The 140,413-nt window shown below is 40.1% G+C and overlaps 11 protein-coding genes across 21 annotated transcripts in view; 4 read left to right on the forward strand and 7 right to left on the reverse strand.

The window, feature by feature from the left end:
• The window catches only part of LOC143476733 (dual specificity protein phosphatase 13A), a 3,874-nt gene extending 579 nt beyond the window's left edge, over positions 1 to 3,295 (reverse strand). Inside the window, exons 1-3 of the mRNA XM_076975068.1 lie at positions 2,745 to 3,295; positions 2,228 to 2,445; positions 1 to 1,254 (exon numbers count right to left, since the gene is read on the reverse strand). The exon at positions 1 to 1,254 is cut by the window's left edge and continues 579 nt beyond it. Of these exons, the coding sequence (XP_076831183.1) occupies positions 1,043 to 1,254; positions 2,228 to 2,445; positions 2,745 to 3,112 (798 nt within the window). The 5' untranslated portion in view covers positions 3,113 to 3,295 and the 3' untranslated portion in view covers positions 1 to 1,042. The remainder of the gene's footprint in view (positions 1,255 to 2,227; positions 2,446 to 2,744) is intronic.
• A 39-nt stretch (positions 3,296 to 3,334) lies between these two features.
• On the reverse strand, positions 3,335 to 4,599 carry LOC143476734 (dual specificity protein phosphatase 13A). The gene is made up of 3 exons (XM_076975069.1): positions 4,372 to 4,599; positions 4,056 to 4,273; positions 3,335 to 3,534 (listed from the first exon to the last, which is right to left on the reverse strand). The coding sequence occupies exons 1-3, from the start codon at positions 4,521 to 4,523 to the stop codon at positions 3,335 to 3,337; spliced, it is 570 nt and encodes a 189-aa protein (XP_076831184.1). The 5' UTR covers positions 4,524 to 4,599.
• A 4,288-nt stretch (positions 4,600 to 8,887) lies between these two features.
• slka (STE20-like kinase a) lies at positions 8,888 to 29,589 on the forward strand. Of its 4 annotated transcripts, none has more exons than XM_076975596.1 (19): positions 8,888 to 9,787; positions 12,111 to 12,275; positions 13,308 to 13,356; positions 15,271 to 15,420; positions 15,624 to 15,696; positions 15,925 to 16,119; positions 16,488 to 16,569; positions 16,679 to 16,810; positions 16,965 to 18,173; positions 18,279 to 18,409; positions 18,715 to 18,832; positions 19,826 to 20,005; positions 21,854 to 21,946; positions 23,864 to 23,993; positions 24,483 to 24,607; positions 25,041 to 25,229; positions 25,348 to 25,473; positions 26,578 to 26,691; positions 27,011 to 29,589. In XM_076975596.1, exons 1-19 carry the CDS (start codon positions 9,638 to 9,640, stop codon positions 27,146 to 27,148), a joined length of 3,549 nt encoding a protein of 1,182 aa, XP_076831711.1. In that variant the 5' UTR covers positions 8,888 to 9,637; the 3' UTR covers positions 27,149 to 29,589. The 4 variants fall into 4 exon arrangements, with proteins under 4 accessions (XP_076831711.1, XP_076831710.1, XP_076831712.1 ...); XM_076975595.1 differs by having other exon boundaries at positions 8,889 to 9,787; positions 18,715 to 18,838; XM_076975597.1 differs by lacking the exon at positions 21,854 to 21,946 and adding an exon at positions 22,713 to 22,784 and having other exon boundaries at positions 8,889 to 9,787; positions 18,715 to 18,838.
• A 1,050-nt stretch (positions 29,590 to 30,639) lies between these two features.
• Positions 30,640 to 57,656, reverse strand: col17a1b (collagen, type XVII, alpha 1b). 2 transcript variants are annotated; one of them, XM_076974577.1, is made up of 56 exons: positions 57,433 to 57,656; positions 56,359 to 56,423; positions 56,050 to 56,088; positions 55,707 to 55,811; positions 55,169 to 55,429; positions 55,006 to 55,053; positions 54,601 to 54,630; positions 54,311 to 54,358; positions 53,710 to 53,856; positions 53,278 to 53,454; positions 53,010 to 53,084; positions 52,801 to 52,893; positions 52,543 to 52,695; positions 52,280 to 52,357; positions 52,127 to 52,171; positions 51,646 to 51,825; positions 51,129 to 51,389; positions 45,724 to 45,774; positions 45,592 to 45,618; positions 45,385 to 45,411; positions 45,229 to 45,282; positions 44,711 to 44,815; positions 43,858 to 43,920; positions 43,682 to 43,717; positions 43,546 to 43,599; positions 43,427 to 43,462; positions 43,277 to 43,312; positions 43,149 to 43,184; positions 39,857 to 39,892; positions 39,692 to 39,763; positions 39,329 to 39,355; positions 39,168 to 39,203; positions 38,946 to 38,981; positions 38,754 to 38,834; positions 38,631 to 38,666; positions 37,955 to 38,038; positions 37,792 to 37,866; positions 37,488 to 37,529; positions 37,318 to 37,389; positions 37,142 to 37,201; positions 37,016 to 37,042; positions 36,865 to 36,924; positions 36,600 to 36,659; positions 36,473 to 36,520; positions 35,844 to 35,966; positions 35,602 to 35,709; positions 35,406 to 35,495; positions 35,179 to 35,307; positions 34,981 to 35,067; positions 34,703 to 34,849; positions 34,213 to 34,362; positions 33,808 to 34,005; positions 33,492 to 33,662; positions 33,023 to 33,103; positions 32,719 to 32,799; positions 30,640 to 32,326 (listed from the first exon to the last, which is right to left on the reverse strand). In XM_076974577.1, the coding sequence occupies exons 2-56, from the start codon at positions 56,411 to 56,413 to the stop codon at positions 32,283 to 32,285; spliced, it is 4,581 nt and encodes a 1,526-aa protein (XP_076830692.1). In that variant the 5' UTR covers positions 56,414 to 56,423; positions 57,433 to 57,656; the 3' UTR covers positions 30,640 to 32,282. The 2 variants fall into 2 exon arrangements, with proteins under 2 accessions (XP_076830692.1, XP_076830691.1); XM_076974576.1 differs by having other exon boundaries at positions 30,641 to 32,326; positions 52,280 to 52,369; positions 57,433 to 57,655.
• A 4,351-nt stretch (positions 57,657 to 62,007) lies between these two features.
• sfr1 (SWI5-dependent homologous recombination repair protein 1) lies at positions 62,008 to 63,358 on the forward strand. 2 transcript variants are annotated; one of them, XM_076973788.1, is made up of 3 exons: positions 62,008 to 62,117; positions 62,750 to 63,085; positions 63,167 to 63,358. In XM_076973788.1, exons 2-3 carry the CDS (start codon positions 62,753 to 62,755, stop codon positions 63,356 to 63,358), a joined length of 525 nt encoding a protein of 174 aa, XP_076829903.1. In that variant the 5' UTR covers positions 62,008 to 62,117; positions 62,750 to 62,752. The 2 variants fall into 2 exon arrangements, with proteins under 2 accessions (XP_076829903.1, XP_076829902.1); XM_076973787.1 differs by lacking the exon at positions 62,008 to 62,117 and adding an exon at positions 62,365 to 62,506.
• A 177-nt stretch (positions 63,359 to 63,535) lies between these two features.
• cfap43 (cilia and flagella associated protein 43) lies at positions 63,536 to 80,503 on the reverse strand. Of its 3 annotated transcripts, none has more exons than XM_076973781.1 (38): positions 80,205 to 80,503; positions 79,087 to 79,340; positions 78,628 to 78,724; positions 78,192 to 78,371; positions 77,902 to 78,052; positions 77,238 to 77,400; positions 77,044 to 77,126; positions 76,680 to 76,811; positions 76,293 to 76,409; positions 76,062 to 76,142; positions 75,713 to 75,861; positions 75,502 to 75,605; positions 75,250 to 75,411; positions 75,013 to 75,176; positions 74,756 to 74,923; positions 74,536 to 74,666; positions 74,205 to 74,376; positions 73,690 to 73,800; positions 72,657 to 72,731; positions 69,921 to 70,046; positions 69,542 to 69,646; positions 69,251 to 69,367; positions 68,959 to 69,156; positions 68,644 to 68,850; positions 68,050 to 68,139; positions 67,748 to 67,828; positions 67,539 to 67,664; positions 67,079 to 67,198; positions 66,820 to 66,927; positions 66,493 to 66,579; positions 66,315 to 66,400; positions 65,954 to 66,161; positions 65,679 to 65,791; positions 65,035 to 65,194; positions 64,688 to 64,852; positions 64,367 to 64,447; positions 64,105 to 64,258; positions 63,536 to 63,906 (listed from the first exon to the last, which is right to left on the reverse strand). In XM_076973781.1, exons 2-38 carry the CDS (start codon positions 79,235 to 79,237, stop codon positions 63,734 to 63,736), a joined length of 4,896 nt encoding a protein of 1,631 aa, XP_076829896.1. In that variant the 5' UTR covers positions 79,238 to 79,340; positions 80,205 to 80,503; the 3' UTR covers positions 63,536 to 63,733. The 3 variants fall into 3 exon arrangements, with proteins under 3 accessions (XP_076829896.1, XP_076829895.1, XP_076829897.1); XM_076973780.1 differs by lacking the exon at positions 80,205 to 80,503 and adding an exon at positions 79,526 to 79,662; XM_076973782.1 differs by lacking the exons at positions 78,628 to 78,724; positions 79,087 to 79,340; positions 80,205 to 80,503 and having other exon boundaries at positions 77,902 to 78,035; positions 78,192 to 78,311.
• Positions 79,895 to 86,135, forward strand: erlin1 (ER lipid raft associated 1). 4 transcript variants are annotated; one of them, XM_076973785.1, is made up of 12 exons: positions 79,895 to 80,053; positions 80,897 to 81,030; positions 81,117 to 81,198; positions 81,711 to 81,757; positions 81,867 to 81,928; positions 82,015 to 82,140; positions 82,334 to 82,407; positions 83,896 to 83,954; positions 84,168 to 84,259; positions 84,342 to 84,431; positions 84,526 to 84,605; positions 84,745 to 86,135. In XM_076973785.1, the coding sequence occupies exons 2-12, from the start codon at positions 80,918 to 80,920 to the stop codon at positions 84,952 to 84,954; spliced, it is 1,035 nt and encodes a 344-aa protein (XP_076829900.1). In that variant the 5' UTR covers positions 79,895 to 80,053; positions 80,897 to 80,917; the 3' UTR covers positions 84,955 to 86,135. The 4 variants fall into 4 exon arrangements, with proteins under 4 accessions (XP_076829900.1, XP_076829901.1, XP_076829898.1 ...); XM_076973786.1 differs by having other exon boundaries at positions 80,900 to 81,030; XM_076973783.1 differs by lacking the exon at positions 79,895 to 80,053 and adding an exon at positions 80,063 to 80,275.
• A 6,434-nt stretch (positions 86,136 to 92,569) lies between these two features.
• On the reverse strand, positions 92,570 to 103,588 carry spef1 (sperm flagellar 1). Its single transcript, XM_076974401.1, has 7 exons — positions 103,346 to 103,588; positions 102,035 to 102,146; positions 101,544 to 101,691; positions 101,412 to 101,454; positions 99,680 to 99,743; positions 98,386 to 98,482; positions 92,570 to 92,878 (listed from the first exon to the last, which is right to left on the reverse strand). Exons 1-7 carry the CDS (start codon positions 103,452 to 103,454, stop codon positions 92,765 to 92,767), a joined length of 687 nt encoding a protein of 228 aa, XP_076830516.1. The 5' UTR covers positions 103,455 to 103,588; the 3' UTR covers positions 92,570 to 92,764.
• A 94-nt stretch (positions 103,589 to 103,682) lies between these two features.
• adam8a (ADAM metallopeptidase domain 8a) lies at positions 103,683 to 111,004 on the reverse strand. Its single transcript, XM_076974398.1, has 25 exons — positions 110,714 to 111,004; positions 110,232 to 110,338; positions 109,965 to 110,038; positions 109,812 to 109,890; positions 109,655 to 109,731; positions 109,109 to 109,292; positions 108,900 to 108,962; positions 108,741 to 108,809; positions 108,465 to 108,634; positions 108,225 to 108,306; positions 107,975 to 108,117; positions 107,671 to 107,848; positions 107,410 to 107,499; positions 106,755 to 106,950; positions 106,516 to 106,603; positions 106,199 to 106,367; positions 106,009 to 106,086; positions 105,762 to 105,843; positions 105,547 to 105,661; positions 105,244 to 105,427; positions 105,121 to 105,156; positions 104,965 to 105,018; positions 104,780 to 104,851; positions 104,443 to 104,517; positions 103,683 to 104,324 (listed from the first exon to the last, which is right to left on the reverse strand). Exons 1-25 carry the CDS (start codon positions 110,763 to 110,765, stop codon positions 104,277 to 104,279), a joined length of 2,565 nt encoding a protein of 854 aa, XP_076830513.1. The 5' UTR covers positions 110,766 to 111,004; the 3' UTR covers positions 103,683 to 104,276.
• Positions 111,005 to 111,276: 272 nt separating this feature from the next.
• Positions 111,277 to 114,056, forward strand: znf511 (zinc finger protein 511). The gene is made up of 6 exons (XM_076974399.1): positions 111,277 to 111,563; positions 111,774 to 111,847; positions 112,158 to 112,359; positions 113,348 to 113,469; positions 113,599 to 113,775; positions 113,878 to 114,056. Exons 1-6 carry the CDS (start codon positions 111,372 to 111,374, stop codon positions 113,945 to 113,947), a joined length of 837 nt encoding a protein of 278 aa, XP_076830514.1. The 5' UTR covers positions 111,277 to 111,371; the 3' UTR covers positions 113,948 to 114,056.
• Positions 114,057 to 115,362: 1,306 nt separating this feature from the next.
• On the reverse strand, positions 115,363 to 116,763 carry msx3 (muscle segment homeobox 3). Its single transcript, XM_076974400.1, has 2 exons — positions 116,265 to 116,763; positions 115,363 to 115,919 (listed from the first exon to the last, which is right to left on the reverse strand). Exons 1-2 carry the CDS (start codon positions 116,671 to 116,673, stop codon positions 115,504 to 115,506), a joined length of 825 nt encoding a protein of 274 aa, XP_076830515.1. The 5' UTR covers positions 116,674 to 116,763; the 3' UTR covers positions 115,363 to 115,503.
• Between the last annotated feature and the right edge of the window lie 23,650 nt (positions 116,764 to 140,413).

Raw genomic sequence — 140,413 nt, forward strand, 5'->3', positions numbered from 1 at the left:
TCTTTTGTTCTTGTTGCATTTGTAAAGTAGTAGCACGTTTACTCCTTTAGAAAAATGAGAAACACACTAATAGATTTACACAGTCACCATTTTGGCTGCTGTAAATGTATGACCGATTCCATTTTATCTTCTGTGTCCAATAATGTTACCAACACACTGAGAGTGGCTGGGGCAAGTAAAGAGTGATACCCATTTACAACATGGTCCAAAAAGATGGAAGTAATTAATTTACACCATTCATGTTTGAAGTCAATTACATTATTATAACATCAAATAAAAGTGATCATTTAGTCCAATCTAATCGTTATACATTCTTACAGTGCATTTCATATACAAGTTTCCAAAAGGCATTCCTCTAATCTGAAAAATCACCCAAACAAATACACACCACAATGTTCAACATATATAGAAAGAATTTAAAGCCTACATGTATATATAATCCAATTTTTTTAATCATTTTGGATTTCTCATGTACTTTCCCCTGCATGAGCTTAAACAGAATGTCTCTGCTTCAAACGTCTTCTTGCATGGAAGCACTTGTTATTCCACAGTGTGGAGCTAACACTTGAGAGCTACGTTTGTGGCGATTGCCTCTGCCTCAGCAACTTGCCAAGTGACACTCTTATCTCCGTTTCCTAGTTTGGTAGGGTGTTGCTCTTCTTGGTGGATTTAAGGCTGTGATGGCAGTCAGTCTATAAAGGGATCCAGAAGGGTTCTCTGACAGGGAGTCTTTCTATCAATTCTAACATTATGAATATATCTAATCATGACCCTGTAGAAAGTGAAATAATCTGCCTGTATTCTGTAAGCTAAACCCTGTGACCATTCTTACAATGAAAGTACTCTTCCTTCCAGAATGAAAAGCTAAGAAATAATATTTACTGACAAATATACATAAATAACATGTATACTTTCATTTTAACTATGTTTTTACATTTGAATAATCCTACATTTCTTAGCATGGAGCAATATTTATGTATAAACAGTATAAACAGTGGTTAGTCTCTTGTGTCATAGCATTAGCCTGGAGTGTCCGTGACTGTCAGAGGATTGGACATAACATTCGTTTTCTCTGTAATTGGGTGTCCAGCTCCAGAAGGAGGAACAGAAAGTTCCTGTTGGGATAAATAGCTCTTTTCTGTATGACCTTCTGAATTGCACCACGAAGAGTGAGATGATGATGTAACATGAGGTAGGCCAAGACCAGGGTAGATGAACGGCTCACTCCCATGATGCAATGCACAAGCACCTTTCCTGTAAGTGAAATACACACTGGACTTAGCAACAAAACCGTAACATGAATGCTTGATATCTAAAACTCCTACTGCTTTTGAAACCTCTTCCTATAGTTCATGATGCAGTATGTGACAATGTCTCAAGTCACTGATGGTAATATATCTTCTGATATTTCAACCTGTTTCTTACTCACCTGCTTTGGTTGCAAGTACGAAACATTATATAACACATCTTGTTAGTTCAGATTTCTAATGCTCGTGTCATCCTCCTCTCTCTATACTTATCCATGTCCCCCTGTTCTCAACAATCTTCACTGGCTCCCAATAAAGGTTCATTCAGACTATAAGATTCTCTTACTCACCATCGAGGCTCTCCATGGATCGGCCCCTTCCTGCCTTCCTGCCCTGTCCCCCACGTTCCACCTGACCCCTGCGTTCCTCTGCTGGTCTTCTCATCACCTCCCCTTTTCATCTATCCAATGTTGAATTTCAGGCCATCAGCTGCGTGACGCTCTGCCTGTGGAATGCCCTGCCTCTACACTTAAGCTTTCTAAATTCACTGGAAGAGTTTAAAGTCTACCTCAGAAATCATCCGTTCACTGTGACCTCCTCTTAATCCACCCCCCCCCCCCCCTTTATTTTGAATTATTCTTGCGTTGTCTAGTTTGATACATCCCACTCCCTCCTGTAATGTGTCCTTGAGTAAAGATTCCTTGAAAAAGGTGCAAGAAAATATAATGTATTATAATTGTTGTTATTATTTACTCAAGCTGCAGTAAAAATCATACAAGCAACTATAGTACAGTTATGTTAGTTAGTATAGTTATGATGGTATAACAGCGGCAGAATTGTATTCTGTAGTGCTAAACAGTTCACCTGGTAAAATGTACCTGATTATCTTCCTTTATGATGCAGAAGAAACAGTGTTTAAAATGCTAAAGCAGGTCTGCGTTTGCTCAACCCACATAAGTCTGAGAGTAGACCATTCTTACCATGTTTCTTTTTTAGGGCTTTGTGAATGAAATCACACGCAGGTCGAAAGTGCACGCTCAGGTCAAACTTAGAAGAGTCTTCTGCTGGGATCCCATAATAAACAAACGCGCTGCCGTAATAGCCCTGGTCACCAATGCTGCCCTGCTTGGAATGTGCAGCGTTCAGGATGTGAGTGATGCCCATCTTCTTCAACGCGTTTCTGTTCTGAGCGATTTCACTGCAGAAAATAGGACACGTTTACAATAATGTACGTAGTAGTCTCACGCAGTGCCGTCAAAGAAATCACGCCATTTTGTGAGAGAAACGAAAAAAACTTTACAGCATATTTATGAATGATCTTAAGCCTAAATGTCAAGTATATAGGATACAGTGCCTCTACGAAGTAATATATAATCTTAAAGAAATATATGTTTGTTGTAACATGTTGTATCATGTTAATATTATTTAACATGATACAAAGCCACTGGTTTGTGTCTATGTAACAGACAATCACATGCACAATTATGTAACACTTACATATTCCCGATATACAAGTTCGGCCAGACCTCATCGACAGCAGTTAGATCAAGTTTGCATGTGTCCAGAATATTCTCCAACGCTTTGATATCGGCGACTCCGTCTTTATTCGTCTGGGAAGTCATTCTTATCTCTGAACTGGCACGAAACGGTGGAAAAGAGACTGTCGCGACGACGTCCTTATTGCAGTCACACAGCGAGCTCCACGTCGTTCTCCAGTAACACGCGTGATGGGAACGAACAGGTGGCGTTCGGTCATCCGAGCGCGCGCGCCCACCGAACACTCGGACAGTGATTGCAGTGATGCGCGAGCCCGATCCAAGCGACATCCTCGACAGTGGCAGTGAGTGCACTGTGGATGGGCTCATTGTGTTCGTCGGAAGGGACGACAACAGCAGTCGCTTTGTTACTTATAACGGCGCTTAATGACACACACGAATCACAACACAACCCGCATTTACATACTATGCCAAAGTGTTGCAAAGAAAATTGGTTTTGATAGTCAAAAGTCACTCGTTCAGTTCTGAGGGCGAGCATAGAGTCAGTTTTAAAGGAAAATAATTCGGCTAGTTTTCTGTATGTCAACGTCACTAGTCCTGAGATTCTCTCTGTAACTTGCAGTCCAGAGATATAAGCTGCCTAAGAAATCCTCTATTTGGAAAAATCCATCTCTTCTCTTTAACTTTCAGGATAGCATCCATCAATGTGTAATTGTGATAGATCATTAAATAAGCCAGGACCAACGCAGCAGAGCGACTCACCCCAACAGCGCAGTGTACAAAGATCTTGGCTGAGGAAGAGGGAATATATACATCATTAAACAAGCTTAGCTAACAAAGAATATGTATCAACTTCATTTGAAAAGCAGAATAAACTGATGAAAACAGTAATGAGAAACCGATGAGTATATTTTGCCATCCCACACGAGAGTCCTAACAGCTCTTAAAAATAGTTGTAATTTTGAACCAAAAAAACTTGGTGTCCAATTATCATGGATTTATTATAACGATGTATAGAATGCTGAAAAATATAGTATAGCCTACATAGAGAGAGGTAGTCAAAACTGCAGTGGAGCACAGAAGGTTTCATCATTTCAGCACTTTTCCTGCACCACTGATGAAGGCCTGTCTGGAATGTCTTGTTCCAGCTTTGACTACCTCTACACCTTTTTTCTACAATACACCGCACTGCTGTATGCACAATACTCCGCAATTCTTTTAGCAATGTATTACTTGCTGGTGATTTCATTGTCACAGGCATAGCACAATCAATAGAGCATATTATTTCACAAAAAAACTAAATATGTTATACCTCCTGCAGTGCTAAGAGCCTGATGAATGTATTCTGAAGAAGGGTAGAAGAAAACTGACATATCAAATGTAGGCAGGTCATTAGCTGGCACTCCATAATACTTCACTGTCGTGCCATAGAAATCATCACTTCCTTTGCAACACATTTTGCCATGAGCAGCATTCAGAACATGAGTGATACCAAGTCTCCAAAGGCCATATCTGTCATGAGACATATACCTGTAGAAATGTCAGACAATAGGATTATAGTATTATACAACAGGAGGTTACTGATCATGGAGACTGTTACAGCCTATGACAAACATTAACAGACTTACATGTCTCCCAGAAATAAATTGGGCCACACTTCATCAACATGGTTACATGATAGCTGACCTTCATGTAACAGGTCCTCCAACTGTTCGATATTAGGCGATTCATATGGAATAAAAAGACCATTTCCCCCTTCGCTGCTTTCATGAGAATCCATCGCCTCTTCAGTGTTCGAAGAGATTTGTTGTACTCCTACAACTCTGGCTTGCTGAATGACACCGCCAGGTGTGAGATCACTGCACTTAACTCAGGCTTTCCAGTAGATGTCAGTGTGTTTGCACAATTTAGACGACAAAACGTGTCACTGGGTGTGGGAGTGATTTCAAGTGTGAACTTATTTTAACATATCTTAAAAGTAAAAGTAATTAAAGTAAAAATTTAAAAGTTAGTAAAAAAAGTAAAAGTAACATAAAATAAAGTAAAAGTAATGAATAATAAAATCTTTTCTGTCTTTAGATAGTATATAACTTTTTCTATAAAGTGCAGCTCACATGAGGCGATTAATCAAATTGCTCTGTTGTCCTCAAATTAACCAGTTTATATTCCACAGAGCAGTTTCTCCACACACCTCCCAGTTAACCAGCAAAGCTCATCAATGCCTCTACTTCCCTAGGAAGCTGAAGAAGGCTGGACACCCACAGAACCTCCTCATGAACTTCCACCGGTGCACAGTCGAGAGCATCCTGACATACTGAGTCACATCATGGTACGCTGGATGTCACAAGAGGGAGCAGAAGTCAGCAGCAGAGGGTCATCAAGGCAGCACAGAGGATAATCGGATCTGATCTCAACGCCATGAGTGACATCTTTGACAAACAATATCAGACCAGGCCCAGGACCATGAGTGACCCAACCCACCCTGCTCACCACAAGACTGAAAAGCAGCTTCTTCTCCAGAGCTTATCTTAGGGTGACCATATTTTCATTTGGGAAAACCAGGACACCTTGGAGGGGCGGCACATATACTGTGGCATGCCCCCACTTAACAAATAACAAATTGTTAATAACAAATGATAGTCCAATGAAGGTAATTTAAAAACCTGAACATTTTCTCACTTAAAAAAAAAACCGGGACGCCCGGTACAGGACGTGAAATACAGACATGGAAATATGGACGTTTGGTGACCCTAGCTTATATATCTTATTTTATATTATCTCATGAATGCAGTCATGTTTAAAACAGATATCGTACAATCTCTGAAACATCCAGACCACTAGGTGTCAGTATTGTGGATGTTTCATAACGTGAAGCATCGTTGGAAAAAGAGGTGTGGGTGGAGGTTTGGAAAGCTTGCTGGTTGAATGATAAGGACAGTGGGCGTGTCCAAAGGTGGGCATAGTAACCCGACAGTAGGCGGAAACGCGCTTAATTCCTTTGTGATTTCTGGAAGCAACTGTCCTCAGGTGAAGGAACCGTTGGTGGTTCCGTCCTCTGCCAGGTGCTGTGGTAGTATGCACAGTTAATGTTATCCGAACCATGTTCTTACAGGGACATGCTACTAGTTACATAGCCGGGTTTATTGCCCATCGATTGTATTAGCTAATTAGCATGCAACTGTTTTCCCCATAAATATAATATACATAGACGCCTCATGGACGGACACCGCTTATTGGCGCCGACGTAACAGGCGGCCGCCATATTGGATGGGTCTCCCCTGCGCTCCAAGTACATTTATTTGCACTGAGAAAAGAGTATAATATAACTATAATAATCACAACTGCGCATCTTTACCCGATTTTCACACAGTTTGGTTTGTTACAAACAGCAGATATGTAGTTATGACACAGGACGCTGTTACACATTACATACACATTAAATACGTGCTTTCATGCTGAAATACTGCTGAAATATGCTTTTTAACAGACAGACATATGATATTGCATAGTAATAAGTGTATAAATTAATGAATTATTATAAATTAATGAAAATTTTATATTTTAATGAATACATTTTCATTGTTCATTTGAAACTATTACACACACACACACACACACACACACGAATTATATACACATATATGGGGCTGAGCATCTAAAACACTTGAAAAATAACTGTTTTGCACAATTTCTTGTGTGTGCTGGCACTCTGTATCTCCAGGGTAGTTAATTTTGTGATGTGGTGCAGCCTTAAATTGTGAAATAGAGACAACTGACAGGAGCATGAAATTATGGTTGTCGATTCCGAATTGGGTTTCTGCAATGTGCTCCCAGACTAAAAACACATCTTCAGAACCAATCTCAGCCTGAACGAACTGGTTGACAAAGGACACATTGACACCTGTTGATTTTTGGCGTATCACACGCTCTGCTGCTCTGACCACCTTCACTGTTCCATCTGAGGGGATCATCAGACCACCATTGTTTTTAAGTTGAAGCAGATGGTAGCGCTGGTCAAAGGATGAGGGTACAGCAGCTTTGACAAGGCTTGCACGGCACACCTCACAGGACAGTTTTTTCAGAATTCTTCGGACAACAAACCCTGAAATGTAGACCAGGGCATTGTCCACAAGACCACCAAAGCGGGTGGGCAGGTAACTGTGGTCACATATGACTGCAGACATGTTTGCAAATGGGGACGGGAGCTCTTCTTCTACCATTAAAGCAGAGTGCATGTCTGCAGCCGATAGTGATACAGTCTCATCTTGTGCTGCCACGTTGCCCGACGCACTTGGTGAGACACCACAGCGCACCATCAGACGACGGGAAATGCCCTGGAACTGCCCTGCAGTGGGACTGTTATTCCACCCTCCTAAAAAAATCTAAAAGATTTGCACACTTAGATTACAGAGATATTTAATGAGGACAGTCATAGTGATCAAAGACATATCTTCTGTATGTATGGAAACTGTATAACCATTTTTCCTCACAGGCTATGAAATGTATGTATGGTAAAAACTGTATAACCATGTTTCTTCCATAGGTAGGCTATAAAAACATATGCATAGGTGTCTGAAGAGGTCTATAATATATTGTAAACAAGTGATGTATATTCTCTACTAGAATGTGCCCACCCAGATGGTACCAATATCCGCTCTGGCTCATGGACTGAAAAGACTAATTATAAATGTGAAATTTCTACCTGACGCCCTGACAGAATTGAACAAAAGTTGCAAGTGATCCTGACTGAAGCGGTATGTGCAGACATAATGCTGAACTTGGAGCAGGTCAGGGATCATTGAATTTTTTGTGTTCCTTGTTGCTACAGGCTAAAATATAAATCAAATCAAATATATTTGTATAGCGCTTTTCATAACACATGTTGTCACAAAGCGCAACTAAGTGACTAAATATAAGAAACTGAAAACAGCTTCAATAAAAAAAATTGAATTAGTATACCACATTGTATTGTAATACACAATACATCACTAATCCCTAAACATGCAGAAAGAACAAAAGTTAATCACACTTTGCTAAAAACATGTATTTACCTTTTAGCAAAGTGTGATATTAACTTTTGTTTCACATACAAATACGTGCTTTCATGCTGCAATACTTGGTATTATGCTCCTTAACAAAGACAAGACCATATATATATAGATAGTGTCATCTCTAAGCCTGACAATCTGCCCTGTCCTGTCAAAGTCATCTGGCTTGAAAGTGCTTGCTACAGAGCTTGGATGACTCGGTAGGAACAAATCCCTGCCTTCTTACTGCAACTTCCCATTGCCTCCTCAAGTCTATGTTACTGGGAAACCTTCAAAATATGAACAAAAACGCATGAGATAATGAGAGAGGCTACCTGTTCCTGCTATTAGCATTTTGTTAGTAGCCAAATAACCTTTGTTACAATGGCAGAATATTATAAATGGTAAAATAACAAAAAATATTGTTAAATTTTACTTGTGAAAGGTAATCCCACGCGATCTGATTTCGATACTACGCCGATTATAGCAACCGTAGGCTGCACAAAATACCGGCATAACTGCTCTCTGCGTTAGAGCTGGTGCGAGCCTTCAGTGAGGAGACCCATCCAATATGGCTGATGGTGCATATTTGCATCTTTTAATTACCTAATTTTTTTAAACCAAAGTGAGACAAATGCGATAATATACATGGTAAAAGTGGAGGCAAAATAAATAAATTTAATCTAAACATTTATTTACTGTTCTGATTTTCACAACTTTATCAGTTACCTTATGCAATATTTGTCAAAACTCCCAAACTAACCTTCTCTATTTATGTTTTTGGGGCATTTGAAGTCGCATCCAAATACTTAAAAAAATGTTTCATTGTTTTGTTCACTTTTCCGTTATCGTGTTTCTTGAATATTGACCAATGTGCTTTTAATACATGGCTGTTTTCAAAAAAACACATTTTTAAAGAGTCGAGAGATGTTCTTGTGTTTAAGTGTAGATATAAACACAGAAGCGTATTTCACAGAAGTGTAGTCTCACAGAAACTCAATTACAAGTAAAAGGAAAAACACACACAAACATAAAAACGTACAATTATCCAAGACACACGTGATGAAAGTCCGTCACGGACAAGTGACCACGTGCGTGATCTGCGGCTGCGCGCGCGCTCGCTCTCGTCATCGCCGTGCACGCGCTTTCCACATCCACTCCTTGTGTCGCAAACGGGTCTCGTCTCTCCAAACAAGTTGGGGGATGAGATTACGAGCCCTTGTGGATAAGAATGGACGTTAGACTCAACGCAGCAGTCTGTTCTGTTTCTTTAGGTCAGATTTAGGTCAGACTCGTTCTTGTTTTATTCGATTTCTTCAAGCTGGGACCGAGCTTTCATGGGCTGGTTGGGCCGTGACCCGTTCGTCTGGGTATCGGCGTCCCTCTTCTCTGCTGCTTGTTGAGGGTTCACAAGGGGACAAATACACGTTCTCACCAGTACGAGTACAGGGACACGTTTCTAAAGTGGACTCGTAAAGACGGACTTGTTTCTGCTGCACATTCACAAGAGGAACCAAAACACTCAAAACTCGCTCACCGACCAACGCCGTTCAGTGTCCCTCCTCATTTCCACTAGTTATGGACGCAGTTGTGGATTATTTTACTTCACAGCTATGGACATTTTTCATAGACATATTCTAGTTACATAAATGGTCAGACGCTTCTTGACAAGCTGTCAAGGAATCTCGCAGGAATTATTTGTGACTGTCTGGCTGCCTGGCTTCAAATGTGAGGCACTGAGTCAGCTAACGTTAGCCGAGGAACCGCCATTGAGAGCTAGCTCGCTGCTCAGTAAACACACGTTTGAGTGAGATCGGCGGTTACTGTCGATTTTTAGTGTTTTAACTGTACATTCCCGGCTGCAAATATGTCGTTTTTCAATCTGCGGAAAATATTTAAGCTGGGTACCGAGAAGAAGAAGAAGCAGTACGAGCACGTGCACAGAGACCTGAACCCTGAAGAGGTCTGGGAGATCATCGGTGAACTTGGAGATGGAGCCTTTGGGAAGGTCTACAAGGTACATGTTTCTGGTGCCGTTTTTGTTCACAGGTGTATCCAAATACTGGTCTCTCTCTTTTGTAGATTTCCACTGAATACGTGGAAATATCAAGACCCACTTCCGAGATTGAGTAGACAAGCTGCTATGATCTTGCCATACAGTCATGTATTTTTTCTGCATTTCAAATCACCACGTTTTTTTTGATAAGCATAACTGAAGGCTTATTTTGTGTCTGACAGTATGGGCCTCTTTCTATTTTACACTGACCCTAAATGTAAGCACTTTATTTTCACATTAACTTGACCTTATGTCAGAATACTATGATAGGCTGTAGGATTAATCCAAATGCACTCTGGCATGGTAGTACAGAAAGAAACAACCTCCAACTATGAAACAAAACAGGATGATAAACTGAGTTGAGATGATTTGAAGAATTGTTATGGCATAATTATCCCATTAAAATATATCCTACATTAGGCAGATGGGCTTTAACATTTTATGATTTTACATTTTACACAAATCAGGACATTTCTTTACAAAATAGTTTAAAGTCTTTGTTACTGCTCCCTATTATGGAATGTATTATACTTTACCATGCACTTGACTGGGTGTCATCAACATGCCACCCACTACATTTCTTTACACAATAAGTATACTTGCACAAGTATTCACAATAACAATGTGTTCTGTGAGATACTAGCACATGCTGACTTATCCTTTGAAGTTACTGTAAGATCTTTGGATTTTAAAAATAATTTTCACACAGGGGTGTAATTAATAAAGTTTTAGGCGCATGCAGTGATTTCTAAGAGTGTAGAAAGCATGGATCGTGTGCCTTCCCATTGACTCTAGACTAGAGAATCTAGTGCTTGTGTTAATCGAGGAGGTGGGTGTGGGAGAATGTCATAAGTAACACATTTCAGTAGCAGTCACGCCCTCAAAGCAAACACCATGCTTTAATTTTGGTAACTTGTATTGATAACTAGGCTAGCTGGGTCACTGCACAAGCAGATTAGAATGAATTAACATCCAACTGTGCAGTCTTCATTGTTCTGTAATAATGAAACCTTTGACATTTACGTCTCATTGCATATTTATGTTTAACTTTCTTTCACCAAATGATCTGCAAGAACACCAAGTGTTGCTCCTATAAAAATAGCTAGATCTAGGTAAAATAGCTTAACAAACGATGTGTAAGTATCGTAACATTTTATAAAAAGCTTCATCCGTTTCCTAACTGATTACAGCGGGGCTAGGCGTTGGCCAGTACACAGAGAACCAGAGTGAGTGTGTGTGACGTAGAGCTTTATGTAAATAGAAAGTCTGACGACACATACATTTCCACACTTCATTCTCTCCATTCTTCACTCCTCTGAGCTTCGGTATCCATAAACATTATTCCTGAAGCCATTCTTAAAATAGCATCAGCGTTCCAGTGTATGAAGTAGTGAATGGAATTTGGTCACTCCTCCCATTAGTAGATTAAAATAGATGTTCGACAACACATTTGTCTTATGGTGTTCGCATAGATAGATATATTAACTTAAGCTTTACAGTGCTTTCTCAAGATTCTTGACACGCCTCTTTATGAGGTAACCATGTTGTTTCCTTTTGCCCTTCTGCTTTTTGATCTTCTGTCCTACTTCAAACCTGCATGCCTTACAGAAAGAAATAAAGTTGTAAATGTAGATCACAAAATTACCTTTTCACATAATATTTAAAAGCAACACTTACTACAAAGATTTTTTTCTTGTACTAGTAGAACACCTAACAAATTTATTTGGCATCTATTAAAGTATTTTGCTGGATTATACACAATTCAGTAAATCTAAGGATGGATATGTTGTTTTGATGACTTTTACAAACGGAGAGGCTGCGTTCAGTTCCAGTGGAATGTCACTGCATTTGGCAGCGTGAGATGGGAAGATGTGGATATGTGCTTAAGTAGGTCAGAGGGAGTACACTTTTCTTACTCCATCATTTCTTTCCAAATTGTACCAACAGATGAAATGCTATAACAATGTCCAAAGGACAAAAGCCTGATAAATCAGGGATTTAATCCAACCTGAAAGTGAAAATCTGAGTAGATAATTAGATAGTAAGTAAATTAGAAGTAAATTTTATTTAGTACGCATATTACGCATCTATTTTTGCAGTTCTTTTAAAAGGATTATTTATTTAGTCAACTCAGTCGAAAACTTTAGATGTGGACTAAACACAAAAATGTGTTCACCAGTGCCTTTGCTTTGCAGTACAGCATTCACTGTGCTCTGGCCTTCGTAAACAAATTTATTCTCTGCTGCCTGTTCATCTGCCTTCCATTCAATGTTTTTTGCCTTAGGCTCAGAACAAGCAAACAGGCGTTCTGGCTGCTGCTAAAGTGATCGACACCAAGACGGAGGAAGAGCTGGAGGACTATATGGTGGAGATCGACATCCTAGCCTCCTGCGACCATCAGTACATAGTCAAGCTCCTGGATGCCTTCTACTATGATAGCAAACTATGGGTAAGAGCTCCATTTCAGCTTCAGTTACTTGTCTGTGTTCATGTGGTTTTCCTCAAGCTAGACAAATAAACACACACTCTCACACACCTATTTCAGGAGGGGGAGGTGTGATATCAAGCTGTTTGCATTTCAGCCTTAGAAAATTACATTGGTAATTGTTGGTCAGTGAACAGTCACTCAGTAACAATAGCTAGTATGCACTATTTACATGCCTATTTATGCATTTGGAAGACGCTCTCATCCAGATTCACTTATGTTACAGAGGTAGACAGATGTAGTGTTGGGAGTCTTGTCCAGTGACTTTTACTGGTTTAGCATGATGCACTTTTTCAGATGAAGGATTGATGCAGTGTTGTTACCAATGGCACTATAGCAATCACTCTCACACAGTGTATAATGTGTAAGATCACTTTCAGTAGATCCAGCCTACTGTCTGCACATTCATTGGTGGTTTCTTTCACAAAGCAATTAAGTCCAGGTGGTTTCAGATGATCCCCCCCCCCCCAGCTCCCCACCTCCCCACCTGTGGTGGGTATATATGTGAGGATAATGGTTTGCTGCAAATGACCAGAGAAAGTACTCATGAATAACTTATATGTAGGTCTAGCTTGCTTCTACAGGCTTGTCAGATGAGATTAATGCATCACTGGCATGTTTGCTTAAAACTGGGAGAGTATTTCAGGTCAGTCAGCTGTTAACGGCTTTAAATGGACTGAGATGTGGTTTGCACAGTGTGCAGGATCTTCAAAAGAGATTTCTAAAATATTAATGCAGCCATGAGTACAATGGTGTATAATTGAGTAATAGTCATCTGGTAGTCAACTAGAGTCCTTTTGAAATCTTAGCTTGTTGTACTGGCTACGTCAGATTTATTCCAACATGGAAGTCAAAATCTGATCAGGTAACATGGCTGTGAGCACCATTTTTGCAAAGGCTTTGCCTTTTTGTATTCTATTTGTTTGTAGGCAGAAACTCAGCTAGATGAATCATTATTCCAAAGACTGAACATCCCTGCTTTCTCTCTCTCTCTAGATTCTTATAGAGTTTTGTGCAGGAGGTGCAGTTGATGCTGTCATGCTGGGTGAGTGTTTTCTTCATTGTTGGAAATACTGAAATTGAAAATGGTTGAATCATTTCAACAGTAATCTCAAATAAATTCCTTTACCCTCAACTTCACAGTTTGACACTGACCAGGTCTAAAGCATATAATTATCTGAGCTCTGATTTCAAGGAGTGGTTAGTGTCTTTAAGCTACTCTCCTTCTGCTGTTTTATTTGGAAGTGTTTTTGAAACCATCCTACACATTTTCCAGTAAATGTTGCAGGAACATGTTATACCACTTTATGAAATGGGGCAAGGCTGTTCAATAGATTACAATCAAACAAAAGAGTAAGTTTAATGATTCATTTGTCTATCTATATTAATACATTTATTTAAGTAGTTTCTTAGATTTTAGGGGTACAAACATAATGGCTAAATCAGGGTGTCCGCGGGGTTGTAAAAAGTATTAAAAGGTAGTAAATTCAGTTGGCCAAAATTAAGGTCATTAAAAAGTAATAAGTTGTAATAAGTAATAATCTGACGAGGTATTAAATTTTCGAACGATCATCCAACTGCCTAGACGTTTTTGAATTTGTGTTATGTACAGCCCTTTCTCCTAAAATTCCTTAAATTAGATTTATTTATATGTTGCTAGCAGTGATATGACGTGACCTGATGTTTGTTCGCGCACGCGCCAGTCACCTAAATACCGGCTGGTTTGCCGCCAAATGACACGGTGGCCAGCAATTTCCGCCCAGAACCGTCATAGAGGCCAAATTGCGTTCAGTCATACGAACGTTCTTCATTCTTTCATATCGTGACGCTAAGCGGGACGAGAATCAGGACCTAGTGTTATTTATACCGGGACAAGGCAGAAGATCGAACATTTACCGGTTTCAATAGTTTTCACAATCGTTTTACGCGGTAAAACAAAGTTACTGCCGTTCGCTACAGCGTTGAACACTGTCAGAGCTAGCCACAAGTTCTTGTGATAAACAGGTAGATAGATAGGCCTATTAAGTTCACGTCAACCCCGTGTAGTTAACGGTGACATAAAATAAGAAGTAATGGTAATCGCCGTATCCCCGTGCCGTCACCTGTCAACCCCCCCGCCGGTCTTCTCACCTTTTTAACCCCTGACCCATTTTCATACCTGTTTAAAGACTGGCTTAGGCCAGTGGTTAGCAACAACCGAGAGGCCATTTCAGTAGCCACTGGTACTATTTTTTAATACGGTCATGCTGGTATAAAAAAATATTTTGTAGGTATTAAAAAGGTATTAAATTCAACTTAAGAATCTCTGTATATACCCTGTAAATATATCTGGTTGGAGAATGATTCATACACACAAGATTGGTGCTTGTTAAGACAATGTCATATATATTTGCACTGCCCCACCTGAACCTGAAACGCTCGTAGGAGGTGCTGTTAGCGAAGAGGTGTTCACCTCGGAAACTGATTTGTTTGAGCAGGAGGGTTGACTCACTGTTTGTGCCAGTATGACTCCTTCTCCCTTCTGTTCCAATAGGCCTCACTTCCCCCTTAGCAGGGCCCCTGTCACAGTTTTGGACAGTTATCAGCAAGCCAAGGGCAGCAGCATATTATAAAGGACCCTGAAACGACAGCACATTATACAGCGTTATGAGCGACAGTAACAGAAATGGCCTTGTTTTTGCTTTAGTTCTTTTGTCTAGTTGAAAATAATACATTTCCAATGACGCATTAAAGAGTGAGACAGGAAGACCCAATTCAGATTCATTTTGCCTAGCCAACTTTATATGATATTAATTTTTCATATGCTGGATCAAGGCCACATTTATAGCAAAATTCTACAATGACTTGAATGATCTGTTATCTATGTTTTTTTTTTAATCTCACCTTACTGTTGTTTTCACTTTCTCTTATTTCCTAAGTATGTACATACATGCATTTAATTGAGTGCGTATGTGTTCAGAGCTGGAGCGGCCCCTGACTGAGCCGCAGATTCGGGTTGTGTGTAAACAGTCCCTGGAGGCGTTGGCTTATCTCCACGAGAACAAGATAATCCACAGAGACCTGAAAGCTGGAAACATTCTCTTTTCCTCAGATGGTGACATCAAGCTAGGTGAGAGACCTTATTAGGCTTCTACTCCGCGTGTGTTGCTAATTTTATATACTGTTATTGAGCATGGAAACAGCAATGCTAAGAATGGGCTTCTATATTATTTTAGTATGTTGAGAGCTAAAGCAAAACGTTTTCTTGCTCACATTGTGTTGGCTATGGCATTTAGACATATGTCTTTAATCTGGATGATTGTCTCCACTCAGCTGACTTTGGAGTGTCTGCAAAGAACACAAAGACCCTTCAGAGAAGAGACTCTTTCATTGGAACTCCTTACTGGTTAGTCTTAGCGTGTTTGGCTCTTTTGGGTATTTTGTAGGTTTAGTCTATTCCAATATTTTAAAGATATTGTAAGCACAACACTGCATTTTTTATTTTAACTAATGTTAACAAGTACATTTATTAATCTCTTCGCTAATGCATTTCCTTTTTTAAATCCCATTTTTCATCTGTTCCTGTTCTTTTCCACCTTTATGTGGCTGTATGCTCCTCCCCTCGTGTCTGCAGGATGGCTCCTGAAGTAGTGATGTGTGAGACATCAAAGGACAGACCTTATGACTACAAAGCGGACATCTGGTCCCTGGGGGTCACACTGATCGAGCTGGCACAGATCGAGCCGCCCAATCACGAGATGAACCCGATGAGAGTCCTGCTCAAAATAGCCAAGTCTGAGCCTCCAACACTCATGCAGCCTTCGCGATGGTATGAACCTGCTGAATCAGGACATGAGCAGTGCAAATTCTCATTCCATTCATCTATTTGAGGAATTCACGTGATCCTCCAGTAAAATATTATTTACAAATAACCTTATGGTTTATACAAAGAGACTCTGATTGGATAAAAAAGACTTTGAATTTGTCTCACAATAGTGATGTATCCATGTTGCAAGCTGTTCAAATGAGTAATGATGAATCACATCAACATTCGCCCACCCAGAGCACTGAAGTTGCACTGTACAGCATCATATTTTTCAGTTGCTATGTTTTTTTTTTCCTTTCAATTAAGTATTTGCGGATGTGTTTTTCAGTTAGCGAATGTGTTTTTAATTAATTCCTACCTTTGTTGAACAGGTCTCCAGAGTTCAGTGATTTCCTGAAGAAAGCGCTGGACAAGAATGTGGACCAGCGATGGAACGCTACCCAACTTCTGCAGGTGCTTTATTCATTAAGGGACTCGGGGTTCCTAAAACGAAATAAAAAGCAGGCGTGAAATTTTCACGTAGAGATGTAATCATTCTGTGGTTCATATCATATTCTTTCAGCATCCGTTTGTTGTAAGTGTGACTAGTAACAAACCTCTTTGTGAGCTGATTGCTGAGGCCAAAGCAGAAGTGTTTGAGGAGATCGAGGAAGGCAAAGAAGAGGAGGAGGAAGAAGAACCAGACACACAGCTGGTACGGCGCATCATTAAAACCAAAGCACTATTGGTCCTGAACATAAATATCTATATACATTAGTGGATATGGTTATTCTATTACATGCGTTATGAGTTCTACCTTCATTTGTAACCACATGTGTTCATATCACCATGTCTCTCTGTTTTCATAGCATATACGAGGACACAAGCGTGCACTGTCAGAAACCAGCGTTGGCAGCTTGGACGATGACAAGGTTTCTCAGAACACGTCTGTGCTGGAGTCAGTCAGGGAGGGTGCTGAACTGCAGGCAGGGCCCCGCACGGCTGAGGTCGGCCAGGTTCCCTCCACCATGGGGGTGCCCTCGGCTCAGCCTGACCACGCTCAGACTGAGGCGCCGACCCGGATCAGTGAAACGGAACACAGTGCTGAAGAGTCACATCCTGAAGACAAGAGGGCAGCAAAGCCTGAAGAGATCCAGACTCCACAAACCACTGCTAAGGAACTCCCTGTTGACGAACCAGATGCCCCGACACCAGTCAGCATGGAAACCCAGGACGCTGCTATCCAGAAGGTGGTGACCGTCAGTGAAGAGACTGGAGAAGAGGAGAAGGAGGAAGTTAAAATGGAGGATTCTACAGAGAACCTTGAGGAGGACAGGAAAATGGATAGAGTACAAACTGATCAATGGACGGAGAAGACTGATGAACCAGAGACCAAGACCTCAACAGAGACAGAAGAGGGAAGTTCTGAACTCCTAGAAGAAACTAAACCAGAGAACACAAGTGACAATTTTTCAAAAGGAGCTAATGTTGAACTCTGTGAGGATGGCACAGATGTCACAGGAAAGTCGGAGGGCACGATTGAGACTAAAGGAGACGCAGACAAAAGCATCCGGGATAGACAGCCAGAAGTAGTAGTTGAAGACACCTCTGCTGACATGCCTACAAAGGAAGAGAAGAATGAGGAGGAGGAGGAGAAGGAAAAGGAGAAACCCCAGGAAGAACCCTCAGACGACCAAGATAAAAAAGAAACCCAGGAGTCTAAACCTGTAAATGAGAACCAACCAAAAGCAGTCGAAGACATTCACATAGAGACAAAGAAAAGAGAATGTGAAGACGTGGCAGTAGATGTGACACCTGTCACTGTCATTAATGGAGTAAGGGAGGAGGAAGACCGTGTTCCACAGGAGGTTCCAGAATGCAGTGAGGACCAATCAGTGTCCTCTGAAGCAGCTACAGAAGCTGATGTGGATCAAAATACTCCTGGAGCAGTTAAGCCTGATGTTGAGAAGGATTCTGATTCTGGAAGCAGCTCTGCAGCAGATACCAACAGCATCGACATAAATCTCTCTATCTCCAGCTTCCTATCCAAAGGCAAGGAGGGGTCTGTTTCAATACAGGTAAAAGAATATCAACAGAATATCGCACAGATCATCTGCCTAGGTGTATCAGATCAGTCTTTTAAGATGTTCTTAATACTCATGAAGTTTAATACTCCTCCACAGGACACCAGGCGCCAGAAGAAGACTTTGAAAAAGACGCGCAAGTTTATGGTGGATGGAGTGGAAGTCAGCGTGACAACTTCAAAAATAATTACAGACAACGACACCAAGAGTGAGGAACTGAGGTTTCTGAGGTACTGACGTTTTCATAGTGCCATTATCAATATATATATCACACAAGATTTTTATTTGGGGGGGAGGGGGGGTTGTTTGTTTGTTTTCTTGCCCTTCTTGCTCACATTGACCAAGACTAAATTACACACCATATGGTATATTTGCCTGCTGGTGTATTTATATTTGACTACTGTCATTTCAAAGTGGCAGTCTACATTTCCAGAAAATTACAATTCCACGTCAAGGCACTTTGTTGTGTGTGTGGCGATATGTGCTGTGGTGAGTTCAGTGCCGTGGTGTCACGTGTTCTGTGGTCTCTCTCTAGACGTCAGGAGCTGCGTGAGCTGAGGCTCCTGCAGAAGGAGGAGCAGAGAGCCCACCAGCAGCTCGCCAACAAGCTGCAGCAGCAGAGAGAGCAGCTGTTCCGCCGCTTTGAGCAGGAGGTGACGGTCAGTGCTTCATGGCCTCGCTGCACACACACATACACACACACACCAGCCAGTGCCGCAGGGTTTCTAGTGAGTGTGTGAAATGAGTGGTGTTTGATCACGGATGGTAAACTGTGGCAGTGCTGTGACTTTCCAGGATTGGGCTTTCAGACATTTATATTTATGCCATTCGACAGATGTTCTTGTCCATAGTCACTTGCATGTTTGTTAGTGTGGAGAGGAGCTACTCACTGACATCCTTTATCTCTTTAACATTTATGAGTTGAGTTGTGCCAGATAATATATCTGCACAATACAAGTCAAATGGATTGAAGTTGACTTTAAAGCCAATCCAGTATTTCCACACTTGTAACTATTAGATCTACAACGTCCAATACACTTCTTAATTTCCCTGAGGGAAACCCCCCAAAGGGATCAATAAAGATCTATCTATCTATCTATACTTACTCAAATAGCATCGACTATTATACTGTGGGTACAATGGAGGATCTGTACTCAATACTAACTGTATCAGGTTCTGAAGGAGACTTCATTTGCATGTCTACATTTGGTGGAAGAAATGTTGGGTGAATGTCACCCCAGAGGCACAAGATTTTCACACATTTCCTTGCATTTTTTTTATAGCCACATAGTGTAAAATGAAATGTGTTATGCTGGTGAGGGAGGTGAAGAGATGGACACTTCCACCACTGCCTTTGTGTTAAAAATGTTTCATAAAAGACTTTAAAAAGCAGAATTTGATTGGGTTTAATACATCACATAGGGATCAGTTAAAATAAACGTTCAGTATCAGCCGGCTCATATACCGATCTTTCAGAAACCTCGGGATTTTGTACATTTACCATAGACATGTTCCCTCACACACTGGTGTGCAGTTTGTGTGTGTGTGCGTGCGGGCTGGCAGGTCTCTCAGATGGATTCCCCAGGGCTCAGGTACCCTGGTGGACACTCTAGTTCCTCCTTTTAGCACCTCTCTCTGCCTCTCAGGGGAAGAAGCGGCAGTACGACCAAGAGGTGGAGAACCTGGAGAAGCAGCAGAAGCAGAGCATCGAGCGCATGGAGCAGGACCACACCAACCGCCTGAGGGACGAGGCCAAGAGGATCAAAGCGGAGCAGGACAAGGAGCTCTCCAAGTTCCAGAACATGCTGAAGAATCGCAAGAAGGAGGTATGGGTTGTGTATGTGTGTGTGTGTGTGTGTGTGGTGGGGGCGGGGTCACAGTTACTGCTGTGTGCACGTGTGTGTGTGTGTAAAGTTATGATGGAGACGTGTTGCTGTATTGGTCTGCTTTTGTCTGGTGGAGGGCCTGTGTTTTAATGAGCTGCATAAATGGCTCTTTCCTGAATTCTTTATATCCGGGTGCAGCCTTCACTAATCCCCCTGTGCACACGTGATCTGTCCACACTTGTGGCTTTCTTTTCCGACCACGGCGACCGCCTCGGCTGCATTGTCTCCAAGGTCACCTTACGGGCCGTATCCCAGCAGCCTGTGCGTTGTGACGTTTGTCCAGTCCAGGGTGCTGCTGGGCTTCAGTCCACACGTGCAGCACAGCTTTAGCCTGGCGCACACACCGCGGCACGCTTTAAACACCGCGGCACGCTTTAAACACCACGGCATGTTTACTGCTGGGCACTACAGCCACTTGCTTAGCACGATCTTAATGACAATGTGTTATCCCATGTGTGGCTATACTTTTCAGTAGTTGCTTCTTTAGTTGTATGTTTTAACACGCATGTTGCCCGCATACCTTCATTATTGCGCTGCAGCTGAGTTTGACGCTTTCTCTCTCTCTGCATGTCCGCTAATCTGTCAGTTATGGCACTGTGCTGCACTGCAATGACTTCAGCTTTGGCGACACTGTCCTCTTTTAAATTTGCCAAACAGAATGCATTCCTTAGTTATTTATACTATTACACTGTTTAAATTGTATTGTTATTTACTAGTATGTCATATAACCCTGTTTTATTTTTATGATGTCCTCTATACTGTGATATGTTTGTGTAAATGTTACTAATGATGTTGATTGTGTGTGTGCTCTGGAGAGTGATTCTTGATACTGTGGTGGAGGGCTTTGACTGACTATCATAACTCAGATATGTAAAAAGTCTTCTCTGTTAGGTTGATTACAACTAAATATAATTGATCTTTTCCCCCTTTATAGTTAATGATCTCCATTGCATGGTGCACACTAAATGATATAATAAACCTGACATCTTGAGAGTAGATGAGTGGAGAAAGAGTAACAGACCTATATATAGGACTCCATTACTGTTGAATGATGCTATCTATGGACTTCACCATAGTGTGCACACCTCTAGAAAATGGGTGCCTCCTTAAAAGCTTAATTTTATTCTATGACCTCATTAACCTTTCTATGACACAGCACCTGCTATGCTGTTATATTCATATTTGGACCCCAAAAAAAACCCCTCTCACAATATAAGTGCATATATAAGCTATAATTGGCATTTAGGTATGAATTCCAGGTTTGCAATGTGGCGCTACTGAACGGAGGTAAGCATGTCATGTGTTTACCTTCACAGCTAGAAGTAAGGTCCACAAAGTCTGTCTCCACTTTGTCTGGTCAAGAGAATTAATCCGATTCGTTATAGTGTGCATCATTTTAGAGATTATACTACCATTATCATAATAAGATTACATTGGTAAAGACTTGTGCTCAGCATTGAAAACATTCCTATTTCTTTTACTCTTTTGACATGCTTTCTGATATGGTGGCTGATTTTATATATAATTGTTAATGGCATCTTTAAATCAACTTACTCGACAACCTCTTTAGGGTTTCTGGGAGACTTCTGTTTAAACATAATTTTACACTAAATCATTACTGCATCTAGGGTAACTTTCAGTGGTACTAATCATCACACCAGTAGAGTTTCTGTTCCAGACTAATAATTGCATGCCATGACTTCGGCTAATCCGTGGTGGCAGCTGTGCTCAGTCCTTGACGTAGCAGCGCATCAATCCCCCATCTGTTTGCATAATCGTACGCCATAGGTCAAACAGGAAATCGGCCTGTCACCTAAACACATGAGAAAAGATCTTATGAAACGCTTAAAGGAAGACCTAGCTGTTGCTCAGCAAGAAGAGGTAAATAACTCTATAGCTGTTTATTGCTTGGTCTATGCAACTATTTTATACAAACATGTGCATCTGCACACACACACACACACACACAATCATTTTCCAGCATTTTTTCAAGGCTTCCAGGATCAGATGTCACTTCACTTTTGAGTTGAGTGGTGACATTCACCATTTACAGCAAACAAGTGTGTGATCACCACTGTAGATCACATCCCTCCCTCTTCCTTATGGATATTTGAAACTTTGCTGTTTGAAACATGCTGTTCTCTCCATAAAAGAGGAGTGCTGATTTCAGCTGAGTTGGACTAATACCGCACAGCAAATCGGCCGCGTCTTCATCCTGCAGCTTCCTCGGAGACCAGATGAGGCCTGTGGACTAGATTTTAACAAACTAATCTGTGCGTAACATTTGTTCCTGCCCTGCCTGTCATTAACGCTTCACACCAACAAGCATGTGGAGGATACAGAGTCAAACGAAGGAGCGTCCTGAAGAGGACTTGAATCCCGCGCTCAGCTGCTCCCTAACACGGCCCTTCTCCGTTAGCCTGGACGTCTGAGTTTACTGACTCTCTCCCGCATGTCGGTCTTGCTGCCTTAACACGCGACCGTAGCCTGTCACCAGATGCTGAGGAAGATTTGGGACTGCGAGCGTGTGCGTGTGTGTGTGTGCGCTCCGAGGTGATGAACTGTCAGGCGAGCGTGTGCATGCGTATGCGAATGTGCGAGTGTCTTGTCCCTGATGTGGTAGCGTGCACTGTGTTTTGCTCCACAGGCTGTGGCCCAGGTTATGATACAGTCTTTTCAGTTGTCCTCATGTGCTCTGTTCAACGCTCAGATGCAGGATGTAAGTGTCACCCTCCTCCTTCAGCCACTGCCCCTGCTCACATGTGCCTGCCTGGCCACCACCACACGGATGGAAGTGCGGCCCCAGAAACCTGTTTAGTGGCAAAAAGACTGAACAGAGACATGTAGGCATACATCAATCCACTGACACATTACTACGCCCATCCACTGACATGACTTGGTTGTTTTGTTTTGCAAAGATTGAGTGTAACCCAAAAAGAAGGTGACCCATTCACAGAAAAGGCTTTTTCTCGGCCGCTGCCTAGTACACACATCACCCATGCGGTTCGTGCACTTTCACATGTATCCGCAGCAGACCCAGTACTGCGTTGTGATGGGGAAGGCACATGTGAGCACGAACGTGCTCTTCTTTTTGGAGTGCTGTCTGTGTTTGTGCTACAGTGTAGTGTCTCTCTCTAAACGTACTCGACTGTGCGCTGTGATTTGCTCCAACTCCAGTTGAGTTCCTGTACGTTTCACTCACACTGTTCTCATCTGTGTGACACTGGGCTCTGTGTTTGAAAACGGACAAGCTGACGACCGTTACTGTGGCTACAGCGTTATCTTATCATGCCCCATTTATCTGTGGTGTTAACTGTGTGGCTAAGATAACATTTGGGTAATGTAGAGAAAATGTTTAAGACTTCACTTTTTTTAACTTCATTCCGATTTAAATATTAATATTTTCAGATCCAGATAATTTTTGTTTCATGTCGACAATGTTTCTGTATTACTTATTCTCTTACTCTGTGAACACTGATCTTAATGTGAACTCAGTATTATCATTTGAAGCCTTGAGGCTGTGTAATGTACAATGGTTTCCTAATGTTGCACTCATCCATGTCGGACTGTACCGTTGTTTCATGAGATTTAAATGTTGTCTTTCTGTAAGGCATTTTTTGCTGTTAATGAGTCTTTCACTGTTCTAAATGCCCTTTCGAGCAGTACTGTAGTCTGTGTTGGACATGTTCTGCGTGTGAAATGTTGTTGACCTCTTTTGTGATTGCATCGTTTAATCCGTACCTCTGAGACATTAATTGGTGCTACTTCTCATCTCTCGTGCCTCGTTCCTCGCCACAGGAGCAGGAGTTCCTGCAGAAGCAACAGCAGGAGCTGGATGGCGCTCTGAAGATCATCATCCAGCAACACAAGCTAGAGATCGCCACCATTGAGCGTGACTGCCTGAGCCACAAGCAGCAGCTTCTGAGAGGTCCCACACCACCTAACCATACTGAATATGAATATGCTGAACCCACAAAAACCATTCAGCAAATGTGACATGTTTAAGTGGGTTACTGAGGCAAAATCATGCATGATGCATGTCTAACTTGGGCACACGCATCTCACACAATGCAGTAGCGCATGGGTACAAATGGGTATTTATAGAAAGCTATGGCCACACTTTTCCATACTCTCCTGTCAGTGCAGAACATCGTTGGTTTTACATGTTTAATGGTAATGAATTTCCTCTTTTTGAGCGTTAGGACCTGGGGGATGTAGCACAGATACTTGATAAGAGATTCTGTGATGTTTTGACAGAAATGGTCTGGTGTTTATCGTAACTTTGCGTGACCTGTCTGAATATAATACCGTTTTTTCCTTTCCCCTTTTAGCCTTTGTCTGTCCCTCACACTTTCTTTTCATTGCTTTGTGTTGTGTGTGTATTCACATATATCACTTATCGCAACCTTGCCCACAGCTCGTGAAGCAGCCATGTGGGAGTTAGAAGAGCGCCACCTGCAGGAGAAGCACCAGTTGCTGAAGCAGCAGCTGAAGGATCAGTACTTCATGCAGAGACACCAGCTCCTGAAGAGACATGAGAAAGTGAGTGAAGAAGTCGGAACTGTTCAATTCACCCAAAGCTTTCGTCTTTTTATCTTTATCATAACCTTTTCATTTTGTGCATGAATTTGGTCGGTCTGCACCTGACGTCTTGCTATTAGAATCTAGCTTAATTCCAAGTATGAATTGTACACTCATTTGCATAACCATTACATTAAAAAACTGCCCAGTTAAAGGGTTTCACAAGCCTGTTTAGTATGCCTGCCTATGCCTTTACTAGAACACTTCTGTTCTCGCAAACATTAAACATGAGAACATTAGTTTGTTTTGCTTAATAAGATGTCAGCAACTGTTGTATGAACATATTCACACATAAACAAATATTAGCATATAGCATATTAGCATTTTTGGTTTGTGTTTTCCATCTGGAATGTGGTAACGGATGTGCATATGTCTGCTCTAACATGGGTAACAGGAGATGGAGCAAATGCAGGGCTACAACCAGCGGCTGGTCGAGGAGATGAGGAACCGGCAGGCTCAGGAGAGAGGTCGCCTGCCCAAGATCCAGCGCAGCGACGCCAAGACTCGCATGGCCATGTTCAAAAAGAGCCTGCGCATCACCGCCATGGGCACCCCGGAGCAGGACAGGGAGAAAATCAAACAGGTAAAGCCCAGCAGCTGTCGGGGGGGTAGGCGTCCAACATGGCCTTTAAATGCCAGTTTGTGTGCACAGGAGTAGAGTGTGTGTGCATGTGTGCTCATTCTGGGTTTTGTCGGGTCAGTTTGCCGTACAGGAGGAGAAGAGACAGAAGAATGAACGACTACATCAGCACCAGAAGCACGAGAACCAGATGAGAGACCTGCAGCTTCAGTGTGACTCCAACATCAGGGAGCTGCAGCAGCTCCAGGTCTACCACCACGCTCGTGTAGCGCCACACCGGGGACACGCTCGTGTAGCGCCACACCGCGGACACGCTCGTGTAGCGCCACACCGCGGACACGCTCGTGTAGCGCCACACCGGGGACACGTTCGTGTAGCGCCACACCGGGGAGACGCTCGTGTAGCGCCACACCGGGGAGACGCTCGTGTAGCGCCACACCGCGGACACGCTCGTGTAGCGCCACACCGGGGACACGTTCGTGTAGCGCCACACCGGGGACACGCTCGTGTAGCGCCACACCGGGGACACGCTCGTGTAGCGCCACACCGGGGACACGCTCGTGTAGCGCCACACCGCGGACACGCTCGTGTAGCGCCACACCGGGGAGACGCTCGTGTAGCGCCACACCGCGGACACGCTCGTGTAGCGCCACACCGGGGACACGCTCGTGTAGCGCCACACCGGGGACACGTTCGTGTAGCGCCACACCGGGGACACGTTCGTGTAGCGCCACACCGCGGACACGCTCGTGTAGCGCCACACCGCGGACACGCTCGTGTAGCGCCACACCGGGGACACGCTCGTGTAGCGCCACACCGGGGACACGCTCGTGTAGCGCCACACCGGGGACACGCTCGTGTAGCGCCACACCGCGGACACGCTCGTGTAGCGCCACACCGCGGACACGCTCGTGTAGCGCCACACCGCGGACACGCTCGTGTAGCGCCACACCGCGGACACGCTCGTGTAGCGCCACACCGCGGACACGCTCGTGTAGCGCCACACCGGGGACACGCTCGTGTAGCGCCACACCGGGGACACGTTCGTGTAGCGCCACACCGCGGACACGCTCGTGTAGCGCCACACCGCGGACACGCTCGTGTAGCGCCACACCGCGGACACGCTCGTGTAGCGCCACACCGCGGACACGCTCGTGTAGCGCCACACCGCGGACACGCTCGTGTAGCGCCACACCGCGGACACGCTCGTGTAGCGCCACCCTCACAACTCCTCCTCCTTCAATAGCTTTAAAAAATGCACCAGTGTCAAAATGTGCCTGTAATTCCTGCCTTGTATGTCTGCAGATAAAGGTTCTTGATATGTAATTAAACAGATCTTTTTGACTTCTAGAATGAGAAGTGTCATCTGCTAATTGAGCATGAGACTCAGAAACTGAAGGAGCTGGATGAGGAACACAGCCAGGAGCTTAAAGAATGGAGAGAGAAGCTTCGTCCCAGGAAAAAGGTATTTCACAGAGATTTGCTGTGCATACGTACGTGTAGCCACAGAAGACTATTGGTATCAGGCTTTTATATCCCACATTCTCTTTTAACAAATGTCTTGAAGCACACACATTTTTCGGATTTTTGAGTGCCAGTCATGATTAATGTGCTAATTTGTCTGTGCTTGTGGTGGTTTTATGAATTTCTTTATTTTAATGTTCTGATTTATTTGAAATTTTGCATATTTGACATTGAAAAGTGATTTAGATAAATATTTTGGAAATTGAACTTCATATTGGCTTGTGTTTCTGGTTGAACATGTGGTCCTCTTTCTAATCAAGGCTCTTGAAGAGGAGTTCACTCGGAAGCTCCAAGAACAAGAAGTCTTCTTTAAAATGAGTGGGGAGTCAGAGTGCCTTAACCCCACTGCCCAAAGCAGAGTCTCCAAATTCTACCCCATTCCTAGTCTCCACTCCTAATTTATAACTCATATCATCCTCCTGTATCTCAGGCACTATGAGGCTCTATTGGTAGAACAGCACAGCCTTGTGGTCATCCTCTAAGTTTACTGTACATGTCAGGAGGAATATTGAGTTTCATAAAGAATTGGTCATAATGGCATGAATTTTACAAAAAGTATGAAAAGCTAACAATCTTTTTAAAAAGGCGTTAGCTTGTATGTTCCTTTGTCATCCTGTACAACTATGAATCCAATGGATTAACTTTTCATTTCTATTTCTCTAGTCTGCTGGGAGTTGCATGTTTGCTGCATTGGCACAGATTTATATAATCGGTACACTCAGGCGGTTATTTTGTCTTTGAGGGAATAGTTATTGGAAATTAGCATAGAATGGCCACAAAGTTCATTCTGGGTCTATGATGTGTGATTTATATTTTATTTTTCTGGAGTGGTTTAGCAATGCGTTCTTGTAATGGCTTTGAACTATGGGAGATCTGCAGCTCAAGTTGCAGTGCACACATTCATGCTTTATATTAAACTGCCTTTTTTAGGCCCAGCTTAGAATTTACTTTTCAGTTCTTGTGCCTGAATTATCATTTCATGTATGTACATGTTTGTTTTGGAGTCTGTGAGTTTCAGTTTGGAATATGTACAATGCTGTATTTTTTTCTCTTCCATATCAAACAGCAAGATATGCAGTCTAGTTTTTTTAATCCTGGACTTTAAGGAGGCACAACATAATTAAGATGATGCTTCTCTCCTGTAAGTGATGTCTGTTACTTGCCGTCCTCTCAGAAATGTGCAAAATAAGTGTTCCTTAAAAGACCTTTCCTAAAAGGCTTTATTATGGGTCCCTACTTAATACAGAACAGTTCGGTCATAACGCCGCCCCAGTTCCAGCAGGTATCAAACTTCTTTGGTTTTCTTGTTCTACTGATATTTGTCTTATCTAAATCAAACATTGTACTGTCTCTTCAGAAAATGCATGGAGATGACTTCTATAAAACAAGCTTTTTATCCTGTTTCTCCATCATATCAAATTAGAATATCCCCTTTAGAGCTTTAATTTATCATTTTCAACCCAATTGCTGTGTATTGTATCCGTGTAGTAGTGTACGGTTAATTACCATGGGGAAATATTCCCTGCACTTTGTGTTGACTCAACACATTTGTAATGTAAACTTGAGGGCAGTTTTTGCATGTTTTAAGTGAATAGCTTCTATTGAATCTATTGAGTAAAAGAAAACATGAAAAGATATTGTCCATGGTAGTCTGCCATGCCCCTCATACACAGTAGATGCATATTGATTCTTTTAAGGGAGGCTGCTGAATACTGTTGAGATGTCATTATAAAAGCTCTCTAGCAAGACTTCTAAGTGGGGTATAACATGGTATAGCATTTTATCCTGGTCTTTTGAATGTATCTTTGGTGAAAGCAGTCCATGTGTAAAATTTTGTATTATGCAAAAAAACTATTTTTAAATAGTATCAAAATGTTTTCGGAGTATATACATTAGTGAAGCCCTGTGTTTACGGAGTTGTTTTCTTTATTAATAAGGCAAACAAGGTCCCCTGAATTCTTTTGTTTGCTTTTAAATATTATATTATATTTTTCATTTGTCCAGAACAAGGATTTAAAGTATTTTAGAACAGGACAAGGAAGGAGCCTTTTTATTTGCTTTATTGTAGTGTTTTTGTTCATTTGAAGACTTGCATGTTTGAAGTATTATTGTGCACATATTCATTAGTTTATTATACTTAATTTAATTTTCTGATGAAGGATATGGGCTGTTTAATTGGATATACAGTGATTAATTGCCTTTTCTATAATATCATTGCTGGTCATTGGTAAGACCCAACACTTTGTGTCTTTTGGTATCTAGCTCTGCTACTGCATCTGTTCAGTTTACAAACCGCAGCACTAGCTGTTCTTTTCTTTGCTTCGTTTGTTGCATAGCGACAGAGAAGAGGGCAACAGCAAAGTGAGTTAATTCCCAGGGTGCTTTGGGAACAGACTGTAGTGACTACCCACAGCAGTGCTTTTACCAGGTGCATCACTTTCTCATATATCACGCTAAGTCCTACTTTTTCCAATAAGCCTTTTGCAAAAAATATAGTTTCAGCGCATTTTCTGTATATTATTCACAACACTGCCAGTGTTGTGTCCACATGCCTCTAGCTTTGCTGAAATCCTGAATGCTGGATTTGTCTGATAATTGAACGTATTCTCCCCCCAAGTTGCATTATAGTTGTAGATCCCTCAGTTGAGTTCATAGAGCTGTCTAAATGCATTAATAGATCAGGATATTTGCCACTAGGATAACACAGTATCCTAGGACTGATTCTGCTGGACAACATTTAAATCTCTTGGCACTTGGATGGAATGTCTAAACCAGATCAGTCTGGCTATTGTATCTAATGCCTGTGTTGATTGATGTAAATAAAAATCTTCCCATTTTATTTAATGTCATTCTTTTGTGTTGTAACATGCTCCTAAACTGTATATGCTGTGTTTGCAAAAAACCCTTTTAATTATTCACTAAAGACCCACTTTTAAGACAATTTGTTTAAGCTCATAGTTTAAGCAGTTTTTTTCTGTCAGCAAGTATCGATGAATTGAGGCATTTTCCTATGGAAGTTTTTCTGTCTCAATATTCAAATGAAAATGTAATTGCATTTGCATTTACATGCTCCACTCATACAAGCAATTTTGAGCTCAAAATTCATATTCAAATGCAATAGTTCCATTTACATTTGCAAATTTGCAATGTGGTAGATGTCTATTCATTTCATTTACACATACATTTTGATGCTTTTTTTGTGGCTTTATTGAAATGAAAATGTATTTCCTGATTTGAATTGGAAATGAAAATGGAAATGAAAATGCATTTCTGCTCATACTGCATTTTCAAAATGCATTTTGACACAGTTGGGCGCTGTTGGTATCGTAATGTTATTGCAAACAGGAGATGCGCCGTTTTACCATTAACATTTGAATATTGACTTTTTTAGAATATTGACATTTCAAACACGTTATCACGGAATGCAAAGCATATTAATCTAATAGCATTTTAATTACAATTTTGATACAACATTTGCATGATCACATGAACTTGATAATTCAAATCGGGAAGTACATTTTCATTTCAATAAAGGCACAAATAAAGCATCAAAATGTATGTGTAAATGAAACATGAATAGACGTCTACCACATTGCAAATGTAAATGGGACTATTACATTTGAATTTGAATTTTGAGCTCAAAGTTGCTTGTATGAGTGGAACATGTAAATGCTAATGCGTATTACATTTTCATTTTAATATTGAGACATAATAACTTCCATATTTCCCCCAATTTAACAAAATGAAGTGCTAAGTATGCAATATTACATAATTTAGGAAACTATTTTGAACTGATAAAGTACATTTTATGATAAAGTACATTTGTCTTTTATTAAAAAAATGAAAATGCACTGAAATATTTTTGTCAGGCAATATCAAACTAGTGACATAAACAGTGACAAAATGTTTATTTTGTTCATAATGAAAATTTTATTCATAACGCCACTTTGGCTTCACAACATACACAAATCAATCAATGTATAGTCAGTATATAGACCATCAACGTGGCACTAGTGCAATCAATTGAAAACTTGATCAAAGATGCTAACGAATTGGTAAGTGCAAGGAGAAAGAAATGTCAAATTATAAATTCTTCTCTTTGGAGATAAAATTGAGAGTTGGGATAGAGCTACTAAAAATATTTTATTTCCTTAGGAAGACACTTAGATTTCTACTGTATCAGATCTCTGGGCTTGGGCTGGCCAAATACCTTCATTTACATCACGTGATGTATTCTTTGACAATAAGGCCACTTCACAATAAGAATAAGGCGGAAGGAACACGAGAATTGTGGGTTAATGAGTTCAACTGCCCTCAATGTTGACAATTAGAACTGTCATTAGAGACGTTCATTAGAGCATAGTTATTTTTTCTATAATCATCAAATTATTCTGTGACCACTCATACCTTGTGGTTGGGGACAGCGTCAACATGAAATAGACCACTCCCATAAAGACAGAAATGTTTCATTAAGGATAAAGGTGATTGGTCATCATAACTGAATTGCTGTGACCTCTCCATCTAAGGGACAGGGGGACCTGAACACTCCATGGAGGAGTCAGCCATCCAGGCCTTTACCATTCTCTTCATTCTCATGTCCTACATAGTGCACTAATGAACAAGCATCATGGCCAATTCATATTTTAACCTCAATTTTCAACTATTTACCATAGTTTTTTCATACATCACACATACGCTACTTAAGCCACTGTTCCTATAGTTCTCTTAGCATTTTTATATACATACAGCTATACTGATTTTATCATATTTATATATATATATATATATATATATATATGACCTGTCTGGAGGCATTTGTACATGTGTATCTCCACAAATTACTTCAAAAAGGCATAATGTACTAGTTAAACCATGCATTATACTTTAGTGACTGGAGTTTTGTGTTTTGAATACCAGTTTTTATGCATGATAAAAGATTATTTGTGCTTTTTGATGATAGTTGTGTTATCCAAAAGGTTTAGGATATTTGCAGTTTGTGTTTCAGCTGGATATTGTCTAACAGTAACAACATCATACATCAACATCAGTATGACATCATACTGAACTCGAACAAAAAAGCTCCTTTAACATTGAGTTCAAGCTAGTGCTTAATATTTTGATGGAGTGCAAAAACAAAACCGTGTAGGCTATATACATTTTCTGCTACAGATAATAAAAGCAAGACAATTTTTTGGCAAGCAAAAAATTACCAAAAATACTACTTTCATATTCAATAAAAACAAAAATTTTATACTAAAGTACAGAACAATGATTTAACCTGACAATAAGAATGCAGAACACTGTTTGCTATGGTAGAATAAATATGCGCATGATTAACTAGAAGGTTCTGTACCCTGACCTTGAAAATGAAGATGAAACCAGTTACCTCAGGCCCTCTGAACAAGCTTGTGCTAGAGAAAACTAAGCATACACAGTTCCACTACTTGGTCCCCATTATGTTGTTTGCTTCAGCACATATTTAAAAGCCACAATAAAAAGGTATGTTGTTAGGCAGACACGACAGTGAAGCTCCTACACACCAATGCTCCTTCTCTGGCGACTGGCCTGGACTTCACCTGAATGAAATGGAGAGACTTTATGTTGAAGGGGAGGCAAAGTTATATCAGGTGTGGGTCTAAGCTCTAGATTGTCTCATATGTCATAAAAGTATTGAAATGCTTGTAGCATATTAGAAATACTAACGTGGTTCATATTTGATGAATGCTTATGTAATATTTTTCATGTTGTGAAAATTTAATTAGTCAACTGATCAGCAACTACCACCGAGATTATCAGTGGTGTATCAGTGGTGTATTGGTTATGCAGATCATGTCAGGCTAGTATACAACCTGACAATTTCCTCCACAGGACATTGGTGACACTGTAATTTTGTCATTTAGGCAGTGTGATTGTCCACATAAGCATGCGGAAGAGTATGACCACATTGATGGTAACAATAAAACTTTACCTTTATCACCCTTTTGTCCCTTTTGTCCCTCCTGACCTCTTGGTCCTTGAACACCAGTTATTCCCTGTCTTCCCATCTCCCCTACACATGATAAAGAACATTAAAGTTTTAATTGCCCACATCTAAATGACATGTACCCCAAATCACAAGGTTACTTTCTGCAAATAGAAATAGATCTCATCATAATCTCAAATGTCCTCACACAATGTAAATATATTGAATTCTTATACTGCTTTGACAGATTTAGGCTTCCTGTGAATGCATATAGATGGCAGTAACATGGTATAAAAACCCTCAGAGGTACCTTTGTCTCCTTTGGGTCCGGGGTATCCTCTTTCTCCTTTCTGCCCAGCCCTACCAGGGGGGCCTGGAATAGTTCCATGCACTGGAAAGGTAAGCAACATTTTAGGAACACTGTACTAAACAGAGGAATAGCACAGAGCAGTAATAATTTATAATATCTGCTGTTTGCTTTTTTCTGACCCAAAGCATTTAGTCAGGATACACATCCATATACAGTTGGCACACCACAGAATTGGGTGTCACTGGGGTCTCATTCTCCTGCATGCTGAAACAGCTTGTCAAATTGCATCTTAATCAACTTTCTCAGCACATTACACTCACTAAACCACTCAGTCAGATTTTGATAAATGATCTGCATAGTCTTGTGTTACATAACTGCTGCCCTTATGGAATTTGAACTGCAATCTGAAAATGGGATTTGAACTAGGTTTCGTCACTGCTTCATAAGTGAAGGCATTGAAGGGTCGTACTTCTGAAGAAATCCATTAGGTCAGACGTGACATTCCCATAGGTAGCAAAAACACGGCTGTATCCGGGGTGACCAGGGGGCCCAGGAAGCCCAGGGGGTCCTTGGGGTCCTTGGATCCTCATGGAATGTCCTCGCCAATACTCATCATTAATTTCCCGAAGCAGACCTTGACCTATTGGCACAAAGTGGATTAAACTCATTGAAGAATGATGAAGCGTTCAGTTATAAAGTATACATAAACTGAACAAAATAGCCTATTATTGCAAGACTGTCCATAACATCTACAAATCTGCATTTTCAGCATTGACTTTACTCACTCCGGATGTAGTCAGTAACTCGCAGTGCAACGCTGGAGTAGTCTGCTTCAGCCAACCTGCCTCCATTCCTCTCAGCACCATAGTAGTGACCACTTCCTTGACTGTGACCGGATTCACCACGATCACCTTTCTCACCACGGGGCCCTGGAGGACCAGGTGGTCCAGGGGCTCCAGAACTGTAGCGTCGCATAGTGTCACCTGAGAAATCCAAGACTGTTAAATGACACATTCAACTTCATTCACCTGCCACAAACAATTTCAATGGCCCAGTCAGCTGTGCACCCAATTAAGTGTTTGAGGTGCCACATCATGTTAGACTACTACACCACTTCATAATATTTTCATCCACCACCGTTCACATGAGCAAAAACCATCAGTTGGTTATACGGTGACTATTAAACTTACTGCTGAGGTACTCCTGAAGCTCAGCACGAATGTATTCTCTCTGATTTGCTCTGTCGTATGAAACCAGGCCTCTTGAGTCCCCTGCAGGTCCCTGAGGTCCTGGAGGGCCAGGAGGCCCAGGTAGGCCAGGGCGACCACCGAACCCAGAATCTAAACAAGATATTCCCAATACATGACCAATACAACAAACTATATTGTTTTGATGAATGGAAAACAGTATTCATTTATTGCATGTCCCTGTATTAAAGTTTAAGACAATAAGACATGGGCATGCTCCTTTAAAGCCTTTAAAGCCTAAGAAATAACTCATTTTCACTTCATTTTCTGGGCTAAGCCTGCATAGATCTATATGCACACAGTCCATTACATGATCATAGATCCACAAAGGCTGGTTGATATATACCCAAAAGATAAATCTAAAGCTCTGGATCTACAGCTAACCTAGATATATAAATTTTCATTATTGTTGTTGTTTAATATAGAAACTCACTCTGCAGATAGACCTGTATATCTTCAAGCCGGTGTCCTGAGCCTGAGGAGCCTGGTGGCCCACGAGGTCCTACCGATCCTGGTGGGCCCTGTCTCCCTGGAGGACCAGGAGGCCCTGGAAGACCAGCTCTGGCAAGAAGTCCTGATCCTTCAAATGAAAGGGAGACGAAACTAGTAAACCTATAAACTTTATAAAGATAAACTTACAATGATTCAAAACACAGTGGTGCTTATATATTTGAGCTTACACAGAATCATAAAGAAGAAACCAAAACGTACTCTCAATTAAAGTGGTAATATCACTGTAGGTGGACCCTGGTGATCCAGGGAGGCCAGGAGGTCCAGGACTACCCGTCAAACCACGTTCTAAACCAAAAAACCCTCAGTCACTTTACTGAGTGATAGCAAAGCGTGCTACAGATTGATAGTTTCAGCAAAGTACATTGTGCACATTTTGTCTCCCCAAGAGGAACATACCGCTCATTAGTTTGATTACATAATTTGCCACTTCGTGTGTGTCAAAGTTGGCTACGCTAATGCCTCCTGCAGGGCCAGGTGGTCCAGGTGGTCCAGGAGGGCCAGTTATATGGCGCCTAACGTCATCCTCTGAACAGAAGCACAAAGGCATCTTTTCAGCAAGCCTTCTAATTCAGTTATGAGCAAAACATGTAACATTATTTCAGTGTATATGACAAAACACTCACTCTGTAAGATTGCAATAATATCACTGACGGACATAGAACCAAGTGGACCAGAGGGGCCATGGTGACCAGTCCCACCACCTAATCCAGAGTCTAGAGCAAACATTTCAGATTATAAATTACTGAATTAGACAACCAAGGTGGTCAGAGTACTATAAATGGTGATGACCTGGATTGCCACCTAAGATTCTAAACTTACGCTGCATGTAGGCGATGACCCGAGATGCCACATCCTCTATAGTGACCGACGCCCCTGGAAGACCAGGTGGCCCCCGGAGACCAGACATCTGCTGCCTCATGCTCTCACCTGATACACAAATATGTATGACATATTCAAATAAAAACACATTCTACCATGTATAATTTATTTATGTACTGAAATACTGAAACGTTATTTCTATATACAGTATGTCATGTTTAAATAGAAAGATTTTAAAGTACTTTGCATGTACTCAGTGATGTAACGGCGATAGTCAGCTGCAGATCCAGAGTGTCCAGGAGGGCCACGTGGTCCAGGAGGGCCTGGGGGACCAGGCTGCCCTGGGGTTCCTTGTGCAACTGAGCCTAGCAATGAAAAACATACTCCAGAGTTAAGAATAAGAGAAACGGGCCTGAAGTGAGCCTAGCTTTCTCTTGAGTCTCTCAGGATGCCACCAGCAACAACGTCCATTAGGTGACCTTTCAATAAAAATCTTTCATATAAGAACTTTAGGGGTAACAACACTGTTAATCTATGCATTTGACATGCCTTTGACCCCATGGTGGAAATTAGTGCAAATACGTTCTAACAGACTGTGTACCTGCTGCAGAATGTATTATTTCTACCCAGGAACAGGACTACAGTAATATTCTTTTATTCAAGAAGTATACCAATGACATACGAATTATATTGATTTGAAATGTAGTCTTAGAACAGTAAATATGTTGAAAATAATTACTGAGAATGGCATACAACCAGAAAGAATATATATATATATAGAATATAGAATATACTATGAATGGAATACAACCAGGTTAGTGCAACATGGTTCCTCAGTTCTACCAAGAGATAATGAGAACATGAATTTTACCTCCCAAAGATCCCGGGATGCCTGGTGCTCCTGGAACTCCACTCTCCCCTGTGAAGTGCAGGTTAGTAAATATCAGCAGCCATTCTCAGAGAAACTGAACTGAGGTATTAAGATAAATGTCTAATACCTTTTTGGCCCTGGAGTCCTGGAGGTCCAGGAGGGCCTTGAGCTCCTCTATACTCAGAGACTGCAAAGAGACATCAACATACGTTAATCCAAATCCGAAATGAAGCTCTGCAGCAATAATCATCTACAATATACTGAATCAAACAGTTGCCCAACGAGGGGTTGTAAGTTAAAGATAACAGCACAACAAAAGTGGTGTGGGAATCTGTCCTATATGTAGATTTGAAGATATAAAAGCTGCAACCCAGATTGTGCTTTAAACTCACATCTGCGTGTATCCTCAGATCCTCCGGGTGCTCCAGGTAGGCCAGGCTGACCAGGCTCCCCTGCAGATAACACGTAGAAACACGTAAAGAGAACTTGGGTTATTACCTTTTTTTTTCTACACTGTAATCAGCTCTCAAAAGGACTTCATACCTTGGTATCCCCTAGGTCCTTGTGGCCCTACACAATAAAGAAAATGAAGAAGAGGACGATGATCAATAATAATAATGATAATAATAAAAATCCTAAAATCAAGAAGTAACACTCAGGGAGACTCGCCTGTTTCTCCTCTATGTCCTGGAGGACCTGGTGGTCCTGGTGGCCCGGCGAAAAATGTCCCTGTTAAATTTGTTAAACATGGCTGTGAGAAACAGCTTAAGGACATTGGATAGCACATAGCACGCTTTGGACAATTCAGTACATTTCTAAAATTTGACCACCCTGGAAGAGCTCACCAGAGTTGGGAACAAAACTCCCTGCTTCTCCCCTTTCTCCCTTCTCCCCTTTTGGACCAGGTCTGCCATATCCTGTAAATCAGCAATAAGTTGTCAGGCTCCAAAATGTTGTCAGGCTATAACTCCTGTGAGGAACATTAGAAAATGTGAAGCTCTGGTTTCACACTTACCTGGTTGGCCAGGTTCTCCAGGAGGTCCAGGCCTTGAGTCTCCTAAACAGTAACAGAGACAATGACAGCATCATGTCATGTTGTACTCTCTACGTTCACATTGATTTTTCCTCATGTCAGACTTGGTATGTAATGTTCTGAATATCTGATCATTTCACTTAATTTTTCAGCCTTGCTACTATAGCTAAATGACCTATGATGTGTAGCGTTTAAACTAGAAGAGGTACTGATTTATAGCTAAATCAAAACATAAGGATCTAAGAACATTTATTTGTCAATCTGCTTTCACTGATGTCATATATACCTGGACGTCCAGGAGGACCAGGTGGGCCAGGTGGGCCCTGGACAACATGAGAAGCACTTGAAGAACCATACTGCCCTAAAAAAAGTCAAAGGCAAATGTTTAGAGCAATGAGCTGTGATGTATTTGCTTATTATTGCTTGTTTGTGATGGAGGGAGTTCTTACTCTCAGCTCTAGATGAACTCAATGTCTCACGAGTTTCCAGTGTGATCCCGGAATCCCCTGTATCCCCCTTATCCCCTTTTGGACCTACACAGACAAAGGGATGTCAAAGGCATCTCTGAAAGTCATAGATTGTCCTAAAGTGATATTAGATTCTGCAGAACAGATGATTGTACAAACTATTATAGATTATTTAAAAAGAAAATCAAACATTTTTATTTTAAAATGTTATTTGTTAACTCTGTGACAATAATACATCTACATAAGTGCAGCTAATCTGTAGAACCAACTGGCATGAGCCTCACTTGTTTCACAGAAGGCAGTGTCTCAGTGTCCCACATCAGTGGGACTCAATGATTGATCATTCAATAAAACACATTACTCCATACCACACAGGAGGATTGACTGCAAGGCTGTTGCAGCAAATATTTGTGATAGTATTCAGCCTTGATATTTAGACTAATTAGGTTGGAGATAAAGTGTACTTAATTAAATAAATATAAATACCTCTCAGGTAGTTCCAGCTAATACTGGAAAGATAATGTATATTCTAACTCTGAAACTATTACATTTCATAAACACCAGCTATGTCCTCCATCAGGAAACTAGAGCCCATACAATCTTCCTGTATATCAATTTTTGTCAGAAAACGTAATAGAAAAAAATAATAAAAAGTTACCAGGTTGGCCAGGAAGTCCAGCAGGACCAACAGGACCTGGAGTAATACAATGCAATATTTACTGTTAATAGAGGGGAACTATATTAAACTAATAGTATCTGTTGGGTCTATTGGGCATCACACCTGACAATCCAGGAGGACCAGCTGGGCCAGGTGAACCAGGTGGCCCTGGTGGTCCAGGAAATGCCACTGAACTCGATCCTCCTGCAGAATGTAGTTATGTAAATGATGCTATCAGGTTTAATAAGAAAATATACTATATAGGGAACACAAATAAAAAATGTAAATTATTCATAGATCTCATCATGGTTTTACCTGCATTAATAATTCTTCCAGGTTCACCAGTTTCCCCTGTAAAATATTTGAATAAAAACCGAGAACATCTATGATGACATGGACAATAGCTCTGAATTAATGTCACTTTTCCTTATGTTTACTTAATTTCCTGTGCTTATAAAGTTACCACATACTGATTTTAAGGTACAAAAATATCTTTATTTTATATGATTTATATACTGTTGAGGTTTTTATAACAACCTTTTACACCAGGTTGACCAGGACTTCCTGGAACACCTATGGAGGAGAAACACAGTGATGAACAATTTATCCCCAAATGTTGCCATTTATACATATGCTAGTAGTATTCATATTCATGCAAACATATGCAAATTATTAATATTATTAGATTCATTATTTACCTGGAGGTCCTTGAAGTCCTGGAAGTCCTAATTCAATAAAAGCAGAAGGAAAACTTAACTAAACCCATAAAACTCACCGGTATCTAACACTTCTCAAACTTTATTTCTCCTTTGGATTCTCCTTATGGCTTATTTGACCAAGTAAAAGTGTTGAAACAACACCACAATCACTCCAGTTTTTAATCGCTGAGCTTTCTTGCAAAAAACATGGGCAATGTACACGTAGTGTAAAGGGGTATTTTTCAGCACTGAGAAGCTGTGATTTGTAGCAGAAATATCCTGCTAAATGTAGCAATGCATTTTTAAATAAAAGTGTTTCTCTGAGCTTCACAATGGCACTGTAGTGAAATATTAATTTAATACCTGGTTGTCCTGCATCACCGGCTGGCCCTGGTGGTCCTCTGATTCCTGGCAACCCGATTTGGCCTTGGTCACCTTGGGAGTATTTGAGGGAACGAAATAAGATAAACAAGAATCAGTACTTGGCATCGTACTGTTCAAATAATCATTTGCAGGAATACCATTTACCTCTTTGTCCTTTTTCACCATCAGCACCTGGAACTCCTGTTAATGTGAAAATGTATTCATAAATGACACATAAAGCATCCTACAATGGTTTAGTCAATGACCCTGTGCTGCTGCGTGGCACTGCACGTGGCACAGTACAGGTTTTGGAGAATGATTGTTTCAGATAAGGGATAAGGGGATGATCATATAAGAATTGCATGATTTAGCCATGCAATAGCTGCTGGATACTGATTAACTGATAATCAATGGGTTAGTTTAACAGTTGGAGTTTCAGATGTAGGTATAGCAGTATGTGAGGAGTTTGTTAGGTGTAGGTACAGCAGTATGTCAATGGTTTGTTAGGTATAGGTACAGCAGTATGTCAGGGGGTTGTTAGGTGTAGGTACAGCTGTATGTCACAGGTTTGTTAGGTGTAGGTACAGCAGTATGTCATGGGGTTGTTAGGTGTAGGCACAGCAATATGTCAGGGGGTTGTTAGGTGTAGATACAGCAGTATGTCATGGTTTTGTTAGGTGTAGGTACAGCAGTATGTCAGGGGGTTATTAGGTGTAGGTACAGCAGTATGTCATGGGTTTCTTAGGTGTAGGTACAACAGTATGTCAGGGGGTTGTTAGGTGTAGGTACAGCAGTATGTCAGGAGTTTGTTAGGTGTAGGTACAGCAGTATGTCAGGGGGTTGTTAGGTGTAGGTACAGCAGTATGTCATGGCTTTGTTAGGTGTAGGTACAGCAGTATGTCAGGGGGTTGTTAGGTGTAGGTACAGCAGTATGTCAGGGGGTTGTTAGGTGTAGGTACAGCAGTATGTCATGGCTTTGTTAGGTGTAGGTACAGCAGTATGTCAGGGGGATGTTAGGTGTAGATACAGCAGTATGTCATGGGTTTGTTAGGTGTAGGTACAGCAGTAAATCAGGGGGATGTTAGGTGTAGGTACAGCAGTATGTCAGGGGGTTGTTAGGTGTAGGTACAGCAGTATGTCACAGGTTTGTTAGGTGTAGGTACAGCAGTATGTCAGGAGTTTGTTAGGTGTAGGTACAGCAGTATGTCACAGGTTTGTTAGGTGTAGGTACAGCAGTATGTCAGGAGATTGTTAGGTGTAGGTACAGCAGTATGTCAGGGGGTTGTTAGGTGTAGGTACAGCAGTATGTCACGAGATTGTTAGGTGTAGGTACAGCAGTACGTCAGGGGGTTGTTAGGTGTAGATACAGCAGTATGTCATGGGTTTGTTAGGTGTAGGTACAGCAGTATGTCAGGGGGTTATTAGGTGTAGGTACAGCAGTATGTCATGGCTTTGTTAGGTGTAGGTACAGCAGTATGTCAGGGGGTTGTTAGGTGTAGGTACAGCAGTATGTCAGGAGTTTGTTAGGTGTAGGTACAGCAGTATGTCACGGGTTTGTTAGGTGTAGGTACAGCAGTATGTCATGGGTTTGTTAGGTGTAGGTACAGCAGTATGTCAGGGGGTTGTTAGGTGTAGGTACAGCAGTATGTCAGGGGGTTGTTAGGTGTAGGTACAGCAGCATGTCAGGGGGATGTTAGGTGTAGGTACAGCAGTATGTCATGGCTTTGTTAGGTGTAGGTACAGCAGTATGTCATGGGTTTGTTAGGTGTAGGTACAGCAGTATGTCACGGGTTTGTTAGGTGTAGGTACAGCAGTATGTCAGGGGGTTGTTAGGTGTAGGTACAGCAGTATGTCATGGGTTTGTTAGGTGTAGGTACAGCAGTATGTCAGGGGGTTGTTAGGTGTAGGTACAGCAGCATGTCAGGGGGATGTTAGGTGTAGGTACAGCAGTATGTCATGGCTTTGTTAGGTGTAGGTACAGCAGTATGTCATGGGTTTGTTAGGTGTAGGTACAGCAGTATGTCACGGGTTTGTTAGGTGTAGGTACAGCAGTATGTCAGGGGGTTGTTAGGTGTAGGTACAGCAGTATGTCATGGGTTTGTTAGGTGTAGGTACAGCAGTATGTCAGGAGTTTGTTAGGTGTAGGTACAGCAGTATGTCACGGGTTTGTTAGGTGTAGGTACAGCAGTATGTCAGGGGGTTGTTAGGTGTAGGTACAGCAGTATGTCATGGCTTTGTTAGGTGTAGGTACAGCAGTATGTCAGGGGGTTGTTAGGTGTAGGTACAGCAGTATGTCAGGGGGTTGTTAGGTGTAGGTACAGCAGTATGTCATGGCTTTGTTAGGTGTAGGTACAGCAGTATGTCAGGGGGATGTTAGGTGTAGATACAGCAGTATGTCATGGGTTTGTTAGGTGTAGGTACAGCAGTAAATCAGGGGGATGTTAGGTGTAGGTACAGCAGTATGTCAGGGGGTTGTTAGGTGTAGGTACAGCAGTATGTCACAGGTTTGTTAGGTGTAGGTACAGCAGTATGTCAGGAGTTTGTTAGGTGTAGGTACAGCAGTATGTCACAGGTTTGTTAGGTGTAGGTACAGCAGTATGTCAGGAGATTGTTAGGTGTAGGTACAGCAGTATGTCAGGGGGTTGTTAGGTGTAGGTACAGCAGTATGTCAGGAGTTTGTTAGGTGTAGGTACAGCAGTATGTCAGGAAATTGTTAGGTGTAGGTACAGCAGTATGTCAGGGGGTTGTTAGGTGTAGGTACAGCAGTATGTCACGAGATTGTTAGGTGTAGGTACAGCAGTACGTCAGGGGGTTGTTAGGTGTAGATACAGCAGTATGTCATGGGTTTGTTAGGTGTAGGTACAGCAGTATGTCAGGGGGTTATTAGGTGTAGGTACAGCAGTATGTCATGGGTTTGTTAGGTGTAGGTACAGCAGTATGTCAGGGGGTTGTTAGGTGTAGGTACAGCAGTATGTCAGGAGTTTGTTAGGTGTAGGTACAGCAGTATGTCACGGGTTTGTTAGGTGTAGGTACAGCAGTATGTCATGGGTTTGTTAGGTGTAGGTACAGCAGTATGTCAGGGGGTTGTTAGGTGTAGGTACAGCAGTATGTCAGGGGGTTGTTAGGTGTAGGTACAGCAGCATGTCAGGGGGATGTTAGGTGTAGGTACAGCAGTATGTCATGGCTTTGTTAGGTGTAGGTACAGCAGTATGTCATGGGGTTGTTAGGTGTAGGTGCAGCAGTATGTCATGGGTTTGTTAGGTGTAGGTACAGCAGTATGTCACGGGTTTGTTAGGTGTAGGTACAGCAGTATGTCAGGGGGTTGTTAGGTGTAGGTACAGCACTATGTCACAGGTTTGTTAGGTGTAGGTACAGCAGTATGTCAGGGGGTTGTTAGGTGTAGGTACAGCAGTATGTCAGGGGTGATCAGCTGATGATCCTTTGCATCCTTCCTCACCAGTCAGCCCTTGTCTTCCTGAAGTCCCTTGCAAACCTGACCAAATGAAAAGAAAAAGAAGAAAGTCACAGATGCTCATAGAGTGATATTCCACGAATGCAGATGAAATGTGTCTAAAAAGCACATACCTGGTGTACCAGCATCACCCTTTTCACCATGATCACCTCCAATAAAATAATCAAAAATATGTCTGTATAAGCTCATGTGAACGTACAGTATGTGTGGTACAGTATGCAGATGATAGGTCTTTGAAAATGATTCAAATGATTTATACAGACCCTTAATTCCTTGTGGCCCAGGGGGTCCTCTGTCCCCTGTTAATCACAGAATACAGTGAGAATTGGTGCAGTACTCTTTGACAGTTTCAGTGGTTTGATGTCAATGTCATGTAGCCTGCCTTTGAGTCCTGTATGGCCGGTTTCTCCTCTGAAGCCCTGTGGACCTGGTTCACCTGCACGGGACAAGATACAGGTGATTATATCTGATCTTATGACTTAAACATCCAACTCCTCGTAAGAGTTGCAAATACTTACCTGGTGCACCTGACAGACCATTAGCACCTGCTGACCCTGAAAGACAGATTTAACCATTCACATGGATGAATCAGATCAGGTGTCATTTACATATTGCTCTCAGAACCACTCTTAAACCACACATCAATCTGCATATGTGCTATGCAATTTTATTTTAAAGTAAATAAAGTCTGAACCTTTTGGACCTGGTGGACCAACTGGACCAGAAGGGCCATGAGACCCTGGTACACCTGGAAATCCTGAAAGAATACAGAAAGATTTAAAAATAGCCTTATTGTTTCATGATTATATTCTAGAACATGTCCTGGCATAATCACTTGGACATGATAAAATGAAAACCTTAAAATACTTACTCTTCTGTATGTATTATATGCTTTTGAGGTTATATACATAAGACTGACATATAGTATTTCCATATTTTCAGAAAGTCATCAAAATAATGCATGAATATTTTAATACTATAATTGCATATATTCCTAGCCACTGACCCCTGGGTCATCATCTTCGGGAATGGTTGTTAATACACTGATGCAAAAACCTAAATAGAGTTCCTATTTGTTAAGGATCAACAACATAGCCAATGTCAGAGGTATCCTCATGTCTATTCTCCTGTGTGTTTGTATCATCACATCTGGGCTACTGTGTTGCACTGCTAGCAGGTTTCCCAAAGAAAACACTTTCAAACCTGCAGAGGGTTCAGACTGAGGGTTCACTAAATTGTTTTTTGTAATATTTTAATTTTCTTTTAGAAAATAAATCTTGGGATGTAATAAGCTTTATTATTTTGCTATGTATTTTTTTCTGTAAAGCAGTTTGTAATGTGTGTAATGTGTGTAAAGTTTATTATTATTTTTTATTCCTATTATTATTATGGGATTGTGGGATTATATCCAGTCTTTGGCTGGACTGTGGTACTGGTACAAACAAAAATCAGGTTAATGTCCAGTTATATGAAGACTACCCTGTATTTGTTTTAAAGCTAAAATCATGATAAACAAATGATAAATAAATATGTTTTACACATCTTACCTCTTTCACCCTTCACTGTAAAGCCTGCTTTGCCGGACTCCCCCCGAGGACCTGGGGGTCCTTCTCGTCCCCTGGGTCCTGGTGGTCCCTCCACACCATGCTCACCTGCAAAATGCACAGTCACGTCTAGCCCCGCCCACACCTGTGTTTTTGTTTATGTAGCCATGTGGTTTTGTTAGTTTTAGTCCCTCCACGTGCTCTGTCAATATGCCCCTCGTTATTGTGTTCAGGTGTTGTTCAGGTCTTGCGTATTTAAGCCCTGTGTTTTGTCAAGTCTGTGTTTGTACTGCTGCCTCAGTGTCCGTGAGTTAGGTTTGTGTTGCTTTGTCTTTATATTGTGTCTGAGCCATAGCTCAGTGTTAGAAAATGTCTTTGTTTAACTGCTAATCAGATCTGACCCTGGACTGCCTCTATGACCCAGAGTTTGGATTGCCCTTTAATAAATCTCTCTCTTCTCTCTTCTCAACGTGGGCATCCGCCTCCCTTTTGCTCCACGACGCCCTCGGTGTTGCACTAACCTTCACTTCCTTTTTGTCCTTTAGGCCCTTCAGGTCCTGGGCGTCCCATTGTTCCTAGAGACCACAGAATTTGACACAAACAGTATTTTATCATCAGTGTAGCTTACAGAAAAGTATCTGAAATCCAAGCAGTTATCACTTGAACATGTTTCTTACCTGGCAGTCCTGCCATACCATCGTCTCCTGAAAACCATTTATTGAATATTAATTATATTGAACACGCAAGTGTGTACATATATATGCTGACAATAGCAAAGTTAGGACCTATTCATACTGCCAAGCTTTAATACTTTCCACTACAATTAATTTAACACTGATGATTACTGTGCCAATAAAAAATTAGACATTTAAATTTCTACAGACCTTTGATTCCTGGAGCACCAATATCACCTAAAACCACAATTAGTGTCATATGAAAAGATTTTACATTATAATGATGTATTAGAAATCTAGTCCCATACTGACTCTTTATTGAGGCATTGTAGTGTATCTTACCTTTCAGCCCTGGTGCTCCTCTTTCTCCTTTGAATGAAGAACCAAGACTGGCTATATATACAGAAAAGCAAATTCTTATATAAGGCTCCAGTTTTTTAATACTACAAATTGCCTAGAACATGATAAAAATTAAATTAACCTCCATGATGGCGGGGCTGAGCATGTGGACTGTGTTTGTTTCTCTTGTATTTAGCATGTGTTTCTGTACTGTGTTTGTTTCTCTTGTATTTAGCATGTGTTTCTGTACTGTTTATTTAGATCTGCTTCTCTTCCTTTCTTGTCTGCATATTCTTCACCTATGACAGAATGACCAACAATTTGGACGCTGTATCCTATGTTTTGTTTTCTTTTCTCATGTTTTGTGTATCTGCAAATGGCTTGTCTCTCATTTTAGACTCAGACTCAGCTGCCTGGCATGCTGGTATTGTGTTTGTTAGCCGAAGGGGAGCAAATATAATTAGAGGGAATTATGGAACCCCCCGTGTGGGTAGGGATGTCCCGAGAATTTCCAGAAGGCGAAGATAGTCCGCTAACGTCACCTAGTGATGCCATCACTGCCTCCATCACATACCAGGAGACCCATTTGATTTGATGCAGTATCGCCAGAGAGAGAGAGGAGCCACCTTAAAACCCCAGTCTACAGTTCACAGTCATGTGAACATATGTTTGCACATGCACATGATGGCACACTCCATAGAAAATGTAAATGTATGGGTCATAATAAACCTAACATTTCTTTCCTGACCTTTCACAGTGAAGTGTTTCATTGGGCAGGTAGATCAATTTGTTTGCAGTGCATCGAGTTATGTCATGTGTCATGGGGCAGTCATGTGTTTTACAGGATGACTGTACTGAGGCAAATTTCAATTACTCACATACAACCACAGGGTAATTGACTCCAGAGAAGAGGGCCACACACTGTGAGTGGGTCTGATGGGCTCTGAACCAGTTCTCAGTAAGTAGGGTGGTACAGGATACGGTGGTGAATGTGGTGGATATGGTGGGATAGGGTGTGTTTGTGCCATTACTTTTAGACACCGGGTCGATGTTGACCATCATTCTATTTCTGTAAAACATACTTTCACTCTAAAATTCAGGATCAGTTCCAGTTTTCTAGCAAGCTATGGCATAATGTGGCTTATGAGTTGGATATCATAACACTTATTATGGCTATGTAGAGTTTGATTAAAAAAAGTATTAGGACGAGTCTTGCCTTGAATTGAGAATTTGAGAAGTCATATGAATATATATACACAGCAGAAAAAGGCCAAGATCCCAGAAGTTCTAGGTATGAACACTGTTGGTAGTTGCTACACGTTTTATTTATTTATGTTTTAAAACATGTTGACCATGAATTCCCCTCTTGTAGGCACTGCTACGCAAGTGTGGACGGGTGCCAGTTAGAGTGTCAGACACTAGAGCAATTATCCAGCTCTAAGCAATTGAGGGCAGTGGTTTTCCACTTTGAATCTTATTAGTGGTTAGAATCAGGTTTGTATGGCAACAATGGATCAGGTGAAGACATCATTCTGTACACCGTTTTGGTTATTTGAGTTGTGGTGAATACTCTGTGTAATGCCGTGGGATGGAGATAAAATATTTGGGGCACATGGTCTCAGTGTTTGGACTGTTGACACTAAAAAGGTAGCTGCAAATTAAAAGTTGGAGCTTTTAACTATGAAGTGGGCGGTGACAAAGTTTTAGTAGAGCAATATTAGGTTTCCCAGTTGGCATTATTTGATTCTACTGTGGTCTATTGTTCTGATACGGAAAGGAAGTGCCCTAGAGCAAGGCGCCTAACCCCAAATGTTCCCTGGGCGTGGGTGCACCACAGCCCCCTAGTGATCACTAGTGTATGTGTGTGTGTTCTCACTGCACAGATGGGTAAATGTGGAGGACAAATTTTGATTGGGGTGAAAATTGGGGTGGTGGGTCCTGATTGTGGTGGTAGGTCCTGAAAAGGAGTGGGCTGCCCCTCCAGTCACATTAAGTGGTTGTACATCTATATTTTTCTGGTCCTGAGCAGAATTCGTTTGGTGTGGTGGAATCACATAGCATGAACCTCGCAGTGTGCCAGCTGCCTTGGAAGGAACCAGTGGTCCTTTTAAACCACTGGTTTGTGGTTATGTGGTTTCATAAATTAATACCTCCACCAATGGAATGTGATCTCTGTTTTGATAACATCACAGATTGAGAACAGGTAGTGTCCATATGCCGAGAGTCTGGGTATCAAGTGCAGGAGCTGTATGTGTTAATCGGGCCTAATTTGGGGTTAACGGATCGATTTCACTCTGTTTATGATAGAGTTAGGGCCTACTTGGAAGATATTGTGTAGAGGAATGTTGTGTAAACCTGGAGCTAAGCAGGAAGCCTGAGGGTGCTGTCTCTTTTCACCAAAACATATGAAGTTAAAAAGGTGCATATATGTATACATATATACATATACAAATGTGCAGAAACATGCATATGTTTGTGAATGTGTATAGTTGTTAGTTGTTAGACAGACACAATGCTTAGAGGTTGGTTTAGAGTTGCCTGATTTCTGTTTGTTTAGAATTTAGTTTTGTTAGTTTTGGTATTGCTAATAAACAATAATAAATAAACAAACAAAACACTAAAAAGGAATATATATACAGTCCTTGACATAAGTTCTGTCGCTTATCCATGTTGTGGAAACAAAAGCTTATGACTTGACTTTAAATTCATCGATTGGTTTTAGAAATTACTCATGAAAGCTGAAACCCTCCCAAATGAGATTTAATTTACGAAAATAAATATATGCCTCATAACACTGGTGAATGACGTTGTGGTGCTATTAGACCCATATTTAATATTTTGTGTGACTTCCACAAGCTTGAAGGACTGCATCCATGCATCATTTTTAGAAAGTCAGGGACTGTACATATATATGTGTTGAAACAGTGTCACGGTGAGGCGGCCCCCTACCGGCCGCCTCCGTCCACAGCGGCTGTGTTGTTGTTGTTGTTGTGTGACGTCGTGTACGCCCCTCAGGTGGGCGGAGCCCGTGATCCGTTCCCACCTGATGGTCGTTTGTCTGTCTATATATGTCTTGTCTTTGTACCAGTTGACCGCTGGTCATTATATCCTTAATTCGGATCTATTGCACGGGTTTTAGGTTTGCACACTTTATATTAAACCACCCTTTTTCCCTGAGACTTGGCGTGATCGCTTCCTTTTTGTTGCTCACACCTGCCCGTCACAGAATGACCAGCCACCCTTCGGAAGCCGCCGAGTCTCTTTTTCTTTCTCCTTCGTTCGTGGTCATGTCTCGTGGTAAGTGTTTGTCTGCGTGGTGTTTTGTTTGAAGAGCTCCGCCGTGCTTTTGTGTTTTGTGTGTGTGTGTGTGTGTAGCACGGCGAGGACCAGGGCAGTCTGCCCTGAGACAGCTCTTCGTGTCCGTTGTATGTTGCGGGAGTTTCGCCGTGCGCTTGTGTGTATGTGGCACGGCGAACACCAGGGTGTCTGCCTGGTGGACTCTCGTGTGTGTTTTGTATGTGTGTACGGGTGACGGACGTGTGGACCAGTGTGCGTGCTCGTTCTGTTCTATGTTGAATGTTTTATGTGTGACGCGGTTGCCGCTCGTCACTGTCGCCTCGCTCCCCGTGTGTCGTGTGTTTAATGTGGGGAGCGACTGCGGCTCTGAGCGGCGCGCGTCACTGTGTGTGTGTGTAAGCAGAGCGCGCATGTGATGGGTTCCGTCTGTCTGTTTGTACACCGTTTTTTGTTTGTCTAGTATTTGCGTGTGTGTTTTGTCCTAGCGTGATGTCAACTGTTAAATGTAATTCCACACATGCTCCTCCCCTTAAATGTGTGTTTGGGGGGGGACCGGCTGTGGTCCCGTGCCATGGGGTGTGGCACGGAGGGCGTCTCTCCCGAGGGAGGCCCTGAATAGGGTAGGGCGCGTTTGTGTTCTATGTTGGTGTTGGGGTGTGTGTGTGTGTGTGTGTGTGTGTGAGTGCTGTTTCTGTGCAGGTGCTTCCCCTTGGTGGTGTCGTGGTGTTCCTGGACCTTGTGGGGGTCTCCACCTGGCAGGAGCCCCCTTGTGTTGTGGGGTGACCGGAGCCCGGTCGTGAAGAGCCCCTCCCTAGAGGGCTGGGGCCCCCGGATGTTTGGGGACCATGGGGCTCCGGTCTGAAAAGCTCCTGCTGGGGATGGAGATCCTCCCTCCTGCCCGGGGTGACCAGGAGGCCCTTGGGGCTGCTCCCTAGCCCGCGTCGGGGGCGCTCTGGGCCTCGGTCTCTGGCGCTCCTGGGTTGGGTGGAGGAGTCCACCTTGTGATGAGGGACCCCGGGAGGGGTTGGCTCCCCCAGGAGGCTGGGGTGACCCCTAGCAGAAGGCAGGGGTCAGCTCTGGGAGGAGGTAGGTCCAGGAGGAGAAGTAGCCACGCCTCGGGGAGGTAACCTGCACACACGCACACACTAAGGACGACAAAGGAGTCGTAGCTCCTCGTCCGCACACCCTTGGGGCTCTCTGGCTAAACGCCGGTTAGGGCGTGAGGGCCCTGTGACCGACTGGGGCGTGGTTATGTGTTGTTAACGGCCCGGTCGGTCCAGGGTCCCGCCCGGGGAGGTGAGCTGAGTAATGTTTTATGTGTTTTGTGTTTCAGCTCGTGGACTGCAGGAGGTGTGTCCCTGCCTGTCCTTGCCTTCCTGCCCCTTCGTGTTGTTGTGCAGCCGCTGTGTGCCACACACCCAGTGGAGGGGAGTGCGGCTTGGTGGGGGGGTCTGTCACGGTGAGGCGGCCCCCTACCGGCCGCCTCCGTCCACAGCGGCTGTGTTGTTGTTGTTGTTGTTGTGTGACGTCGTGTACGCCCCTCAGGTGGGCGGAGCCCGTGATCCGTTCCCACCTGATGGTCGTTTGTCTGTCTATATATGTCTTGTCTTTGTACCAGTTGACCGCTGGTCATTATATCCTTAATTCGGATCTATTGCACGGGTTTTAGGTTTGCACACTTTATATTAAACCACCCTTTTTCCCTGAGACTTGGCGTGATCGCTTCCTTTTTGTTGCTCACACCTGCCCGTCACAAACAGGTATATATATATATATATATATATATATATATATATACCTGTTTTAACATTCCCTTTTAGTGTTTTTTTTTTGTTTATTGTTTTTTATTTTGGTAAGTATATAGCAAAGCGAATTTTAAAACATTCTGTTGTCTTTTTTGTTTGTGAAACCTCTAATAAATTCTGTCTATTCCTATTTGCTACTTGGTGCAGTTTACCTGTTGCATTTGTATGAATTCATATATGTGTCTGTGTAAGCATGTGTGTGTGTGTGTGTGTGTGTGTGTGTGTGTGTGTGTGTGTGTGTGTGTGTGTGTGTGTGTGTGTGTGTGCAACAAGTCCAGTGTGTACAAACGTGCGATTGTTCGGTACCTTTGAATGCCTGCGACTGCAGCTCAGCCTGTAATAATCTCTGTACAGTCTTCTGAAGGGCAGCTGCATCTGTGGCAGTAGCAGCACCTCCCAGGCTAAGGTTGTTATCAGAGTTGACCACGCCACTGTCCACTTCCATGCCTGACTGCAGGCTGTGGATGTCGTTACGGGAGGCGCTCAGCCGGCTGGTGTGGGCGCTCCGGCCGGAGGACAAGCCCTCAAGAGCGTCCACGCGGGCTTTCAGCTTGCTCACCTCCTCCGCTATGAAGGGGAAAGTGTGAGCTGTGGTGAGTGTTTACAGATTAGCATTGTTATCTAGCAGTTCATTTATTAATACAGCTGAAAATAGGAGTGTAATGAAGACTCGATTTATTAGGACTGCCCTCTGGTATATTGTCAGAGAGAGAAATCTGTGATACTCCTCACCCAAAAAGAGTGCAGTTGGTTCAGTCCTTGCGTGAATGTTTTGGAGCAAAGAATTTGCCATGATAAAAATAAAGACAGGATGAAGACATACCCTGATTGGCAAGGGTGCGTCCAAGAGCAATGAGTCCAAACAGAAGGCCAAGGAGCATGAGCAGGCCAAGCAGCAATCCCAGCAGCCACTTCCACCAGGAGCAGGAGCCCGGCCCGCAGCCCAGACACCCACAGCCCAGACACCCGCAGCCTTGTCCAGCATCACTGTCCTTATAAATCTCTGGCAAGATGCACACCAGACACACCAGAGTTGTTCAAACATCAAATCCTAATTAACATTTTTGCTATTTCTTACATTGGCATGGTGCTTGGAAAACAAATAAAACAAAAGAAAGGCATTATTTGCATAAATAAATAAGATTAATAAATAAAACAAAAGAAAACACATTATTTACATAAATAAATAAAACAAAACAAAAGAAAGACATTGCTTGCATAAATAAAAATTAATAAATAAAACAAAAGAAAGACATTACTTGCATAAATAAAAATTAATAAATAAAACAAAAGAAAGACATTACTTGCATAAGTCGCCTTGTCTTTTGTTGGCACCACTGAAGTTCCATCTGTAGAGATGTAATTAATAATATTAATTATTAGTAATTAATAATTAATAAACTCCTTTTCATCAAACAGAATGTAGGCATGTCTACAGAGCTAACTCAGATGCTTACAGTATGAGCTGGAGCTAGACTTGGCAGGAGCTGCCTCGGTGTAGCTGGTTACCATGGTCTCCTTCTTCAGTGAATCATCTGAAATGGACCCTATAAATTACACATTATTCATGTCTCAGTGTTATATTATATTAGACCTCAATGTGAAGAAGATATTTATAATGGCACTTATGTCCACAGTTATAACCACACACCATGTACTATTGTGAAATGAACTTCTGTCACATCTAGGTTTGGTCTTAACTGGATGCATATATACACACCTCCTTTGCCATTTGGGACACTGCTGGTGAACTGTTTCCCACTGTCCTTAGACAATATGAGCACCTCCGTGTCCCTGTTGGTAGGAATGTTCTCCTTCTCCAGTATAATGTATTTTCGTGGAGCTTCATCTTTGACAGGCCGTGGAGCAGTACCTAAAAAAGTGTAGATAAAAAAAAATTAGCTCCATACATCTTAGTCTGAACTAAGAATATTTCTGACTTAAGAATGAATATTTTTAAATATAGACAGCATTGTACCTGTAGAAGTGGAGACTCCTGTACTTACAATACCAACAGTTTGTCTCTCTGAGCTACTCATGCCCTGAGATGTGTTTTTCTGCACGCCGTATCCTAGAGAACACACACACACACACACACACACACACACACACACACACACCATAAATGGTGACTACAGATGACTAGGTTTGTTAATTGTAGCTCATGGTTAGGTTTTAGTGCCATACCTGAATGTGTGTTAACTCCATTAGATGTGAGAACTGCAGTAGATGTTGAGGCAAGATTATTCTGGAAACCATACACTGTAAATCAGAAAATAATCAATTCATTTATTATGTATTGTTTTGGGAAAATAAAGTTATAATGATTCTAATTTCAGCCTGGTACCTCAGAAAACCAAGTTTCCAGAATCTAGAATTTGTCTGGATTTATTTGACATCAACTTTGTCTCTCTGATGCCATCTGCTGGCAATGAGCATTAAACATAAATCAGACCTGAGAGTGAAGATGGAGCAGTGCTGTTCACGAGAGAGGATCCTGGCGACATATTGTTTGTGCTGCTTTGAAAGCCAAAAGCAGTTCCACTGGAGACATTAGTGGGTAGTGTGGAGCTGGTCCACGTGTAGGATGGCAGTGCTGACTCCAGAAGGGTGGTGTCATATTGCCCTGACACTACAAAGAAAGAGTTATGCACATTTGAAAGTGTACAGCTGTATAGATAAAAATCTATACCTAATCTATAACTAAATTCTGAAACAATTGCTACTGCCGTTAAATAGTTACACAGATACTACACAATATATTGTACAAATGACTTTGTCGGTCTAACAATGAAAGTATTTCTCAACTCTTGTCTGTTTACTCTTCCACTGTGTGTTTTTTTTCAGTGAAAGAGGGAGCACTCCTGAAATAGACCTGCTGCCGTACCAGTCTGGGTGCCTTGTTTGATGATCTTGGTCTGGACCGTGGCCTTGCGGGGGACGGGCAGCGTGGAGGAGGTGGAGGAGCGCGTGGGGCTGACGCTGGACGAGCGGCTGCCCTTCAGCAGCTTCTTCACGTCGTCCAGCTCCGTCCCTGCAAGGAGACGCAGGCATGTCCCTCATCCCATGGGGCCGTGCATGACTCCAGCACAGTGGAGCAAAGCGTCCCTTTAAACTCATACGCACAGAACTTTAACATTGGCTTTTGATGAAGTAAGAAAAATATCTTGAGGTTTCTGGAATTAGTTGTATTCAGCAATAAGATTAAATAAAAATGTGCCAAATAAAAAAGCCTTCAGATAGTTTAAGTTTAAGAACAGGCTTATATTTATTCTTAATTTCAAATAGATTAAATAAAACAAATGTTCTCCTTCTTATTTATTTTTTATAATTGTTCCAAAAGCCTATGACAAAAAAATTGTGATCGTGAAGAAAAGTTGGTTTAAGATTTCAGACTCTTCAGTATGATCTAAATAAAAAAACAGCCAGGTGACTTGAATGGAAGATGTTAACATGAACAGAAAAATTCATCTTAAAAACACACTTACATCTGGTTGAGGGGGATGCACTCTGTAATCTGGCCCTGATTTCACTCTCTATGGCAAAAGACAATGATTGTATTTATTACATGCCAGTGTTTATAGGCTTTATAGAATTCTTTATTTAGGCCTATATATCTTCTCAGCATACCGAGGTGTGTTTCAAACCACACCAAGTTAATATGCAAAGGAAATTACACAACTAATCAAAACTAAAATTAAGTTGTACAATTAAATAGATAATGCACTACAAATTTTGTTCAGTATGAAAATAAAAGCTAGTCAGTGAGCCACCTTACCTCTGCTTTGAGACCTTCCCCGAGATGCACCTATTGTAAACACATAGGAATTTACATTGCAAGTGAATTTGTGTTTTGACTTTACTTTCCATTATTTCCTGACAATAAAAGTGCCATGCCAGGTATCTGAGTGCCGTCAGAGAGGAGAAACTCTTAAATCTGACCACCCCCACTTGCTGCCATGTCTCACGGCACCAAAGGAAAGAGGGACAATGCCATCTTCCTTTGCCAGTGAAAAGAATTAGCCGTCTATGAGTCATATGTGTTCCAGTCATTAGTGAATCATTAGTGAAGGCACACCCAGTAAATACACAGTTTAGCAATGCAGAGGTATTCTATGGCTGACTCAGGTTTGAATCCTTTGTGCTGTGTGCTGTTTCATCCCTGAGAATCTACATGTCTTACCATAATCTTTCCTTGTGATCTCAGGTGATGAGTTAGCACTTGAACTACCTAAAGATGAAAAGATGTCAATTCTGGTTTTGTCATTCATGTTACTTCTAATTTACATTTACCAGTCTGCAAATCATGATATGCAGACAGAAGTGCTGTAATTAGTGGGACTCACCATCATATCCCCCTGAGTGAGTGGTCATACTCTTCCTCTCTAGGAACATGGGGGAGTGGCTGATGGAAGAGGTTGAATCTTGTGTTCTTCTCATGACCCCTGAGGAGCTGGACCGAAACTTTGAGCCTGAGCTTGTTGATACAGATGTACTTTCATAAGGTCCACTGCCTCCACGTCCCCCTCCACTCCTGATATTGCCAGCGGAGTCATCACCGAGGAACAGATCAGACTCAAACCCACCGGCATTCACACCCACCAAGGCTGAAGAACAGAAGGACGTGCATACATTTAGAACGACACTAACATGCCAAACATGCACATAAACAATGCTTAATTGAACATATCACTGAATACAGTTATGTAACTTATTTTCTAATAGTTAGATGTTATGCAATGTAGAAACAAGAAGCATATAGCTTCTTGGTATGCTATATTCTGCTGATCATTTCATAAATGGTAAAAGAATTTTTGCAATCTTCTAGCATTTTTTATACTTTTCTTAATATTCAGTAGGAATGATAGTTGGCGAAGATCTTACAGGATGAGAAGTAAGAGGTGCTGCTGTTTTGAGTTCTGTTCTTATCAAAGGCAGGTCCCCAGGTGCTAGTGGACATGCTCTTACTGCCAGATACACTGAAGCCCTCTGTTAGGAGAGAAATGAACAGACTCACTCCTCATTCAGGCTTCATTGAACATGTTCACAAATCTCACTAATGTAGTTCTCATTAGATTCAATATTCTAATATCCAGTATTATGTAAAATACTTATGTGATGCCAAATCATAAACAAACTTTAAAGGGTGTTTCACAAATCAAGTAAAAATGCAGCAACATGAAATAGACTTGTGTTAGGGAAGCCTACAAAAAATGATGTAGCTTACTTGGTGGCAGCGATGTAAGTCTAGTCGTTTTACTCACAGCTGGTGGCAGAACATTTTAGCTTTTTAAATGTTTTTGGTTTTATTTGATCAAAATACAAGTAGATAAACATGAAATAAATTACTGCAAAATCACACTGACAAGTTAACCCGCATAATTAGGCCAGGTTAATAATACTGCCCATCCATATGATGGCGCTCTTTACTTTCGTTTCTTTAGCCCAACTAAACTTGAAGATGTTGTGTCATACAAAATGATGTTATATGATGCAAAACAATTTCTAGTTATTAGAAGGATGTAATATTCCATACTTCTCTTTCCAGAACTTCCCCCGGAGTCGTTAGTCTGCCTTGTTAATGAATCCATTCCATGTCAGCTGCAAAGAGAAATAGATTATCAATATAAAAGCTATAAATCATATTTCAGTATGATCTCAAATAATAAAAACCTTACAAGTCCATAGGAAAGTGTTGGCTTGCCAATCAATAGATGTAGTTTCTCTTTTAAACGATATACCCCACATTTTATACATATTAAATATGTTTATGTTATGTGGCAGAAAAGTGTACCTCCGATACACAAAGAATATTGCATGTAGTTCCAGTCATATGGCTGCTTAGTGTAGAGTTTGTCATGTATAAATATGTACTGGTTATATATTGAAAACGTAACAAAAAACAATAAACCTTTTGACATAATCTGTATGAACATTTGTTAAATTTGTCATTTCATATAGGCAACCTTGTGTAATTTCGAATAATTAAACCATATTCCTAAATCGGCAACCAAAAGAGTAATGAGTGTGTGGTACGTGTCTGTAATAAGACTGTTATAAGACTGTAATAATACTTTAATAAGACTGTAATAACACTAAAAAAGACAATCATACAACTATTGTACATACAACAAAAGACAATGCAACATTTTTAGTTTAAAGCATCATCCAGCTCACTCCAGTTTCACGGTCAGATTTTTATAAAAACCTCCACCATGAAAAATGGTTCCAAGCATTATGAACAGAAGCTAGGTCTAAAAATAAGAATTATCATGTAGTCTAACATACAGTACTACATTCAAAACATTTGCCCTCACTTTAATATTTGAGTAATAATATGAGTCACAAGAGACTCAGCTCTGCAGATGTGTAACAAATACACATGCAAGTGCATTCAAAGTACATCCACATTATTTGATTACACCCAATCTAATGTTGTCAAGGAAATATTGCACTCAATCTGGCTTTAAAGAATAGTAAAAGGTAACAAGCCAATAGAATTCTCATGTGCAAAAGGTACACCTCATGAGCACGACTCCTGGGTTGGGGTTTACATCAAACCATCATAGTTTGTATTTTTTTTCTAAAAACTAAATACAAAAAGTTTTACCTGAAGTCCCGTGGAAAGTTGAAGAAAGTTTTGGTTTTGCACCGAAGAGAATAATGTACTTATAATGTGGCGTGAGAAATCCAACAGTAGTTGACGATTGTCTGTGAAGTTCACCTGTGGTCACAGATGTCAAGTAATTATCTTTGTTCCGTCTAGTTCTGTTTTATTTTCTTCCCATTTTCACAGACATGTCTCCGCAGGATTCCTGGGCTGGAGTTTACACCGAGCCACTCCCCAGTTTTCCGCAGGCACACACACACCCACATATGCACGCTTTGTAGAAAGACAATACCTCAGGGAATCGCAGTATAATCCTCCAAAACAGGGCTGTAGGGCATGTTCAGGTGTGAGCTGGATGCATTATATGCTTCAGCACCTTCTGTTGGTGAGAGCATATTAAATGCGCATACGGTTACAGTGCCCTCCAGAGTTGCTGCCACTGTAGGCAAAGATCTGGGTAAAGGCTTTAAAAATGTTTAATCCTTCACCAATTACAATCTAACCTTTCCAATGAGAGAACATTCTGCCAAAAATGCACAACTACAGGTAGGAAAAACGTAGACCTATAAAGAGATCCAACTGTCCAGGACATAAGTGCTTCGTACTTCAGTAATTTCAGCTCATCCCACAAGCCTATGTCAGGGGAGCACAACAGTTTGCTTCTGTTGTCAGTGAACATTTTTTGTGTGGATCTGGACGTATGCTTCAGATCACTTTCCTGTTGAAAGATCCAGCCATGACCTAGTGTTGATCTTCTTACAGAGGGAGTCAGATTGCGATGGAAATTTGAAGAGTCTATGATAGCAATTATCCTTTCAACAAAATGTGGGCATATGAAGCAAAACAGGCCCACAACATAACAGAGCCATGCTTTTGACCTCTGGTGTTTCCTACCTGGTGTGTTTTATCTGACCACAAACACCAGTTCTAGTCAAATTTCCTCTCTCTGAGAGGAAACTCTGAGTGCTTATGTGTGCAGCTTGTTGACAGCTGAGGTTTTTTTTCTAGCAGGCTTTGCAAATAATTTGTTGGCAAATATATCACATCTAATTGTCATTTTGTGGACACAGTGCCCCCATAATGCAAGCAACTCTGGCAACTGTGACCCCTGACCCCTTTGCCTCTTGAAACATCCTCCTTGCCTTGCATTTATTGCAAAATTAATTTGTATCCTCTTCCAGGTAGATTTATTGCAATTTAAATGATTGGAAATTGTGACAATAACTCTATAAAGCAATGTATAAATAATCTGAAACTGACAGTTTATAAATAAACCTTAAAAAAACTAAACTGAATCAATATGATTTACAATGTTTTTCATTATTTTGTCATTTCAAAATACAAGAACAGACTTTCTGTCACTATGTTCATTTATATTGCACAAGTTTATTATCAAAACCATATGGCAACCTGTTTACTCACAGCAGTCTCTTCTTCATGTATGCACAAGTAGGCTACATGATCTTTACAGTACTGTGGAAAGCAACAATAAAGTAATTAATTATAGAAACAATAAAGTAATAATATACACAACTAACTGAAATATGAATATTGAAAAGAAATAAATGACTCATTATATAACAATATTAGGAAAATACTTTTTATGGAAACAATGCAAATTATTACTAAAAATAGTGGATATTTTGTAAAAATAAAAATGCAAATTTTGTTTATATATTCACAGTAGTTGTATTCTTTTTAAATTGTGAATATTTTCACATATGATGACATATGTTTGACGCCGGGGGGGTGAATGGGGGCGTCGCCCCCTCAGGCGAGGTGTCCCGACCCCTCAATGTAAAAAATAAGACCCATTTATTTTACAACAATCGCTACATGGTGCCCCCTCGGCCGCTTGACAATCGTTACACGCACCCCCCACCGCCCCGCTCAACAACTTACGTTCGCCCCCCCCCCGAAATTTTCTGACGCCCCCTCACTGTATATGTTCTGGCGCCGGCCCGGCTCGCCCCCCCCCCCCAAACTGAGAAAAATCAAAAGAAATAAAATTTCACAAAGACACTTAAAAAAAAAAAACCAAATAAGAAAGGATCTGAAATGGTAGAAGTGGCTTATCTAAACTTTAAAGCATATTCTGTTGTAAAGCACATTATAATATAATGATTCACCATTTCTGGAAAAAAAACTGCCGAATGTAATGATTAATTATGACGTTTATAATGGTATTCATGTCAACACTAGCTTTTCCCATGATACCACGGGAATCTGGACAATGAATTCCCTTTATAGCCACATACATTCTCTCTCTGTCCTCCCTTGGCACCTGCATTCAGTCCACCACACCCATAGAGACAGAGACATGACTCATAGTCTTGACTCCACCTCTTCCCTAGTAGAACTAATACAGCCCTCTGATCAGAATGACAAACAATTTATGAATCAAGACCAAATATGATGGGTTTGTTGCTATATAGAGATTTTACGGCAAGTTATCACTAGATATGCTAGTGGATTATTCTTACAGAACAACTAACATGAAGTCAGGTAAATGCATATGCATAACTAACATTAAAAGCAGGTAAATGCATGACGTACAATAAGAGTGCAGAGATTATTAATTTGCAAAAAATTTAAAGCGGAGAATGTGACAACATTTTATGGGCACAGACACTCGCCCACCTCTTGGTAAAATGTGTTCATTATTGTGTAACAACACAGCATGTGTGACTGTAGTGCTATCACAATGATTACATAGCTGGACAGGATAGAGACAGAAACTGTAGACTCATACATCTGACAAAGAAAATCCAGTGGTGAAATCTGCACCTGGAGAAAACAACAATGGACTTTCACTTCCCAATGTCTTTTGCAAAACCCAATTATTATTTATTTTTTTACCACATCAAAGACATGTTGATAGACACACCCAGCATTCATTATATAATATGCATTCTGCTTTACACTATGAGAACATTAATTGCCCATCATAGTTGTTAAACATTAGAGAGCTATTCTCCTACTTTGTTCAGAACAACAGACTGAACGTCACTATAGAAGGAATAAAGCTTTGCATTATGACATTTTATTAATTGATCAAGTAAATAAGTTACCATGCAAACTGGATATAGGCCACGCTCTTCATTGCTTTATTTAATTTTTACTATTTTACACATTTTATAAAAAGAGCAAATGTGATAATTCTGTTAAATGAATATTGTTATTTAAGATTTGCCGTAGGTACAGCACATATATAGATGTGTGTGAGTGTGTGTGTATCTGCAGTAACTACCAAGCAAAGTTCTCATCAAAATAACGGTGGTTAATTAAATAACAATATTTGTTTAACATTAGCTGTTTTTCTAATATATGTATTAGAACAGCCCACCACTATATATATATATATATATATATATATATATATATATATATATATATATATATATATATATATATATTGGCTTCTATAGGATTCAATGGACTTCCAATACCTTTGTGTGTCCAGGTGTGACCAAACCTTAGTCAGTAGTGAATAACTTGTTCTATGAGAAACTACCTGTCTGCTGTCTCTAATAATGGCTTTGGAATAAATCATAAATGCATGAAGAATACCTTCAGGCAGACAGCATCCAGTATCCAGTACACAAGTCATGGCTTGTTGAAAAGTTAATCTCCACTCGTATTTGTGTCTGAAAAAAGCACCATTTGAGCAGTATCATATTAAGAGATGCACTAGCTGTTACATCTGAGTAAAGCAAGTCAGCCATGCTATTGGTCTGATGGTGAAAGGGAGCATTGTAGGATGAACCAATGATTAAAAACTGGTTTTAATTCAAATGAAAATGTACATGTAATTTGACATGACCTGAAAAAACCTTTTAAATTACTTACTAAGATCTAGGACTTAAGAACTCTGCTTCTAGCGATCTCTTGACCAATTATGTATTAGACTCTACAGGGCTCCAACATGAATCAGCATGAGATAATTCTCGACATGAATCTATCTGGGAGCCCATAGTGGAAAACAATAAATCTGGCCCCTATGTAGTGTTCCTGGAGTACTTGGCCACAGAACACCTGCTACTATACAATAGTTTCCGTTTTAGTGCAGTCAATGTTACTGGAACTCGTTTACCACATGTGACAGTACAGTAAGGACGTATACAGGCTTGTGGACATTGTTGTACTACTCAAATCATTCAACAAATTGCTTTTGCTGACAGTCTGACAATGATCCCCGTTTCTACTGAAGCATGAGCTACTTGAGCAATCTTTTTGACCGTAGCCTCTTTCAAAGTCACTTTCCTCTAGACACCCTAACCCGAAATCTAGATCAACTTTATTTACTCAGCATTTTAACACATCCCACTATATTACCTATATTAGTTATAGCCTATCGTGTATCGATATACTGTATTCGATAAGTGTATCTAAGCTTCTGCTACAATTGAGGTTTATTCAACCAGTCAGCTAGACAGACAGATAAAATGTGTTTAGGCTGCATTACTCTCCATACTTAACATTTTGCCTTCCCTATTGGGCACTTCGTAATCATTAGTAATGAATAAATAAAATCTTCTTACTTCATGAAATCCCAACGGATTATTTAAAACAGCTAACCAAAATGCATCTAAGACGTAGCCTACATTTCCCAAGAACCACGTTTGTTTTACGGAAATAACGTTTCCCCTCGTCGGCTGACAGGAGCGGGGTTGTAAACTATCCAGGTTAGCTTGTTAGGAAATGCAGTTTTACGGTTTCAAAGTTTGAGCCGTACTTTTAATGGCATTGTAGATGTTTCTAAATAATGATTATTAATAGCTAGGTAAATTATTTGACAGTAAACAAACTTTGGAAAGCTATGTTACGTAACTTTGTCTAACGTGCATATTTCCCCTGTAGTTTAGACATGGATGAACCTAGCTAGCCATTCAGCTAACGTACATTAAACGCTTTCATACTAGCGTTACCTAGTTAACTACCTATATATAAGCTGATGTGGCACGTAGGTTAGCTGGATAGCTAGCCAGCCATCTAGCAAACTATGGAAAAAACTCCAGTGAGGCTGAAGTTGGAGAGTCAAACGTCCGTTACAAGTGTCTCTGGTGTGGGTAAGGTAGGTGAGCTAACCTAGCTAGGATATCTTCCTAAGCTTATATGCATATTAACAGATTAACTAATTTATAAGAATTCCCAACGTACTCTGTGGATGTAATTACATTAATCATAATTCCCACGTAGTTAGGTTCCCTGAGCTAATGCCACGACTGTAACCCGTTTATGGTTCAGCCTCAGGAGCTTCTCGGTGTTAAAATGTGTTCATCTATCGGTGTTTGACAGCCTTTCCTTTTGCTCCCAGTCGATGAGTGCCACGCTGAAGGACAGATTAAAACGATCACGGCGCTCCTTTACCTCCCCACTCAGTGTGGTTAAGAGGCTCAAAGTGGACGAGGATGAGTTACCACACACTTTGAAAAAGGATACGAACCATGCCAGGCCTGCAGACAAGGGAGGTGATCAGGGCATCAGAAATGAGGACATGAAAGATCATAAAGACTTTTTAAATACATTTGGGTCTGACCCACCTCATCCCTCAAGTGAAGTACTTCAGCATCGAGAGCAATTAAAGAAAGATGTTAAGGAGAAAGCAGAGACCTTACGAAGGCTCAGGATGGTAAAAATGTACAGAAGTAAGGTAAATGTCTTCATCGTTATCTACTAGTTAAATAGTGGAGTTGTTTTCATTAGTAACTTGTATGTTCTACATCCATTTTAGAATGACCTGGCACAGCTGCAAGGATTGATAGATAAGTGGAGGCGATGTGCTCAAGCAGTGCTCTATGAACTCCAAACTGAATTACCTACAGATGCCCGGAAAGCCTGTCTGTCTCAACTCATTGACCACTTTGGACTGGAAGACCGTATACTTCACTTTAATAGGACAGAAGAGGACTTCACAAACAACTGATTTACACTATATTTCTTTTTTGGTCTCTTTGGTGTTGTTCATTTTCACTCTTCAGGTATTTGCATTTTCTTTTAGACTACACAAAAGCCACATTTAGGGAATTTAGCTAATCAGAGTAGAAGGATTTTGATGTATGGTAAATGAAAGTGGCAATATGGTTTCCTGGTTGTGGTCCTAATTACATGTGAAAGATAAGAGATGGAACCTGAGGGAACTTTAGGATAGATTTTTTTTTTTTTTTTGCACTTTTTTTTCACATTTCTCAGTGTGCTTATTTTGTATTGGTACATTTATATAAATGCCCACTATATGATGGTTACAATAAAAAAGGGTTTGTAAATAAAGGCATCTGGTATTCTTATTTAAAGTCATGTATCAGTTAAATTCCATTTGAGAAAGAGCAGGGAATGTCTTCATTCGCAGGCGCTCCATTTCTGCTCTCAGTATGGCCACCTCCTCAGCCTGTGCTTTGGCAAGGTCCATGAGCTTCTTCCTCTGCAGTATGTCCTGATAATGATCTCCTTCTTTTTCTTGGCTCTCTTTCACTGCTGAAAAGACATAACATATAGTAAAATCTTCAGAGTTTTAAAACATTTGTGTTGCTTTTTTTATTTTTAAACAAATACTTGGGGCTTACATGCTGTTTAAATGTATTTATTTTAAAGGGGCTCTTAATATTTCAAATAGTTAAAGTTATATATGTTTAAAATAGAAAATTAGCACACTTTTTATGAGAAGCCTGATACCTTTTGTCTCATAGATGCTTTTTCTCTCTGCAACAGTCACTTGCATGCTGGTGAGCTGTTGGTCTAGAGATGCGTTCTTCTCTTTCTTCACTGTGGCCTGTCTGTTCAGCTGCTTTATTAACCTTTTACAGTTTTCCACATTTCTCTCATGAGTCTGCCCAAAGATTGGATAAGGTCAGATCTATAGCGTCAGCAATTGGAACTACAAATGTATTGTGATCTGTATTTTGATTTTCATTTGAAAGAAACACATTTTTATTACCTTTTCTTGTAACATCATGGTCTTCTCTAGAATTGAAAGTTGCTTTGAGGTTTTGTTCTTATGATCAGTCTCACTCAGGTACTTAGGGAGAAAATGTTTAGTGTCATTAGAAATCTAGATTATACCCTGAAGCAATAAACTGTTAAACTCTAGTTAGTGAGGAGGGTAGGACTGAACCACACGTATTTTCTACTAGGTAATTTACAAAGTCGTAACAACGTAGTCTTGCTTATGCCTGAGGGATTGGCTTGAGCTGCTTCTTTGCAATACAATTGGATGAACTAATTATGCAGTACAACATTATGTAAATCTGGACTTTACCTCTTGAAGTTCCTGAGTAACATGCAGCATCTGAATGTCTCTGGCTTTGTTGTTGAGATCCTCTATTTTCATCCTCATCCTCTTATGTTCCCATTCCTGCTGGATGATTCCTTTACGGAAGTCCTTGCACTCAGTCATGCTGGCTATTTTCTGCTCTCCTAAAGCCTGAGTGGTGCAGTGCGCCCCAATGTTTGGTATCATTCATTTACCATTTTCATTATTACTAATCACTACACAGTATTGTACAATCATATAAATATGTGAAGTGTACTGTCTACTTTTTTTTAGGGATTGCATATCAATAAGCATTAACCAAAAGTGAAGGCAAAAGTAAAATTTGTGAGTACCCTTATGGTGCTGTTCAGGTCCTCTACAACACTGCGGTGGAGCAACAGAGAGTCTGAATAGTCTGCAGTAAAGTCTCCAGTCTCCACTTCAACCTGACCCTGCTTTATCAAGATTTGCACCATAATATCCAAGTAGAACTTCATCTTCTGTTCTCGCAGTCTGATTACAAAAATAAAACGATACACACAGCTATAAAAACATTTTTTTATGTACAAAATAAAAAAGTAAAAAAATAAATGTATGCACTTTTTGCAGCATGATCTTTACAAATTCCTTAAACATTCCATAATGTAAATGTGCCATATTTGTCAACTGTGATTTTTCACCGCAATCAAAATTTGTCCTCCGCTTTTTACCCATCTATGCAGTTAGAACACACACACACACTGGTGATTACTAGGGGGCTGTGGTGCACACGTGTCCAGAGCGGTGGGCAGCTCTAGCCTGGCGCCCAGGGAGCAGTTGGAGTTAGGTGCCTTGCTCAAGGGCACCTCAGTCATGGCCTCAGGCCTGGGAATCAAACCCACGACCCTCCGGTCACAAGACCAGTTCCCTACCACCAGACCATGACTGCCCATTAAATTTTCCATTAAAAAAATACTTGCAAATACTAAACACCATGTGCTATTTTTCTATTTCTTACCCATTAAGATCATCAAGGAGATTACTTATTTCCATCTGTGCACTTTCATCCTCATCTGTTCTCTTTTGAAGAAAAGCCTGCATTTCTGCTAGGGTCAGTGCTTTCATTTTGACCTGCCAGAAATACAACCTCTTAATTGAAACTGATCAAAATTGGTCAAATGATATACTTCATTATTACATTGGGTTATTGATTTCTTAAAAATTATAAAGTCTTTGTAGATGTGTATAATTTAGTAGAATAGTTTAGTGGGGATCCTTAAGTTCATTTCTCACTTGGTGCTCGCTTTCCACTTTAGCCCGCCTGGCCAGACAGAATCTCTCCCATACAGCCACGTCCAGGTCGTCTGGCATGTTGTCTGGCGTGTCCAACTCCTCCATAGCCTTCAGGATCAGTGAGAGTCCCTCTGCTGCAGCTCTGCCTGACGCAGGGCACTCTTTCAATGGGCTACTGGACTCTGTCTCCATCCTCATCCTCTGGACCCTAGGAAACAACACCCATCACTACCACTCTGGCCTCAGGCAACAAAATTAACCGTTTGCCCATGTTGTCAGAGTTACTATTACTTTTGTCATAAGTGATTTAATTATGAAGCATATGTGCAATAAATATCTTATTTAAAAATAACTAGAATACCTGGGCCTGCGTTTGTAAAGCTTGTAGAGCTGATCAACATGTCCGGGAACATCAGAAAACTCTTTGCGAAACCCTTTGTCTAGAAACTGTTAAACAGATAGGAGACTTTAAAGTATAGGACATTACCAGACACCAGGACATAGTATCATGTTTACTGGCATGATAGTGACAGTCTTACTTTGTCTTCGGCAACAGCACTGTCATATGTCTCCTGAAAAGCCTCAACATCCTTTCTGTGTTTTTTCAAAACTTCCCCAAATCTCTTCTGCCAACAGAAAGGAGTGACTCATGCAAAAACATTTTATGGATAGTGGTGAGCGGACACTCAGCCAAACTGACTAACGTACCACGCAAGTTTGTTCATGCGTAACTTGACTGTCGTATCATTCAGAGGATAATTAGCGTGCAAGTAATGTGCATCACTCACGTTCTATTCATGGTACATTACACTCAAAGGGACAGGTGAAAACAAGACCTCCAACAACAGTATCTGAACAAACTGTACCTTAACAGCTCTTGTCTTCTCTAATTTGAAGTTCAGTTCTTTTTCTCTGGTAAGCACTTCTTCCTCAGTGAGTAAAGAAAGGGCTAGATTGGTGATCTTTAGCTCCTCCTAAGGTACAAACACAAAACCCATTTCCTACTATTTTAATGTGCCAGGAATTGTATGCAAACATCTAATGTTATAACACATTTATGCCATATAATTTTATTCGATACTTATTTGAAAAGACGACAAGTAGAAGTAAACTGTTTCATCTCACCTGGTATATAGCCATCTCTGATTTCACCTTCCTTTCAAACAGCTCATGCAGTGTTTCATCAAAGGCCAGGGTGGCATCTATAATCCATGTCTGCAGTTTCTTCATCTCTACCTCTAAGGCCTTGGGCCAAAAAGGTTCAAGGTAAACACAGTGACCTGTGTATACACAACTACACAACTATACACAAATCAGCCAAAGCCTTGGACTTTCAAGAGAATGAATAAGTATTTTGGTGTTTCATGTTGTTAGGAATTAAACATCAGCCCAGTGTTTCTATTATGTAAGCTTCCTTAAAGCAGCATAATATATTTTTTTTACCAAGTTTGTCAGAACACCTTCAATTTGTCATGCATCTTATGCACACTTGATACTGCATTTGTCATTTTTTAAAAAGGCATTCTACACTGTGGAAAACAGATCAATATTGCTTATGAGCCGGTCAGTCCAAAATATGTCACACCTTTCTGTATTTCTCCTGTTCTTCCCTGAGCTCCTTTGCTTTCTTCTCATACTCTTTGTAGCTTCTCCTCTCCTCCTCCGTCCACTGTAGCTCTGGCTTGGCTATAAACTCAGGCTGCGGCTCTTCCTTTAAGTCAAACAAGCTTCAAATCATTTTTGATCAATGCATTCTCTAAGCATTCTACAGTAACGTGAGTTAGGCTACTATACCATTCTCAGGACATCCTCTTTTTTCAGCTCAAGCACCCCACCCATCATGTTATCCAGAGCTCTCCCTCTGATATCATCACCCTACATAGGAAATAAATAATCTCAAATGTGAATGTGGTACTTATGTAAATTGTACGTTATCTATGAACTGATATTTTAGCATAATAAATGTTAAAATTTGATCCATAAGAATGCAGTTTTATTTCAGTGTAGTAAAGAACATTATGTACAAAACAGACTAGTAATAACAAGTGAAAATGGGAAGAGGTACAACGGCCATGCATGCTGCAGTAACCCTATACCTTTGCCGCAAGTCGCCTCTGTTCCTCCTCTTTTCCCTGCTCCTCTTTTCTTTGCCTTTGCTCAGGTGTGAGGTATTTCTCAACCTTGATCTAGAGATACACACAGTACTCACTTGTACGTACCAGGTACTAATCAAATATGAGACTGGAGTTGGACATACTGAAAAATGTAATTACAGTGATTTCTTTAGAAAGTCTGTTTTGAATTGTTTCACACTGACCTTACTCTTTTAATAGCAGGTCAAATGGAAAAGTTCTCAGAACTTGTCTTAACCTGTTATCTGAAAACTGAGCATCTACTACTAAAGCCCATCTTTCCTTTTCTGCGTTCAAAGTACGAGAAATAAAGTATTTGGAATGGGTTTTGGCATGAATTTATCATTTAGGATCACATAACATGCAGCCACACTCAATAAGCCCCAAAATGCCTGAAGACAGCACACTACATGTTTAGTACAGTGACGGGGAGCATGAGCAATCTCAAAGCACTCTGTATGAGCTCACATGTGGGCACAGGTTAACTGACCTGGGAGAAAAGCAGTTATGGGAATTTATTATTTATGTAATTCAGCAGTACAAGAATGCTGCTGTTACCTCTGAGTCACTGACAGTGAAGGCGCACTCTGGCCTCTCACTGTCTGTCAGGGTGGGCTCCCACAAGCTCTCCTGCAGGTCCAGCTCTGCCATGATCTCTGCGATACGCTTGTTCTTATCTTTCACACGGCCGATTTCCTGCTCCTTCTGTTTGTACACAGACTCAAACTCTCCGTTGAACGCTCTTTTCACTTTGTAGATAATGTCCTAGGATTACAACAAAACCATCTGAATGACAAAACAAACCACTCTGCAATATTTCAAGATGAGGATGCGAAAATATTTATTTTCTAATTATCTGTATGAGCATGGCACCTGGAGCAGGATGATCTGGTTGATCTTCTGCTCTCTGATATGCAGGTTGAACTGGCTGTATAGGTAAGGGCTTTCCCCCCCATACTGAGCACTCAGACTGCCTGTTGAAGCTGAGCTTTCTTCCTCTTGCCCTTCCTCCACATCTTTCTCCTTCTCCACAAGAACCTTGCTCTTCTCCTCGAAGATCTCTTGTTGGAGCTTGTATATAACATGTAAAATGACATATACAATTTGTTTCAGTCTTATTTCATATAAATCATGATGAATATATAACGTTTATGTGTAAACATACATCAGAATGGACTTGTTCAATCTTTCGGATGGTCTCCACCCTGTGAAGGTCTTCCAGTTCCTTTGCTGTCCGTTCCTTCATAGGGTAATTCTTCACTTCATGCTCAGTATGGAAGGCCTGAGGGGCCAGCCATAAAATTATACTCAGGAATATGGACAGTGGTTCACAATTTGTCCTTAAGTGTTAGACATGTAGTAGTAGAACCATGAAAGTAGTACTCACAATGTAATTCATAGTTTTGAATTTCTGTGTAAAATCATACATGAATTCAGAGGTTCTTTGTTTAATTACCTTAATGGACTTGCCTTTAACCTTCATGGAGTCCCAACATTCTCTCTTGATTACCTCACAGATATAACTCTTGGCCAGGTTCTCCAGCTCAATCTCATTCCGCACCTTACAAAATTCATACACAAAAAACACAAAAAGATTTATTTTTTTCTATTGGAGTATCCAATTAAGAATTTCAATTTTAATACAGTATATAAAATATGGAAGCCCCTTCATTTTATATAAATGATGGTGCTTACATTTTTTTGACAGACTGTATTATGACTTACCAATCGTGTAGCAGTGTTAGGCATATACCACCCATTTGTTCATCTTGTTCAAATCGATAACATTAGACACAATACACACATTAAACTTTACAAGTAAATGCAGTGTTTACCCTTGTGACTGCTGCTTCTCCTTCAGTTTTGAGCCTCATCTGCTCATCCACATCCAGGTTAAACTCCTGTTGATCTAGCTTCTCTATGTCTGGAAGACTTTTGTTCTCATGCATCATTGCTTGGATCTGCAAATTAAGTAGAGGGGTATTTGTGGTTCTATGTCATTCATTCACTCATCTACTAGGAACTTTACAATAACACTGTGAAAAACAAAATCCATGTATGTGTCTTAATTGAGTTTCATACTAATTACCAAAATCACAAATATGCTTTAAACATGTTAAAACAACATGTTTGTTTAGATGTATTGTTTGCATTTGCAGTTGGTGCCATTGCATTTTATATGACATTTCTACCATTTTTACCCTGATCACAGTCACATTAAATTGTCAAACGGTGCAAACAAAAGCATGACAAGTATTAAATTATTCCACCTTCTAGAAGTTATGTAAGTGTACTGATGAAAATAAGTGATTTATTATGAAATATCATTTCAAATTATATTTACAATATTTTATTTCTAAACTAAGATAATATGGGTTTTTGGTGTACTGAGCAAGTCAATATGCCATAGACATTAATGTTTTCTCTCTAATCTTAGGTCAGTTGGTTTAAAATAATTTAAATTTTCATTTTTGCAATGTAGTACAATGCTGAAATCATATTCATAGTAACTTTTTTGTGAGAAACATTGGTTACGCCAATTGACATTTATCGGTTACACCAACTGACGACAAGCAAACGACAAGCAATTGATAATTAAAGTAGAATAAAAAGTCATGAAGTGATTTAGGTGTTTTAATAAATGTGATCACAACCTAATAGATTTTTTAATACCCCATATAAAACAATACTTTTAACAATGAAGAAACGGATTGATCTCTGCTTTCAGTACAGTAAGAACAATTCATTTTATGAATTTTACAATGCAATTTTATTTTTGACTTTCTTCTTGTCTCACACGCACTTTCATTCTTTCTTTGCTTTTAGTTAATCAACTTTCCGTTGCAGCATTTTTGCCTTCATTCTTTCACTCACGTTCCTTATTTTTATGAACCTTAGCTTCTCCCTTTTCTTCAGCACTGCTCTGTTTGCTGGTACTTTTCTGCACTGCCCTCACATGAGTGGAGGGTGTCTGTGGTCTCTCTAATCTTGGCTGCACATAGTCATGATCAGCAACATACACTATGGGTTATGTAGGGCCATTAAAAGCTGCTCATCTGTTGAATTCAGTGATAGAGGAGTAAGGTTCAAAACTTCAGAAAGCACCCTTTTCTTCTTGTCTTCTTTCTGTACTGCCTTTGATACTGCTTCCACTCTTCCCTCATCTGTACCTGTGTTTCCCTGGGCAGATCTGTGACTGGATGTTTGTGATCTTTCCCTGTCTCTTTCTCTTTGATAGCTAAAGTACAGAAGATGACTGAAACTGTCTAATGTCCAGGGCCTTAATTAGTTTTCCATTTGGACTTCAAACCTCTCAATAAAACTACCCTTTTAGGATATCTACATCACTTTCTCATGAAACACTAGCATGTGTATGTGAGGGTGTATGTAGTGTATCTTTGCTTTATTATAACAAGGTCATTTGCCCTTACAGCAGGATCCACATTAACACATGCTCTGTGGTGAGCGTGTGTTTTTTGTTGTTTACATACACAGTTTTCCACTTACATACTTCTTGTTTATGTGCACTTTATTATTGTGGACGACTACGTACACACTTGACCTTGGTTTGAATATTTCAAACTATTTTTCATATTAACTTGAATATTTTATGATGATTTATGTTTATTAACATTTTACTGAGGTCATACCATTTGACATGTATTGTAATCATAACTGACCATGAACTGAATCTGCTTTATTTTGTCAAATTTTACAGAGAATTACTAATTTTGACTTGTGGCAGTTGGGGTCTTCAGAGGTCCTTCTGTTTGACATCACATTTTGTTACATGATCTTCTGGCTCAAAATGTTCAAAATGGCTCCAAAAATGGTGGTTACACCAATAGACATACCAGACGTTTGATTTGACAACAACTTATATTCTTGGTGCTACATTTTTATGGTTACACCAGTCAGACAATTTTGCCCTTTTTCTCTCAATATTATCTCAGACTGTCACGGTTCAGCCCCGGACCCCTCCTTGTGGGCATCGGCGCAGATGGAAATTCTGAAGTGAGGGGGACCAAGCTGTACAATATATACGTTTATACTTGTAGATGCTAGATTTCAGATGGGGTCAATATAAATCTGGAGGGGACATGTCCCCCCCGTCCCCAGTGCCATCTGCGCCCCTGCTTGTGGGCGTGTTGTTACGTTGTCTGCGTCTAGTTATGTCCATGTTTGTAGTTCCATGGGTGTGGGTTGTTTGTGAGCGTGTTCATTGTTCTCACCTGTGCCTTGTCTCGTGATAACTTGGGAATGTGTTCTACACCTATTTAATGGGCGTTCGTACAATGTCTCATGCTCGTCTTTGTCTAAAGTTCGTGCCTGAGTGAGTGTCTGTTTAAGTGCTTGCGCTACCGCACTGAACGTCACCTTCGTTTTAAATAAAACGTGTATGTTTCACTGTAACTTTTGTCATCGTGCGTGCCTCCAAAGAAAAACGTATAAATTATTTTTTTAAATGATCACAATTTAAAAGTTATTGAAACTTCAGAGACACAAAAAAAAATGAGCGGCACGTCTTTCACCCAGTTAAAAAGTTTAAATACACTTATGTTGCTTCTTACTGTGTCACAAAGTTCCATGACGCCCTCCTTAAGACTCCTCCTGGCCTCTGTAAACTGCTGACTCTCTTCTTCCACCTGTGAAGACAGCAAACGTGTTCAGACTACATGAAATAAAGACACACATATAGTCAGCTGAAGACTCTCCTGATTTATGATGGAGATCCATGAAGAAGTTTTGCTCACAATTGGGCCCCAGCAGTTAAGTTTCACAGCTTCACATTGCTGACGGCTGAAAAACTATGGAAACTGGTGGTATATTAAATTTAGTGTGCAATGCTATGTCAAAATAAACACAAGACAAGATCTATTGCTGTCAAGCTTACAAAACATTACACATTTATAAGCCAGTATACAAAGCCTTGAAACATACAAAAATACTTTCCTTCCATTACAAACTGTGAACAAAACATAAAACCACAGTATAAGTCTCTTAGTATACTTTCCATATATGTCATCCTGGTTCCAGGAAGAAATTGCTTTTAGTGATGAACAGAAAAATACATCTCTGAGGAAACAATTATCTGCTCTGTCACAGTAAATTTAATACTGTCTTAATAAATGTATAATATAGAATGTTGTAGAGAATACAGAATGCTGTAGTGTTTCTCTAGGAAAAGGAGAATTACACTATAGGATACTGCATTGATGACAGATTAATGAAGTGCATAATTCTACCACTTATATTAATATTGTTTAACAATGCTGTTATTAAAGGACATCATTAGGGCAGTCATGGTCATGTAGTAGGGAACTGATCTTGTGACCAGAGGGTCGTGGGTTCAATTCCCAGGCCTGTGGCCATGACTGAGGTGCCCTAACTGAGGTGACCTAACCCCAACTGCTCCCCGGGTGCCAGGCTAAAGCTGCCCACCGCTCTGGGCATGTGTGCACCACAGCCCCCTAGTAATCACTAGTGTGTGTGTTCTAATTGCACAGATGGGTAAATGTGGAGGACAAATTTCGATTGCAGTGAAAAATCGCAATTGACATATGGCACATTTCACATTTTTCATTTTCATTATATAACACTGACCGCTAGTTTATAGTCCAGCCATGTGGAACTGGATGGAGTTGCAGAGTGTAGACTTGAGTGACTCTCATCCTTGTCAGATAGGACAGCTTTTACATGGACCCCTTCACTGACCTACATATAAAAATAGTTTAAAACAGCCCTACAAACTTTGCATTTGCAAAAAATCTTCACATCTAAAGTAAGAGAGAGCATTAGTGTATTATGGCAATATGATCAATTCCAGCTGTATCGAACTATAGAATCTGAATCCAATTCAGAAATCTGTATCCACTTTACTATGACACTGGAATCTGACTGGCTCTGACCTGCACAAGTATCCCAGTTTGCCAGCACCAAACCCTCATCCCCAGTATTGCTGCATAACTATCTCTCAGAAGTTTCTCCACAAACAGCAGAGTTGTCAGCAAAGATGTTATGACTCAGTAAGCTAGCGACATTCTGCCAAGATTTTATGAGCAGATGCCATTTGCTCACTGGTTGAGTTACACAACCTTTGACAGATGAATTTTCTCTACCTCTCTTGTGTGCAACAGGGTGGATCCCCCTGCGGACTGTGCCTGTGGGTCCCAGTCAGCCATGTTGCTGAGGACTGGATTCTCAGAGGACATTATGTTCTCAAAGGACGCAACCATAGAAAGTCCATACTGTTTAGCTGTATTTGCTTTGTCAACTCCGGTCATCTTTAACCTGTTAAAATTTGTATTTCTATACTGAATGTACTGGTAGTTACAATTAAACACGTATACAGTATGTTACAGATAGATATCAGATATTTATATTACCATTTTATATTACAATATAAATAGCATCTTTTTAAAGTTTATGTGTACTGAAAAACCTTTGTACCTGAGGCTGCTACAGACCAGAGATCCATCTTGAAGGCCGGTGGTGATAAGAGTCTGACTGTCGGGGGTAAAAGTCACAGAGTGCCCGCCACCCAGCCAGCAGGAGTGGCACTGCATTTGCACATACCGCTCCTGCATGGGGTTGATTGGTACAAAACCACATCATGATGAATACATGAATACCAGTAAAGCTGTGAATGAGTCTGAACTCAAGATATTACCACAGTGGAGATGTCTCGAATACGGAGCAGCCCGTCTCTGCCCACAGAGGCCAGCCACGCCTGATGACAAGACAGCTGAACTGACGCAGGGCCGAGCGGATGGCCTTCTACTTCTTTCTCTGGGCTCAGTGGGATTGCATCCTGAGTGCTGGATGATTTATTCACACACTGTAAATCAGAGCACAAATGCTTTGGCTTATGTTATTTTAAACATAATCACATGCACTAAAGCCTAAATGGGACCAAACACTTCATACCTCTGGGAGCTGGAATCTCTGGAGAACCTTCTTCTGGTGGCAATAGCCAAAGATCTTTTTGGAACCCAGGACACATGAAGAGAGGAAGTGTGGGACCTCATAGGACCAACGCTGAAAAACATCTTTGCGCAGGCAGCCATGGTGGTCCACACAACTCGTTGGACCTATAAGAGAATGTCAGTCAGTAAAAAGATGCATGACAGTTCATATAAGCAGCACACTCATTTCTGTGTTTACCTGTGATCTCCTGTACAGACAGTGAGATGAGTACCAGCTGATTGCCCTCTCTCTCTTCTTTCTTCTCTCCCACCTTCTCAACATCACAGAGCACCAGGACTTTCACTTGTTTGCTATCTTTTTGGTACTGAGTGGACAAGCTCACAGTAGCACCCATAGCCACTGAAAAGAATGACAAAATATTCAGATCAGAGAATATTAATCTTTTTATATGCATTTCTATAGCTGCAGTTCTACTTATGCACGCTCTACCTGTGTATCCAATAACCTCAAATGCTTTAGATGGCCTTGCATCCAGCAGAAATATGTGAGGATCTGATGCGCCAGTGATCAAGAAATTGCCACCTTGATCAAAACTGTCGAAGAAAAATGGATGACATTACACAATCATAATGCTAAAAACACAACAAAATATATATTTTGTGCACTCAAGTAGTCACATTAACCATTACAGACCACTCACACTAGATGATCTACAGGCACATGGTACAGATGGATTCTGTGAACCAGTCGAGGTTTCTGCTTCCTTGTCAGCTCCACAAACACAACGTGTCCACTGACTGTACCCACAACAACATACTGTGCTATTGGGCAACACGCCAAGCTGGTTACCTGTAGTCATACAAATTAAAACACTCAAATACTGAACACAACGGCCATAATGATTTAATATCATCATGCAAAAGTCACGTTTTCACTGGTAAGCAGCCATACTCTCCGTGTGTGAATGTCTGACAGGAGTATTAGGATATTAGTATTAGGTAGATCAAGACAGGATGGAGAGGACAGAGGGTGGAGGAAACGGCACTAACGTTTGTCTGCAGGGACATAGATGCGATGCAAAATCCTGTATCCAGTGACCACAGCTGTAGTTCTCCGGACTCTCGTACTGACTGGGGTTACATACACCATACACATACGCAAAACATATCACACTCTATGCTGAAGATTTAAGCAAAAATGTAATAAGCAAAAATTGATATATAAAAAATTAATGATGATGATAAAAGATTAAGTTAAAAGAAATATCAGTATTTTTTTACCACACAAATATCCTGTTCAGTATACAATGGAGCAGCAGCCACAAAGTCTCCACGCAACACATCCAGAATTTTGACCGCCTTATTTTTGAGTCCTGGGTTGTATCTGTAAATGCATCCCTGTAAAACATTACATGACCTTAAAATCTTTTTTTCTGAGATTATTTTGAAATGAACAAGAATCAATGCATTAATTTTAATTACTATTACTAAACAATACCAATTAATATTTATTCTTCATATTATTTGTTATCTCAAAATGTTAGAAAGACTGTAACCAGTGATCAGTTGACCTTATGTTGACGTTTGAGTCTGTAGAAATAAATAGAATAAAGAATGTGGTGTAATTTGCTAAATGTAATATCCTTAATGAAAAGATTTAACACCTACAGTGGTGGAGGCCAGCAGTAACATTTCATAGTCAGGTGAACAGCACATTGAGGAGACTGGTTCCTCTACAGCACAAATCTCCATTATGTGCACTTGATTCCCCTTAATCTGGAGGTTTCGTAAAATACCATCCTGTGACAAATTATCAGTATAAAAAAAGAAAAACAAGTTCAAGACAAGCTCAAATGTTAACTATACAAATGCATATCATATCTTATTTAAACTTGAAAATTACATGCACGTCATCAGTCCTGGCTTGCTAGAACATTATTTCAGTATTTTGGATGGACTGTACTTGGTTATATATATAGTGTCATATATATAGTATATAGTGTCATTAAGACTGTAAATAAGATAGTCATACAGTTCCTGTAGCAAACACTCCGTTATTGTGCAGTGCCAAGCTCTGAAATCTGTTTTCTTGTATCGTCAGACTTTTCCTGCCATCTGAAAGATATGATTAAAACACTCTTTCATAAGCTGCTTATATAACCTAAAAAAATTAATAAAAAACAAACAAACAAACAAAAAAACATACTGATTAAACCTATTCTTTACCTGATTTACTTCCCTCGATGCGAGGCTTGTAAAGGACAGACACTTGGAGAGTGTCAGGGTTTACCTGCAGCAGGTAGCCTTCCTTAGTACCTACATACAGGTCTGAGGAAGCAGACCAACAGATGGCGCTTGGGCACAGTCTTGGTTTCATTCTCTTCTTGGGCTGTTCAAAATAAAGAAATAATCTTTGTCCCTTTAGATTCTGTATTTCATCATAAAACGACATGTAACTAACATAAAGCAACCAACTTTTTTTTTTTTTTTGAAAGTTAAGATACACTCCATTTTCCTCAGTTTTATAGCATATAAACATTTCTTCTTAAAAATAATTACTTGTAAATATACAGTATTCAGAGAAATGATCTTATTCCTTTGGTTTTTAACGGTACAAACAATACTAGCTCAAACAACACTGAAAGCAAACAAATTTCATCAAATCACTAACTACTGGTTCTTCAATTTGAAGCTTTAACACGAATAATCTGGCAGAGATTACCATTCTAAAATCACCTTTAACATTTTATTACACTACTGTGTCACCTATCAAAATGTTGAGGAATCCACTTGGTGCATGAAACGTTAACAGAAAAGCAAATCTATTTATTCAGATTAATTATAAACAAGTACGTATGTATAGGTTAAAATCAGGAGTGAAAATCAGTACCACAAAGTTATCTGCTCTGTCACCAATTAGGCCCGCAACAGCTGACATGGGCATCTGGGGGCCATTGTATGTCAACTTCCCATTAGGCAAGTGAGGAGGAATAACCTCTTGCTCAACAATAGATCCATCAGTAGCTGGAAGATCAAGAACACTGACAAGCAAATATAAACAGACAAAACAGTAATGTACTTGCTATTTTTTTTCCGAATAAACAAATATATGTAAAGTAAGTTTTATCAATTTAACTATAAATGAAACAGTGACATCTGCTGGTTAAATACAATACCTACCTGGATTTTATCATGTGAAAGTTGTTACATCTCTCAATATTCCACACTTTGACACACCTAGAGTTTGCAGCACAGATTTGTTGCCAGTTCACTGGATTAAAGAGCAGTATTAAGATATCCTCTTGTGGATAATTTATGGCCTGTGGATGGCTACAAATTATAGTGCTATGTTCCAAGTTCCTGTGAAAACATACCTTAACTTTTAGTGACTAATCTTGTATGTCCCATCTTTTATGCAGTATAAACACAGAAAAAATAATTTAATTTGTCCAACTGCCTACAGGCTTTCCTTTTTATTCAAGAAATTGGTCCAAATATGGTAAAATGTGAGTTATACAGGAATTATTTTAAAACCCCTTTGGTATGTCCAAATATTAATGTCTGAATATACTGTATAATAAAAGGATAGGACCTAATCAGACGATACTCTCCTTACCATACTTCAATGGTGTAGTCCGGTAAAGATGAACAGCAGGCTAAATATCGACCAGAATTACTTAGTGCCAGGGCTGTGTAAGCCAGTTTAGCTGTGCCTAAAAAAAGTTTTAAGTAAAAGATTCATTCTTTGATTTTCTGCTTCACCAGTGTAAACCAGCAATTTCAAAAGTGTTGTGAGCCACAAAATAAGGTTGCTTATTATTATTATTATTATTATTTATCAACATAAATTATTATTTAAAAACTATAATATAAGAATTATATGATTACATTCCAACTAATAAGTTAACTTATTTTTTATCTTCCCATCCAAGCATTCCAAAAAAATCACCTAATATTCAGATCATGTAGACATGACCTTGAATTCTGTATAACTTGCATTTAAACATTTGCTTGACAGCAAGCTTAATAATGTTTGAAGACCCCAGATTAATGTATCAGATACAAAATTACACACCCTTAAGTGTACATGTCAGGGTAAGTTTAGGGTAGCTGTACACAAATATAGAAGGATGAAGTTTCTGTTCAGAAAATGCAAGAGTCTTGCAAAGCCCGTTTGCTGTGAAGACGCCAATGCCTCGTCCAGGACCCTGGAGCAAACTTCTCATTTTCGTCTCGATGTTAAGGAAAACTACATAATCCCCACAGGTGTAGCAGGCCGTTTTCTTGTCGAGGAATTCAACGTTTTTGCTGGTGAATCCCTGCACCCACCTTGTAGAAAGCAAACAAACAAAACCACGTATAACAATGTTTTATATACGCCCAGCATACCTGGGTTAACTCAGGTTAACTGATACATGTGTCAGGTAACAATAACAACATGGATATACTAAAGTCTATATTATTAACTGCATCTGCTGAATTCATCAAAATGTTTTGGTAACTTTCCTACTGACCTTACTTCCAAATTCCCCAAAACATCCATTTAAATGGGATTAGCCGGTTCGAGCACTTTGCAGCTTAGATCTTTGTACGTGTTTCTTTGGCAACCGAAAACACGCCTTTGAAACCGCCTGATTCACTTCCTATTGGTTGCGATGCACAAAAAACTAGGAAACTAGCCACAGCAAATGAGTCCCCTTACGTATTTTCACAAAAATATTATTAAGTATCTAACGTCAATACTTTTATTCGATTTAGGTAAATGCGCGTGCTTATGTTCGTGCATACTTCATAACAATTTACTTTTATTTTGCAATACTCTTAATCGGGACACATATGCACTTTTATTTTGACAACTGGCTAACGAGAAACAGCTCAACCTCTATACGCTGTTTGTCGACCGCTTCAGAGCCCCACTGACGCACGCAGTGGGATAGGCGCAATTCGGGAATAAATCGAAAGGGCATGGCTCCAGTACTTTCTTTCCCTCGTATATAAACTGAAATGATACTCTTCGGTGTGCGCTGACTAACGAATGACAGGTACACGTGTTTCGCCGACAACGTTTCTCTGTCGGTTGCCGCATCACTGAACTCGGTCCGTTTGCCAGTTTACATTACTAGCTTAGCACGCTAGCCACACGCTAGCCAACACGACACCAGAACGGATCGTTGATATTCGAGTTGTTCTTACCGAGGCGAATCCCAACTCGAGTCCAACTCAACTGGTGTCGAATGATGGATAACAGGTCAACCATGCAACGAGCAAGTAGTCTTCATACTGTTTTATCTGTGGATTTCGTTTGAGTTGCTAGATTCGTGCCTGATTGATCCCTGCAAGAGCAATGGCGCTTGATAATGGTGAACTAGTAGCTCGGTTAACGTGCAGCTCACTTTTGGATCTGGATCTCTAAAACGAGCCTGACCATGTAGTGACATGAACAACGTGCTCCAGCTGGCCTGACCCTTAACCCTTAACTTAAGTTAGCAAGCACACTCTCTAGTTGCCTATATAGAATAACGCCGACACAAATAGCATTGGGACTCTGGCACAGTTTGCCTTATATAATCTACAGAGTGCAATATGTGAAATGACGTGGTGCATTATTATTAATTGTTGGTTTTGTCCAAATAGTTGCGACGAATTATCTCCAGCAGGCACGACTAGGTTAGATAACAGTGCTTCTTTGGTACTTTGAACTGAATGCACGTGTTGCACGTTTGAAGAGACTTCCAAACTTTCTTGAACCGAAGAGTGATTTATATCTGTGTTAACCCGAGTTAGTGTGTCTCCTTTACAGAGTGACAATTCCAGGTTGCTAAATTAAAAAGGTTTTGTTTCTTTACCCTTGAAGGGGTGAGTAACTTTGCTGAATTGACTTGCAGCAGGAGAGTGTTGGCCGAGCGATGACGATGGCGCACGTAGGGGCAGTGGTCGCTGTCATCACTGGTGTGATGGCAATTATGCTTCACTCCTCTATACACAAAATTGAAGAAGGGCATCTAGCAGTTTATTACAGGTTGGTATCAAAACGCTTTGCTGCACTGTGATATAGTTTTGTTTGATTTGACAGATTTAAGTCATTTGTAAATGGTCTTTCTCCAGAGGAGGAGCTTTGCTGACCTCTCCAAATGGGCCAGGCTATCACATCATGCTGCCGTTCATCACCACCTACAGATCAGTACAAGTAAGACCTATTTCTGTCAAATGTGTTTCATTTCAATAAGTGTGAATCATGTTGTTGCTGTTGCTTTTCCATTTAACATGGATGTTTGTGTATTCTGAGACAGATACTGCAGGAAATTATTCTCTGTGCTTTATTTCATTAAAGTGCATTTGGCCTATACTGTAGAGTAGTGATATTCAAATTTGAACCTCAAATCCAGTCTGGTCCTGGATTTAGTGATCCCTTTTAGTCTTGTCCTGGATTTAGTGATCCCTTTTAGTTGATTCATGTAACTGGTTGTCTGCTTTGTCATCATACTTGATTCCTAGATAAAGGGAGGGTGGAAAATGTGTAGGAGCTGAACCTTGGATTGTGATTTGAATTCTTGTTATAGAATGAAGGTCACGTCCTCCATTGCATATTTTAAATGGTTTAGACGAAGAGTGACTGAGGATTTGATTCTTTTTTTACTATTATTTTGACAGTTTAATGCCAATTGATGTTTTTTGTTATAAATGTTCCCTTTATTATAGACAACACTGCAAACAGATGAAATAAAAAATGTGCCTTGTGGAACAAGGTAAGACTTTAAACTACTGAGCTGTTGGTGAACTTTTGTACTGGGTAATAGAGGGGATTGTCCTGAAAATATTGTGATTTTTTTTTCCTGTTTGTTTGTTTGTCTGCAGTGGTGGTGTCATGATCTATTTTGATAGAATTGAGGTGGTCAATATGCTGGTGCCATTAGCAGGTTAGAACAATGTTGCACAGATGTAATTACATGAGTACAATTGGTTGAAAAAAGTCTTACCTTGAGGTTGACCTATATCTTTTCAGTGGTGGACATTGTACGGAACTACACCGCAGATTATGACAAGACTCTAATATTCAACAAAATCCACCACGAGTTGAACCAGTTCTGCAGTGTTCACACACTACAAGAGGTTTACATTGAGTTGTTTGGTAAGTCACAATTATGTCAAACAGTTTATCTTGAATAGTACTTGCTGGCTAAATGTTTACATGGGACGAGATTCAGTCATGTTGTGTGTCATGGACCAACTATGTGTCTTACGTTCATTGCACTTTTATTGCAGCTGAACTTTAATTAAGCTCTATCTTCGAGCCTACATTCTCTTATCTCACTTTGTCTTAGATATAATTGATGAGAACCTTAAGACCGCTCTGCAGAAAGATCTGAATTCTATGGCCCCTGGTCTCACTATTCAGGTGAGAGTTTAATACAGTTTTCTTTTGAGTATGTGTGGAGTTTCGGTTTTACTCATTTATTTTGTTTTTGGAGGTTTATGTCACACATGGGCCTTAAAGAGCAGACTTGTATGTTCCTGTGTTCCTGTTAGTGTGGACTGGTGGAGAACATCTGGTGAACAAAGTAGCTGTTTTTTTTTATTACTTAGGGTCTGATTCATGGCTGCTTGTTGGACCTTGCTGAATTTTGGTAAATTGTTTAAAGAATAAAAATATGGAGGATGTGTACATATTTTGACATTATTGCAGATCATACTCTTAGTTAAAAAAAAACCAAATATGAACCACACAATAAAATATAAGTGTAGTCAGAATGGAAACCTATATGGCAATTTTAAATACATTGATTTGATCTAATTTCTCTTATTGCATATCCGATTTCAGGAAAGTAAGGTGGCCGTGATGCCACTTGAATCTTTTCATAAGCAAGCCATCAAAATCTTTATCACCATTGTCAAATACTTGACAAATACGTGTTGAATTTCAATCGGCAAATTTTTTATTTGAATGTTCGTCTTGTGTTTAAGATTATGCATTATACTGTACCTTCATGCTCAAAGTGCTTTGTTCAGCTTTGCAATGAAAGATCTGCACAGGGCTACAAGATCTGCCTCCAGGGGTAGTGTAGTACTGTAAGAGCAACTGCTTTTGCACAGTATTTTTTTCTTCATAGCTATTCAACAATTGAATGCGTTTTTCACTGATTAGAAAACGTGTGAATTTTAAGACTCCCATGAACCAAAAAAAAATGTTTGCATGAAAATACTCAGTCTGTTGTCTGCTCACAGTTGGATTGTTGTACTGATGATGGTCTAGATGAGAGCCTAGTATTGGACTGATGATAAAGTCAGGGGTTGGAGTTGATTACATATTTTAATTGAAATGTTTTAATTTATTGCATTTTGTATTTGTGATTTCTTGTTGTTATGTTTTGAGTATTAGTCATATGTTTACCTACCCCAACAAAATAAAATAAATGAAATAAGCTAAGCTGAATTACGTCAACTAGCTCACTAACACACTTTACTACTATGTTTTGTAGTCAAATTTTTTGTTTTGTACAGAAACATTTCCTTCACATAGGAGTCTGTCTAGTGAACACCAAGAGCATTTGGACAGTAACAAATTTTTTGTTTGTTTTTGGGTCTGTTTGAAACAGTGACTACTAAGGTTAAAGTGCAGTTGTTAAACCTGTTTTCACCATTTCAGACACAGCAAGAAATTGTAAAGCTCTTTGTGTTTACATTCCATCAGTGAAAGCCACGCGTTCCAGGAAAGCAGTCAGAACCAAAGAGTGAGAAATGTCTTGACTGACTGATTTTTATGAGTGGAGTCTGAAGGTGGCAGAGCATCATGGGACCAGTTTGTTTTCTGCCTGTGCTTCAAGCTGGATGTCATTGATTTGCTCTGGTTTATATTTGCCGTTGTTTTTATGTGTGGAATTTACAGGCTGTCCGTGTCACCAAGCCTAAAATCCCTGAGTCAATCAGGAGGAACTTTGAAATGATGTAAGTAGTTTTTTTTATTTTATTTATTTTTATTTTTTGCAGAACATGTGTATTGGACACTGTCAGTCTGTGTAACAACATTTATTTATATATAGTGTAATGTAACACAATATACATTGCTGCACTGAAACTAGGGCTATCATCTAATACTACAATGTCATATCACTCTATATGTAAACTAGTGTGAAGCAAATGTCTCTTGGCCTACCGCAGGGAAGCAGAAAAGACCAGACTGCTCATCACAGCTCAGACCCAGAAAGTTGTGGAGAAGGAGGCAGAGACTGAGAGAAAGAAGGCGATCATTGGTGGGTGAAATAAATTAGTACTCTCAGCATTTTAAGAGTAAAGGTATGGGCTGTATTTATGTCTTTTGTGTCCTCATCTCAGAGGCCCAAAAGGTGGCACAAGTGGCTGAGATCCAGTTTAAGCAAAAAATAATGGAAAAGGAAACAGAGAAGAGGATTTCTGAAATAGAAGGTTTCATTCACATGGCTTCAAATATTTCACAAAATGGCATACCTTCTATTAGTCAAAGAAATCTGATACTCACGTGCTTTGTTGTCAATGACAGATGCTGCTTTCATGGCGAGAGAAAAAGCCAAAGCAGATGCTGAGTTTTACACTGCGGCAAAGTCTGCAGAAGCAAACCGGGTAAAACACCGTGCCCTTACAACTGCATAAAAGAAGCTTTGATGCTACGAAGGATCTGATGCCCATTTAAGCATGCGATTATGAATGCATACATCTTGCATTGTATGAAGTGAATATTCTCGTTTTCTTTACCTTCTAGTTAAAGCTGACACCAGAGTACCTGGAGCTCATGAAATACCAGGCCATAGCATCCAACAGCAAGATCTACTTTGGCCAAGACATCCCCAACATGTTTGTAGACAACAGTGCCTCTCACTCACCCAGGAAGGCTGACTCATCTGAGCACTTGGACTTATTCAACATGGACAAGTCCAGGAAAGTGTCCAGAGCGAACTCAGAAGGCCACTGATGTCTCCCTGACCTGTCCCATATCTCTGTCTGTCGATCTGTTTGGGGGTGTCCTGGGGATGCTTGCGTGGCATGCTGCATAGATGCTTTCCTGTCATGCTACGGTGGGAGCTGGGTGCTTGGTGCAGTGAGTTGAAAGACACTGAACATGAAGAGGGCTGTGTTTTACTGCCAGCTTCAGAGGGGGGAAAGCGAATGTCTTAAAATTTGACTGAGATTTACAAACCTTGCTAATGAATTTCTGGATGTTGCTGTGATTTTACAGGACACTAAGAAATGTCCTCTGCTGTATCCCCTAAAGTGTCCCAAGGCTCACAAAGCATGCGTTTACGTTTTCCACTATTGCTTACTTTCTATTATTCTGACTTGGGGTTTTTTTCAGATTAGTATGTATGTACAAGCTTAGAGATGAAGAGATTTTGTGTTTTGAATAACTGGAATTACAAGGCTTCACACTAATTGAGACTGGGTAATTGTGCAGCTATGAGAGATTTGTTATCACCAAAGTTAGCTAATCTCCATTTCGTAATATTAAATTGAGGTCATCAGTGAATAATTCCCCATTTAACTTACAGTGCTGGCTTGCATATTGTAGACATATTAAGAACAAGCCACAAAGAAACGGACTGAAATAGTTGATGTTGCTTACAAATAGTTTTTCTGTTTCAAAAATACATGTACTGTCCACATATCATTCATTCTGTATTGAGACTGAGAATGAAACCTGTTTCTTTTATGCTGTTTTTTCATCTTTGTGAACAGAGCATTGATGGATTAGGTGTAGTAGCTAGTATGTAGTGCAGTGGTTGGTTTTGTCTTTCGGGAAGGTTGATTAGTGAGTAGTAGTTGAGTTGTATGTGATGTTCATGGTTCGTAAGGTCATTGGGCTTCATTTAGTAGGGTGTTTCGTTTGATTATATAAGTTACTGCGTGGGCTGTAATTCCCACAAATGCAGCTTTCTGCCATAACTTATATCTGGTATGTCCTGGCTAACTTAGTTTTAGGGCTTAAATAGGCAGTCTGCTTTCGCAGGGAAACTTTCTGGTTAGCCAAATGGTCATCTCCCTTGGTATGAGAGGAACGTAAAAAGGGAATTTAATCTAAATAGGGCTGGTAAAAAAAAAAACGATTAACATGAAGGGCTACGGCATTAACATTAACCAAGGTTATATCTGCAAAAATGGCATACTGGAAAGTTTTTGAAATGTTCATAACATTTAATGTAATTGTGATATAATGTCATTTATGGCATCTATAACATTTATTGAATTTATCAGACATGCTGATAGGAGAAGTCAAATAACTCTAAGTACCTTTTGATCCTTCCTGTCAGGATGTTGCCACTAGGGGGAGTTTGCTATCTAATTATCAGACACTGTGGAATAAGGTTTTTTTCCTACCAAAAAAGCCCACTGTTTTTGAATGGTTATGTTTGCTTTGACAAAATATATTTATGCTTTAGACTACAGTGCATTTCCTGAAACATGAGGACTTTGCCAAGTGCATATGTTGGAATGTTTACAGGTGCTAACTCTCAGGAAAGAGATAGAGTGAGTTTCTTAAAAGTATTGTAGCCATCTTCATCTTAACAGCTTGAGGAGTCGGGCAGTTCTCTTTTAGTTAGTATAACACTGTGCTTTTTGGAAAATCACCCCTCTGTTAACTTGAAAGATTGATTTTGAGTGATTCATCAAGACTTTCATGACAGATGTGAATATTTCTTTTGTTTTTTTACACATTCTGCTGCATTACATTTGTCTTCTGTCAGAGTGAGCTTGTTAAAAGACATTAATGTCCATCCAGTCAATCCCACCTGCTATAACTGTTGTGAGGCTTCCTTCTCTACTGTTTACTGTTAACTATTTTCCTCTTTGGTTTTAGAGTAACTTTTCCTAATATTGGGCTGGGAGTGGAATATGAAACTAATATTGATATTAAATAGCAAACAAATGCATCTGAAGATTGAGCAAGTTATTTTGTCTTTGAAATACAAGTACAAAATGTGCAAAATTCAACTATACAAAAATCAATTAAATGGGCTTTTGAATCTGTGCATATGATTTGCAGGAGTGAATAAATCAGAATGGGTGAAATTAAGCTACTCTGAATGTTACTTTTATACTTATGCATAATTTGAAATTTTTGATTTATCAACATTTATATGCAAAATTTGTAACATTTTGACCGTACAATTCTGTAAAATAAAACATTTTGATACCACTAATAGGTGTTATGTGGGGGTATATAAAGGTAACGCTTGTTAACGGATCTATTTTTTAATGCTATACATTATTTACTTTTGACAAATTCACTATCAACGTTTATCCCTTTAGGCTGTTGGATTGTATTTAGTTTCATAACAGCCTGGAAAAGAATGGATGAACTGGTTAAAAGTATATATATATATATATTAATAATTAATGCACCATCTTTTAAAGACTTGTGTCAGTAGCTAATTGTTTGCTAGTTGAAAAGGAAAATGCGTTTTTATGTTGTAAGCCAAATTGGGCACATGCGTGGGCTTCTGAGAAGGAGCACTTCAAATTCCTTTGATAACAGTGTTGACACCAGCTCAGGACTGGTTTTGCTTTCACCAGTGGAACAAGCAGAAAAAAACAAGGATCTCAGAAAATTGTTGGATTGGGTCAGGGCCAGTTTGAGAATTAAGAAATTATGGTGACAAAAATATATCATTTTTGACAACATGCAAAAAAAAAACTGCTTATTGTTATCACACAATATTTATTTTGGAAATGAACTGAATTCTTTAAAGACAGGAAGTGTCACAGATTTTATCCCAGTATAATGAATAAAACTGACTTGACTATAGAACCTAACTAATGATCAAGAAGGACAAAGGAAGGAAATGGTGCCTGAAGATAGTGGACAGAAAGGGTTATAACTCCTACTGACCTTTACAGAAGCACGAGTGGTTTTCAAATACACCCTTGTTTTATTAAATATATACATTTTATTCTTGGTTAGTGTCCTAGTAACCTAACTGTTCTTTCTGCTTACAGTGATTTCACCAATTCTGACCTCTTTCTTAGAAATGAAAAGTGGAGACCCCAATACAGTGAAAATCCCAATCACAAATTATGTTATACGTTTTTAACTGTATGAACCAACAACTTTCTCAGTGCCCCTCAAAAGCATGGGACCCGTGGGCTGGTTCTGTGCTTATTGGCAGTATAATGGCAGTAGATTGCATATATCTTGTTATTTTTCCGATAAATCATCATACATTTATTAATAAAACTTATTATATTAACTGCATTGAGAGCAAAGCTTCTCCTTAAGACACGTGCACTGCTGACTACTGCTTCCTGGATATGCCACAACATATCCTTCCTTACCACACATCCAGTCATAGGGAACCTGCGGGAAGTTGTTCCACCCAGATAGTGAAAGACAAATAATCAGAACATTCATAAAATACTGAGGTAAGGCCTATTGATTTTTATGGTATTTTAGTGGATATTTTTATATAGAAATGTGAGTTGTCTGTGTTGTAGTATTGCTGTTGCTAATCAAATTCTAGGACTTAAATAGGGCATGGGAACAGACTTCCTACTTGTTTGAGTATCCTGTATTAATGGCTCCCTGGTGACAATACAGGATGCATTGCTCACTAACTTTTACTAGGTTCAGGGTTCAGGGCCAGTTTTCTTTCCATCAAGTCTAAAATGTGTACACTGTTAATGCACAAGCACATTTTCGGATTTTCAGATTAGAGTTTAATTTAACTCTTGTTATAAACCTTGCCAATATCAGGCTGAAAAATATATTCTAACACTATTAGCCTAGTAAAAAGAAATGTCTAAGTGGAAAAGAGTGAAGGTTTATTATGCCTGGTTTCGGAACATCAGTAGAAAATTCAGAAAGAAAATTCCCATTTAATCATTTAATTCCTATATAGCCTGTAGCTTCCAATACCTTCTCAGCAATATTCTATATATGCACTGTTGTTCACTCTCTTCTGACAAACAGTGTCCATCTTTTCTGAGACATCCAAGTTGTTTCAGTCAGGACTAATGTCCCTTTTTCCTTTCTCCTGATTACTACAAAGATTAGGATGGCACTCCTTATCCTGTCAACTGTGACGTTACGATCGGTGACGGCCAGTCACTGCTACGGTTCAAGGGAAATCCCATGATCAGACTGAGGAATTGCTGACTGAAAACTGAACAATTGCAATCTGTGTTCAGTCTGACCCGTTGGCCTCCTCACGTCCCCTGGAGCACCAGGCTCAAGCACACAACAGAGGAGTCATGAGGAGAACGCACTCTGCACTTCTGTCTCCCACAGCCAGCCCGCACTAGCACAGCACAGCAGCCTCATCCAAGGGGATTTCTGAACCACATACCTCATCATGGTGAGGAAAGAAATTCTGTAATGCATGATGTGGCAAATATTAGCTCATATTGTTAAAAGAACTGTCAAGATTACACACACCATTCTCAATTTGCAAATGCAATTTTGACATGCTTTGCATAAAGTTTCTTTGTACGTTCCATCTGGTCAGGAATTTTTGATTCTGTGTCCAGCCATGAGGTGAGCAAGGCAGAACCATGTTACCCTCTTGTAGCTGACTCACTCACTTAGTCATGCTTTTTGTGTTTGGGGAGAGGGAGCGTGTGTCCTCCTCTCAGGACTTCCAGGCTTTATCTATGACCCAGGTATCTTTGCTTCTGATAACAGCTTTCAAGGGCTGTTAGTTAAGATGAGGTCTGTGGGGTAATCTTTTACTCTTTTTAAACCGTAAGCTTTTCCCCAGGATGTCATCAGTTTTAGAGGCCATACCACTGACTAGTCATGGCCACCCAGCTGTTGAAAGCATTGTCCACATTACTGTCAACAGTGAATTAAGTACAGCTGAAGATTGTAATGTAAACATATTAAATCACATATAAATGGAAGGCAAACACACCTCATACTTGCCAGTTAAACAATCATAATCATAAGTATTATTATTATCTTAGAAAGGTCCTCCGATTCATGTCATGTCCTTTTGCACTAGTCCTGTGTCCTGTTTTTTTTTTTTTTTTATTAGGGACTGGACAAAGTTTTTTTTATGAATAGGAGCTCACCTCAGAGATGTCTCCATCCATTTCATGCATTTGCAACTGTTTGGTCATGAGCAATAAAATGAGCAGTCATTAAATAAGAGATGTTTTGTCAAATGCTTGACAGCAATATTCTTTAAGTAGCTATTTACTTTTCGTTTGCAGGAGCAGTCGGCCTTTTAACTTAAGCAGTAGAATGTAGCCAGAAAGGAATGAGGAAAGTTTGAACAGTGGCTGGGGGATTTATGACCTGCTGTTAGACAAACCGCATACATGCAAGCACTTAACTCACCATTGTAATGCAGTCCTCTGTCTTCTGTTTTTCTGTGCCTTGGTTAGTGTCAGATTAAACCCCATGGAGGTCCCTAGACTGTCAAAATTACAAGGCTCCCCTCGCAAATGATCTCCTAATACGTTTCAATTTTACCAACCAACAAATTTTGCCCCTCAAAAGACACAGAGCACATAGCCTACTCTGGTGCCTGCTCCAAATATTTGGTGCTGGCTTCAGTAAGGCATGACCTGTATAGTGGGAAACTTCAACATGCCATTCACTGCCTAAAATACTTCTTAGTTATCTTATTTATACTAACAAGATTTTGACTGACCTTGTTCAGTCTATAATTATAAGATTGTCTATAAAATTTCTAATGTATCTCTATGGAGTCTGTCAGGGAATATGAGACAAAAGAAATATTCAGACAGTACAGTCATATCTGACTCACTCTGCCTTCATCACTGAAAAGAAACATATGTATAACACAAAAGATCAAGAAACGATCTCACTCACAAGTACGGCAGCTTTAAAAACATTTTTTTTCTTAGTTTATTTCTACTATTCTACCGGCATCATTTCAGGGAATCAGACAAAACAGTATTGTCAGGCAAGAATTTGATTATCATTCCATTCTTTTACTTATCACATCACTCTCAAGGGCCATGATGCTCTCCTCAGCCTTCCAGATGTTAGTAAGTAATGAATGATTCTGACACCCTAACTCTCATTGTGTTGCTCTGAAGTTTGCTTATTTTTTTCTGTGGATTATCTGCATGTTATTCTGCAGTCAATTGTATAGTCATCCATTATTAATCAATCTGTAATATTTTCATTCATGGTATACCTTTAGACCCTAAAACATTCAGAATGTTTCAAACCACTCCCAATAAAATTATTTCTTCATGCCTTTATCAAATGTGATCCAGTATCGTCATCTTCTGTTCAACAGACAGGGTGGATTTATAGGCCAAAATAAGTATTATACAGCACACACCTCTTAGTTATAAAAACCACATGCTACTTACATACAAGTGCTAAAAGTAAAACTACACCGAGCCTTTGTACTTGAGCATTTGTAGCCTAGCTTCCTAGGCTAGTGTTTGCTCACTTCCAAGAGCTGCAGAGGAACTAAAACATGTTTGAGGTGGTGAGTCAGCAGGCTGTACTGGTGTGAACCGGCCAGGCCCCCAGCCCCATGTTGCCCTGTTTCATGCTCCTCCACGTGAATCATCCAGGCTGCCTGCTGCTTTGCCTGGCAATGCTCACCAAAGAAGACTTCAGATTGCTTTGTGGGTCGATATTAGTCTGAGTAGGTTATGAGAAAGGCACACATGCTTACACACATGTAGACTTATACGCACAGACTATGCATTTGCCATTTGGCAGGCAACCATGTCCAGACATACAGAAGTGTTTTGAAGTCCCTACCAAATACATATCTCCATGAGCATAAATAGATCAGTGTAAGATGATTACACTGAAGTTTTTTAGTTACTCTGTGAAGAGGCTATGTGTGCAGAACACCTTTTGGGAGGTTAAAAAGAAGCTATCCAACTTGCTACTACATATTAACAGGGCTGTCATTCTGACCTATTGATGTAATCTCCTGGGGTAATGACGGATGTGGGGTAATAATCAGTTAGGACGGATGTGAATTTATTGTGTTGGAATTTTTGTTTCTGTTACATGTGTATGACTGACTTGATCTATAATAAAAAGATCTACAGTATTTCTGAAATGTGAATCAGTGATGAACAGCTCATGGATTATTAGTCATTTGGGACAATACTGACTGAGAAATAGTGGCACTTCCAAGTGGAACTAAGAAATAGTAGCACTTATAGTGTACCTTGGGATCAGTTGCTATACTGTGGATCAGACTACTCAGATCACTCTGGTTTCTGTTAGACTTCCTATGAACGTAGTTAAGGACCACATGCACCTAATAAAGCTGTTACTATAAGCATGGCAAAATTGCCACTGTGCACCCTCAGTTAGAGTCCTGACAGTGTTGAAAAGAATACATTAAACATAGCTAAAGATTTTTAAAATCTGTGAGTTGGCATCCTGTATGAAAAGCACATAAATGTGCCTTGCCTAAACTTCAAACATCACTGTGTGTTCACACATCGCTGTTTTTAAAGAATGTCATGTAAAATATTTGTCTAATATTTCTGTAATTACAGGGCCAAACTGTAGTTCATGGACATGTGACATTCCATTACATGGACATTCCATTTAATCAATGACAGTGATTTTTATTCATAGATGATATACAACAATATTGCATTTCTAAGCATTTTTACATATCAAGTAAGATGCTAGATAATTACAGTAGAACAATAATATTGACAATTTATGAGCGAAACAGTTAATCAGGACTCAACAGTGTTTAAAATGAGAAAAATTATATATATATATCATAATGAGTTTACAGTGCTGTAATCTTGAATGCTCCAGAAAACCCTCAAACAATGTTGGTGCGCGCTTTGTATCGCTCCAAGTGCCTTGTCAGGTCTTCAATGCGCAAGTCCTTCAGGTGGACCAGATGTTCCAGCCTGTTCACCTTTATCTGTAATATCTACAGGCACAACAATGGAATAATTAATGTAATGATCTCTATTGAGAGTAAGGATCAGAACTGTTTGGACTAAGTGATTAAATATTAATTTAGCACAGGTTGGTTGTCTGTGCGTATTTTTTTGTTAAAATATTTAAGGTGGGATATATATAACTGCTGTAGGGGTGTACCCATATTCAAATAGCGGCCCGCGGGCCACATCCGGCCCGCAGGCTATCTATTTCTGGCCCGCGAGCTGTTTTGAAAAGTGTTATTTATTTTTTATTTTTTTTTTAGGAATCTTTTTTTCAATCGCGCTATCTGCTCTTATTTTGAAATCGCGCACCGCGATCTCAAGACGCTGCCGGGGATTGCCTTTATGGCAACAACAAACAGGTAGCAGACGCCCAAATGCGTTCACCCCCCACAGTTTACAGTTTACATTCCCCCCCGTAACCGGCACCTTCAGTGATTGAAAAATAAAATGTGGCCCGCCATCATTTCTATTTGAGTACCCCTGGTGAACCACATTACATAATATGGTTTTCTGAGGTCAAGGCTCAATTCAATACAATTTAATTTTCAACACTGTCACATTACAGCCCCTGACCCCTCCCTTTTGGGCATGTGTTTACGTTGTCTACGTCTAGTCGTCTGCGTCTGTGGATCTCCGTGGGTGCGGTTGTGTCTGAGTGTTCATCAGTCTCACCTGTGGCTCGTCTCAACACTTGGGGCTGATGTGGTTCGTCTGTTTAATGTGCTCTCGCGCAGTGTCCCGTGCTCGTCTTTGAGTCTGACACGATTATACATTTAAGTGTTATATGTGCGCTGTCTGCGCTATTCTGTGTTTAAATAAAGTAACGTTTGTGCGAACCGCTGGACTCGTGCCTCGTCCGTCGCCCTGCGCGCATCGTTACAGAAAGACGAGTCGACCAAAGAAGAATGTCAGGATACGCGACCCGCGCCAAGAACGGGGGGAGGCCCAGTAGGCACCACCATGCCTCTTCCCCTGCCTCTCGCCGCAAGAACCCCGTGAGCCTCGAGGTGATGCAGCAAGACTCGGTGGTATTATGGTGAGAGTGAGGAGGAGGAGGACAGCACCCCGCCATCCATATACTCGGCTCCCACCGAGTATTACGGCAAGGGTGAGGAAGACGCCAGCCCTCCTCCGTCGCTGTACTCCACTCCTACTGAGTGGTGAGGAGGTGAGTCCCCCTCCGTCCGAGTACTCGGACCTCACGGAGTGTGAGGGTGAGGAAGGTCACCGGGTGAGCCGAGTACAGAGGAGGAAGACGTGAGCCCGCCTCCCTCAGAGTACTTTGCTGAGACCGTGAGGGGGGAAAAGGTCTGAAAGAGGGCGTTTCTCCTGACTACTCAGAGGGAAGCGCGATGGACTACTCCCAAGGTGAGAGCCCGGTGGAGCCCATGGAGATAGAACACAACACTTCCACCGCCAGGCCAGGAGGGTGATCCCCGGGAGGAGGGGACATTCCCCGGTGGGGTCCACGGGGGAGGGAGAGCGAGAATCGGCAGGCCTACCCTGCGGCGCGCCCCCCAAGGGCTTCCAAAGAGACTGGTAGCATGCCCACCGAGAGGACTGCAGGAGTGTCCGCTAGCCGCACCGCACCCAGCGGAGGGTTTGTGGTAGGGGCGGGAGGAAGACCGCCCACCGCAGTGCCTGCAGCTCCCGGACCGTTCACCCCGCTGGCAGCCCTCCTTCAGGCGCGAAGCCTGGCTCCGTTTTTGTATCTATCCCTGTGTTTATCCCAAATCCCCTTTTCCCTTTCGTGCCTCTGTTCGTTAATGTTCCTGTTTGTGTTTTTGTTAATGTACCGTTGTGTTTGTCTAACGTTTTTTCCCCTGTCTTCCCAGGGAGGGTGTTCTAAGCTGTTCGTGGCGGACTCTCCACCGAGGGCGATCATCTCCCAGACGCAGGACTGAGCGCCCCGGATCCGCCCATCGGTGTGGGTTCGGGGCATTCAGTTCTGTTGGCAGCCCGGGACAGGTAGTGCTCTTGGTGGGGGGATCTGTCACGTTACAGCCCCTCCCTGACCCCTCCCTTTCGGGCGTGTGTTTACGTTGTCTCATCAACACTTGGGACTGATGTGGTTCGTTTATTTAATGTGCGCTCGCGCAGTGTCCCGTGCTCGTCTTTGTTTGAGTCTGACACGATTTTATGTTTGTGTTATACGTGCGCTGTCTGCGCTATTCTGTGTTTAAATAAAGTAACGTTTGTGCGAACCACTGGACTCGTGCCTCGTCCGTCGTTACAAATACTCCTTTGAAACAACACCTATGTTTACTTTTCTAAGTAATGATAATTCTAAAGGTGTTATTGACATTAAATTCTCACCACATGCTAGTAACATCCAATTCAATCCACACATGCAAATAAATCAAACATTGATGTCCATAAATGAAACTTATGTGCAATAATGAGAAATGTCTGAGGAAGAAAGTATTGAACATGCTTACTGAAATGTATGTAATACTTCATAAAAAAAGTTTCAAGACACCTACTTGTATGAGGAAACTTGCATTGCTCAGGTGTGATTTTGGCCCATTCTTCCACACAAACACTCCTCAAATCCTGAAGGTTCTGTGGGTTTCTTCTATGAACTTTGAGCTTTAGTTATTTCCATAGATTTTAAATTGGATCATTCTAGCAGCTTTATTTCCTTTCTCTGAAACCAGTTGTGTTTCCTTGGGTGTGTTTTGGGGATCATTGTCTTGCTGAAATATCCATCCTTGTTTCATCTTCATCATCCTGGTAGGTGGCAGCAGATTTTTATCAAGAATGTCTCAGTAAGTTTTTCCATTGATCCTTCCTTCCTTATATGAAGCGTGCCAGTGTCGAATGCTGAACAGCCCCACACTATGATGTTCCCACCTCCAAATTTCACTGTTGGTATGGTGTTATTGTGGTTATATGCAGTACCTTTTGACCACCAAGCATGTTGAGTATTATGGCATCCAAAGTGGTTTTTTTTTTCAATTGTTCAATACATGTTCCCCATGTCATTTCTCATTATTACACATACAGACATGATTTATTTCTTTGCATGTGTGGATTGGATGGGCTGTTACCAAAATCTGGTAATTTCATGTCAACAGCACATTTTGAAATTCATTTACTTGGAAAATTGATGATGTGTTCAATACTTATTTGTACCAACACTGCTTATATCATTCTAGTTCTAGCCATAAGAGGAAGTACTTACTCTGTATTAAAGCAAATGTGAGGACATTGCAGTTTCCTCTTTACAGACTTCCTGTTACACCACAGAGGCTTAACATCACTTGCCATTTGTCATCTTGTGTACTTCCTAAGAAGTTAGGCAGTGACCTCAAAGCATTAAGTCATCACATAGTATATGACCAAATCCAGCTTTTTCAGGAACAGACCAAAAAGACTTTCATGCAGCTTTAAAATCCCATACCTAAAAAGAAGCTTGTAATGAAATGTATGCAAAATGTCATCACAGTCTGTCCATAACAAATACCATGTTCTAGCACAAAGGTGTCCATAACTGCACATAGCACCAGGACACCTTAAGCTGAAATTCAGTTTTGTAGTTCTGTCATCAGAATTGCGTCCGTGTGTCTTGGACACTCGGGTAAAGATAGGAACTGAGCTGTCAACCGATCACCAATTAGTGGCAGGCAAAGATGCTGGACAGACATGGCAGACCCAAACATATCTTGAGGGCTCAGAGGGCCAAGCAAATTGCGGCTTCTCCTGTCGCAGAGAGAAAACTCTGATGTGACACTGTATATAGTGAAGTTGTGGAGTACTTTCCATGCAGGAAGCAGAATTGGGGGTCCACCCATCACTCGGGCTGAGGTGACCATGATGGCTTTCCAGAGGTTGGAAGCAAACCAGGATTGCTGTGAGGGCTAACCAGAGGTTAACTCGATGAGCCACCACAGGGTTTTGGTAAGTAGGACCCAAACCAAAACAACAGTGTTGGGTGTGACTAGAGATGAGAATGGGTAACAAAGGATTACCTGTGGAGACCAGGATTAGAACCCAGGTCACCACATGGATAAAGCAGCACTTAACTGAAGAAGCTAGGAAAAATGGCTTCAAAAAGAAAGGGACAACAGAACTAACAGGGAGCAAGTGGAAAACAAAACAAAGATGGTAAACTTCGAAATGGTTTGGGTGGGAAACACAGAACCAAAGGACACCAGGGGAAGGGCTGGCTCTCTCAACTACAGAGAACAACAACTGAAATGCACTTCTCAACTGAAAGAGTAACCAGAAGGAAACAAAGAGAGAGGAGAACAAACTTGTCCTTTTGGTTTCAGAGAATATTTTAAAGGAAGGAAAAGGTACAACCCAAAAAGAGGGAAAGACTTGAGAGAAATTGATGAAAAAGGTGAGAGCCTTTACCTGGGTTACCAGCTAGTCTGTTTCCAGAACACTGACAAAGACTCAGCAACTAGTGCTCTCTTGAGAGCTCTTTATAAATACTACTGAGCAGGTGTAGTTAATCAGGCTTGATTGGCCTGTTGGCTCCAACCGGTGGCTGGTGGCGTTCTGGTGCTGGAGCCAACCCTTACACAGGGCAGTTGTGAAACTCCTAAGTGGAAAGGCTCAAGGGGTGGATGAGGTTTTTAAGGCTCCTTAAAGCTCTGGATGTTGTGGGACTGTCCTAGCTGACATGTCTTTGCCACATTGCGTGGACATCGGGGACTAACGGTGGTTCCCATTTTTAAAAAAGGGATACTGATAGTGTGGTCCAACTATCAGACTCCTCAACCTCCCCGGTAAGGTCTACGCTACTACGAGCTATCCAGTCCTTGTACAAACGGAGCAGGAGCCTGGTTCACATGTCCGGCAGTAAGTCAGACTGGTTTCCAGTTGTGGCTGGACTCCATCAGGGCTGCCCTTTGTCACTGATTCTATTCATAACTCTTATGGACAGAATTTCTCGGCATAGCCAAGTGGTGGAGGGTATTCGGTATAGTGGCCTCAGGATTCCACGTCTCCTTTTTGTGGTCCTGTTGGTGTCGTTAGACCATGGTTCTCAGTCAGACAAGGATGGAGTGCCCTCTTTGGGTCGGGAGTGCCTCCTTGCCTCAAGTGGTAGAATTCAAGTATTCATGAATGAGGGAAGGATGGAATGGGTGGTTGACAGGCTGATGAGTGCGGCATCTGCAGTGTTGCAGATGCTGTACCGGACCGTTGTGGTGAAGAGAGAGTGCTAAGCTAAAAGTGATCGCGAGTACAAGCGGCTGAAATTAGTTTCCTCCATAGGTTGTCTGGGCTTGTGGGGCATTCTGGGCATGTCCAACTGGTTGGAAACCCCGGGGACATGCTGGAGAGATTATATCTCTCAGCTGTCCCGGGGACACCTTGGTATCCCCCAGAAGAGCTAGAAGTGCTGGCTGGGGAGAGGGAAACCTGTGCCTCCTTGCTTAGGTTACTGCCCCACGACCCTTACCCAGATAAGTGGATGTTAATGGATAGATGGATGGATGTAAGATGTCAGACTTATGCACATGCATTTGTAGCACCTCACCTGTATAGTCTCCTGCAAAGCCAACAGAGCTTGTTCCTTCTCCTCCAAAAGCAAACGGAAGGCTGGGTCAACATTTGGACCTGGTACCAAGAGAGGGCTGTAAACGTTAAAACACCTTGTAAATACATAGTTTGCCTTCATAACATTCAAAATGACAACACTCATCTTTGATTCCCACATCTCACTATCCCATTCCCTCTGCTTACTTAATGACGTATCCAACACTAATCTCGATAGCACTAATACAAAAATGCTTCTTATGCTTTAACCATCGCCAAGAAAACAATCCCCATGAACTGGAAAACAAGACATATAACCAACATCTCACTCTGGAAAAATCTTCTGGACTATATTACTCTTGATAATACACCTGCTTCTAATACACACACAGATACACAATCTCTCTTCATATGGGTTTCAATTGTGACGGTGGGTGCGGCGTGAAGGACGAGACACAGAATCCCTCGGTGGCAGCAAACGTCACTTTACTTTTGCTTACAAGTATAGCGCAATAGCGCACGTAGAACATAAACAGCACACAGACGTGTAAACTTTAGACAACGACGAGCACAGGACACTGCGCGAGCGCACATTAAATAGACAAACCACATTAGCCCCACGTGATTATGAGACGAGTCACAGGTGAGACAGATTATCACAAGACATAACCACAACCACGTAGATCCACAGACGCAGACGATGCACGTGGACAACGTAAACACACGCCCAAAAGGGAGGGGCCGGGGTCCTCAACGTGACATCAATATTAACTTTTCTTCAGAAATGACATTGTTACCTCGGCCTATGAGCCTCCCACCCCCCCTTACATACAGATACAATACATGTAAACATACACAAACATACTAAAGATCATACTAAAGATCATACTAAAGATATATATATATGCCTGCATACACACATTAACACAAAACAAAACACTAAACAGCAAATATTTAACTTATATATTTGTATATATCTCACCTCACCACACCTATACACACATAAGCACATACAACAATCACACATTCATGGACAAACACAGAAACTGCAATATTCAAAACACACCCCCCCCCCCCCCCCCCCATTGTCTCCCCTTCATTTCTCCTTTGTATTATTTTATCCCTTGGTCATACGTTCTTCCCCCCCAAAGTATTGCTATTGTCTTGTTATATGTGCTTTCATAAATATAAATGAAAAATAAAAAATAAAAAAATGACAACACTCTTATCTTTGAATCTTTACATATAATATACATATAATATATACAATAATATATACAAATTATTTTACATACCTTGATTTCTGTGTCTTTTTTACAGGGGCTGCTGTCTTAGTCTCAATGATAACCTGTTGATTTTCTACAAGATTCACAAAGTATTATGGTATGGGATTATAATCTGTGATGGTACGAAGGCCCCCTGCCAGCCGCCTCCTTCATCAGTGGCAGCATTCATGTTTGTCTTGTCGTTGTGACGTCATGTTTGTCCCTCAGGTGGCCTTGGCCCATTAGGGAATTGCCTCGCCCATGACATAATCAAGAAAGTGCCACAAAATTATGCTTTTGAACAAGCCTCAATTAATGGTGAAACATAAGCAATACAAAATAAATCATGAAATAAAACAGCACTGAGCAAACTTAAAATCCGCAAAGAATCAGTCAAAGAAAAGCAAAGAAAAAAATCAGTTTTGCTTATGCAAAATTGGCTCATTTAGTTAGTATAAAAATGTACGTTGTCACTGTAACTCCTAAAAGAGTGCTGCCTTCAAGTTTCTCTAGGTATTGAAAAATACCATTACAATATACTGCACCAACCCACCCAGCATCCTCCCCAGTTGGTTTTAATCGCTCCTGGGAATTGCTAAGCCAGCAAAGCTAATATAATTACACTCTATGTGAACCCATTAAATACACTGAGGTCAAAAGGACAAAGAGAAGGCAATAGAGAGCCCCAGACTGCAGTCCACTGTATAACTACAAACTGGGAGGCTTTTATTTTGCACTCAGGAGTGCTTTGAGTCATCAACACCGACTAAGTTTGACCTTTACAATTTCCCCTGAGGGAAGGAAAATGACCGACAACAACAGAGCAATAGCTAGTAAAACAAAAAGCTTTCATTTTTTTGTACACAAAATGTTGTACCTACACTGTAACTACCACAGACTTTGTGAACCCACAGTGATTATGTTTTTGCTTTGTGCTAGCAACAGCATTAAGCCATGTGCAGAGTCTGTCAGCAGTGATAAAGGCCATCTGGTTAAAAGAGCTGATATGAAGACTTCTCTTCCTACATGAAAAGAATGAGTCGGCCTGGGCTGACCTCACCGAGGAGATGTGACCTCACTTAAGACCAGATGATGATGAGGTGTAAGAAACAGAGGGCTCAGATAATTTGATTCATTTCAAGAAACGAAGAAAGCACAGAGAGTGTTGCTGTCATAGCTCCACAAGCTTCTAGTTTGTTTGCATTTGATTCTAATATGCTTAGTGTCCACCATAAATCTGTGAGGATAAATGACTGAAATCTTTTTTAAAAGATGTGCATTTGTTAAAAAGATTGAAAAGATAGACAGAAAAAGTTGAGGAAACAAAACAGACTACATAAACAAATTAAAAACAATCAGCAAAAACTTTTGGTAAGTTCTTTCTTTCTTTAATTTTGGTAAGTGTTCCTGGTTGCTTCAAAAACATAAAACATTATCTCGATGGCAGTCAACAGTACTGTTACTTGGGCCAAAGGGCAACACATCAGAGCAATGTGACATTGAGATCATGCCAACCTCAGGCACTATCAGCAGTTTGTCTAAAACTTTGATTTCTTACAAACTGCTGGTCTTCAGTGGAACAGACAGAATGAGCAAGCAGAGGAAATGCAAGATTGGGAATTTTGAACCTGCACTGCAGAGGACTTGGATGACTGTTTTGACATGACCACATAACAGCTAAGCTGTGGTGATGATGGAGGATTTATTTTCTAACATTGAAAAAGTTATACTCCACAGGCTTAGAATTAGACATCAGACCTACCTGTGTGTTGTTTGTTATTTATGGCGCTGTAGTATTCTAAATCCTACAATAAATTGAGATAGGAAAGTGATCAATTATTTATTTGCTCTTATCTGATAAGCCACAGAGACATGTTCTGTTGCAGTAACTAACCTCAGTGACATTTGAAACTCCTATTCGCTTCTCCTCTAGTTTCTCTCTGAGTGCCCACAAGACTGGCTCAATGATGCCTGGAGAGCTTAGCGCAACCTTCTTCATTATGTCCTCTGGTACATGAAAATTTATCTTGGAGAAAACCTTCCTGAAATTACAACACAAATAAAATGTACTACCTTTATGCCAATAGTGTTACCATTTTTCATTTTGCTGTTTATTGTACCTATTCATGTTGCAAATGCTGAGAAACAGAGAGAAATGTTTAATTACTGGCAAATAAAACCACAGAAGCAAACAAATGCTTTTATATGGTCACTGAAAAAATATAGTTTTGTAATCAGAAAACAGGCTTACTCATTGTTATTATTATTCTGAAGGAATCACAGGAAATGCATTGATTGAGAACAGGTGCTAAGAACAAGGTCAAAGCCTAATGTCCCATTCTCATATTTAAAGTACTGTATTTACTGCATTCTGCATTTGCTTGCCTGTTCAGAGTGGCCCAGTTAGTCAGCTTCTGCTGAGTGGAGTGTGCAGGTGTGTAGTTGTGTAGTTCCACCAACTTGGGAAAGAAGTGCTTCACAACTTCAGCAGTCATAACTAGAAACATTAAAATTATAAAAATGCAGCTATCCCTCACCTGATGGATGTTTTTCAGTAGACCTTACAGCAATCAAATAATCCGTAATCTTTAGTAGTAAAAATATTACAGAGGTAAAAACTGACGATCCTTCTCCTGCTTATAAGATGGACACAGTAACAAGAATGCCATAAAAAATTTACATATCAGTGTTAAATGAGATTTTAAATTGTCTTGTATCTTCAGGGCAGTTACAGAATTGAAAACGCCATTTAATTAACCCTTCCTCTAGTGTTAGGGTCGTGACAGACCCGTTTGTAGGATGTAAGTACTACATAAATTTTTTATTGCATCAAGAATTTTTGACTTTGTCAGAAACTTCTATTTAAACAAAATAAATGTTTTCATAAAATTATAAAACTCTCTTGTTAAAATGATTACCTTTCTGTACGGTCAGTTTTGACCCAGGTATAATTAGAAAACAATAATATTTGCCATAGCTGAAATTATAAACACACTAGGCTATATAACAACAGCCCACAGCCAGCTTTTCCTCCAACCATTTGATTTTCAGTTAGGGGCTTCTATCTTTTTCACAAACCAAGGAAAGGCAGACATTTCCAGATATGTAAGGCCAAATCAGTTTAGAGTTGTGTATACTGTTGTGTATGCTTTTACATTACATTTACATTACAACCAATACTGTCATGGATAAGGAAGCCTAACAAGATAACCAAGAGGTAAGAAACAAAATGGATCATAAATAATTCGTTTTTAGGGTATCTAATGGTTGAACTGAGTCACGGGTCAAAACCAACCCATTAACCTGAGATAGTAACAGAAAGCTATCACAAGAGGAAGGTTAAAACCAGACTGTATCACTTATCCCTGTCAGTGAGTCACCATTAGAATTTCATCTCCTATTTTTCTTCTTTAAAATGTGTTGTCACATGTGGTCACATTTCGTTTCTGGCACTGAATTAATGGTATGATTTAAACAACTGTTTTTTTCAAATACAAACTGGTCCCTCCTCCTATGAATTCCTAAGCCTATCTCTGAACTTAAGTAACTAGCTATGTAACTGCACTTAACCTAGGTACTTAGGTAAAGATACGTAGAGATATTGCGCTAGAGATGTTAAAATTGTAATGAAGTAACGATATCTAAATGATGTTAACATGTAAATACGCAGCTAGTTGGCTATCTTAGATGAGTTACCTCCATCACTGAAGTCGCGTGTTATGTTCCTTTTAGGTCTGGAGAGTTTTATGTTGTCAATCCAAGCGTAGAGGTCTTGTAGATCTTCTTCATCTAAGTTATTATTCATAATGAGAAGTACTTTTCCAACAACAAAAGGTGAGACATACGGCTAATTTAGCCAGTTTAGCTGGGATTATAGTCCCGTTTGTTTTGCACGCATCAGGTTGTTTGTGTCGTTTCTAGGCAACGAGAATACGGCACGGGACAGTGGTCAATTCATTTAAAACCCAAAAGATATATTTTATTATAAACTGAAATATTAATCTTTTCTGAAATACTGACACTACAACACTGATAACCAAAACCGCTTTATTTACTTGTTCTTAAGGCAAAGATAATATAGCAATTAAATTACTAAATAATTAGTATTTAAAATTCCAGCAATAAAAAATTGTCTTCAGTCTATCAGACCAGCTGAGAACACGTAAGAATCTTTAGTAGACAAAATAGCCAACATTGGATTGAGTGCAAAAAGTGAAAGGGCAAGTAAAAACAGTCGTAGCATCTGGCATGTTCCCAGGATAACAATGAACTCTAAATTACAGTGTCACAACTATGAATACAATTTGTACTTTTACATTCTGGACTCTGGCTCGATAAAACAGAAGTTACAGCTACATCCATTACCAAACAACATTGCATTACATTGTACTATAACAGAAATTCAGGAAATGGAAATAGGCAAGTCCTGTGTGCACATAAAACATAACCCTCATATTCTTTAATCCTCTTCTTCAATCCCATTATGATGCTCAGTACCAAAGTGGAGACAAAGGTTAATCTGAAAAATAATCTTCAAAGCTTTGACTTTCCAGAGGCATTAAGATTGCTCACAAAGCATCTCCTGGAGGTTTGAGTGACTCAGAATAAGTCATCTGCTTCATGTAATCTAGACTTTGCGCAGGGGTTTAAGAGGAACCTTTGGGACTCCCATTACCTGTTGTGCACAAAAGGGTATCAAAGCATTAACATTTTAGCTCATACATTCAGAATTATAGTCAGTATCCAACAAAACTATAGCCATATAGTCTTTTGTGCAAAGAAAAAAAACACACCTGAGGTGGACACCATACTAGCTGTTTCCCTGCTGGTTTTGCTGGAGGTACTGGAGGTGATTTTGGTTGATTCACCTACAGGAGTGAATAAAGAACATATAGTAATCCATCTCTCTGCTCTTTGCTGGGAAAAGTCTCCATAAGAAAAAGCAACATCAGCACAAAGAGCCAAAGAAAAATAAATAAACCATTTAGCGTTTACCTGTATTAATTATTAGTACAATAAAAAATGCTGTTAATAAATGTTAAGAAGTGTTTCCCTAGGGGATAACTGAGATGCTAAACTAGCAGAGGGTTTCTACAACAGCAGTGAAACATATTGTGATTTATGACTTACTGATTTGAGCATCAGTGGAGGTAAAGGTCTTGATGGAGGTAGTGGTTTAGAAGCCGGAAGCAAAGGCTTGGCCTGAATTCAACATGTATCAAGTCAAATCATGTATTAAAGAATATCCTTAAAAACTCGCAGCAAATACATCAACTAGGCAAATTTAACATGCCAGTATTTTACTGTAAACTCACCTGAGTGAAACCAATGTTTGGAACTACAGGTGGTGTCATGCAAGGTTTCACAATCTAAAATAATGTAAAGCATACAATAACATTCATATGGCTGAACCATAATCTGTATCACTCAAACCCATCAAAAAACAATCAGCAAACAAACAAATCAATTACCGGTTCTGTACTGTATTGAGCAGGTACGGTAGGAGGCTGTGTGAAAGAGGTAAGATAAAATTAGTATTCAAGAATCCAGCATGTGTGTGTACATTTAGTTCAAAGGCTGATCAATGATGAGACCTTTGGTGCTGGCCTGCTAGGCGCAGTGGGGCGAAACAGGGGCTTGCAGGCCTGTGTTGTTGTTGACTCCAGAAACGTGGGATGGCTGACACGTGGTGGTCCAGACCTGGGACTGTTACTTGCACTGCCTGTCTGAAATCCTGGGTTGGACTGACCTGAGTTGGTGTTCATTTCCTTAAGGGACCTTTTTGGGAGGACAACATAGTGGTGAAATTGCATAACAGGACCATGACGGGTTATGTAACAATTTATTTTGAAACAAGTGATATTTAATTATTCTAGATTACATTCTGAAATCCTGACCTTTTCTTGGTGAATGCATTTTGCTTTCTGCAACATGACAAAGTTGCGATAACTATAATAACCATCAGCAGGATGGCTATAGAGGTGGTCACACCAATAACAACAGCATCATTTTCTGTGAGTCACGGGTGCACAAAAGATAAATTAGATATCACAGAGACCGGTAAAAACTAGTTTCTCAATTATATGTAATGGTTAGATTGCAATTGTCTTACTTTTTAGTTCAGACAGTTTCACATCACAGTAGGGGGGAGCCCAGCCGGGATCACAGTGGCACTGCCTTTCATGATTACACACCTAGGATTCAAATGGTGTAGTTAAACACAACAGGAATTTCAATGGCCATTTCATGGCCGTTTGAAAGGCCTTCTTAAAAATATTTGCAAATTATTTTAAATAAATGGGATAATTTTATTTCATTTGAAATAAAAAACAGTAGTTATAGCCAGAAGTATTCTGTACCCCATGGTTATTGCATTTTGCAGAACAGTCCTGTGTTCCATAGATGCTTATGTCCTGGCAAAGACTGTTGTAACACACCTGTTGACAAATAACAGCTCTCCAAAGTTAGAAAACATAAATGCAGTAGACATAAATAAAATACCTCCGTTAGTTGAAAACTCAGAAAACCTTACAGACTTTGTACACTAACCTTGTTTGTCCCACACTTGGTCCCTGTTTGCACCATGCCTATCTCCTCTGTGCTGGAGGGATTCACAGCCAAATAGCATGTTGTCTTACCCATGTACTGCATATATTTCTGCTTAGTTATCGGAAATTCATTTCCCCCTGTGCAGTATATTTTCCCACATTTTATGTGTCTAGAGGCAAGGAGATAACGGTTATTCTGAAATTCATAGCGAAAGTCTATTTTTTTATATCTTTGTGAGATTTTTTCCCTAATTTCAAGACATTCTGCAAATAATTTTACACATAATTTCATATACATTGAAGTGGGTATTCACTTACTGTTGTGCACACTTGCCATATCTGGGTTTTGAACAGCTTGGATCTAAAGCATTGTACTCAAAGCAGGCATCAATATCTACATCAGCATCTACAAAATAGATTAAATGATTTGTCATTCTACACAACAAAAAAGAAACCTATATTGCAAAACTTAGACAAATCAACAATTAAAATTAAGTAATTAAATTTTGCAAGAATAAATAAATAAATACATTTTTATTGAAGTGGAACAACATTACCTGGACCCCACAGTCTCTGGCAGTGCTCTTTAAGTGTTGGACACTGGCCGTTATAGCAGTAGCCCCGGTGGGAGTCGCAGGGGAGGCCATTCATCTTGTACTCATCTTTAGGGCAGTATGGCGACTCTCCAGAGCAAAAATCATCCAAATCACAATCATGAGCCATGCGTCTGCACAGACTCCCCGCTTGCTTAATCTGGAGACAGGTTTAATGAGGGAAAGCAATGCTCAGTGACTGTCAGTAGTGAAGTATGTGTTTGGACCGTTGAATAGAAAAGGCATATATTGAATCAATGCAATTTCTGACATCATAGAACAAAAGGATCTATGGCTTCCAGATTAGGTTTCTGAGAAGCAGAAATGGAAACAGGATACCACAAAACCAAATGTTAGTAGAGTTAGTGTTAGTAGTTTAACTTAGAAATGTCTAAGCAATCAATGTAAAGACGCCAAAGCAGAATTCTCTGCCAAACATTTTACTCCATTGACTCACTTGACTAGTCAGAACCAATTAGATTTCACTCTGAAACGGTGGTGCATCCAAAAGTCTTTGCAGCACATAAGATGGCGAACTTAGACTGCCCCTCTACACAGCACCTTTTCTGAATCAGGTACTTGTGTGAACTGGGGACAGTGGAGTGAGGTTGGTCATTACCTGGCAGTTCTGGCAGCACTCTCCATGTGCACACTGTGACCCCTCCATGAGTTTGCATGTGGTGGCGTTACAGCAAGGGTTGTTGCATTCCTACGTTTAGTTAACGGCACCAGAACAGATTTTTGTAAATGAAAAATCTAATCAATATAATACATATATAGACAGAACACCATAAATGCATTAATCCCTCTAGCATGTGCTGTAAATATCAAAGAGAGTTGTTATAGAAGTGAAAGGATAACGTAGAATAGCAGATCTTACCTCTACTGTTCCACAATCACACTCTTCACCTTTTTCTACAAAGGCATTACCACACACTGGACCTCCATAGAGTGAGTCCTCGTTTGGTAAATCCTGCAAGCAGCTAACATCGTAGTTCTGCAAAAATGTCTCTAAAGCCACTTTACTGCAGCTGCTGAAGGCCTTAGGATAAACTATTCTGTGGGAAAAATTATGAAAGACAGTTAATAACCAGAACAAAGACAAGCACAGTAATAACTGTGATTTATCTGGGGGTTCAGCATACAACATTTTAAAGTTGATTTGAGAGAATCTTGCTCCTCACCCAGTGCTTTTTTGCATGACACAACCCTGGTCAGCAGAAGTTGTTGCACAGTCACATCCTGTAGTATCATGTGACATGCCCAAGTTATGGCCCATTTCATGGGCTATGGTACAGGCCACACCAACAACACTGTTGCTATGGTCCTGAGGAAACAATGCTATTTGTAACTATCCTGATATAACTATAATAATATAATATAACGTAAACCAGTGGTGAGAGTTGGTGCTATATTTGAATACACAATAAAAACCTCATTCACAGCTCCAGAGCTGGGTGAGCACATAGCGTTTAAAGGAGCCAAGCCAACGGTTGAGCCCTCAAAATTCACCGCACTATATTAGATGAAAGGGAAACAGAAATAAGATAATTCTGGAAATCATACAAACAGCATAACTGAACCACAAATCACTTTACCTACGTATCTGATGGACATCCATCTACATCTATACATTCCAAAATAATATTCATTTCTAACAAATAAAATACTTACGTAACAAACTGTGCATTATCATGCTTTTTTCTTGTCAAGAGATCATCCTGTCGCCACTTTAAAAACCTGTCCAGGGTCTCACTGGGCTGAGAGCTGACCTCAATTTTGTCTGCAGAAGTCCAAACCTCAAGCCCCACCAACATAACACGGACATTCAAAGGACGATAAAGCTGCAAGTAAATGTGTTCAAAAGTGTTAGTTAATATATTTTGTGTTATTAGTGACCCAATATTAATGTCAAAATAACTCTTCATGTATTTTGATTAGATGAAATACCTTGTCCACATGATTAGCTATTTCCATCATTTTCTTCTCCATTCTCACCAAGCTTCCAGTTTTCTTGTACTAAAATATATAAATTCATCAATATGTTTTAAAAGACATGGCATCAAAAATAGATGCCCTAAATTTTTCACATACATAAAAAAAACTTACTAATTTATTATCAGCCACCAAAACCAATTCAATAAACCGTTGTCCTCCAGCGTCTTTATTTTTCTAGGGAAGATGTAAAATTGTTAAATACTGTTAGGTTTACACAACGACAGAGATGTGTTCCAAACATACATTGTGAAACTGAATTTGCTGCATCTGAATTTTTTACAAGGGCACACAGTAAAAAAAGTAAATTCAATACGAAGTACCATGTTTCTGTTTTTATACAGCCCAGCAATCCTAGGCCCAAAGTATTCCACAGTGTCATTGATGTATTCAGCAACCGCTCTTTTAGTCCTCAGGTGCTCTTGTTTGTAAAGTGCATGGTCCCCTTCCACTGACTCCTCCAGTGGCTCGATCAGGTACACCTGGTTCTCCGCTCTCAGAAACCCACTGTAAAATATGAGTAATTGTGAGCACCATCCACTATTATTAAATTAAACAGAAAAGGATGGCGAGGTTACTCATATACTCACCATGAAGTGTATTCATTTTAAAGTGTATACGGCACAGGTTTCATTTCAACTTTGGGAGGATACATTGTTCATACCACCTGACCTAACTAATTATATGCATTACTCATCTTTTATGTTAAATAAAATGATCAATCAAACCTATGCCTATGACTTCATGCATGCTAAATGTGAAGCTACAATATTGAAATGTACAGAAACCACTGATTTTAAAGTGCATAATAAGTAATCATGATGACAGCAGTATCTGCAGCCTTCACTTCATGAAATGGTTTTTCTTACCGCATTCCAGAGCAGAGACCAACGCTGACTGAGGAATCTTTAACATTTTGGATATGCCCCTGATAGTAGCAGTGGTCCTGCACAAAGTAGACCAATCAATAAACTTAAACTATTCATAAAGGTTCACAAAATTGTATTATAACCTGAACTGACTTACCAGTGTAGATGGTGGGGAAGTCACCTTCATAACATTTTTGGTGTAGTGAGTTAGAGTGTAATGCTTCCCTAAAAGCTCCCTAAACGCAAATAATAAGTTGTGAACTTTGCTCAATAATAACGTTCTGGAAGTGAGTATATATTCAGGCCTTACCTATTCTTTTCCAGATATATTGTTAGGTTTTTCCCATCAACAGCCAAGGCATATTCAGCCGTGTCAGGATATTTCTATTGGCATAAGATTTTGATCATTTAAATGTACATTTTTCAATAAGGCCCCTGTAGCCTCCAATTTGCAGTTATACTTGTTTTAAGGCTGGAATGTGTTTAGCTCGTCAGGATTACTTTAAACAATATTTATTCAATATCGTAAAAATCATAAAACTTCATGCTTTTGAAGTAAAGACCAAAATCATCAAACCTGTTGGGAAGTAACACTCCTTTTCATTCGACCATTTAAATGCTGTATTCGCACAACATCGTAGTGCTTCACATGGGCTAGCTGTCTATTTGTTGCAGCAGAACAAACTGTACAAACGAATAGTTATGTTTTATAATTATATAGTATTATTTCATTTTTTATAATTATGTTGTACTTTTTTATGCAATTAGTCTATCCAGCAGCGTGCTCACAGCATACACCGTAACAAAAATGTAAGTGTTCGAGATGCTTTAGAATTGGGTTAAATTAACTTCAAACAATAAAACAGCAGGCCTTTAAGCGATTATGATCAGTTTTACATTCATATCAAAAACCCAAGTCCAGACACGTTATAAAGATAAAACAACAAATGTGTTTTTTTACAGTATGGGCTCAAATCTACAAAACCCATTTCTATGTCATACAGCCTTCAATTAATAATCATTTAAGTTTTCAGAAGTCATTATCATCTTTACACTCACCACAAAATGAAAGGTAAGAAATGAGTCCTAAAAGTAATCCAGTATAGAGCATGGTTATCCTGCCACAGCACTCCGCTGCTCAAAGAAAAGCACCGGAACGCGGTCACACATCTCGACAGACCGAACCGTGCCACGCCTCTCCAAAATTCGGAGAATTAGCATGAAGTGACAAATCATTCATCCGGTGAGATCATCCACTTGAGCACTTCTGTTTAACCAAGACAAGTCAAAGAAATCACAATAGTTCCACTATTATCTTCTAAAGTTATCTTAACTCTGACTGATGCAGCATTCAGCATTCTGACTCCGCATTTGTTTGGGCTACCATACTAGCAAGAAGAAAAAAAACAAATATAGATGTGGTGTATCTAAGAAAAAGTCAAATATTCCGTAATTCTCGACAGTTTAAACCATCAGGTGGTTTCTTTTGTAATATGCTAAATTGATCGTGGTGCGCAATCTAAGCGAATTTGACTTTGCTGACATCTTGTGGCCATTGTTTGAAGGTACAGCATCACGTAAGATTACGTGAGGGAAATCGGTTCCGATGACGTTTTAACCACGTTCGAGGAAGTGTTTGTAATCGTGTTTGAACGTGAACACGACATGTTTAGACCGACTGCAAGCTAGCTAGTTATCTAACAAGACGTCGCTCACTATGTCTGATTTAATTAAACTTCTGGATGGAGGTGATGCACCAAGAATCGATATTTATAACATATCTGTCGTCAAGACCTCGACCGAACCAAAGTCGTTAGTTGGCGGAGAGGATGGGATAGAAGAAAACATGTCTCCATTCAGTTTTACACCTCAAAGAATTCGTTTCACCAAAGATGATGAATACTTTGAAGTATGCGTTTGTCTCTTTTTATACTACATTCAATGTAGCCTACCAGCAGAAGTAATAACACGAAACCCTTTAATATTTGGAGAACCACAAACAAGTCCAGTACTGTGTTGCTCAGCACCAGGATAGGATACTGTTAACAGGCGTAAAAATGTTTAATAAAGTTCCTGTAGTGTTTGGGTCCAAACACTAATCTTACCCACCCGTTATCAGGATGGCGACGTGCATCGGCATTTGTACTTGGAAGATCTCGCTGCGACCCTTGCAGAAGATTCCCAAGGACCTAGGTGAGTTTTATTTATTTATTTATATTAAGGACACATGCTTAAAATACCGAGTAGTCTATTATTTTGCTAATGTATTTCAATGTTCTCTCTCAAGATAATTTAAAAGGAATTCGTTCTTACCGGCGGACAGTTGTATCGCAGTTAGATCCGTTTGTGTTCTGTAACGTTAGAGCGAAACCGACACATTGTGCAATGAGTTTTCAATACGAGTTGTGAACAGACTTCATAATCCTGACAGAGGAGCAGTACTCTGTACTGGTAAGGAATTTAACATATTGTTGACATGACAGTGACATCATGTTTCTTGCAGAGTTTCAGAGTTCAAGTGTCATATTGCAGGCTGCAGGCAGTTATTTGACACTCTTGACGGATATGAGCACCATTACAATTCACTCCATCGTCACGTGTGCTGCAGCTGCAAGCGTTCTTTTCCTTCAAACCATCTACTGGATGTACACATCCTGGAATGGCACGATGCTCTCTTTCAGGTCATGGCAGAGAAACAGTGCATGGTAAGACTGCTTCGTACATCTGAAGTATTTTGTTATTTTTGGTGCTAGAGTGAAAGCATCACATGAATGAGCTATGCATGCTGTGATGCTAGATGTACTTAATGCATCCACAGCAAAATGCTCAGAGGTTATAATACAGTTACAGACCACCTTATTATGGAACACCTTTCAGTATATAGACACCTGTTGATGAATCCATTGAGATGTTGGACTGATGCTGATGTGATTGATGCTGGACTTTCTGGGAAGTATGTTTGTTATCTGTACATAGCAGCTTTTTTATCCACAGCAGTTATTCATTAATATTAATTATCATTATCTAATCTGTATGAGTGGCTGGTGTGTCAGTGGAGGACACTCAGGACAGGGCCAGATGGAGGAGTTTGAACCGCTGTGGTGACCCCTAAACAGGAATAGCCGAAAGAAGAAGAAGAATCTGAGCTTCCATGGAAAAAATGATATATATTAGTTAACTGTCTCCAAAGATTGTAAACCAAATATTATATACAGTATATGCTGTTGACTGCGTTGACATTTTAACAGAGACCATCTGTTCTGCATTTATGAGCTGTTCAGATGCATACAATATGTGAAAAAATATATATGTTTAAAAAGAGATGAACATTATATATTACGGAATCGTGTAATTTTTATAATTATACATCTTGGAAAATTTCAATGTACATATCTAAAGGAAATAGCACAAATACTATGGAATGTGCAACACAGAATACAGAGAATGCAACAACAATTGTGAAATGCAACAACATTTGTAAACAGTCAGACTCTTTCTTTGTTGTGTGTGTGTGTTGGGGGGGGGGGGGGGGGGGGGGGGGTCTTTGTCACCGCCTTTTTCCTGCCTGTTAAATGTGAATATTTTGTTCCCTATAATCTTACACACAAAACAACAAATTACAACAATTCCCGTTTATTATACATCATGAGGCAAATCTGTTGTTAATCTGCTGAATGAAATGTTACATTTCAGTATCAGTGCTTGGTAGAGGGATGCACACTGAAATTCCCAACTAGTCAAGAGAGGAAAGATCATCTCATCAAAACTCACAGCTATCCTTCAGACTTCAGATTTGACAAATCAAAGGTCAAAAGGTGTGACAACCAAAATATTACATTTATAGTAAAGTTACTGAAACCGATCATTAGTGATAGTGTGAATCTAACACATGAAGTTTACTGGCTTATGTTAAGTATGTTTTTTTTTTTTTTGCTGTTTATCAGAATGAAAGAGAGGAAAGCTCTTCAACAAAAGGACGTGTGCATGGTGGTTCCTAGCAGTGTGCTTACTCGACATGAAGAACCAGAGAACATGGACTCAATGGACACTTCTCCACCTCAAGTGTCGGAAAATAAAGAGCCGGTGCTTCCCAAACAAGAAAAACCCCATTATTCATACAAGTGAGCTTTGGTTGTGTTATTTTGCCTTTCTTAAATGTATCTAGTTTCATTTTGTTGTGTGACAGATTCTTATTCTAAATGTCATTGTCATTTTTCTCCCAGGGTGCCGTCCTCGGTTTGCTTTGGCCAAGGCGCAGTCAGAGGCTTCAGAGGTTGTAGGAGGAAGAAGTAGGCCAAATATTTTATTTGTTAAACAGTTATTGTATAACTCTACAGATGTTGTGTGTCCGGTGTGCTGGTTGAGGCTGTATATTTACAATAAAAGTGCCCAAATCAGAAACCTGTGCTCTCTTGTTTTCACCTTAATATTAGTACATTTGTAGTTCATCTTTCCATATTTAATTTAGATTAATATAAACATATTGCTATTGTATCAATATAATTTGGTATTTATAATCTGTAGATCACGATCTGTCTTTCAAAGTATTTCTGCATGGTGCTTTCAAATTTTATTAAAGAGTAAATTATACAATGTGAGCTGCTCATCAAACAATAAGCACTCAGAATGGATAATGAAAGCAATTGGATGGAGACGAAATGGATATGAATTTGAAACGGCATTGATTAAACATCATTTTCTGTTTGCCAAGTGTTTGGGATATCCAGTAAGAAAGTCACTGTAATAGCCTATATAGACTAAATGTGATTCATTTTCTTATTATTTGCGTAAACAGCCACAAATTTTCCTGAATTTCCCTTTTAAATTATTGCATTAAAAATATAGTCAAGAGCATTTCAGGTGATAAAGCTCTCTCTGTAGAATTAAAATTGCATGTTACGTTTGCAATGATTAATAGTTCTCAGACACAATTCGCTCATTTCGTATTTTTTATTTCTCAATACAAAAGATTTTTTCTAATTTTTATGTACATATATATACAATAATTTACAAAAGATAAATGTAAACACAGTGTATAAATATCAGAATTTCTAATTTCCGAGGTTGGAAATCCGCAAGCTAATATATATGCTTATTTGCATTTATAAAAATCTTAGAGGTTAATTTTTATATTCTATCATACTATAACATGTACATGTAGCCCAAAGGTATCGTGGCTAAATGAAATCCAAGGCAAACATCAGTCTTGGGTGAGGTTAATCAAGAGGAAATGACAGCCTGCAAAGTGTAGCCTATTCGCCTAAAACGTCGGGTCGGTATCGGATCTTTGAAATAAGTGCCGAGGTATTCCTGCTATAACGCCAGCTGACGTTCAGAGGTACCATATTGAGCTCCTGAATAATTTTATTTATTTTTAAAATAACTTTTTTAAACTAAAGTCTGGGTCATGGGTGTATTCTAATTGTTTGACTGACTTTTATGCTTAAATTTAAACTGCAGCCTATAACACTGTGTTCGTTTTAAAATGCTACATTTTGAGCAGATATTTGTAACAAATATGGTTTATATATGTTTGACATATTGTACGTTATTTTATAGGTTACTAGCAATTGTCGCAAGATAAATGAAATGAATCTACTGTTGTAATCATTACTGGGTTTTCTCTCACCAAATAGACTTTGAAAATTGGGTCGCATCAGTGCAAAGCATGTCAGTCTTTCTTTTCTGTAGTTAATTGTATAGGTGTCAGCTAAAATGTATATAATGTTCATGCCGATTTGTTTTATGACGGGTTTTCTTATTTTCCGAAAGAGCGGATGGACATTTTACTTGTCCATTTGTTACAGGTAAACAGCAGTCTTTTAGTGAATCGTATTGAACACACTTAGTTAAGACAAATAATACATTCCGTAGGTAACAGGTCCACCAAAAAGTCCTGGAACCGGCAGTGAAGGTCGAGGAAGAGAGCTGGAGTGTCCGTAGAGGGACGGGGAGCCGACGTGTGTCCCCAACGGGAAAGGAAAGGCGAAAGCCGGCAGCAGAGGCTTAGATGCAAGTTTTAGTTTCTCTAACTCGGCTTCTTGGAGTCTCTTTGCTTTAGCTCTTCTGTTCTGGAACCAGATTTTCACTTGAGTCTCTGTTAAATTAAGCGAATTGGAGAATTCAGCTCGTTCTGCTATAGAAAGGTACTGTTTTTGACGGAACTTTCTCTCCAAAGCCAGCAGCTGTGAGGTGGTAAAAGGAGTCCTCGGTTTTCTGTTGTTTTTGTGTTTTCTGAGGGTGCACGGAGATGGACTTGAGTGTCCTGCAGAAGACCGAACGAAACAAATAAATGTGAGAATCATAAAGGAATATGACACGAATCAAGAGATTGTTTTTACCCCACATTATATTTACTGGATAATTGGTCTTGGATAGGCGTTATTTGATTGCTATTTAGGCATAATAATCACACGAATAACATTTAAACCCACAATAGCCTAACTGCTAGAAAAAAATATGTTTCCCAGTGGACAACACATGATCCCAAAAAATATAATTGTAATTCATGCTTTCAGGCTTTTTGTCTTTTGTTCAATGCCGAAATATGACCTATCTGTGACAAACGTCATTTGCAAAATATCCCTATTAATAGTCAAACAGCACTTACGTGGAGGAGACGCGTACGGGTGCGTCTGAAACCATCCGCTCTCTTTCTTTTCTTTATGCTCCTCGTTTTCCCCTATTTTGCCGACAGATAAGTTTGAAACGCTCTCCAGTGGTATTTTAGTATCTGCGTAAAGAGCCATAGGTGAGAGACGCAAGCGCTCGTCGGCCCCGGTCGGCGGGGACATCAGACCTGATCCGGGAGCGGAGTGTGAAGTCCTGGAAGTCACTCTGTGTGATATTAAAGACTCCACGCTGAAAGGGAGACTGGACGCTTTGCTTTTACATCCATTGACAGCTGCTTTGTCGTTGATTTGAGTCTCCTCTTTGTCCGCTTTTGCGCGCTTCTGCACTTCACCGTCTTGGGAAAGTGGTCCTTGAATAGAACTCATCATGGATGGTAAAGGGGCCATACAACGTCCAGATATCTGGCCCTCTGAATTTACTTAGGTTTGTTTGTCCTCTCAGCCGTCGCACCTCCGCGACGTTTGCTTCGCTCTGGGAGTTGGGAGCGCTCCTAGCTATAAAACTTCCAAAAGTTCTCTTTTTTACTCCCCGCCCTCCAATCAGCGCGTTGTTTTGCCCACGTGACTTTGTGTATGCTCTTTTTGATTGGTCAGGCCGGTTTCTTAGGCACGTCAAAATGATTTTAAAAGAAATGTGCACGCTCGATCATACTTGTCCTGCCGAGGTGGTTTATTGATGGCTCTGGGGCTCCAGTGTTTGAAGCTTGGAGCTATATGAGAACTTTTGTTGCAATTAACTAGAGAGGTCGTCAGAGCATCCGCACTTTTTTTTAACCCTTATTGAAATCGCACAGAAAGGCAACTGCTTCCTTTGCACTTTATTTCTTAAGATTTAGTCCCATCTATTATAAAGCTTGGTGGCTTTTTGAACACTTCTGAACATTTCTTACGAGTACACTGCATGGCATTTGTTGACAGAGTTTGTCCTCAGGCTGTATGAGAATAAATATACGTACGTATGGAAGCCGTATTAACGCAATCCAAATTACATCAAATAGATCATATTTAGCTTGATTGATCATTTCCAGAGACAACTGATAAACTACGTGAATGAATGAACGATGATTCTGTCACGGTACATTACAGCAGTTTAAAGCCTGTCTTGGCCCTTTAAGACCGCAGAAAAAGCCTCCATTGAAGCACAACTGGCAACCCTTCACCGTAAGTCAAAGCATTTCATAAGGCAGACAAGTCCTGTTTTGGAAGGCGCCAGTCTCGGCAAGATCAAAAAGGAAGCTACCTCAGGGAGAATATGCAACAGTTAACTCCACTTAACCAATTGTCCTTCAAGAGTTTAATGTCAAGGAAATAACCGCAGGGCGATCAGTTCCCACAGACAGCGAGTACCAGGAACATATAACTGTTGCTTTTCTAAACATGTATTTCTAGTAAACTTTGAGTTGACGATTGTTTAGCGTGTACATATGTTTACTGAACGTTATAGATTGTTTTTGAAAATTTTCACTATTGGAAATAAACCACCCACGTAAGGAACGTTTAGCCTTATTTATTTGTTAAAAAAATGTTTTCATGCGAGTTAGTATTTTAAAAAGACTGCTGTGTATGGAACTAGAATGTTGGTAGTAAAACTATACTTCACATTTATAGTTGATGGATTCCTATAAATGCGACCTGCGCCTTAAGCGCGTCATTTATGTGGCTCTGTTACAATTCAATAAGAAGTCACACGCATTTTTAATTCCAAACCTCATAGGCTTGGACAATGTATTTAGTTTGCATATGATTTCTGTCACATATTGTATTTTCATATATTGTATATTGTATATATGTATTTATCCTGATGTCTACATTGGTCAGTTTGAGAAGTGTTTGCAATTTTCTCAAACTGCACAGACGTCCTCTGTTAAAGTTCTTTGCACCACATGATAGTCCTGGTAAGGTGTTATGTTGGTGAAATCCTCTGCGGATGCAATAGCTGGGCCCACGTAACCTCTTATCACCAGAGCACCGGCGAATGTTCTTTAAAACTAGTGCACATATTGAAGTATTTACTTCAGTGAATAAGGAAGTGGTATTCTGTTTTATTACAGAGTAGCATACTGTAAACTGTGTGCGTCCATGATGTACTTCTTACAACCACAGAGAAGGTTTAGTTATTAAAGGCCATAGTTTCTCTGCTAAGGTAATTTTGAACTTAATTGCCTATGTGTGCTGTTAAGAATTTTCTATGTCATGAGCTTGGAGATTTCTAATATCTAATATACTGTCTAAATTCTAATATACTGTCTAAAGATATATATATATATATATATATATATATATATATATATATATATATATATATATATATATATATATATATATATATATATATATATATAAAACTGTTAAACTGTTCACCTTACCGACAATGCTATCCAAATCTGACACACTGAAGTAAGTTCAACATGTTTTAAAATGATCAATTCGATCTTACGCTTTCAATGTGTACCTTTTTGAGAGACATTTTGTTTTTTAGAGTAATTTGTGTCAGGTGTCCATTTGCTTTTTTGTCAGTGTAATACACCTTATGTAGAACTAGAACTCTTCAGTTAAAAGAATATAACTAAAGGGAATCTAAATGGGGGGGGGGGGGGTCTATTGTATTGTATTGTTTTAACATAGGTTTGCAATAATTATTTCAGTGAGTATATATTATTATTATTAAATGTAGACTTTATATCTCAGTATCTCAACAGTTTAAAATGTTTTAAAACAATTTAAAATGTTCATGTGCAACAGTAATTACAGGTAATTTGCACACTGATGCAAATTATTAGGTATAACCCCTTTATTATTTGTTAGTACAACAGTACGGAGAGCTGCCAGGGTCAGTCCTCAGGAGGTAAACGTCTACATTGCACTTACTGTCTAAAGATATCAGGGTCGATCCTTGCTTCTTTGCAACTGTTAAGTCATTTCCTTTGCTGACTTTGCGGGGAATTATTTTATCTCTCGGGAATTCAGTGCCATTTGGTGAACGTTTTTCCACCACTATCCCTCTCACCCTTTTTATTGAATAGTATATTTTTCCTCTTGCTCTTCTTGGGCTTAGTGTAATTGCTTGAAAAGTCAACAACAATGTTTTTCTTTGGGAATCCCTCATGATTTGACTATAGCTTTGCCAGTGGAACAATTGCTTTGGTGTAGAGCAGTACTGTTTATGTTAGATCTGTCTGTGCGAGTTCAAAGTTTTGCAAAAAGATCTGATTTTGGATGGAATGTCTGTATCCAAGGGGGGTTACATAGATTTCTCATGCATCCTCCGCCTTGATTCTCAAGGTTAAAAAAAGAAAAGAAAACTTTGAAATTGACTACGAGTTTTCACAGTCTTTTTGAACATTGCATATTGTAGCAAACTTGATGGAGAGAAAACCAAATGTTTTAATTGGTTTCTGTAAAAGCTGTGGGAACCCTTGAAGCCACAACAAACTTTAGAACAAACATTTATAATATTTTATGATTTTATCCAGCCTAATTTGTCTATGGGTAGATGTGGATAGTTTTTCTGTTCTGATTTATGGTAAAACCTAATCAACAATTGAAGTGTTACTCTGCCATCATTAACATCATATTGGCACATGACAGTAAAAGACAATGGCAATTAGTACTTAACACAAGTAAATCATGTTTTTCACATGCCAGTGCACAGGAGACCACCCCTACCTACTGTATATTACAGTGTAGTCATTACCCTATTCCGTCACTTACTGTTTAGTTTTGAAGAGACCAAAACATGTATAATTAAGCCTGCCCTTTTTTGGGAATTGTTTTCTTTAATGACACTGAATATACAATAATCAAAAATCCTTACAGGTGCAAGAAGAATCAGTTTGTAATTATCAAAAGAACAAATCAAAACTATTAAAGAGAAAGTGTTATCATGGACATACATTATGTAACTGATGTATATTAAATCTAATCTTTGCATAAGCTTGAACTTTCGCCCTTCAAGATTTTTTTAACCAGTTCATGTTCCTAAGATAGTAATCTGTCTTGTCAGTATCAATTAACTTACTATGCAGTAGTCCAATATTGTGTGTTTTTATCTGTGCTGTGTCTTGGTGGGGTGCAGGTTTCACTAAAGTCTGGCTCTTTGGTTGTGCACTATTTTCTCAGCCAAGGGTGACGTTTCTCATCAGCACCCCTGTGTAATGTTTCAGTGTAAAAAAACAACTGTGTGAATTTCATTTCATATATTTATACACACACACACACACACACACACACACACACACACACACACACACACACACACACACACACACACACAAATATCTTGATCAATTAATTGCTAAAATTTAATATAATTAAATTTTGTCATTAGGATCAGGCCTGGCAAGTAATAAATTTTGTTCTAAGGCATATACCTTACTCTTTCACACAACCACCTTTATGTAAGAACTTGCTCTTGAAGTGTAATCTCACTGTTTTGCTTCAAGCTCCCCTTAGTGGTGCCTTGTTTCAGATATTTCCTCCTCCGACTCCAGCAGACATTTCTGTCACAGCATGTAGGCGAGTAAACCATGTCAGAAGTCATTACAGAGCTTGAAAGCAGATATGTCCCTCAAGGTCGCCCTCAAGTGGGATGGACATTTTCACAGTGTGGATGAGGGCCATCTAGTTCATTATCCTAAAATATTCAAATGGAGTAAGAGATGACTTGCAATCATATGATAAAGAAACCTTAAAATTATTCTGGTGCATTCACCCATATAGTCAGTAGTGAGTGAATTCATTATTCATATAATTAGTTTGTGTATCCATATATCTAATTAGATAGAAGTGATATTTGCATGTTGCCATATTGTTGTTGCTACATATTATTTTATCTTATGTCAGAGAAGCTTTTGATTTGATAAAGTCTCCAGAACTGAGATGACTTTGCACCAAGGGTCAGATAAGGGATAAGTACAACTCATGATGAAGCTGTAACGTATGACATGTAACATCCCAAAGCAGTTTCCTCAGATAAAAGATTATTTGGCTCCAACAGGATTATGCCTGAGCATAATGCTTGGGCTTTTTCAGGAGGCAGTAGGAACCCTAAATTTTGCAGCAGTCTGACAGTCAAACAAAGAAACGCACGGTGAAATGGTGCTCCAGATGGAGTGTTGACATGACAGGCAGGGTGCAGTTCCAGTGAGGGGAAATTAAAACTACCATTTACGTCTCACAGTCCTGGCTTTGACCAAGGGTGGAATAAATTACCACAAGGATGGCTGTAATTGCAGCAATGAAGTAAACAAACACATAAAATGTCTCAGTCTCAGACCATTTTACAGTGTTCTGCTACAATTTAGAAACTTGTCTTTTAACCAAAGATAGCACATAAATATTTTTGTAATCTAATAAATATTCTCATATTATTTTATGCTCAAAGTTGTGAAAGAAGAAACAGGGTTAGCCTACTCTATATTCTGACCAGGTGATCCAGGTGACCAGTTAGAGTCTTAATTCTAACTGAAAGTTCTGAATACAAACATAATTTTTAATACTTATGTCACCCCAACAAACAAATTATGACAAGATCTTCATTAATACTGCACATCTGTCATATTAGGCAAATACTAAAATTTCAGTCTTGAACTGACACATTAGTTTAAATGTGCTTTTCAAGTGCTACAGCTAAAACTAAAGCACTTTTGTTTCTTGTTTTAACAAAGTCTGATTATCAAAGAGAGTTGCTGCTTAACTTAAAATGCCTTATTTAAAAAAAAAATAGGTAGTTGTGGGATATTTCTACAGTGGCATTTCCTCGCTCCCGGACTAGTGTTACCCTAGTCCCTTTGAACCAGAACCCACTGGGCTGCTGGGAGTAAAACAGGCAGAGGTCAGGCCTCATAAATGCTTAACTATCTCGAAAGGGAAACTGCTTTGGCGAATGAGCCTTGGGTTTACATCCACAGCGTAAGGACTGTCCTTAGGATTCTTTTACCTCCTCAGCCCAGAGCACTTAAAACAGAGGCCTTGGGTGACACGGATAAGTTGAAAGTATGTTGACCTTTTATTTGACTTAACAAGAGTTTGACCTGACCCAATCATTTTAGGCTATCGTCAAGACCCCAGTGCTAAAGTCACTTGAATTTCCTTAAAAAAAGGCTTGCCCTTTAGTTCAATTACCTTCATGATGTTTTAGAACGATTATGAGGCTGAGATATCCTGCTGGGGAATCCTATCGCAAGCTTTTCTCTGGCCATCATTTTAGGAAAAATGCTGAATCACTTTGTGTGAACAGGAAAACCAGCAGTAAGGCCAGCAAAATCCTCATGTTGCAGCTTTTATCACCTGCAGTGAAATGTTTGAAGTATGTCAAATAAAATATTAGTTTGCATCAAATCTTAATTTTAGATTTATATTATCTTTAAAAGACCCATAGTCACAATATCAGTCTCTTAGTCTCTCACTCTCTCTTTTTCTCACTGTTTCTTTCTCTCTCTCTCTCTCTGTCTGTTTCCACAGAACTTTAAAACTCATTGCACAAATGTTGCACTTGAGGAGCGCACAGAGCTGACAACAACAATTGAGGTAATTTTTATGGGTTCTCAGCACAGATTTGAACCAGTACTTGAGGGATGTCCAGGAACAATGAAAGTGGTCACATGATGCTCACTATTGGGATGAGAACTAATTGTGGCCACTTTGTGGTTTGAGTAAGCGACCAAAGAATCTCACCACACACTCCAATCCTCACTCCCCCTCCTTGTCTCTGTCCCGTGGCCAGCCTTTTTTTTTTTCACAAAATGTCTGACGCAGCATCATTTTCCCTCCTTGCTTTGAGTGAGATCTAAGCGTGAAGCTTTGAGAGGTTTCTAAGGTCTCCTTACTGCAGCAGAGATTACCATTCTAATCAGAGAACGCATTCTGCAGGATTTATATCAGAGAGCCATATCTCTGGCCAGACCTCTCACAAACTAGAGTCCTTATTCTTGGGAAACTTGTCATAAGCCTATTATAAAGTTGGTATATCTTAATTTTAACAGTCATTATATTATAACTGTCGTGCTTCCATTAGCAATACTTTGATTCTTTTGTTTGTTTACTTGTAATTGTTTCTTGATTAAATTATAAGTTACTTACTTGTGTTGTATAACTAAACTGCATTAAGAAAGCACTGAACTGTGTTCTCATCTCATTTAAAAACATAACATTTTTTGATGACATAAGAAGGTATTTCTGGCTGCAAAGCTTTTGAGGCTGGGCTGTGGAGGTACAGTTCTGTGACAGGTACTCCTGTGATTTAGAGGTTTTCCTGCGATTACAAGAGAGACAGGACTTGAACAAATAAGTCAGCCTGATTGTCCTGAGATTACAATTTCCAAGTCCTCCCATGAAACACAGAACAAAGAGGAGGGAGGAGAGAGAAGAGGCCCTCTGAATAAACAAGCCTTAAATTCTCACTGAATCCAAGACAGTCAGGGTTTATGCATGCTTGCTGGGGCTCTCATCCTTGTCATGAACATAGACAAATTCCTGATACTGACCAAAACAACATAAAATCGAGAGCAAAATGTTTATTTTACACTGCGGAAGGCTTGTATTTTCATGTTGCTTCTTTTGAAATGCAGACTGTGGGTTGGAGGGCTGGGACAGGGAGGGGGTGCGGGAGGATGAAAGCTTTGTTGGGCTTGGGTTTAATGAGCTGGAAAATACAATTGCACTTTTCTGACTGTGAAAATTGCTTTGAGGGCATCATAAATTAGCTGCTGGGAGATGCTTGAATTGACGAGGCTTTGTGTGATCCTTGCGCATTGCTCTCAGTATGTCAGGCGGCGCCTTCTAAGAGACACGGCCAAAAAGGCACAGCGGAATTCAGGCCCTCAGTGTCCGGACAGTCCAACGCCTTTCATCCCTTTTAGGCCCTCTGCTGTCTGTGAAGTCTTTCAGACAGGGAGAATCTGTATTCTGTAGCACACAGCTATGAGTTATGCTGTTCAGTCTTGCTGTTACAGTTCACTAACATGCAACAAGTGCTATGCAGTTTTTTAAAAAATTATTATTATTCATCTTCCCACTTTTATTATTTTTAGAAATGATACCATCAGTTGAAGTAGTCATGATAAGTTATTTAAAGGCAAAACCCATGAATTATGTGCTTATTTTGTTTGTAAGAGCTTTACTAATACCCCTGAAAGGCCACAGCAGATTTTAGTAATGTTTTGCTTGAGAGGACTTGTTACATTTTTGCAATGAAAAAATGTTGTATTTTTATATATAATCAGTGTGCATTTTACATGATTTTTACATGAGGTACCTTTCCAAATAGTGAGGAGGGAAAAATAAAGTTATGGTAAAGCCATTATGGTTCATATTCCACACAGTCATTTTGCGGGCTTCTGTTAGCCTGGCCAGAGCGTAGTTAAGGCTTCCATGGCCTGCAGCCCCGCATATCTCTGCATTCTAATGCATGGGTCCTGCTGGGTTTTTAACTTTTGCTCTGTGTAATTGATGGCTTCCACACTCCGGCTGAGTTCCTCAATCCTTTCCCTGGCGATTGTTGGTATATTTCTGTGGTTAGGGCTCTTTAGGTCTGCTATTGTCCCTGTAATAGAAGTCCGAGAGGGGGCTGAGGATAGGGGACTGGGAGAGAGCGAGAAAAAGTGCCCCCTGATATTTAGTCAACTCCGAAGGGCACTTTTCATTCTGGCTTTGCAAGCTTGGCACATGCCTTCTGTTACTAAGTGGCTTTGTATTGAAAGACTCTGCAGTCTCCATTCTTTGGCCCACTAGGTGCCCAGACTTACAGCTCTGGCAGCTGCTGGGTCCTCCAAAAGAGGCTATAGACTGCTCTCTGCAGGTGAGCTCTCCTGCCAAAGCGATTTCCAATCAAAGGCTCTTTTCAGCACGCTCAATGGGAATCTGACTTCGTATGTGCCACTGCCCGAGAGAAGCATTCACAATGGACGCCTTCTCTAAACAGCGTTGCTCATATGGAGTGCAGCCATTCCGGCCGTTTTTTGTTTTGGTTTTTTTTATTTATTCATTTTTCTCTCCATAATCAGAGCCAATGGTTGGTGTAAGTTTCCTTTTTTGGATGGTGGACAGGCAGCCCCCCTCCACCCTCCCCCCTCCAGTAATTATCATACGAGTTGTTGCACATTACTTATAAGGTGTGGCTCTCCCCTCCTCCCCCCCCCCCTCAAAGGCCTCCTCTGTGTTTTTCAAGAAACTGCTGGCAAGCTGATACGTCTATTCATTTGGCTACTTGAGTGTAATTGCCCTACGCTTTGAAGCCTGTGAGAAGTGAGTGGTTTTGCCTCTGCCCTCGAGCGATGTTGGTGACATCTCCAGCGACCTCTCCGAGCCCCTGCTGCTGGCGGAACACCTCTGTTGGGGCAGCCGCCACACGGACCACGGATAATGCAGCCTTGGCTGCCCGCTTTCTCCTCCTTTTCATCCCTCTCTTTGAAACTTTTATTAGCAACAGCTTTCGCGCTCATATCAAGCTCGCCGTGGTTAAAGGGAGGAGGACGCCCTGTCGCCGATGGCCGAAAGTCACCGGAGTGCTTCCTTCCCATCAGTGGGGTTTTGGAGCAGAGGCGAGGTTGAGAAAACACTGCCTGTTGAATTCACACCAGTATGCCTATTGCCCTTGTGCTTTCATGTTTCCTATCTTGTTGGCAATATCTGAGAAAATCTCCTTTGAGTGGTGCCAAGGTATGCACTATATCTTGATTTGTGTCACTTCCCCTGCTCCCCACATTGTAAAGGTGTTGCAATTATGCTGCGTTAATTAAAAAGTGGAGGCCTCTTTGGTGGTTTGAAAGAAGATACTGAGTATTGTGTTTTATTCATATTCTATCCAGATGTTTGCTTTTTCTCATCTGATAATATATCAAAGATGTTTTCAGCGTTCTTGGACTTGACATGCTTAACCTGGCTTTGACAAGACTCTTAAAAAAAAAGAAAGAAATTATATTCCTTTATTTGCATTTTAAGTATTCTATATCCCTTGTTATAAAGGGAATCACTAATACACACAAAAAGTAAAAACATTCAATGTGCTATCAGAGGAGTTAGTGGCATAGCCATCAGACTGAGGTGAGCCAGCATTACCACACATAACACTGAATGCCTGAACTAATGAAGTGGTTACGTAGATGTTATCAGTACCCATCAAATCTCACTAAACACTGTTGGAGACCTTTCTTGATTCAGCTCCACTTCTTGTTATTGCCTGCTTAAGGCTGTTTACTTTACTCTTAATTGCATTCTCAATATAAGTTGTGCATTTGCTCATTACACTGGAATTTACACAGTTTTGGATAGTGGAATGGTAACACAATTACTATCGCTGTTGGTGGAAAACCATCAGCAGATTTGAAGAAGTGCTTTGTTTAGTCTCTGTCTACTAAGGGGAAGGAGAACATTTGTTATTTTTAACAAAGAGCAGAAAATCATTTGTCGAGTACCAGCTTCTAGTTGTTACATGTTATACCATGTTTTACCATTCCAATAATGCTGTCAGTCTTGATAGATTCTGACAGTTAATTCTGACTGTTACAAATAATATGATTTTTTGTGTTAAATGGTTTAATCTCAAAATAAATTGATTTCTAAACTTCATCACCACTGGAGCACTGGTCAGAAGGACACCAGCAGAATTAGCCAGAAACTTCACAGAGGCAGTTGCTCAACAGCAGTTGCTCAACACCACAAACCGACATCCTTAAAAACAAACACAGAGCTGAATCAGCATCTCAGAGAAAGTATAAATAAAACACTGTGTTCACAAAGCTGAAATCTTATGCCAGTATCACTGTTCATAAACCATTTATATCCAAGGCCATTGTACAAAGTCAGGTAGCCCGGTGTAAAGAAACATTGACCCTGAGTAATAAAGGCAAGAATGTTTTTCATTCATTTTTTCAGAGACATTTATGTTTAGAGAAAAATTGGTGCATTCGAAATGTTTGTTGCTCTCTGTTAAGCATGGCAGTAGATCCATAACAGTATGAGAATGGTTATGTGAACAACATGAAGGAAAACTCATTTGATCACTTTGCAGAGCAGATCCTTGAATCTTTATTGAAAGTTCTCCATCAAAGAAGATTTCTGTTCTTGGGGAAACGTCTACTGATCCACTAGATTCACTTCAGGACTTGTATGACAGTATTCCAGAAATGAATAAAAAGAACGATTCTGAAAACATTGGGAATCCGTTCCTTGTCTCACATTCCTAATTTTAATACATTCCTTTGGCATTATTTTGTGCTGTCATTCCAGATTCACCTTTTCTAATATAAATATTTTTCAATTTATTTCCAAAAATGTTACTTTATTCAACATTGTATTCGCTTGCATGTATGTTTCATGTGACTATAAAGTTATTAAGCCCTTGTTGTGTCTCCAAAGGCACTGAAGCTCTACCTTGAGAGTCTCTGAGGCTGTTTGCTAGAGAAGCTCATGCCACCTTTAATGGAGAAGATGGAAACCAGGTAGGCTGTAGACAGACAGAGGCTACCCACCTGGTCTCTTTAAATTCCTCAACCTCCATGATGTCATCACTTTAGCAAACATGTTCTTGTACAGTCGCCCTGAGAACATAAAATATAAAACCTTCCCCACTGTCCAGAGACGATGTTAAGGCAAATTCATTTATGATTATGATTACGGAACAAATGGCTCACCAGTTGATAGCTCCCCAATTCAGCATAGTTGTGGAGAAAGTTCAAACAAATCTCGGATTGTTTCCCGAAGTTCGTGAAGCTGAATAGCTTTGTAGAATGATATTTGAGCTCTTAGTCATGTCAGCATGGAATGCTTGAAAATGCACCCTGAAGACACTCTGTCCTGCTCAGTGAGAGAGGGAGAACTACACAGAGTTACTATGAGTTTGATTTGACTCCACACAGATCTCAGGGGGTCTTTGAAGGTCAAGGGATGCTTTCATAGGAACATGGAGAAAACGAAGCCTCGGGAGACAGCAGTCTGATGAGACTAGATGATATCACAGACTTTGTGTAAGGCATTATACAATAATGATTGTAATGAAATACTGAAAGGACAAATCTACATGTCACTGTTGGATAGAAAGCTATAAAACAAAAAGGGGTTATGAATATTGCTACTTGTATTATTTGCTTTGAGGTTTTAAAGAGAGAAGCATTTCCTGTAGCCAAGCCAGCTGGTAACAATTTCAAGACATATTAAAGCAAGTCTTTGCCAAAGAGCTTCCCTTTGGGATATATTCAGGAGACTATGCAAACCAATAATGTAATTATGATCCAGTTTAGCTAGAATCAGTAGGTTTTGTTTTATTTATATAAGACACAGTTTAAAAGCAAAAATCTATGTTGATTTTAGTTTAGATTATTTTAATAGTGTTCAGTGAAATGGTTTTTTATTGGCAATACTCAGTGGCTAACACCATCCTTTGGCATGCACTGCATTTTCTACATAATCTCATAACATTGTATCATTCACATCATGATCTATTACACAAACATGTCAACATGAAAACAGAACGGTTCAAGTGGTTCTTTGCTAAAACCCAATGATCAGGCCAAGCATGAACCATATCCAAGATCTAAACATTGGTCCTGTTACTAAATTGCATGTGGTACCCATTTTAACCCATGCTAAATGCTATAGTAAACATGCCCTGTAGTTACATTATGAGCCCATGCTTAGAAAGATTACAGAGAAATCGAGTCTTATTGATGGTTAAAATACAGCAATGGTCCTTGTTCAAGATCAGTCGGAGGCATTTAAATGTAGACAGCATTTACAGTCAGTCACATTATAGTGCAGACATAGTTGTTGTTTGCATTAGTTTCAGGTGAAGAAGCTTGTGGAAACAGTGTGGAGTTGGGTGTGTGTGGAGTGTTTCTTACCTTAACGAGGACCACATTTGACCTTGGTTGTATGTTTTTCTATGTCTGTCATGTCGTATTATAGACTGAGAGATATTCATAGTGTAGTGGTGCAGGGATTTGAGGGAGGTCGGTAGTAAGGTACAGTTTCACTGTTGTATGATGAACTCTTGTCTGTACCTCTGGAACTCAGGATATTTGGGTACTTGATAAAAGCACTCAATATCATATTCATATTCACATGCATGCTCAGGCGCGCACACGTGTGTGTGTGTACGTTCTTTGAAGAATCACTCACATTTTCACTCCAACATTAATTACATTGTTTTCTAAAAATACACTAGTCTGTAAAATAACATTCTACTTTGAATGGATCTTTCTGATTATTTCTTTCAGACTGTAGCTTTTAGACACTAACTCTGGGCATTTTCATTTTGTGCCTTTTAAACAAAGGAAGACATATCCCACTTTTCCTGTTTTATTGTTTGATTTATTTATTACAATAAATAAGCCCAGTGTATGCTTCCATTTAATTTGACATAAAATGCAAAACAAAGGAGACCCGACACATGGCTGGAGAGTCTGGAGCGATAAGCTGCCTTGTTTCTCTGGTATTGTATGTGGTTTTTGTAGACATGTAATTAGGGTTTCTGGGGTCTGGAACCAGACTATCCAAAGGACAATGGCTTTGAACCATATACAGCCTGGAGATGTGAACCCTCTCTTCCCTTACCCGATCTCGCGCAAGGACGTCCAGCGTAGTGCAAAAGAGAAATGACATACAATTAGAGAATGGATAGTTTAGGTCAACCACTTGTTTTGACCAGCGACTGCTGCACCTGGCACAAATGCAGTGTCTTACCTCAGAAAACAGTCCACAGTAATTCTCTCTAAAAATGGGGGTGGGGTGTTTACAAAAAGCCTTTGCTGTTATGTCATGCTGCATCGAATATCGTGACAACACAGGCATGGCTATCGTTTAATTCAGCCTTGAAACACTACTGAGATGTTAAAAACATTAAAGATGTATGTGTTTTCTTCTCATATTTTTGTATAACCTCCATATTGTTTTACTTTTGATTATGATTTACACTACAGAAAGGAATATGGCCTTGTGTCTCTTTAAAAAAATAGTGATAAATGTAGAGATATCATAGCCAATTGCAGAATCATCATATTTGGATTCCAGTGCTGAGTTGTTGGAAGGAAAGCACCACTTCTCTGTTCTCAGCATGCTGTTCTGTACCGCTGACCCCGAAGAGTGTATGCCTAAACTTTACTCTAATCATGTAAAAGCAAAGTAAATATTCAGGGGACACCTACATGGCAGTAAACAGCCCTGCTTTGTGTTAAGGGATGTTAATAAAAATGTCATCTTATGAGGGGCTCTATTGCCTTTAAATCAATTGGTTTTGTCGCGTCCTTCAGGGCTCAGGTTTGGTGCAGGGCAGACTGCTTCAATTACTGTGATGGAACCCATGTGGCCACTATCAGCTCTGCCATCTTCCCCCCGTGGCCTCTAAGAAGACTGGCTCCTCTCCATAATAAGCAGGGAGCGAACACTCTCCCTCTCAGGCTGTAATATCAGCCCACACCTCTGCACTACACCTTCATGTTGACCCACATTAAAGCCAAGTGCCGAGTTCAAAAGCACATGGCACGATTATAATGCTGATATGGTTTTTTGTCCCTATAATGCCATTACAACTGATAAAACATTTAAAATGCTCAAAAACATCATTTCGATTTTGTTTACATTTACACCATCTCCAGCACACCTTTGTATGTCATGAATACTAATCAATAAGTAAATTTTGATTACCATGGCTTTTGTAATTCATATTTTGTTTTTAAGCACATAGTTACTGAGCATAAGTGTGGTTGAAGAAACCACCCTACCCAAATAAATGAATGTTTTATAAAGATGCTGAAATATTGCTGGTGAATCGGATCACAGCTCCAAATCACTTATTGTCTGTGGGAGTGCAAGCGCCTGTCAGACTGGAGAGCGTAGTCTCTGGGAAGCCCTCAGACCCCTGGCAGGAGCAGGAGGTGGGCAGAGAGAGAGAGAGAGAGAGAGAGAGAGAGAGAGAGAGACGCTCGGGGAGACTCTGGCTCCACGGGTCGCCGCTGCTGCACTGCCCCTGTGGCCCACCAATCTCCAGGCGCTCTGGGTCGTGGCACCAGTCCAATTAAAGTGTGAAGTCCTCAGGGAGCACACAGCTCTGCTGCCCTGCCATCGTGTGCAGGTTAGGGGAATTCGCCCTAGGACACATCTCTCCATCCCTTAGTCAGAGAAATGTCTATACTGAACATGCAAAATGTTCTGACAACAGACTGCCAATCATATTTAGTGACAACAAATTTTAATATGTTCAAGCAACTGTGCGGAAGTTTCAAATATCTAAATACTTAGTACGAATTTAAAAATTTTGTGTTTTGTACTAAATATTTAAATAATACATGTTAAAAAATGTTTCACTTCTGAACAAGTTGAAAAGTAATACACTTCTTTGTGAACTTAAAAAGAAACCAGTCCTCATCTATGACTTTTGGAGAGGGCGCACATATTTATTTCATAAGGATGAAAGGGCGAAATTCATGAAATCTGATCTTTCTGTTGCAGGCACCATTTCATGCTGGAACTGCATGATCTTGACTATAATTCAGAGCCATGGATGGGACTTTGACACGCAAACAAAAAATCTTTCTAAAGTAAATGTTTCTGCTCAAAACCAACTGTGATTTGGAATAGCATTATCAAAGCCAACTGTGCTCCACGGCCCTGACAACTTGGAGATTCATGTTTTGCTGTGCACCCTGAGTAGCTCAACCGGCATGGCCTTTCCTTAACAAAACTAACGAACATTAATGCTCTGAACAAACCATACACAATGCTAATCAGAGTGCACTCTTTCAACCAACATATTCACTGATTGTGCTCTGGATCAAAGCTGCCAATTACACTTAGCAGCAAAGATCATAATTAAAATCAAATATGTAATCAAAGCCAAAGACACTGAGTCTGCAGCAGTTACTCAGAAGGTTTACAGCATGTTTGATGTGGATGTATCCCAGAGATCAGCAGTGAAGAAAAGGACTAGATGTCTTATTGCATTTGTTTCATGTTGCTAAGACAACAGAGATAAGAATGCTGAAAGATGTAATATGACAGTTTAAAAGAAGGCAGCGTTGACTTAACCCATAGTCAGATTTTTTTCCATTCCATCGCAATAAAGTTAAGAGGATCTTGTAAAATAAAGAGTAAGTTCTCATATTTTGACCCTGTTTAAATCTGTGTAAACGTTGGAGCCAAACACATATGCAACACCTTGAAAAGATATTATACTGTGCTATATTATGTTATTTCATGGAAACTAATCCATATATCAATGGGAAATGACTGACACACCTTATTTCATCTGGTCTGCTGCAGAATTATTATTATGCAGATTATTCAACAAAAAAAATGATTTGAAAAATCATTTCAAAGTGCGATTGGACCTGACAGAAGCAAATAATGCACAAATGGTTACTAAAATACCCCATGAATCTTCAATCAGGTTTCTATAATAATAATGATAAATAAAAAGCTGAATGATAAATTATTATTATAGTTTTTATGGTTATGGTTCTTGTGTTTTTAGCTAAACTGACTAATTTGCTATCCTTTTATGAAGCAGTTGAGTTTTTTTCAGCTCTTAATAGACTTGTTTATTCACTAATCTGACAGGCCAGTGTCATGAACTGACAATCATTCACTGAACTCTTAAAGTGTTCTGTCCCTATCTTTCCTCACTGCATAGCCCTGTTACTTTCTTGGCAAGAAATGCTACTGTAATACTCAGCAGGGTTATCCATCACTCCCCTCCCTCCCCTCTCCCAAAGCAGCACTGCGGCCTGACTGTCTTTAACCCAGCTGATAACACTTTAGCCTTCTCATAAAGTGTAGGCCTCTTTTAAGTGATCCATTAACATCCTGTCCCCAAGAGTCTGCCTCTGTCTACTGAAACAAACCAGGAAACCTTGAAGGAAAACAGGATGGCAGACAAGCTCCGAGATCAAAGACCCCCTTCGATTGGGTTGCTCGTTCCCCAGACATCTCCAGTCTTCCTCCCCAATGTTTTCAATTAGGGCCTCGGAGAATGTTTCAAATTGTAACCTTATCAATTAGTCCGCAATCCCTGTGTTTGCTTCTAATGGCCCTAACTTAGCAGTAAAGATTTAGTACCTGAGAGGGTGATATCAGTACAGGAAAGAGAGGTCTTCACATCAAGGAGATTTACTGCTGTCTGCCCTGCAGGTCTGTGCCCTGTGCTGCAGGCTCTGCTCTACGTTTGGCCTGCTGTATCCAATTGATTTTGACTCTCCTTTGGAGCTCCCAGCATACTGAGATTTATGACAAAAAGAGGCATAACAAGACTGAAAAATGGTGCTTTGTTGTGTTTTCCTTTGGGTGCATTTGCATAAGTACAATTGAAAAGTTTCTTTAGGCAGTTTCTCATTCACATTTGAATTACACGAACAGTGTGTCACTGCATTCTGTAATGTAGCTGTCAAGTTACGGCAGTATCACTGATAACCTTTGGTCACTATGAACAAAAGGAAAAGAGTTGATCAAAAAGCATCTTGTTTGTGTTAGCTTTAACTACCAATCCCTTCCAAAGAAAAAGCTCAGCTCAACTTATCCTAACTGCAGAAACACTTCCAAGATCATGCCATTATAATACATCTCATTTATATAAGTCAGTGTGTGTTTATGTGTGTGTGTGTGTTTGTGGTACTCACTGCCATACTCATGGTGAGTTCAGTGTCCCACAGGGGGTCCGGAGGTGCCCCTGCTGGTATTGCTGTGCCTGGCCTAGTGACGGCGCTTGGGGGGAAGGGGGGGGGGGGGGGTGCCGGGTTGGGCCAGAGGGGTCAGGGGGCTCCAGCTGGCAGGCAGGGGCCTCAGTGGGACCTGGAGACAGGCCTTTCAGACGCCAGCGTGGGGGAGACGCTTGCACCTGAGTGAACGCCGGCCATGTGTCTCACCCCGAGCTGCCTCTGGCCTCGGCCTCCGCACCTCCACCACAGGGAGGCCTGAAGGAGCCCCCAGACAAGGGTGGAAATATAGAGTGGAGGCTCGCTTTGACTTATCGCTGTGCTTTTAGTGATATTCTGCCTACACGCCTTCATGACAGACAAACAGTGAGCTCCATTATTAACTGTAGGTTAAATATTCAAAGGCTAAGAACCACTAGGCTTTGATGGGTGTCATGATAATTAAGCACATACTCTGACCCTTAAAAATCACATGGTCATCAATCATTCACTTATTCAGGTAATCCACAATTAATTAGCCATATAATGCATAGCATAATTACAGACATCATTTAATTATTAACTAAAGAAATGTACAGTGGAATTGATTCTGCTTCCTAATATAAAGTTCTTTACTGGATGTATGTTAGAGCTGCACTCCTAATACAACACAATATAATCAAGGAAAGAATCAAGTCACAGGAAAGTCACAGCACTCATGTAAGAATGATATGATTCCTGGAAAATGTCTGTTCATCATCTGTCATCATAGTGAAAAATGTTAACCTCAAATACTGCATATTTTTGTTAGCCAAAAGAACATAGCTTGTGTTTATCTTTGATGGATTACAGCCGCAGAGCACAATTCACATTCCATCACTTGAGTGCGATGATGTGTGATAATTGGATCCACCATAATTTTTAAAAGTGGAAATGTCTGGGAAATGTAAATAGTATGTGTTGATAAAGGTACATGCTTGATTGGCCACAGTCTATCAGATATTTAAACAACTGATATTTTTTTAAACAAATTTGAAACAATTTCTATGAAATGCTGTCATTTTTGTTATTTTGCAGTATAGAATGTCCCATAGACACTCCAGTGTTGTCAAGGAAATGTAAGACACAATGAGTAAATTCCATTCCAGCTCCTGGACTACGATATTTGAATTAATTATTGATTGTCTCAACTAATATTTGGAATATTGGAAAACTATAGACCATGCTCAATTTAAGATGAATTATTGTATAGTCTATACAATGGCTTAAGTAAAGTTTGATTTTCCTTTTACTTGGTTAGGCTACTTAGCATAAAGTCAGCCAAGTCCAATTACCATTGAAGTGCTCATTTCATATCAATTATGTACCTGTCAAAAACCTGAATGGGGTAATTATCTTAGAAAGAACTATTTCCATCTCACTCTGACAACCGAAGGAGAGGCGTCCAGCCTGCCAGCTGTTGCTCTGCTACCAAAACACAGAGCAGCCGGCTGTAATAGACACAGGGCTTTTCCTTCAGAGGAGTGCTTTGGTAAAGGGCTGTGAGGGCTGCACTTGGTGAGGCTTGCATGGACAAGCACATCCACAATAATAATCACATAATAATCTCACTATTCGTCTTGGGTTGGGCATCATCACCCAGAGAAGTGCTCCTTCTTCTTACACTGTTACTGCTTGTAAATAAATAATACATTATTTTAGTATGCGTGACACAAATGCAAAGCTACATTTTAATATAGACCAAATGTGCCTTAAATAAACCTGAATATTATCTGCCCTTATTATATATATTTTGCCAGTACCAAAGCAGCAGATACATCTGAGCATAGACCAATACCGGCTCCCAGCTGAGTGTAAATAGTCCTTAAAAAACAACTGGCAACTGTGCTCAAAAGAATTTGGTCACATAGCTCCAACTGTGCATACATATGAAGTCTATAGATGCTTGTAGTGATGTTTGTTGTATATAAGTAACATTGTAAATTACTATTACAAACTCATTCACCATGAATCATTGTGCATATCATTGTGCATATCTACATTATCTAAAGACTGTCCTTTGTGTGCGTGCTGGTCCAACCTGCTAGGACAGTGCATGGTCTCCGCAGCTTATCTCTGTGTGTCCTATTAGGGCTTATAAGGGTCCATGACTGTGTAAAACCATAAAACACAGTCACAGTTGAATGTTTGAGTGTCCATTTTCACATTAGACTAAGGGCGAACACATGTCCCGTTGTGCGGGTACAGCGTCAGGTTTCGAGGTGAAGTGGCGCTCAGATACACAACATGTTCCAGCCAGAGTACAGCCAAGGCCTCAGTGCCGCACCTCAGCCAGCTTCAAGCCTCGCTTATATAAAACTGTAAGATTCACACTTGGCTTGAGTCTCCCATATTCCCTCTGTGGGATACTGGCTTTTATCATTGGGGCCAGCCCAGGGCTGTTATGAGAGGCAGGGCTGATAGCCTGACATCAGGGGTAATTGGTGTTTGACTTTTTCCAATGCATAAGTGCATCACTTCACAAGCAGACGCAACACTTAATGCTATGAGTGCTGGCACAACAATAATCTGATTTTGCAAAGAGGAAAAAGTTTCATGAAACATTAGCAGTTGCGGAGTGGAAAATGTGTTTAAATAAAAAAGTACAGATCACGGTAAATAGCTATTAAAACCAGTTTAAGTGTTACCAGATGCATGTGTTTGTGGGAGAAGTGTAACTATGTGCATGCGTGTGAGCATGTGTATGTGCAAAAAAGAGAGAGAGCACTGTATAATTAAGCATTTTAAAGGAATGTAATTAAGGCAGTTGTAAAATGTTGGGCTGTTTGAGTGTGTAGGTACTTTTATTATTGGGTGAAACCTTTTAGTGATGATTTCTGTCACTATTCATGAAGTGTATTCTCCATGCATGCTTTAACGTACGAGTCTTAGAATTCAGTTGATTTAAGGATCTCCATAACACTGTCATCAGCTGCTGTAGCCACCTTTTACAATGTATTGACAGGTAACTGGAGTCTCTGTGACTCCAACATGAGAGGATGCTGAGGTACTATTTGACACAAAAAGACCAGTGAGGGAAAAGGTAATATAATGCGTATAAACCTATCGTCAAGTACACTGCATATTAGAGCAGAACCACTTTTACACTAGACTTTATAGCCTATAGCAGATTTACTTCCCTAAGCCAATAGTTTCTGTCACATTAACATTTGCTGTAAAACTCTGCAAAGCAGTCATAAATCAAGAGTGTGTCCATGGAATGACTGCCTCACACTATGACAGAGTATGAGAGTTGGAGTGTGGCTGGAAGTGTGTTGTCAGTGATGCGAAGCCACAGTCTGCCCAAGATTGTGCCAAGTGGTTCCAGCAACCAAGTTACACACACACACACACACACACACACACACACACACACACACACACACACACACACACACACACACACACACACACACACACACACACACACACACACATCTGTCTTGTGTGAGGGAGGCTAGAAAAGATTACACCCACTGCAGTGCCATTGAGTAAAAAAAAAAATGTGTCATTTGTGAAGTGTGAAAACTCTACATACAACAGCCACCCATGAAGTCTAGAATCAAAAGGGTCAATTGATGTAATTCCTGTTTCATGAAAGTGGCTTGAAGGCTGGTGATGTAATAAGCTGCAGGTAAATTGGACTGTTCAACAGAAAACAGAACAGAAATTAGCCAAGTAGCGAAAATATTTGGAATAGAGTTTAGTCAGGCTGAAGGGTCTGAATACAGCGCACTCGTGGAGGTTAATCTCAGTATGACTTTGTGTCAGTCAGTCATTGTTACTAAGTCACTCATCATAGCGGCAGTCAGAGCGGTCTCAGTCTATCCTTTCTACTTTGTCCTATCATATTCAGTTCTTAAGCAGCTTAATGGCCATATAGCACTGTTTTACCTTCCACTGGTGTTATTAATGACCATTACTCGGAAGAGGTTTCTTTGGCCACAATCTAAGCCGTTAAGAGACAAGGCAGATTATCCCAGTCCACAATGCAGCTAATCATATTCCCCAAAGTATAGAGTCTGAACTTTCCTGAAAAGCCAAAACCTTCACATTTACAGATTAAGAAGAAAGGACTTTATTCTAGAATGAATAGTGAAACGAATGTTCCTAATTCAGCAGTTAGGGCAGTACGGAGCTCCTGGCCTCGTCATGCCTGTGATGGGCTGTAAGACTGAGCAGGCTTTGTTGGTCACTAACATTAATAGGTAAGCTGAATGAAGGCTGGTAATAACTTCCCCTTTCTACAACTAGAAAGCAGTTCCCACGAACAGGAGTGATGGAGGACAACGGCCTGCTCCCCTGGCTCGGGGCTCTCGGCTGGGAAGGCCAGGCTCTCCCTCCCACCCCCCCTTCCCCCTACAGCAACTGAGCTCCACTCAAAGCTGGAGATCTCGTTTAGTTCCACGACGACGGAGCACATAACAAGGCTTCCATACAGTGCTCAGCTGACGGCTGTCATCACGGCGGGCTTGTGTGCGCCTCTGACTGTCCTCTCTCCCTTTACTCGCCCATCTTCACTCTCACAGCAAGGCCCTCTCACAAATTATGCGCCATTGTTGTGCAAAGATTGGCCTGTCATCGTGCGAGAAGGAGAATGTTTCAGCGCGGCTTTTGTGGTCCGTGGTGCCCCGGCACGGCCGCACACAAGCATACCCTCACCCGCCCATCTCGGCCATTACTCCTGGTGCCAGGTGACTCGGTGACCCAGACAGCCTTTCTGCCACGTCAGCAATTTAAACACTCGGCGCCACAGTGCGGGCTACGTCCCTCCTTTCAGACAAAGGGCAAAATCAAGCTCTTCTAAAGATGAGTTAGGGCTCTGATAATCCACCCCACCCCTGCTCCCCCCTTACTGCACTCCCCCTGTGGAGCTTGAAGCAATAAGAGACAAAATTACATGTGGGTCTGCTGCACGACCCAAACCAGAATCTGTTCCATCTAATCACCCCTTATTACAGGTCCGTTGTGTGGAATGCCAGCAAGAGCAGAGCTCTGCTCATCAGGCATAATAGAGCTCTGACATTTAAGCTCTCTGTAGATACAATATGTGTGCCATTCAAACAAGGTAAATACATCCTTTCATGTGGCTTTGAGATTATTATATTTGCGGATATTGAGGGCAGAAATGTTTATAGTCTTTTGAAGTCAGTTGTAAATTGTAAGTGACAGTATAGAATGTTCAAAGTTGAATAGAAGGTGCCCTCCACAGACTTCCTTTGAGAAACCAGACTACAAGTCCAGTGTCATCCTTATAAGCAGATGGTCTTCATTTGCTTCTGTAGTGCTTGCGGTGCTGTGTGCAAATGCAAGCTAATCTCCACCCTGCATTACTGCAACCCTACAACTCAGGAAAGTCAGAATGAAAAAAAAAAACAAACTATTATTCTGCTGAATGAGGAATGAATTGCATGGTGTATGTTTGCATGTGAAAAAGAAAGGTGAATTTACATTCATCATTTCATGTCATCCTTAAGCGCACGTGTCCAGCTGAAGAGTTTGCAATTAATGCAATTCAAATAAAGTTAAACTGTCTCGTATGTTTTCATGCTGGAAAGGGTTATGGAAGTTGATGTTTTTGGCTATTTTAAGGAGAACCTTTAAACTGACTCTGGAGATAATTGGGACTTTGCAAAGCACTTGGAACTTTTTGCATTACTATTTGTGGTTGTAAAAACTTTACGCTTGAGTAGTTTATGTGTGTGCACAAATACTAGCAATAACCATTATGTTTAATTTGGCTTCATATAAGACAGTGTAAAACAGAATTTCTGTCTTAAATAACCATGAGTGGGATACTTAATTTTTATGTTAAATATCCCAAAATGAAGAAAGCTTTTTTTTGTTTGTTTTATTTTAATCACTTGAGGATTTTGAAAATGAACAGTAGTTACTTCACTGATGAAATAGAAAATATAAGTAAAACTTGATTTTTACTTAGTTATCATCAGAGTTCATGAGCTATTGCAATAAATGCATTTTCTGTTCACATGTAAAACATGAAATGAAATGATCATAGTGTTTAAGAAATGTCATTCTTCAAGAAAAAAACTTGTTACTATTCTTTTCTTTAAATTATTATGTTGATTAGACCAACATAATTGTTCTGTTATTGAATTTTAGCTTTAGTCACACAGCATTTGTCACTTATGACTAAATAATAATAAAAATTGTAAATGGTAATTGTACAGCTCTGCGGGCCAAACGCTACATAGATTTCCTCACAGTTACCACACAGTGTGCCAAATGTGTTGTAATTATTTACAAGTGCCAAGTAAATGTGAAATTTTATTGTGGTGCTCATTGAAACTGGAAACCACAGTAACATGCTAGCAACAAAAACAATTACATATTTACAGTTTGTTGTTTGATATTGGAATACGGTCTACAGTTGTATGGTTGTAACCTGAGAGATGTGTAATACTAGTTGATTTATTTGAAATGCCATTGTTACAAGTTATTAGTACGTA

Source organism: Brachyhypopomus gauderio, chromosome 15 (genome assembly GCF_052324685.1).
Source record: "Brachyhypopomus gauderio isolate BG-103 chromosome 15, BGAUD_0.2, whole genome shotgun sequence".
Taxonomy (NCBI): Eukaryota; Metazoa; Chordata; class Actinopteri; order Gymnotiformes; family Hypopomidae; genus Brachyhypopomus; species Brachyhypopomus gauderio.

Excerpts from the sequence above, each read along its gene's own strand:
- sfr1 (XM_076973787.1), top strand. The coding sequence starts at position 62,435 with ATGGAAAAAACTCCAGTGAGGCTGAAGTTGGAGAGTCAAACGTCCGTT. Across the intron at positions 62,507-62,749 it reads GTGTCTCTGGTGTGGGTAAG|TCGATGAGTGCCACGCTGAA; the intron begins GTAGGTGAGCTA and ends TTTTGCTCCCAG. Across the intron at positions 63,086-63,166 it reads TAAAAATGTACAGAAGTAAG|AATGACCTGGCACAGCTGCA; the intron begins GTAAATGTCTTC and ends CATCCATTTTAG.
- erlin1 (XM_076973783.1), top strand. The coding sequence starts at position 80,246 with ATGATGGATAACAGGTCAACCATGCAACGA. Across the intron at positions 80,276-80,896 it reads ACAGGTCAACCATGCAACGA|CAGGAGAGTGTTGGCCGAGC; the intron begins GCAAGTAGTCTT and ends ATTGACTTGCAG. Across the intron at positions 82,141-82,333 it reads GGTTTACATTGAGTTGTTTG|ATATAATTGATGAGAACCTT; the intron begins GTAAGTCACAAT and ends ACTTTGTCTTAG.
- col17a1b (XM_076974576.1), bottom strand. The coding sequence starts at position 56,413 with ATGGATTCATTAACAAGGCAGACTAACGACTCCGGGGGAAGTTCTGGA. Across the intron at positions 35,710-35,843 it reads CATCACTGAGTACATGCAAA|GTGAGAGCATGAGGCAGCAG; the intron begins GTACTTTAAAAT and ends TTTGTGTATCAG. Across the intron at positions 35,496-35,601 it reads GGTCATCGCCTACATGCAGC|ACTCTGGATTAGGTGGTGGG; the intron begins GTAAGTTTAGAA and ends TGTTTGCTCTAG.
- msx3 (XM_076974400.1), bottom strand. The coding sequence starts at position 116,673 with ATGGCCCCTTTACCATCCATGATGAGTTCTATTCAAGGACCACTTTCC. Across the intron at positions 115,920-116,264 it reads CCCGTACGCGTCTCCTCCAC|GACACTCAAGTCCATCTCCG; the intron begins GTAAGTGCTGTT and ends GGTCTTCTGCAG.
- adam8a (XM_076974398.1), bottom strand. The coding sequence starts at position 110,765 with ATGCTCTATACTGGATTACTTTTAGGACTCATTTCTTACCTTTCATTT. Across the intron at positions 109,891-109,964 it reads ATATATCTGGAAAAGAATAG|GGAGCTTTTAGGGAAGCATT; the intron begins GTAAGGCCTGAA and ends ATTTGCGTTTAG. Across the intron at positions 106,604-106,754 it reads CCAGAGACTGTGGGGTCCAG|ATGCTGATGTAGATATTGAT; the intron begins GTAATGTTGTTC and ends TCTATTTTGTAG.
- slka (XM_076975595.1), top strand. The coding sequence starts at position 9,638 with ATGTCGTTTTTCAATCTGCGGAAAATATTTAAGCTGGGTACCGAGAAG. Across the intron at positions 13,357-15,270 it reads AGTTGATGCTGTCATGCTGG|AGCTGGAGCGGCCCCTGACT; the intron begins GTGAGTGTTTTC and ends GTATGTGTTCAG. Across the intron at positions 18,839-19,825 it reads GCTTTGAGCAGGAGGTGACG|GGGAAGAAGCGGCAGTACGA; the intron begins GTCAGTGCTTCA and ends TCTGCCTCTCAG.
- LOC143476734 (XM_076975069.1), bottom strand. The coding sequence starts at position 4,523 with ATGGATTCTCATGAAAGCAGCGAAGGGGGAAATGGTCTTTTTATTCCA. Across the intron at positions 4,274-4,371 it reads AATTTATTTCTGGGAGACAT|GTATATGTCTCATGACAGAT; the intron begins GTAAGTCTGTTA and ends ACATTTCTACAG. Across the intron at positions 3,535-4,055 it reads GGCTCTTAGCACTGCAGGAG|CCAAGATCTTTGTACACTGC; the intron begins GTATAACATATT and ends CCTCTTCCTCAG.
- znf511 (XM_076974399.1), top strand. The coding sequence starts at position 111,372 with ATGTCTGATTTAATTAAACTTCTGGATGGAGGTGATGCACCAAGAATC. Across the intron at positions 111,564-111,773 it reads AAGATGATGAATACTTTGAA|GATGGCGACGTGCATCGGCA; the intron begins GTATGCGTTTGT and ends ACCCGTTATCAG. Across the intron at positions 111,848-112,157 it reads GAAGATTCCCAAGGACCTAG|AGTTTCAGAGTTCAAGTGTC; the intron begins GTGAGTTTTATT and ends TGTTTCTTGCAG.
- spef1 (XM_076974401.1), bottom strand. The coding sequence starts at position 103,454 with ATGAATAATAACTTAGATGAAGAAGATCTACAAGACCTCTACGCTTGG. Across the intron at positions 102,147-103,345 it reads ACGCGACTTCAGTGATGGAG|TTATGACTGCTGAAGTTGTG; the intron begins GTAACTCATCTA and ends TAATGTTTCTAG. Across the intron at positions 92,879-98,385 it reads CTTTGCAGGAGACTATACAG|ATATTACAGATAAAGGTGAA; the intron begins GTGAGGTGCTAC and ends TTGTGCCTGTAG.
- cfap43 (XM_076973780.1), bottom strand. The coding sequence starts at position 79,554 with ATGGATGTTTTGGGGAATTTGGAAGTAAG. Across the intron at positions 67,199-67,538 it reads AACAGGAGAAATACAGAAAG|GCCTTAGAGGTAGAGATGAA; the intron begins GTGTGACATATT and ends TTTTGGCCCAAG. Across the intron at positions 66,162-66,314 it reads CTTTACAAACGCAGGCCCAG|GGTCCAGAGGATGAGGATGG; the intron begins GTATTCTAGTTA and ends GTTGTTTCCTAG.